The sequence below is a fragment of the Rhododendron vialii genome, chromosome 2a (assembly GCF_030253575.1).
Source record: "Rhododendron vialii isolate Sample 1 chromosome 2a, ASM3025357v1".
In the NCBI taxonomy this organism is placed as follows: Eukaryota; Viridiplantae; Streptophyta; class Magnoliopsida; order Ericales; family Ericaceae; genus Rhododendron; species Rhododendron vialii.
In genome coordinates, this window is record NC_080558.1 from 46132215 (window position 1) to 46261507 (window position 129293).

The 129293-nt window shown below is 38.3% G+C and overlaps 11 protein-coding genes across 19 annotated transcripts; 7 read left to right on the plus strand and 4 right to left on the minus strand.

Moving 5' to 3' along the window:
* The first annotated feature begins 8099 nt into the window (after window positions 1-8099).
* On the plus strand, window positions 8100-11130 carry LOC131317928 (uncharacterized). The gene is made up of 3 exons (XM_058347630.1): window positions 8100-8423; window positions 9668-9913; window positions 10801-11130. The coding sequence occupies exons 1-3, from the start codon at window positions 8176-8178 to the stop codon at window positions 10835-10837; spliced, it is 531 nt and encodes a 176-aa protein (XP_058203613.1). The 5' UTR covers window positions 8100-8175; the 3' UTR covers window positions 10838-11130.
* A 1090-nt stretch (window positions 11131-12220) lies between these two features.
* On the plus strand, window positions 12221-15692 carry LOC131317929 (RNA polymerase II transcriptional coactivator KELP). The gene is made up of 3 exons (XM_058347631.1): window positions 12221-12689; window positions 13317-13422; window positions 15325-15692. The coding sequence occupies exons 1-3, from the start codon at window positions 12345-12347 to the stop codon at window positions 15417-15419; spliced, it is 546 nt and encodes a 181-aa protein (XP_058203614.1). The 5' UTR covers window positions 12221-12344; the 3' UTR covers window positions 15420-15692.
* Window positions 15693-16411: 719 nt separating this feature from the next.
* LOC131317930 (probable protein phosphatase 2C 55) lies at window positions 16412-19318 on the minus strand. 3 transcript variants are annotated; one of them, XM_058347634.1, is made up of 4 exons: window positions 18964-19237; window positions 18376-18563; window positions 17762-18080; window positions 16412-16996 (listed from the first exon to the last, which is right to left on the minus strand). In XM_058347634.1, the coding sequence occupies exons 3-4, from the start codon at window positions 18056-18058 to the stop codon at window positions 16559-16561; spliced, it is 735 nt and encodes a 244-aa protein (XP_058203617.1). In that variant the 5' UTR covers window positions 18059-18080; window positions 18376-18563; window positions 18964-19237; the 3' UTR covers window positions 16412-16558. The 3 variants fall into 3 exon arrangements, with proteins under 3 accessions (XP_058203617.1, XP_058203615.1, XP_058203616.1); XM_058347632.1 differs by lacking the exon at window positions 18376-18563 and having other exon boundaries at window positions 18964-19318; XM_058347633.1 differs by having other exon boundaries at window positions 18376-19280.
* A 3450-nt stretch (window positions 19319-22768) lies between these two features.
* Window positions 22769-24463, minus strand: LOC131317931 (probable aspartic proteinase GIP2). Its single transcript, XM_058347635.1, has one exon. The coding sequence runs from the start codon at window positions 24412-24414 to the stop codon at window positions 23044-23046; it is 1371 nt and encodes a 456-aa protein (XP_058203618.1). The 5' UTR covers window positions 24415-24463; the 3' UTR covers window positions 22769-23043.
* Window positions 24464-28420: 3957 nt separating this feature from the next.
* Window positions 28421-29400, minus strand: LOC131317932 (uncharacterized). Its single transcript, XM_058347636.1, has one exon. It carries the CDS (start codon window positions 29274-29276, stop codon window positions 28590-28592), a length of 687 nt encoding a protein of 228 aa, XP_058203619.1. The 5' UTR covers window positions 29277-29400; the 3' UTR covers window positions 28421-28589.
* A 3325-nt stretch (window positions 29401-32725) lies between these two features.
* On the plus strand, window positions 32726-34342 carry LOC131317933 (uncharacterized). The gene has a single exon (XM_058347637.1). The coding sequence runs from the start codon at window positions 32914-32916 to the stop codon at window positions 34039-34041; it is 1128 nt and encodes a 375-aa protein (XP_058203620.1). The 5' UTR covers window positions 32726-32913; the 3' UTR covers window positions 34042-34342.
* Window positions 34343-39200: 4858 nt separating this feature from the next.
* LOC131317935 (3-oxoacyl-[acyl-carrier-protein] synthase I, chloroplastic-like) lies at window positions 39201-45916 on the plus strand. Its single transcript, XM_058347638.1, has 8 exons — window positions 39201-39534; window positions 42447-42805; window positions 43113-43544; window positions 44512-44685; window positions 44794-44907; window positions 45135-45236; window positions 45328-45394; window positions 45649-45916. Exons 1-8 carry the CDS (start codon window positions 39363-39365, stop codon window positions 45714-45716), a joined length of 1488 nt encoding a protein of 495 aa, XP_058203621.1. The 5' UTR covers window positions 39201-39362; the 3' UTR covers window positions 45717-45916.
* Window positions 45917-58995: 13079 nt separating this feature from the next.
* LOC131317936 (3-oxoacyl-[acyl-carrier-protein] synthase I, chloroplastic-like) lies at window positions 58996-67440 on the plus strand. The gene is made up of 8 exons (XM_058347639.1): window positions 58996-59233; window positions 63801-64159; window positions 64464-64895; window positions 65942-66115; window positions 66208-66321; window positions 66618-66719; window positions 66811-66877; window positions 67117-67440. Exons 1-8 carry the CDS (start codon window positions 59062-59064, stop codon window positions 67182-67184), a joined length of 1488 nt encoding a protein of 495 aa, XP_058203622.1. The 5' UTR covers window positions 58996-59061; the 3' UTR covers window positions 67185-67440.
* Window positions 67441-88174: 20734 nt separating this feature from the next.
* Window positions 88175-92880, plus strand: LOC131317939 (auxin response factor 18-like). Its single transcript, XM_058347649.1, has 14 exons — window positions 88175-88658; window positions 88752-88867; window positions 89007-89102; window positions 89885-89941; window positions 90029-90181; window positions 90273-90357; window positions 90580-90670; window positions 90804-90968; window positions 91081-91194; window positions 91280-91352; window positions 91439-91565; window positions 91647-91918; window positions 92055-92242; window positions 92397-92880. Exons 1-14 carry the CDS (start codon window positions 88613-88615, stop codon window positions 92530-92532), a joined length of 1719 nt encoding a protein of 572 aa, XP_058203632.1. The 5' UTR covers window positions 88175-88612; the 3' UTR covers window positions 92533-92880.
* A 3607-nt stretch (window positions 92881-96487) lies between these two features.
* Window positions 96488-102896, plus strand: LOC131317938 (protein NLP7-like). Of its 2 annotated transcripts, none has more exons than XM_058347647.1 (7): window positions 96488-96796; window positions 97203-97732; window positions 99338-99385; window positions 99499-100495; window positions 100646-101604; window positions 101767-102060; window positions 102733-102896. In XM_058347647.1, exons 1-5 carry the CDS (start codon window positions 96604-96606, stop codon window positions 101200-101202), a joined length of 2325 nt encoding a protein of 774 aa, XP_058203630.1. In that variant the 5' UTR covers window positions 96488-96603; the 3' UTR covers window positions 101203-101604; window positions 101767-102060; window positions 102733-102896. The 2 variants fall into 2 exon arrangements, with proteins under 2 accessions (XP_058203630.1, XP_058203631.1); XM_058347648.1 differs by lacking the exon at window positions 96488-96796 and adding an exon at window positions 96861-97116.
* Window positions 102897-106317: 3421 nt separating this feature from the next.
* LOC131317937 (trans-Golgi network-localized SYP41-interacting protein 1) lies at window positions 106318-124538 on the minus strand. 6 transcript variants are annotated; one of them, XM_058347644.1, is made up of 10 exons: window positions 124367-124538; window positions 124088-124233; window positions 122375-122971; window positions 116526-122225; window positions 113535-114420; window positions 112776-113461; window positions 110909-111050; window positions 107456-107537; window positions 107245-107362; window positions 106318-106589 (listed from the first exon to the last, which is right to left on the minus strand). In XM_058347644.1, the coding sequence occupies exons 2-9, from the start codon at window positions 124142-124144 to the stop codon at window positions 107260-107262; spliced, it is 8253 nt and encodes a 2750-aa protein (XP_058203627.1). In that variant the 5' UTR covers window positions 124145-124233; window positions 124367-124538; the 3' UTR covers window positions 106318-106589; window positions 107245-107259. The 6 variants fall into 6 exon arrangements, with proteins under 6 accessions (XP_058203627.1, XP_058203626.1, XP_058203625.1 ...); XM_058347643.1 differs by having other exon boundaries at window positions 122366-122971; XM_058347642.1 differs by having other exon boundaries at window positions 116526-122236; window positions 122362-122971.
* Window positions 124539-129293: the final 4755 nt, after the last annotated feature.

A 129293-nucleotide genomic window follows, 5' to 3' on the forward strand; every position in this document is an offset into this window, starting at 1 on the left:
TGAACGGTTCAAATAAAACTGCTCAAATCAAGCATTTTCCGATCATTTTTTTTGTTAATTTCTCGCGGGCATTCTTAAAATCACATTCTGCACACATTGAATGGTTCAGATCATAAAAATTTGATCGGAACTATGAGTTTGAGATTTGGGGTGTTTTTTTAGGTGTCCCTTGAATATATATATATATATGGAAAAAAGGAAAAAAACAGTCGAATTAATTTTTAACTATATTTTTTTAATATATAAACGGTTTAAAAAAATTAATGTTTCAATTTTCAATCCGTTTGAATCGGTGCAAAGATGTTATTTTTTTAATTATTTCATCCTAAATGGTCGTATAAATTTTTAGCTCTAAGATCTTTTAATGGGCACCCTAAGAGCTCTAAACTAAATAAGGAGTTTTAGGGTGCTCGTTGAAAGGCCTTAGAACAAAAAATTTACTATGACCATTTAGAATGAAATGATCAGAAAAAATAACATCTTTGTACCGGTTCAAACGAATTGAAAATTGAAACACTTATTTCTTTTACACCGTTTATATATTCAAAAATATAGTTAAAAATTAATCCGACTGTTTTTTTTTTTTCCTTTTTTCCCTCTATATATATATATATTAAAAAATATAATTAAAAAAATAAGCGTTTCAATTTTCAATCCGTTTGAACCGGTGCAAAGATATTATTTTTCTGAACATTTTATCCTAAATGGTCGTAATAAATTTTTGGCTCCAAAACTTTTCGATGAACACCCTAAAAGAGTCCTGAAACCAAATAAAGAGTTTTAGGGTACTCGTTGAAAGACCTTAGAACAAAAAATTATTTACTTAGAACAGTCAGGATCTAATCCAAGCACGGACTCAAATTGTTTGGTATTATCAATTTCCTATTTTAAAAGTAGAGAAAATTTGTTTAGACTGGTTAATGTTGTACTTATACATATTTAATTTTTTTTTATATAAATTTTTTAAAGTATAGAAGATATGTTAGTTTGGGCACGGAGCGTTAGTTTTAAATATGGTATTGTGGAGGTTAATTGAAAATAGAATTTGAGTTAAAAAAAAAAAAGGAGATGGGGGGGGGGGGGGGGGGGGGGGGGGGGGGGTGGGGGGAAACGAACTGGAAGGGGGGCGGGTAAAAGGGGAAAGGAGAGGGTGGGGTCAAATGTAGGATAATCTCACAACACCCCCTCTATTCCAATGACATCACACAATGCACCCTATAATATATGAACTACTACTAATACCGGTGGTTTCAAATCATGATATGTATTAGGCGTGAACATGTTCCAGATTAGTTCGGTTTTATAGTAAATCAAGAACCAAATCAATACTTATGGATTATGAATTTAGAGAACCAAACCAATCCACAAAAAGTATAAAACCAAACCAATCCAAACCATTGAAGTACGGTTCAGTTTTGATTTTTAAACCATAGTTTGTTTTGAATTAAGCTATCATTTTCAAAATATATTTAAAGTACTTACAGTGACGAAGATAAATTAAAAGAAAACTTATATTAAAATCAATTTCATTCAAATTATCAAAATACACTAACATCAACCAACTAATTAAGAGTGAAATACCACATTTGCTTTAACTCTTGGTAGTGAAGGATTATAGGAATAGAATTTAAAGAAATTTAGGTATTGGGCAGTGTAAGTTGACTGATCTAGTAATTCCATGAGCTTTTTGTGTATGATAAATTAATAATCATAAGAAATTAGGAATGTGTTGTGATATATAGAAGTTTAATCTAAATTATCTTGGCAGAGAAGGAAAACTAAATATTGCGGTGAATTTAATAGGATCAATAATTGAAAAAGTAGTTGACTAAAGCTCCCATATTTATGAGGTGAATCATAATTAAATTATATGTATATACGGTTCGGGTCGATTTAGAATCATAACCGTGAACGAGAATCTACAAACCAAATCATATAATGCGGTTTCTAATTTTTTTAAACCATGACCAAACCATACTACTAAAAACCCGAATCAAACTTTTCGGTTTGGATTGGTTCAGACTAGATTCGCAGTTTGACGAATTTTTTGCTCACCCCTAATATGTATCGTGTATCGTTTATTTCATTTTACAAATCATATCGGGATATGTATCGTGTATCGTAAGACACGTTAACAAACTAACATACGGAGTGATAAAATAATAGTTATACATAATACTGTAATAATCTAAAAATTTGGTGTATATCTGAAAAATAAGTGTTTTATGTATGAAAAAATATTTTTAGGATGTAAAAATTCAAGTCTCTCAGGTAGGGTCTATCACATTGAGGCTTTCATTCGAGATTTGGGTTTGGGTTTCTTTTAAATGATTTGGATACGACCATAATTAGATGAAAAGATCAGAACATGTTTGGTGTTCCAACCCTTAAAATATGGTATGATTTGTTTTCTGTAAGTAATCGTAGGATACACTTTGAATCGGGATACGATATTATATCATAGGATATGCCGTTGTGTCGTAATATTTCTATATAAACAGGATATGGTCTGCGATACATGTCGCTTTTGGAAGGAGATGATACGAATCGTAGGATACGTATCCTGTATCGTAAGATTTTAACAACCATGACTACTACTACTAAAAATACTTGGTCAAATGACATTTGTACACTTGAAAATGTATACAAGTTTAGAACTTAATCATTTTATTATTTTATTACAATTTATAATTTCTCTCTGAGCATCTCCAAACCAATTATTTATTTTGAAAATCCAAAATTATTTTCTTATTAAAGTATAGAAAAATAATTTTCACACTCCTTTTTTTACAATCCACACTCCATTTTTTTTTCTACATGAATTTACCATATTGCTTTGAATGTGTGAAAAAGTATAGTGAAAAAAGGGCAAAATAGTAAATTCATGTAGATAAAGAAAAAAATGGAGTGTGCATTGTAAAAAGAGGAGTGTGAAAATTCCTTCCCTAAAGTATACCACTATTTTTGGACCCGGTAAATGTACTTTTTCCAATCAATCCCGTGGATCAAAAGATTTTCCTGCATAGTTCAAACTGTTATCATTTTTACTTTCTAACTTCTCCTCAGCCCAAAGGGTTATCATTGTTGTAGTCTATCTTTCTGGATAGAATATTATGTCATCTGTTCCAAATTGTTGGTCTTTCTTTCTTTTTATGTATGTCTCAAAATGAATGTCCATTTTAAAAAGTCAACGTAAAAAGTTGTGTAATATTATTCTTTCACCCTTTCTTTTCTACAATAAGTGTCATGTCAACAAAGCATAAAACAAAGACAAATTGAAAAAGTCAATACAAATTATATTTCTATTTATACCTGTTTTTGCGCCGTAAATCGGGCTAGCTTTGAAAGGCCATTTAACTAAGTAATTAAGTAAATTGGGCCGAGCACATGGGTTTTGTTGGATTAAAAGTATATGGGTCTTGCTTTTGTATCACCTTTGGGCCCAGTTATTTACTCATTCAAGGCAAAATATGGCCCAAAGAATATGGGCAATCGGATGGCCACAGCGGCACAGCCCATAGAAGACGGAGCCGACTTAGATCATGAGGCCGAGCCCACAAATTAAGGAGATGATTATTTTCAGAAGGCAGTTATTTCCCTCCAAATACAAAGGCCAAGTGGTCAAATGGCGCCATGTTTAACATTTGCACGAAAACAAAAATGATACTCACATAACAATCCGAACACAAGCTCTCACATACATGTGAGTTCCACACACACTATTATGTGTGGATTTCACATATATGTGCATGAAAAATTGTGTTTGATGTTGTGTTTGAAATTATTGTGTGTATAGCACTTTTGACACGAAAAAGGGAGCGGAGAAGTTATCAAATTGACCCATGATCTCTACAATGGCTTTCAACTTCTAGTAACCGCCCACTCGCACATAAAAGAGCCAACATGGTTGTCACACTATGGAGAAGGCGAGAAAACTGATTCAGACCTGGACCAGCTTAGTATTTGTCTATAAATACTAGTTTCAATAAAGAAAAAAGGGTCCATTACCATTCAAAGCCTAGCGCGTTTACAAACTTTCCTACTTTCAGCAAAGTAGACATATCCAAGTACCTCGTACTCAACCCCATTCCAGTTACTTCTTCAAGTAATTGAGATTTTACTTTTACTTGAACCCTCAACTTTATTATTCCGATATAATAAAATCTACGTTTTACGTTATCTTTCCTATACGACTGGGAAATTCTAAGTTCACAACCGTGTGACAAGTCACGAACCAACTTGTGGTCTTTACCATTTAGATTACACACAATCACTGAACAAGTTAAAAGTCAAGATTCATGGCAATCTTCATCCAAAGTTAGGTATTACAAGTCTTGGCATGCCCGCACTTACCCAATCAGCGCTTGCGAATGCTCTCATTGCACGGCGTACGTGTGTCGAAAATGAGAGTTTTCAATTTCACTTCATTCTAACCATAAAAACTCGTTTCCCCAAAAGGGACAAGCAAATTGGGACGGAGGAAGTACTACTTTTGTGGTGCAACGAAAGATTACGATAAACAATAAACATTCACGTGTCCATGTGCATGTTCCGCTAAAAACTAACAAAAGTTTTTTCCTTCTGATGAGCTAATATTAAATAAGAGTAGTTGGAACCAGACGAGGTTCAAAAAGACTCAAATTATGAAGTTTCTTTGAGCCTGTCCAGCCTGCGAATCAAAACTGCCAAAAAACCAACCCGTTTGTGTTGATGGGTTGCAATTTGGCTACAAGTTAAGAATCGCGGTATTTACTTGAATAAAGAAGGAAGTTCGAAAACCATTATTCCTAATTTTTATTTACCCAAAAGAAAGATAAGTAAATTGCAGTATTTACTTGAATAAGAAGTGAAATGAAGAAAAAAAGACTAGGTGGTTTCCTTGATTTCTAATTCAACGCCTTTGTGGTTTCCTTGATTTCTTCCATCCAAACGAGAGCTAACCCTTGATAGGATACAACAACAGAGGCAAGAATGGTAATTGGCTGCTTTGGCTCAAGCATTAACAGAATCAAAGTGTTGCCCAGAGATCTAGAAGTTTGTATACAATCTTATAAGTACTCATCGCAAGCTATTAAAATCAACTCAATTCCTCATCTTTATATTTGACATAGTAAGCCTTTCAAAAAAAAAAATTTGACATAGTAAGTTCCAGTCTCCAGGTTCAGCGCTTTACCACTTCTGTAAATGAAATTTGAGGTCGAGCCAAAAATAAGGAAAAAGAAAGAAGAAAGCATGAGAGAGAGAGAGAGAGAGAGAGAGAGAGAGAGAGAGAGAGAGAGAGAGAGAGAGAGAGAGAGAGAGATCACTTGCCGAGCGGGAGAGTAGGTTCGTTCACTAACTCGCATTTCATAGAGTTTATAAATTATATCCATCAAAACATTGCAAGCGTAGCTCCTGCAGGGCATGGAAAGATGCAAATGCATAATTATATCATTAGATGTGCTGAATACATAAAACAGGATTGGAGTAGAGCTTATCGAAGAAAACTTTTGTCTAAATATGCAACAATTCTTTGCACACATTCACCTCACGTACAGAAAGTCCCATCAGGAAATGTTCTTGGGTATTCAGTGGGTCAGCATTCAAAGATACTAATTTCTTCAAAGGAACACAACTGTTACACAAGCTCCCGACAAATGCAAGCTTGGTATTTACTGAAATCTAAAGAGGACTCTTCTTACGAGTTGTTCAACTAGTATGATAGTTTAGATTTGCTTTCTGATAATTAAGCTACAAATATGTTTCGCATGATATGCCTGTTATGATTCTTGTAACAAGGTGGATAATCCTGAATTTCTTACTCGGAGTTCTAGCGACCCCATGTTGCTTTCATGTGGAGTATTATAGCAACTCTAACACCTTCAGTCCTTCCACTCGTCGTTGGATCCCAGCATGCTCATCAAGTTGACCGACACTTGACAATATGTTCAGCACATCATCTCAATCATATCCATGATCTCAAACGGAAGTTGCTCAACTTTAAAAACACCACAACTATGGAAGCATATCTGGATTCAATTAAAGGCATTATACAGAAATTAGCTGCATTACGTATATAAATTGATGATGAAGATCTTGTATTTCATACACCCAATGGATTGCATAGACGGTTCAAAATGTTGAAGCGAGCTATCAGAACACGCACACAACCTTTCTCATTCAGCAAATTTTCTCTATTCTTATAGCTGAAGGTCTTCGCATGATCAACCTCATCCTATTGACTGTTCTGCTGTACTAATTGCACAACACTCAATTGCAGCAAGCCGATAAAAGATACATTCAAGTGCAGCACACACTTCTAGATGTTGTACTCCTCCTCCATTTGGTTTTCCCTCGGCTTCAGTTGTCCAAAATTATGCTCCACAGTTCTTATCCTAGCTTTCCAGTTCTGGTCCAAATCTTCATAACTATCTGATCTTTAATGATGCATAGAAAAACTCAAGAAATCACAATAATAGAGGGAATAATAGATATAAAGGAAATCAGAATAACAGAAGAGGATTTCCCTCAACGATTTCAGCCAGGTGGCTTTGCACCTTGGATAACATGGGGTGTCAAATTTGTGAAGAAACAAATCATACGGCCTATGGTTGTTATCAAAGATGTAGAGTGTTGAACAAGTCGGTTCAGCTATCCACGTGCGTTGCCACGTTCGGATGACATCATATGTCAGGAGGTAATGAACGCCGCCCCTCGAGGATTACAGAGCTGCATTTGTCAATGTCAGTCATGTCACATCAAGCAGAGATGTCACTCCGGTTATCAGAGAAGACAACTTGCGTATCATCAGAAGCTTCTAGAATATTCCACAGCAGCGGTCTCCGAGTGTCATCCCAAGTGGGCACGTCACAGAATAAACAATGTCCTCCCCGAAGATCACCGCAAATGGAAAATGAATTGATGGAGCAGCCGCCACCGTAGGAGTCGATGGAGGAAATCTCTGGCGAGGTGAGAGGGCATGGCTCGAGGTGTCTCCGCTCATCGACGCCGTCAAAAACCAAGTGGCTCTCTGGTTCGATCGTGTCTCTGCTCGCCATTTTGACGACGATGATGATCTCCACTCGAGAGATTTGTTGGAATGCTTCAGTACGGCGCCGTTTTATTTTTTTCCAGTCTCTTCACATGGCTTCTCAGCAATAAATTGTAGATATATGAACTTTTATTTAATTTTTCAATGATCTGAATCGTTTACTTTGTAGAAACCATTAAATTCATCAAAAGTGCTACACACACAATCAACTTCTAGCCGTCTATTGATGTAATAAATGACCAGAATTCGCTCAAACTCTTTTCCATAAAAGTTAAACTTTTCCTTAAAAGAGTTTTTATAAAATTTGGACCGTCCAAATACATCTAGACGGTCAGAATTACGCACACAACCAACGCAACGGTTGTGCAAGTAGCATTTTTGTAAATTCATTAACCAAGTAAACATTCATGCTAATAAAATACCAATTGATATCTCATTGGAAAGAATTAGAAAGAATTTAGGCTTATATTTAGGAGTCTTGCCACATTGAATCACAGTATCACACCCTAAGCAACTCGTCAACGATACGCGAGGGTAGAAAATCAGATGAGCTTTAGGACGAGGCCGCTTTAATTATTCAGACAGCGATTTGAAGAACCGAAGCAAGGAGACTTAAATCGGCCGATTACGATATTGATAAGTAACGTTTTTTTGCCTTTCGATACGATATTGTTGCACCTGATATACATGTGGGAGGTAAAATAATTGCATTCGTATCGACTGGATCCAAGTACGTATTCGTCCGTTTCCGATTCTCGACAGTTACGAGTGATTTCAACACTCAAGTTTTTTTTTTCCTTAAAATGATTTTTATTAATTCACGATCGCGGCATTTGATTCTGGTTCCATGTCATTTGATTGGTAATCGAATAGTAACTACTCCATACTTTGCAATTACTAATCATGCAATGCCCACATTTTCATGTTGTGTATATTGTTGTACAAATTTTGGTTTTAGTAGACTTTCTCGGTCTTCAATGGAGCGTTATGGGATGCAGTGAAAATTTAGGGGTCAGTCAAGTAATTCCCGAAATCATCAGGGTTGAAGTTTGTGGCCAATTTGCATTTATCCTTTCCTGCACAGCCATAAGCAGAGAGAGAGAGAGAGAGAGAGAGAGGAGCAGAGGTGAGAGAGAGAGGTGGAGATGACTACAGCCGCCATTTCCTTTCTCTCAGTAGTAGTGACTCCAAACCAACTCTCTGTATCCCAACGCAGTTCCAGTGGCCAAGCACTCTGTTTCACCAAATCTTCTACACTCTTAAAACGCATCTCTCTTTCTTCTCTTTGTTCTTGCACTTCTTCTTCTTCCCCTTCAAATCCTGTCATAATAGAACAAGAGAGCCCTTCTCCTCCACCGGAATCCACAACCCCCGACGCGCTTCCTCCTACCGGGTAGTCTTCCGCCTTTTTCACCCAATTTTGCAACATTTTACTCACTTCATTCCATGCACTTGTGAAATTATTGTTAGCTTCATCTGCTTAATGCAATCATTGAGTTTTATTCAATTGGTCAATTTTACAAAACTCCGAGTCTAAATTGCACTCTAACTTAATAAAAACTCCAGACATTCAGATTTCTGCGCAATTCTACTGGAATGGTCACAATTTCAGCCCGGATTTTTAGCTGAATTTCATAAATATATCGTGGTGGATGGGCGTAATTATGTGGTTACTATGATTGGAGTGTTATCTAACCAAAAAATAGTTTCCTTTGAATGATACTATCCTCCGGTCATTGTTGTTCAAGTTGAATATCACAGACCCGTTTAAGATGCGATCCTTACCAGGGACACAAGGAAGTGCAAGGGTGGGGAGGCCCGGGCCTCCCCAACCTTGCTAGAATCACTACATATGTAGTATAAAATATACATTACATATTCAAAATGTACTATATCGGCTCCTCCAGACTTTAAAAAAATAAAATAAAAGAATAGAAAGTGGCTATTTTTCTGGAAGATCATTATTCCTTAGATTTCATGCTTGAATTTCTAAGTATGTGTAAGGAAAACCTAGAAATTTAACAACCTTGTGAATATGTGAAAGTTTAGGTTCTAAGTTGTAGCCTCCCCTCTAGGCTCTATACAAATCCTAGCTCCGTCCCTGATCCTGTCACTCTCCGAATATAAGTACCATTTCACTCTCTGGATATAAGTACCATTTCTAACTCAGTGCCTTGATTTGATGGAGTATATTAGATATATGCAGATGATAGGCTAAGCATTTTCCCTCTATGATGGGATCTTAAAGTTAACACAACGGGGATAATGGGAAGTTGATAGGCTTACTTGAAACTACCACTAAACTCATATGAATGGGCTAGTGGTGTATTATCACTCTTATTGATGTGACTAATGTGCCACTTCAAGTCTTTTGAATTAGGTAAAATAAATCTTACAGCTTGTAGATTCAACATAGCTGTAATAGCACTCTATTGTGGAAATATAGTCGTCCAATGTAATCAGTGATACTTACTCCTATTGGGTGCATGATGGAAGCGTAGTTTATCTTAGATGATTGGTTTCCTCGTTTTTTTTTTTTTCTTTCACTTCACTGATGCTATGGTTTTGATCATTGATGATCTTGTTGAGTAGAATGCTCCTTTTGTATGTTAAATTACTGTTGAAATTGGAGTACAGGGGTTGTGAGGCATGTGGGAGAGAAAAACTAGAGAGCGGATGTAATGGGGAGGGAAGGATTCAAGGCGGGATCGCAACAGTCCCAGGATTTGGTTGGTGGCCAATAAAAGCCTACAGGCCTTGTCCAGGATTTGTGGCATCTGGTGGCAGGTATCGAAGACGTGGGCAAAGCATGGATGAGGTTGTCTCTGGAAGTGGGGGGAGGAAAGAAGTTTCCATGGCGACTAGCGACGAGGCTAAATCAAGGTTTGGTTGGATTCCTATATGGCATGTTTAGGGAAATTGTTTCCCATGCTAGCACTTGTTATTTTGGAGTTTGTACCATGTTACTTGCATATTGTGGGAATGGTTATCCTTAACTGTTTGGGATAAGTTTAGTTGCTTTGTTCCACATGACCCAAGCAGATGCGGAGAATCTTGGGTCGAAATGTAATTGCATGCGAGATGTAGTGCGTTTTGAGCTGGAAATAGACAATTGCTCTCCCTTTTATTAGAGCGCTCACAACCCTAGCTTGCCAACTCGTACTCTCGGACACAATTGACACATTGCTGTGTGACTTCCATGTTGGAGGGGGTTGATCATGGTTAAATTGCGGGGGCGATACCAACAAAAAAGAGAGGACAATTTGCTTTATTCTCAAAGCCGTGCAATCTTGAATCGTTTGCCACAGATTATGCATCAAGAAAATGGGCTTTTAAGAACTTGAACTGGCAGAATACCTTTACCTAGCCTTTTAAATGACGGGGAAAAAAATTATCAGCCTTATGCTCAATGATTCAGTTTTGTAGCATACTGGTAGCTTTGATCTGATTCTTTTGGCAAGGAAAAAATCTTAGCCAAAGAGAAATCCGTCCAGTAGAGCAGTACTATCTCACCGTTCGACAGTGGCGCCTTCCTTGGCAACCGTCACTCTCTACAACAAATAACGTTTATTGTAATCTGATAATCTTTTTTCGCTGTTTTCTTTATCTGATATTCTTAGTCTCAGCAATGCTGCACATTCTTGCCAACATATCAGAGTTCGATCATTTGAATGAATCTACTCTATGTCCTTGTCTCTCTGTTTCGTGTTGTAAAATCGTTGTGTTGAAGGACTTAATGCTACATTCTTTATGCCTTGTTTTCTTTGCAGCAAAAAGAATCAAGGACCAAGGCAATTCAAGAAGTAACTTTTCACTGGAAGTTTTGTGGTTTCTCTCTTTGCCAATTGCTTTGCTGTTCTGTGGATTATACGTCACAGATATATGGCATTGGCTCGCCCTCGATTTTAGGTGGAATTGTAAATGTGATTCATTTCTCTACTTCCAATATAGCAACAACGATATCAAAGGTGCTTCGGTTGGCCTATGCTTAGGTGCATTTTTATTTTTTTTATCTACTGTACTTATACCCATACCTACTGATATCATCTCTTGGTAAGGATCAAGAACTACGGTGCATTTGCATTGTGAGCTGGATTTAAGACCACCCCTGCAGATATACGAGATACAACCGATGGAGAGAACCAGAGAGTTTACAAAACAAAGAGAGAAAAGCATTTGAAAGCAGGTTCACATTGTTTGGATCGAATGTAGGGCTGTCGTTAGGATTCAATTTACCATCCACGAATGCGTGTGACCAAACACATTGAACTCTTCGAATAAGAGTTAGGCGCACCTTAACATTTCTTGTGTTCGTGTATATTTCTAAACCCATATTCCAAACAAGTGCTTTATAGCTTGATCAAATGGAATTCCAAGAAATCGATCTAGAAAATGGAATTCCAAAAAGATCCAGATTTATTTTGTGTGTCAATGTGAGTGGGAAAATAGCTTACATACGGGTGCATTGTGTAACTCTACTTAAATAATCAGCTACTCTCCGGCCAATTATAAGGGACTAGACCGTCCTGTTTGCCTATTGTGAAAGCTCATTTTCAAACCACTTCAATGATTAAAATTATTTATTTTTTCAGAGCTGGTTGAGAACATTATACACGTTAAAAATTATGTTAGATAAAATACTATCAATTAATATATTTTTACAATACATCGTCTAGCAAAAAAGAAATAATTGAAACACCAAATCAAAACCCAATTTGAAACATAAATGCATTTCGAAAACATATCAAAAAGATATCCAATTAAATATTTTTTTGACTTGCTCGATATTTTTTTCTCATCAAGCAACGTGGTCATTATTCTCAAAGAGATTTAGAAGATGAATGATTCTAATTAAACCCAATTTGAAACATAAATGCATTTCGAAAACATATTAAAACGATATCCAATGAAATATTTTTTGACTTGCTCGATATTTTTTTCTCATCAAGCAACGTGGTCATTGTTCTCAAAGAGATCTAGAAGATGAATGATTCCAATTAATTAAATGCGTGCAGAAAGAAGCCACAATAAGCTCCCAACCATGGTGCAGAGAGAATATATATATATATATATATATATATATATATATATATATATATATTGAAATCTCTTAGTTTCGGTGTAAATGACGTGCTTTTTACTGAATTGAGAATAATTAAGGTATGCGTAAATTGACCCGAATAACGAGTAAGACATAACATAAACGGACCGACCCTTGGGCTATGTACGGGATCTTTGCCACTTCGCTTAACTGAACCGGAATCAACAAATTTCCCCAATTGGCAAGCCCTAGATTTCTGTCTCCGAGAAAATCATGGAACCAGAACTCCAGTCCAAAATCGAAGAAACAGTGCTGCAGATCCTCAAGTCTTCCAACATGGACGAGACCACCGAATACAAGATCCGGCAAGCCGCCTCCGAGCAGCTCGGCGTCGACCTCTCCCCGCCGGACCGGAAGCGGTTCGTCAGGACAGTCGTCGAGTCTTACCTCTCCGAACAGAAGCCCGAACCGGACGTGAACGAAGCTAGAAACGACGCCGTCGAAGGGGAGGAGGAGGAAGGAGAAGGTGACGATGATGATGATGGAGGACATGGGAAGAGGAAGAGAGGCGGCGGTGCTAAAGAGTACGATGATAACGGCGATCTCATCATTTGCAAGGTTCAGTTTAAAATGTTTTGATCTATTTTATTATGTACTTAATTTGATGTTTGTTTCAATTAAGTTGTAGATTTTCTGAGAGAGTTTAGGTGAGGGTTTGAACAGAATGTGAACCCTAAATTGTGCAAATGGTGTATTACGATCAGTACATGTGTAGAGATATCTATGAGTGATAGCATCTGCAGCCCTTACTTATATTCTTACTCAAGTAAATTTTGTTAAAAGCTTCATTTGGTACCGAAGACGCCAATGGGCAAGCTCAAATACGAGTAGAAGCTTCATTATGGCATGATTGTAAATTTGGGAGGAGAAAAATAGTCTTCCAAAGTTTGAGTCCAAGATATCTTAGCCTATTTTATTATTTAATTTGATGTTTCTGTTGATCAAAAAGTGGATTTTGTGAGAGAGTTTAGGTGAGGGTTTGAACATAATGTGATCCCTAAATTTTGCATTCGGTGGCTTAGAGCATCTATAAATGTTTGAGCAATTTTTTTCAAGCCAAAGCAATTTTTGTACTGAAGTTAGAAACATTACTTAGATTAGGGTTAGGAAGTCGTGTAGAGGTTGTTTCTATAGCTTTCTGAGACTGAGGCAGTGAAGCTATCTTGTTTATTTGTTTTATTGTAGCTGTCTGGGAGGAGAAGGGTGACAATTCAGGATTTCAAAGGGAAAACTTTGGTGTCTATCAGGGAGTTCTATAGTAAAGATGGCAAAGACCTTCCTTCTTCAAAAGGTAATAATGTTTCATTCAACTCGTTGCGGTGTGCTTCTTTGAGTTGTCGGGCTTGCTCTGTTGTTGTAAACTGTATTGGAAAAATTGTGGAGTGGTGAGCACATGCCGAGTTTTGTTTGTTATAGGGGATATGAGAAGTTTGAATTTGGGATTATGTTTCACCCTGCACAAGTTGGTTTCTGGAACCATTAGTACAGTAACATCTCAGATATCATTGCACTTCTATTCACTGTCTCTGAATTTGGTAAATTTTCTATTGTTGATCATCTGTGTGTGCATTTGTGCATTTTTTGAAATAATACGTGTGTGTGTGTGTGTGTGAGAGAGAGAGAGAGAGAGAGAGAGAGAGAGAGAGAGAGAGAGAGAGAGAGAGAGAGAGAGAGAGAGAGAGAGGTTCTATCTGATCAATCTTGATTGTAATGGGAAAGAAAATTTCTTGTGTTCTTTAAGACATCCAGCTTCCTCCTTTAAGTAAGGTGTAACCTTAAATTTGCCCCCAAGCTCTTAGTACCTACTGTCAGTGCGTTTGTTATTATCAATCCCCAATAATTTTTTACTCCAATTACTACTCACTAACATCAACATGGTGGAAGTAATCTCTGCTGTTCCCTTTCGTGTTTATTGAAAGTTGGTTGTTGAGAATCAACACTTTGGCCATGCTTTTTGGAACCACAATTGTTTTTTTGACTATCAATTTATGGTTAGCCCAAATAGTTACAAGATTGAGCATTGGTACTAAAGAGGAAGATAGGGGAAGATTTATGTAGGGAAAGTCTTAGCATGGCATCTAAAGGGAACGGAGGGAAGGGGTGGGGGAAAGGTGTGTGGTAGAAATTGGATTTGTTATCAGTTGTTACTGCATAGCATTGAAATATAATGGGAAGGGATGGAAATGATCAACTTTGAATGAAAGAGTCCATTTCAAATTGAGCTTTAGGGATTGAATTCTTAATTGTATTTGGCCATTAGTGGGTTAATTTTGTGATTTTCAGTAGCGGAAATGCAAAAAAGGGTGCGTATTTCTGCATATGTGACATTTGGGTGGTTCCTTTGCTATTTTAGCTCGTATAACTAGTTTTACTTGGGCATTGATGCTGGTATCAAGTAGTCTAGTTATCTAAGTTGTTTCCGCCATTTTACTGGTTTAGTATTTCAACTTTTATGCCATCTAGCTTGATATCTTAGCAGATAGGTTTATTGTACGCGTGTGCAAATTTTTGAGGAATTTTTTTTCACAAATGAGTTCTCAGTACTACTTGTCTTCAAAAACCTCAAAGGATATTTCCCAACTAGTTAGTTATTTTCTTCAACTTGAGTTCTAAGTTGTATGAATCTTTGATTTTTGAGTAGTAAGGATGTGTTATGCAAGTTGGTTGTTCTCCAGCTGTAATGTGTTTTACCTTTGGGAGTTGCCAGTGTAACGGTGTAACCTGTTGCAACCCCTGCGATATGGACATTCTTGCAGTTGCAGTATGCATTGTTTTTGTTTCTTAGAAACCGTTATATTTGTAACTGTTATTATTGACAAGGAAAAAAGGGATGATGATGAACAAGGGACTGCAACATCACTGGTCAAAAGTACGGAATACTAAAAAGGACTTCTAGAGTCCCTCTGAGTTAGTCTGCTAGTGTTGTATCGTTCTGTGAGCTGGATAAGTATGTTGTCATTTCGCATAGATTTTGTAAATACTAGTGCTTTTACATGTAGATCTTCACTATGTTTGCCTGTATCAGGAGAAGATGTCTTTTCCACACCCCCACACCCCCCCCCCCCCCCCCCCCCACTTTTTAGCATTTTAATGGAAGCTCGTTAGCGCCAGTTTCCCTTTATGCTTAAATCCGTTGTTCATTGTCATTTGTCCTGTTTATACCAAATGCTTGATTCCACCATTTTATCTCCAGGAATAAGCTTGACAACTGAGCAATGGTCATCCTTCAAGAAGAATGTACCTGCTATAGAGAAGGCCATAAGGAAGATGGAGTCAAGGTTGAATTGATCGTCCTGTTGATATCGAAAACCGTTGCAGGTTTTGTACTTGTTAATGGCAAAAAATTGTGGTGATAATCTTCCCAAGTCTTAGGAGTAGTAGTATGTCTTTCTACGGAGCCCTTTTTCGGGCTGATGTGGACCTTATGGTTGGTAAAACAATGCTCTTCAATTGTACAACTGGTTCATGGTTCTTGTGATCTCTTTTGTAACCATTGGGTTTGTTTTGCTTCCAGTTTCTGTGTAATCTTCTTCAAAAAATGTCTTCTTAATTGGGGATAAATCTAAGTCTTGCGGATGTTACTTCGAATATAGGAAACCAGATTTTCCGTTTGACCCAAAAAAAAAAAAAAAGGAAACCAGGAAACCTACAATTCACTTGAAGGAGGACATGTATGGTCCACTAGATGTCGTTTTCTTTTTTCCCAGGTAATGGACAGGGATCTCCCGGATTAGGATTTAATAGACCAATGACCGAATACCAAGTTATCAGCAATGTTTTGAAAGTAGTTAGGCGCTAGTCAGGCGGTTAGCCACCTTTGAGCGATTAATTGAATTGACAGCCACCTTTGAGCGATTAATTGAATTAATCAATGATTAATCAGTGCATATTAAATAGTAATTGATAATTAATCATTAATCGAAACTAATCGGATTGGTCTAATTAGCAATTAATCATTAGTCAGAGCTAATTGGATGGGTCTTGCTAGCGATTAATTACCAATTAATTTCTTATTTTAGAACACTAACTTATCAGATAATGCTAGACATCAATTTGCCAAAGAGTTGGTGGGTCCCCAAATCAGTACTTTTGGGACAGTGTCATGTGGTGCTTAACGCCTCTCCACCACAAACACATTGATTTGAGTTCAATAAACTTAATCTTGGATGAGCTTGGCGGCACTGAATCATTTTTCAATCCATACTACCACAGCTAGCAGACCGTCTCTCACTTTGAGCTGGGGAGAGAATGGCTCAAAAGGAAGAAAGTTTTTAAACTACTACACAAAAACCTGATTATTAATATTACCCTGATATAGACATTCATTGATAAATAGGGTTCAGAAGCCCATCCAATCTACCTAATATACCAAACATCCCTACAAACCAAATTTTATGCACCCTTAGCAGCCGGAATCATCGATATATTCATTTCACGACGACGTAAGCCACAATAACGGTTATATCATCTGCTTTGCCACCAAGACGGTCTTTTCCGGCCATCACTGCAGCCTGCGTAAAAGGAGTAGGAGCAAGGCTATCGACTGAGTTATTATAAGCATGTTCTGCTATGGCCCAAGCAGCCTGCTCGGGTTCTGAACTACTTTCAGTTATCATCTTGACAATATGACAAATGTCTTCTGAAAACATGTTGTCCAACAGCCCATCCGTGCCCATGACAATCACGTCCCCTGGTACTACGGGGGTCCTGTACAACTGTGCTACATTCGGGCGATCTGATGATGTCTTGTTTCCTAGCTGATATGGGCAGTTGAATCTGCGTTGCTGAATGTTTGATTTGAAAACTTCTTTGCCCTCTCTAATCACCATAAATCCACTGTCTCCAACATTTGCAACGACCACATGCTGTAAAAATAAGCAAATAACAATTCAGCTAGAGGCATGGCATAAAGTACATTACGGTTCCCACTCTCTCGCAAAACTAGTTCGCTCCACAAATCAGCTTTGTATGCGCCCGCACCTGTTTCTGTAAGTTGGACTGGCAAAGTGGGGATATTGAATGGGCTGCACTCTGCCTTTCCTGTTTATTTACCCCTCATATCACCTTAAAGGCTCAAACTCGCCCCAATCCCAAACTAAAGTGGAGAGCAGACCCATTTTAAAAAAAGTGGAGAGCTGCGCAATAGTACTATTAAAATAAAACCACTACCATGTAAAGTCAAACAGGACCCATCCAATAACTTACCTCACAACTGTAGCCATATCACAAATCCCAAACAATAAAAAATCCATAGCCGAAAATTTTAATTTGAACAAGTGGGCAAGACTAATATTATATGAAGTACGGATAAAACCCTCTTTCCCTATAATGTCAACTATAAGACCATTGCAGGTTTAATACATAGCAACAAAGCCAGGCCCCTGGGGCTGATTAAAGGCTTTTTACCTTAAAGGGTTACAAATGCCTTTGTGAATCCCGTAACAAGGCTCATACACCCAAACTCGCTTCATACCTTAACGAGTTACAAATGCCTTCTCGAATCCTGAAACAGAGACAGGATAGATAATCCGGGTACCCCACTGCATTGTCTATCCTAGTTGTAAGCATAACTAGATATCCAAATTGAAATGCAAGAAGAAAAAGGAAATAAAGAAGGAAAAGACACTGACATTGTTTTTGAGGGTAAGTATGCAAGCTGTTGAGGATCCTTCAACATTGGTGTTTCTGTAGGCTTCATCCAAAACACATCTGGGATCAACCTCACTCTTTTCTACATTCTCAATTGCCTTGACGCAATTGGCCATAAGGCCCCGAGCGTACTGTCCTGCATCAACTCCGGATTTACTCCACCCACCAACACCATCTGCAACCCCAACTGTTTGTTTTTCTGCACAGATGAAGTGGGCATCATCCCCTTGGGGCTTTGACTCCTTCGCCTTTGATATGTAGAAAGCTCCACATACCATCTTCAACCCTCTTTCCCTTGAACTTAGTCAAAGCAAAGAAAGTAAACATAAGTTGATATTTTGATAATCGTAACCTCAATGGGATAAGATACTGTATTACGTTCTACACATAAGTAGGTTTCGTTTGGAACAGCTTTAACAGCCCCTTCGGATTGAGGGGTTTGATAGAAAAAAGAAAGGATTAGTGTTTCTTGCCAAATCACTTATTTGGATCGAGTAATTAGGTGAGAGAAGTACAAAAATGATATCTTTTGATTGGCTAGTTCTCCTTTCTCACAAAATCTCACGAAAAATGTCTAGGTATGCAAAAGGCTCACTTTTCTTATCACACCATTTCTCACAATCCATAGGGCCGTAAAAGTTTTGACTTTTTTTTTAGCAGTGCTACAAACACAAAGACACAGATGTGTTAAGACCCGTCTGATGCACGTCATTCTCACATGGGGAACCAACACAAATCGAACGGCTGCAAACCTAGATGTTTCTGAATCTGCGAAGAACACACCTGCCCAGAGTATCTTTCTATTAATTTTGGTTCCGCGTTCTCGAAGGCACATAAACAAAACCCCAAAATCCCAAAACCTATAAAAGATACGAACTTTTCAGTATTGAACTGTGTCGGACCTACACAAAACGATGCATGTGGGACCAACACTAATCGAAATCAGTATCCAAAGTATTGTCCCTATTTTTTTTTAAATTTTTTTTCCCTTTACTCGCAGGCACATAAACCAAACCCAAAATTGCAAACCCTAGAAAGTTCGAAGTTTTTTTATTTTTCAGCATGGATCAAACCCAGATTAATACCCAAATCAAAATCACGTACGTAGAAGTGAAACAGGACGAATCAATTCGATCAAACTAGAAACAAATTCGTAAACAGACGTGAAGAATGTACATCATACCCGTTGGAAAAAACACGCTCAGTGAAATTCATGGTGAAATCTCGTCTAGTTACAGTGGCAGGGCTTTGAATTTGAGATCAAGCGAATTGCGAAGAACACAATGAGAGGAGAAGAACCCTAACATTGGCGAGAGCCGTAGAGGATTTTGAGATAGAAATGTAGCTTCAGCGATTTCTATTTACGTATGATTCCGATGATAAGTGTTTAAGGAAACGAGTCCTAGTTTTCTTAGGAAACGTACATGTTTTGGGAAAGAGATGGATATGGATTCCCACTGTGTGTAGGACTGTATAGAGTTATGGGAGTTTTAATCACTCAGCAATGCACACCACCTCGCAGTCCAACACCTGTTAATAATGAGAATTTTTGCATGCATATGAGTTCTTTTTACGATCATTCTATCTCCGCTCCTAATTACACACTCACACTCATAATAGGGGTGGAGTCTACGCATACTACACACTTAGTGTGTATGGAACCCACCCCTATTGTGAGTGTGTACAGGGCCGGTCCTAACATTTGTGAGGCCTAAAGCGAAATAAAAATTGAGGCCCTAGATTTATGAAAAGGAAAAAAAAATCAAGCTAGGGGGCTAATACAAGATAAAGGATTATACAAGGTATTTTAAGTTCTATAATTTAACTAAAAATAATATTAAAAAATTATACCATAAAAAATGAATTAAGCATAACGAGCACTGCTCATGTTACGAATTTTTTTTTCCTAACTAATCATGTAATTAATTTTACTCTCGTTAGAAGACTAGTTTTAGCAATATAAAGTTATTTATTCTTAACCTTTTATATCATAATTTTTTGAATTATTTTGGTTTATTTATTATCAACAGTGATTTACTCGTTTAGTTCATATTAAAAATATAATTAAAAAAATGAGAAGAAATAAAATAAAATAAAAAACTATCCAAACATTTATGGTGTGCTTTTATGAACATTGGGCTTAGAGTCTACTACCGCTAAAACAACCTAATTTTTTATGCAAGTGGTGCAAAAGTTATATTTTATCTATCATAGTTCCACCCTAAAAAATAAGGCAGAATTTCAAATGGCAAAATGGGTCAGAACAACAAGGCAAAAAATTAGCCTTCCTAGGTATCGAAGATGGGACCCCTAGATCAAATGTTCAAGCCCGCACCACTAGGCAAAAAAATTAGCCTTCCTAGGTATCGAAAATGGGACCCCTAGATAAAATGTTCAAGCACGCACCACTTGACCAATGATTGATATTGTGTGTACATGAGAAGCAAAATATATATAATTTATGTACATATCTTTTAGGGAAAATGAGGCTCTAGTTTTTGCTTAAATTTATGGGCTTAAAGCGATCGCACCTTGGGCTTTAACCCAGGGCCGGTCTTGGGTGTGTAGGGTGTTGTGTAAATGAATGTGAAGTTAGAATTTTCGATTTTTCTTTTTTATAACCGTATGTCCACATTATCTGGGTTAGTTTGTTCACGCATTTTGATGAATTCCGGAGTCATGAAGTTAATGACCGAGCAATACTCTAATGACTCAAAGGTTTCACATGTTTGGTCTTCGTGAGAATGGAACACACATCATGGAAGAGTATTTATTACTTTATCATAACCAGGTGATGACGTGAATTTCATATAGAGCCCAATTAATGATCGAGGTCATTCAATTTGTTTAAGCCACAAATTCATGGGTTCCTGCAAAAAAAAAAAAAAAAAAACCTGATTTGTAAATTCATGAGAACTTGATCGATTCATTCAATTCTGTCTTATCAAGTTTTTTCCGATATTCGAATGAGCTTGTTTTTTTATTTATTAAAATCATGTGTTTACTTGAATTGAACGACTCTAAATCTCTGATCATTTGTGTGAGACCTTAAAATGAATCCTGTACAATTCGGTGTACATAATTCGGGAGTCTGTAAGAGTTTGATCAATTCATACATTATGTGGAGGGTGGGTGAGACCCACTTTAGGGTTTCATATGAATGATCCGAGCTGTTCATTTCTTTTAAAATAGTTTTCGAAGAGTCCTATTAAAAAATGAACTCAATATATAGTGTTGATAAGGTTCTTTATGATTAATCATTTTTTTGACCTCTATAAGGGCCAAAAATCGATGGAGATGTCACACTCGATGATAACCAAGGGCACATAATACAACCAAATAAAATGAAATGACCGAAATTTGAATTAATAAGAATTAAGGTTTACCGATATAAGATTAAGTTGATTTTGTAAGGAGTTCTTTGAAAAATAAGTTGAAAAAAAAATGAAGGGTTCGGATCATTTATGGTTACAGCACAACATCCGTAGTCATTTGTTTGGCGAGATGACACTATTCATTATACGCAAATGACAATGGTATTGACTAGTGGCGGCTCCAAGAATTTGTAATAAGGTATTCGTAAATTACCTTTACTCTACTAGCTGGTGTGTTGACCAATAATATATGTGCAAAACCTCGTATATTAGTATAAATAGTGTGGATAAAAAAACCTAACATCTATTCTAAAACAATTAACTACGAGGCAAAATGAGAACTTAAAAATATACACTATATTATTAAACAAAAATTTAAACTTTTTTTAAGTTGTCGTATTGCATAGTAGACAATATTGAGACTGACCTTTTCGAAAATATGTTGTTCGTTTGGATGACATGATAAGATTTTTTATTGTAGCCTTAAAGTCGAAGGAATATCATCCAAGTTAACGGAATTTTGTGCAATGTAGTTGAATTTTTTTACAACTTTGTCCGTAATTCTACAAGCTAACTAGACAAAAAAATAATAAAGTAGTTATTGCCACGAATGCAAAATTAACACAATTATACCATTGACAAAGGAGATGGACAGAGAATGCAGAGCATAATACATATATAAACCACTAGATTCTTCATTTTCTCTTTATTTTTTTACTACTATAATTTTTTTTCCATTAGAATTGCGAGTTTTGTTTGAGGTAATGTGTTAGGTGTTCAAGTATGAATTGCATGCCTAGATTGATGGGCTGTAATTGGATTGTAATTGAGTGTTCCAATTAGTTGTTTGGTATTCAATTGTTTTTGGGTTAGATGTTCAAGAGTATTAAAGTTGAGTGTTCATTGATATTTAAGTTGAGTGTTCAAAACAAGACTAGCATAAAAATTTTATATGTATTCTAAGGAAAAAAAATTTAAGGTGTTCAAGTCACCATGGATTGGTCCATGTACAGGCGCCTCTTGTATTTGACATAATGGCATTCCTGGGTATGAATACTCTTGTGCAAAAGTTATTCTTTCAGATTTAATAGAAACCGTCGGGTGAGTGCATGATCAGGAAAAGTAGATACAGTACAAAATAATACAAAACTAATTTAGTTTTAAAAATTGACAGCCTTTATGAGAAGAGAGACATTTATTCAGGACTCCGTACAATCTCGGCTGTCCATTTCAGCAATCAATGATTGAGAAATGCTTTTTAATTTTGACCGAAATTTCAATTTGAAGCATTCAAAACACTCTTGGATGCGCACGATTGAGCTCCGCAAACTCACCCGTAAAAAAAAAAAAAAAATTCTCTTAGGAAATAGTTTTGCACCTGCCGCTGAATTAAAGTAGCAGTGAATTTTAGACTAATTTGAAGAAAACTGTCTGGGCACCCGTACCAAGACAATGGTTTGTTAGATTAGATTTTCTATTGATTAGAATAGATAGTTTTTTTTTTTTTTTTGGGCAGAATGAAAAAAGAGAATGGATAGTTCACATGATCAATTTTAAAGGTCCCTACAAAAAAAAAATCACCGGATTCGTAAATTGATAAGAACATGATCGATCCATACAAGCTGATTATTTATTAAAATCACGTTTTACTTGAATTGAATGATTCTAAATTTCTGATTATTTGTGTGAGACTTGGAAATGGATCCCTTACAATCCGGTGTACAAACCAAAGAACGACGACTCCCAACGAAAGCCCAACAAAACGAGGAAAACAATCTTTCAAACGGAGGCATAAAGCTAGAAAAAGAAAAAAAGAAACAACCAGATAATAACCGGTAACAAGCCATCCGGTTAGAAAGTGCACATTACACAATACGTTTTTCACATTATTACTGGAAAATCCTGTTGTGGGAACAACTAGTGTTGTGCAGTAGAAGTGAAGAGCTAAACCCAAGCATTGAGGAACCCAAATCAAACTCAACAAGATAGTTCTCCAACTGGTGCCCTCCCAGGACCACCGAGGTCCTTGGCGCTGCCCCTCCATCCACAAGCCCTAAACACAAAGCACCTGTCTTCACTCTCACCATCAAATTAGCTCCGTAAATCCTCCAATAAACACCCTTTTGGAAAACCAGATCGATAACCGGCACATCTGGTCCCGTACTTGAAGTACCAATGGTCTTCGAGTCGAAGCATGCTCCGAATGGTGAAACCGATGCCACCCGTGTGATCTTCTTCAATGCGGCCATTTTGACAAACTTGTTGACAACTGATCGGTAGATGGAGTTCTGGAGAACCGTATGTGGGGCTACGGTACTTAGCTTCGTCCCGCCGTTACCCTGTTTGTCAATGGCTAGCAAGGAGGCATTGAACGAGCCGAGACGAATACCACTCACTCTGATAAATTTCACATCGACGAAATACTCGTCGGACGGATCGCCTTCTGAGTACAATGGGGCGGTGCTTACCGGGTTAATAAGGAGCGGAGTGGTGGCAAGTGACTTGGATAGGTCTTTTGTGTAAGGAAGCATGTAGTAGGGTCCACCGCCGATGAATATGTCCCCTGATCCCGTCATAGATGACGGGAGACAGAGAGCGAATTTCTTGGGATGGGGCAACTTAAATGCCGATGCGATTTTGGTAGTTAAGGAAATTGGGGACCTGGCCAAGCCGACCATTCCTATAGTGCCAAATGCTAGGCCTCTTAATTGGGCTGACGCGCCGCACGAAAAAGGGAAATCGGGCACCGTGTTGCTGGAAATCGCGCTCTGCCCATCCGTCGAATACACTTCCATGACATCCTCGCCTAGGCCTGCGGCGTAAAGCAAGTTCTTGATTGGGTTATAGGCGTCAGAACCACAAGTGTCGTTGGTGCACCCCGGCCTAGGCGGACCCGGCAGGGTGCAATCCATGCATCCGATCCCTTTAGCGGCCTCGCATTTGCGGGACCCACAAGAGATCGGACGATAGGACGTGGAGTTGTATTTATCACAATCGATCCACGTGCGCTGGCCGCCGAGGTCGATAACTACACTGACCTCGTTCCGGATCACGTTCAACGTGCTGGGATCGCGATCGCCGAGTTCAAGGGTGGTGTAGTATTGGTGAGAGTGAGAGGTGGTGTTTGTCCTCACGGGGAGGTGTATTGCGGTGCTCCCCTTGGGTTGGAGTGCTATTTGTGCGGCTGATGAGTGAGAGAGGAGGTAGAAGAAGATGGAAAGGGAAGAGAGAAAGAGATACTGGAGTGAAGAAGAAGCCATTGAAGACTATCTGCAAGTAATTGTCCATTAGGTACTTTAAATAAGTTCAAACTCGGCAGTGGCGCATTTGTTTACTTTGAGGATAATGTTTTGTAAAATGACACCATGCACTGTCCGAAAATGGCAATGATCGTATTGGCATAATGGCATTCATGATGGGTATGAATACTCTACGGTGTTACGTAATTAGTGTGAAGACCGATCAGTTTTTTTTGACCCTAGTCCAGACCACCATGAGATTGGTGTCCGGACCGCCACAAATAGATTTGACGAATTTGAAATTTCTACGAATCTAGTCTAGAGTGAAGTTGGTATGGACACCACGAATAGATTTGACGAATTTGAAATTTCTACGAATCTAGTCCAGAGTGAAGTTGGTATGGACAAACAGGCATGCAGAATTTTGTGAGGAGCATGTTTTGTAGGATTTTTTGATGTGCTAGTTTGCTTAGACTATAAAAGAAAATTTAGAGTTGCTTCCTATTGTAATGTTGTTCATCTTTTCATCATAGTGAAATCAGCCAATACACCGTGGAGTACGATTAGGCAAATTACTTAAGTCAAAATCATGTATATCGCCTTTCGATTGCTTGTTTCTGTTGTTTGTGGGTTTGTTCTTTTTACCGTAACAATTGGTATCATTTGTCACGTGTTTAATTAACTTTGTGTAAAGAAAGACAAGATTTTAATTACATTTATAGAAAGGTAAAGTGCAAAAGTTATTCTTTCGATATGGAAAAAGGTAATCGTTAGAAAAAATGTCGGGAACAGTAGATATATAAAACAATCCGAAAGTTTTGCACCTGACGCTCAATTAACGTAACAGTACTGAATTTTAAACAATTCTTTTTTGAAAGGGAAAGAAATTCATTGTACCACTAAATACAACTGTTAAAAGGACATATTAAACACAGGAAAACACATAATACATCTAAATTAAATAAATGATACGAGTACAGCGATAAATGAATATTAGACAATCCGATAGTATATTTATGTGCTTTAGATAAGGGCATATCCTCTCGATAGTGTCGCATTTAAAATTTGAAGAAAAATGTCTGGGCACCCATACCGAGACAATGTTTCGTTAAATTAAATTATCTCTTGATTAGAATTGGGTTTTGTTTTTTCGAAAGGATAACCAGTACCATTAGTAATAATTATCGAAAAAACAAACAAAGAGAACATCCATCCTTTAATAAAGGCGTGAACAACAGTAACGGCAGATAAACTTTTCAAGTAGAAACACATGTCCTTCAAAACCCTTACAAGCCAAGCAATAAATTGCACTATTACTAATACGCCTACAAACCTAAACTCACACACACACAAAAATAACACGCCAACCCACCATTAAAAAACACCCACAAAGGCGAAGAAGAGTCCCTGCAAAGGGGAGGAAACATTTCACAAGGGAGATCACAACGAACCATTGCTAAAGATAAGAAGAATGAATGGAAAATTAGAGAGATGAAACCTCCGGCCACCGTCAATGTCGCCGGAACTCGTCGCCTAGGATCGAGCAACTTATTTGCTGGAAAAGACCAAGCCACCCTTGCTTCATCTGGTCCCAGATCGGCCCAACCCGCGTAAGTTGTCGAGGAGAGGGGGTGGGCCGGATGGAGGTTTGGGGAGGAGGAGGATGGGGTGATGGAAGAAAAAGAGAAAAACTCCCAAATTTAGGATCAAAAGACGGAAAATACCCACGAGAGGAGAAATTCCCCTCCCCAGGAGTCTCTAATGTTTTTTTTTTTCACTTGAACTCCTCAGAGTCTATAGTGTATTATATCTGAACAAGAGTACTCTCTAACGTTTGCTTAAGCACGTTTAAGGATAATTTGTAGACTTTACGGTACCATACCTACTCCATCATCGCCATAGGAACCAATTGTAATTCGTAGACACACATAGATATTATTAGGGCTGCAAGCAAATCGAGTTGTTCGAAAGCAGTTCGAGACTCAGTTTTATTAAAGGCTTGGGTCAGCTCAATTCGTACCGTAAACAAGTCGATCTCAAACAATTTTTTTGCATCGAGCTAGCCCAAACTTGAACCGAACTGAACGCCAGTAGAGCTCGAGCATAAAAATTTTCAAACGAACCAAGCTCAAACTCTCTAGTGCGCTTCAATACCAGCCCAAAAAATTGTTTTCAAGCCCTTAATAATATTCGTCTTCAAGCTTTTTTAAAATGGGTTTGATGGAAGCTTTTAACACATGGGGTGTTGAACCAACTCATCATGAAGATGCTCCAATGAGTACATATATAATCCTAGAAATTCCTGAGTTGAGGACTACCAAAACCACGAAAAATTATTCATTGATGTGAAGGCACCACCACGTGGTGTCCCAGAGTTCTTCTCAACTACAAAATTTTATGAGACCCGAGACTAAGTGTGTAGATACTAGTGTAATGTGTGATTTGAAGAGGCTTGGGGCACTGTCATGTGGTGCTACAAGGGCACTGAATAATCTCTCGAAAACCACACGTGCCGTTTTGTGTCCACATCATGAACTTTGTGTCATACTTAAATATTTACTCAAATATGCTACAAGTAGTTAGGTTGGAGTATTACAAAGAATTTTGTAAATTTAATGAATTGGATTCTCTCCCGTTTCTTAATTGGATTCTAATTTACTGAGAGACTCTTACCTGTGAGTGGGAGGAGAGTGGAATCCAACCCAACCATGTTACCTATGAGTGGTCTAATGCCAAAAAGTATAGTAACACGTACAACTTTGGTAATCCAAAGTAATAGGACTCACTAATTAGAAGATTATAATTTAAGGTAGATGTAACACAGGAAAATGTAGAATTACCAACCTTGGTATTGGCGGCGTTTTATCCAAAATGCCACCATAGTATATAAGTACGTTTTACGAGTGCTTTTGGAGATCTGCTTTTTAGGTGTTTTTTTAAGTGTCCTTTGAACTGCCCCGTCATCTAATATTTAATTTAGATGGCTGATCAAGTGGAGTTCAAAACGCGGTCAAAAGAGTCATTGACTTGGGTGGCCAACTCAACTCACGTGGTTCGATTGCAATATTTACAAGTCCACAGGCCATTGCCTAATGCCGGCCTGACCACTGTGGGTCTTGGGAATGCAAAGCGGACGCATGGGTTGCAACGGGTCCACAAACACCACAAGTGGTTCGTATCAATGATTTACTGTTCATGGACGGACAAGCTTTTTACCAACGGAATCACCGAGTGGGAATGCATAGCGTGATTTCCAGCAACAAGGCGCCCGATTTTCCTTTCTCATGTGCCGATTCGTCCCTATTCAAAGGCCTAGCTTTTGGCTGCTTAGGGATGGATGGTACGCTTGGCTGGGTCTCCAACTTGGTTACCCAGTACTATCATCATTACAACGGCATCAATTCGTTCAGTAATATTTGGAGACATATTCATTGGACCTTACTACATGCTTCCATACACCAAAGATCTGTCAAAGTCACTGAGTACTGCTCCGGCTTACTCAGAAGTAATCCATCCGAATATCTAATCCGATGAGTATTTCGCGTCAATGTAAAGTGGATGGTATTAGGCTTCACTCATTGAACACCTCCTTGCTACCCACAGACAACATGATCAGGGTATCGGTGGCCCGAACCTTAGTAATGTAACGCAATATACGCTTCTCCACAGCACCTTTATCTGACTCTTCTTGTCAATAGGTTTGTCGAAACAGCCACATTGTAGAAGATCAAAAGATCGGCGTCTGTGGCGCCATTTGGAGCCTGCTTCAACTCAAATACCATTGTTAATGCTAATATGTACGGGACCGCACTTGTGCCGATTATCTATCTTGTTTTACAGAAGGGTGTTTATTGGAGGGTTTACGGTGCCTTAATTCGATGGTTAGAGTTAAGAAGGGTATTGTATGCTTAGGTTTTGTGCATGAAGGGTCAAAGCCAGGGACCTCAATGGTCTTAGGGTCTTCTGAAATCAAAAGCTAGCTAGCAAATTCACGATGGGAAAAGAGTAGAGATCAAGCAAAATACCCAAATTCCAATCGATCCATAAAAAGGCCAAAAAAAAAAAAAGGACCATTTAAACCTTACTTTCAATCAACATTATACTTACTAGATACAAGGGAAATGTATCACATAAGAGTACAACATTTTGAAACTGTTCTTGTTTCCAAATTCGATCATCCCATTGAGGTTGAAATTTCATGCTGCCAAATTGAGCTCATTGGCAAACTTCCCCTTTCTCGGACTGCCGATGCAAAAGTCCGGCGACCCTTCTCTGCTCCGATGATCGCCGTTCCCCTTGAATAAATTCGCAACCATCGGCTTCCAATTTCCTCCCCACTGCCCCCAACTAATCATCTTCCCCCTCCTTGGCGCAGCCGAATCACTAGCTGAACTCGCTGCCAGTCTCATCTGCTCAATCAACGCCTCCATGTTAACCTCCTTCGACAAGATCTCCTCCAACTGCTTCGTATCGATCACCAGCTTCACCCTCCACACGCCCTTCTGCGGCGGTGGCAGCACCTCCACCGCCGCAGAAGTGGACATCCTTATCGGCTCTGCTTCACAAGCAGAGTCCACATTTTTCTTACCCATTCTGCCGTTTTCCACAAGAGGGAGGAGGTAGTAAAACTGGCCGCCGCGAAGCAGTTCGTGATCATTCAATGCCGAAGACATGCGACTCTTCTGATAAATCCCGTGTCCTGGGTAGTCGTTGAGGACTTCTTTGACGGACTTAGGACCTTCGAATTCGACGATATTGCCGGAATCCGTCATGACCCGGATAGAGTACTTGAGGCCTTCAGCCTCGGCAATGCCTTTCAGAGAACAGTTCCCCATTGTAAGAATTTCTAGAACGTGTAAGGTTATTTGGTTGATGATATGCATGTGGTTGATGGGTTTTATATATATATGTCCAAGAATCTGAATAATACTCCGTATTCAAAGGGTCACGGATTTAGAGGGGGAAGAAGACAAGCTGGGGGGGAGGTGGTATAGGGAGAAGACATTTTGTGTCCTGTTTTTTTTTTTGAAAATTTGAAAGTTGTGTCGTTAGATTAGACCGTTGGTTTGCGTCAATTAAGCACAATTTGTTTTTATCCAAGGCAAATGAATAGAATAGAAGGACGGTGATGTAAGGTTTTAGTATTTTTTATATTTTTTATAAGTCGGACCGGTTCATTGAATCGACTGATTCGGAGACTAGTTCGATCTGATTATTAGTGGGAGGCCTACTTAAAGTTGGAATAAAATTCCTAACCCAACACGAGAATTGGAAGTATGTTTGTGAGAGTCGAATTTCAAATCAAAGACTTCTTGGTCTGTAGTAGTGTTTCTAGACTTAGGCACTGTTCGGCTAAAAAAGCCATTGGTTTTTCCTCCAAAAATAAGCCAAACAAACCCATATAAAAACAAAAATAAGCCAATAAGCCACTTTTTTCGTCTTTATTCAAAAAATATTGGATTTCGATCAAAATTTTATAGTTTTTAGATTCCTCTTATCATGAAGATGCAATAATTCCCAAAAAACATAAGGATAAGCCAAGTGATACGAAAAAAATTTGAATAAGGACAAAAAATAAGCCACTTTGGCTTATTTGTCCGAACACCCCCTTATTGGTGTGTAATTGACACTTTATGTGCGGACCAATGCACTGCAATAGCTTGTGATTAGGGGGGGTTGATCAACACTATGCCAGAGATTCCTTGGTGTGGGCATTTTGAAAACTGTAACAAAAATTTGATTAAATTATGCATGTTCTAACGTCAGTTTCTCTTGGTCCCAGATGTTTTAAAAGTCCAGAATCAATTAGAGAAATAAGCATATTCAAATCTTTCCAAACAGTCATGATTTTGAGTAATTATGTTTTATTTTTTGGGCAAGTAACTAGTAAGTGTATAGTAACCCAATATAAGATTAATGAAGAAGCTCGACAGATATTCCGAAAGGCAAACAAGATGATGAAAGCGAACCCGAAGAGCCCAAGAAGTTGATCTAGTGATCAAGGTTTGAAACTTCGAAGTTAGCTTTGAAGAATTTCTTAGAACAGTATGGAAGAAGAAGATACAAGAGTAGTATTCATTTTCATTGATTTCTTGCTTAATCTAATACAGTACATAGATAAGCTGAGCTTAATTTTAGATTCCTTCTAACAAACTCAACCAACAGCCAACCACTAATCAATGACAGCTAAGCACAGCTCAGCATTAGCTCAATAACCAACTTAACTAATCTGAGCTTAGCTGAACTAATAAACTCTGTTGCTCTCTTATTAGTGACCCTTGCTTACAAGCTCTCTCACAAGGTTTCAGATTCGAAACCTAGCTCACAGGTATTATCAATTCATTTAAAATCAGTCCATACAAATTTCTTCTTTGGCTCTAATTGGGACCCTTGCAAGTGGGTTGTGGAATTGATCTCCTAAAAATTGGTCGAGGTACAAGTCAACTGGCCTAAACACTTAAATTAAAACCAAAAAAAAAAAAAACAATGAAAGAGCAAGCAATCAAGAAAAAACAAGAAGCCCCATAAAATAAGCCTAGTAAACCTCATAAGCCGAGAACTAGGTCAAGCACAAAAGCTCTCAAGCCCATAATACAATGCGGTTTACTAGGTGGATGGTTTTAAGCAAGACTTCCTTAGGCTGGTTTAGCCTGGTTAGAGAGGTTATCATGAAATTTGAAACAACTCCCCAATCACTATAACCCCAACCTAGCTATTAGTTCCATTAAGGGAAGAAATAATCCCAAATAATTCAACAATCGCTACAAGCTCAACTCATTCCCACTAGTGCAGAAATTATTCCAACAAAGACAAAGGGAAGAACACTTACAAGTAAGCGGAGAGATTCAAACTTCTGACCTCTTAGTAAGATGCAGTCATAACTAGCTGAGTTAGCCTTAGTTTGTACTCAATTATGTCTTTTAGACTGGTCCAATTTAATTTTCATCTAAAAGGGTCTTTGGAGGCCCTTTTACAGTCCAAGATGTTGATGTGATTCAAGTTTCAAAATAACCGAAATTAATTAGGTCCCGTTCCGCTAAAATTCTGATTTTTTAAGTACTTATTTTTTTTAGCGGAATGGGGTCCGTCTTCTAATTAGTAACTTGTTTTTGACACTGCTTCTAAGTGATGATGAAAGTCTTTATGTTGCAGTGAGTATCACTACAAGTAACTATGGTGTAACTTGTAAGCATTGCACGGAACAAATCTTTCATTGGTATCATATTGGGTGCCCCTACTACCTACTAAACAACAAGAAGCCAGCTCTCAAATATGCAAATATTACTCTAGATAATGGTTGGTCAATCAATCGACTAGAACTAGCTCAATTAGTCATTCTTGTACAATAGAAGGTCAAGGAGTCGATTCTTGTCAAAACAACGATTAATTATTTCTTTTTTTGAATAGGAAGTATTTTATAGACTTTCAGTTGGATTTGTTTTGTTCGTTCCGAAAAAACAAGACATGTAGATTATAGTGGAGATGAAGTTTCTAGATATGGATGTAAATTTGTTTGGCATGGTGACCCACCAGGATGTGACCTTGGTCTTATCTTATGACCACATATTTTATCTCCCTAATTAGGATACCAAGAGCAATTCCTGCAAAAAAAAAAAAACCCCATTTCAAAGCCATCCCATGCAGAGGCTAGTAGGGAGGAACTAGGAAGGAAGACTCCTCAGTCCTCTGCATCTAAAATAGAGTCGCAAATAAATTCTATGATTCATAAAGACAATGCCCTATGGGCTGTTCGGACATCACGTGGGCGCGGTCACGTTGTACCCATCCGGTACCCAAAAATTTCTCCTAGCTTCTATTACAAAATCCAACTCAATCCTTTTCGATATGGCAATTGGCCTGGCTGGATGAAAGAGACCCTAATGAATTCACTTTGGTTTATAAAATAAAACGATTTTACTAACCTCAATCCCCTAAACGGTGGATAATCCACACTCAATATCTCAAAAAAAAAGTTAGAGTTTCAACATACTTCTCACATATATCAATGCACTTTTCCGAATATGTACATATCGTTCACATACAGTAGTATCATTTCACTTTTTGCACTACATAAACTAAAAATGTGACATTTTACTTACTTTCTTAAGCGAAATTTGTTGAGACCGGTGTGGATGCTCTAAGCTGTTGATCGAATTCGCAATGAAATTATCTGCAACGTGGTGTACTATCATCCATTACAAAATCAGGACAAGTCTTCTACCATAACCAAACAAAATGTAGTAGTCCAAGTTGCATAAACCAAAGCCACAAAATCAATCTTGAGGCTAAGAACTAAACCCCCCAACTCATCAAAGATAAAACCCACCCTCACCACCACACAATCACTCCACCCTCCCACGTGCGAGTCCCCCACAAAAACTCGCACACCAATTTTAAAGCCTCTATCCTTTCCCACCAAAGTTTCAATACATACAGTTTTGATAGCTAAGGTGTCCGCGCCTTGAAAGGTACGGATCAATTTACGCGCAAAGTTTCAATACAGTTAAAAAGAGAGAAATAATGGGGTGTGCATCGTCGAAACGAATTGATGTTGCCGTGGATGTATACCGTCCGCCGCCGTCGAGTTTTGCGGTATTCGACATCAACGCCATTCAGGAGCCATGGATTATGGTGGACGATACGCAGGAGCAACACGATGGGAAAACCCAGATCGTGCCGGACCCGATTCTCGAGAAGCTCAACAAGCTCGAATCCGACGGTCCACAACCGTGGGATGAAGTAAGCAAAGCGTTGGAGGATCTCAAGCCCACTCTAACTGATCCTACACCCTCCCCACCAAATCCTAACCCCGTATCCTCCCCAGTTAACACTCCGGCGCAAGATAGCACAGTTGCGGAGAAATTCCAAGCCCCACGTAAGAACAACTCTTTTCGCACGGTTGAAGAACTCGACACCAAACTCACTTCCAAACCCACCGAGTTGAAGAAAACTCAGTCGGCTCGGACAGAGTTGGGAAAAAACGAACGAGTCAAGACCGAGTTGAGGAAGACCCATTCGGTCAAGCCCGAGTCACGAACTGGGTCATCACCGGCGGCAGCGGCAGCCGAGTCCGCGGTGATCAAGCCGGTGAGAGAGAATATTTTCGTATTGAAAGACAGGTTAGAGAGAGAGAAGGAAGGGAAGGGCCCACCGGTGAAGTGGGACCCTCTGAGGGACTACCCGGAGAAGTGTCCCCCGGGCGGGTCCGACGCGGTGGTGCTCTACACGACGTCGCTGGGAGGGGTGCGAAAGACCTACGAGGACTCGAACCGAGTCAGGGCGATACTGGAGACTCACCGGGTCGTGTTCGACGAGCGCGACGTGGCGCTGCACGGCGGGTTCTTGGCCGAGCTGAGGGAGCTGCTGGCGGGGGAAGAAAAGGTGGGGGTGCCGAGGTTGTTTGTTAAGGGGAGGTACGTGGGGGGAGCGGATGAGGTGGTGGGTTTGAACGAGACGGGTCGACTCGGGCGGCTGATGAGTTGGGCGAGGGTAGAGAGAGGGGTGGTGGGCTGCGGCGGTTGCGGTGGCGCTAGGTTTGTGCCGTGTTTGGAGTGCGGTGGGAGTTGTAAGGTGGTGGTTGGCGGTGAGAGAGAGAGGTGTTCGGAGTGTAATGAGAATGGGTTGATGCTTTGTCCTGCTTGTCACTGAGGAGCTCAGCTCAAATCACTCTATTCGAAAACAAAAAGACTAGCAACACATTTTCTGAATTTGCATAGATTCAACAGCTTTGAACGTACTTGTGTTCGAAATTATGCTTTAAAGTTGTGTTCATATCATTGCTCGATCGAAAATGCCTCCCTACTTATCTTTTCATGTACTAATTTTAGTCTGGGGAGAATGTATAGCACAAAAGTTTTTTTTTTTATTACTAGTCATGTTACAAACATGTACAATATTATGCACGTGTTAAGGTGGCATTGCTTCATTATGTACTGAAAAATGCTTTTTGAACTTCAATTGACTCTCTAAATTAGTTCTTGAATAGTACAAAATATTTTGCATGATCGTAACTTCAAAATCTAGCAATCTATTTAGGAGCATGAGGGGAGAAAAAGAAAAAGCGTGGATGAACAATTTATTTTGAATTCGGCGGGTGAACTTGAATTTCATGTGGGAAAGCTAGACTACTTTAAACTCGCCTTGATTAAAGTTTGTTTCAAATGAACTCAGCTCTAGGAATCGCCAAGTCAAGCTTGAACACATTTTGCAGATTATTCAGTTATAAAACCAACTTAAAAACCATTATTTTGTTGACTCGGCTCAACTCGTTTACAATGCTACTTGTCTAAAAGTTGGCCAAAACTCGTTTACAATGCTACTACTTGAGTAGAGAGAGTGGGCTGAAAGTGGAGGTTGAGTTTTGTTTTGGGCTTTCTGAACACGGACCATGTTTGGGCTCAATGGGCTGTCTGTTGGGTTTGGTAGTGGGCCCTTTTCAGTAGTGGCAATTGATAATGAATGGAAGTTTCCTTATTTTTCAATTAAAAAAAATGATAATTTTCACACTTTCTTTTTTTATTATGTATAATAAAATAGGGGATGTAAAAATCATTGTCAAAAAAAGAAGAAGAAGAAAATTTCCTTGTTTCATTGTCTTCGGAGCCAAAAATAATTAATAATTAATTGCTCATAGAGCACTGCCACATGATGTTCTGAGATTTTCTTCACTACTCATTGGTGTGGACTCCACTACTAAGTACGTGGCTTCAACACTATTGTATGGTAAAGAAGGCCCCTGAATCACAACATGCCGGCCGCAGGAGAGCTGAATAATCAATCTTCATACCCCAGTTATAAAATTCTTCCTATATATGCTTAGGCTTTACATAAAAGAGTAAACTGTACAAATTAAGCTTTTCTTTCCTTGGGATAAATCGATGTCCAGTACAATAGACTAATTCGGGAAATCAAGTCTACCGTCCTCTATTAATGGGGAGCCACAATTAAAGTCGAGGCAAAAGTCTCGCATGGCCTGACTGAACACATGATGAATCGTATAGCGCGTGGGTTGATCAAATTTAAACTTCAAACCAGAGGTTTTCTGATGTTCTTAGACAAAAGATGACTACCACCACTGTATGTTTGTAACCCTAGTACTGTTTGAAATGCATAACGTAAAATGCTTGACCCACCTTAAGAAGAGCTCGTCTTGAGTAGAAGTTAACTAAAGCCTTGTTTGGCTGCTTCAGTTTTAGATTTTGACTTGTGCATTTTTGGATTACAAGTGTTTGGTCAGAGAACATACGGTGCATATATTCTACAACATGAGAGTTGTGCACTATGTAGCTAACAATCAGCACTTAAAAAATTCCTGTCAGAGATTAACAAGAAGCGTAGATGGGTCATCTCACTATCATTTCATGAACTATTGGACCTTATTAGAACTAGGTAAATTGAGTTGGTCGTTTTGTGCTCATTGAGAATACATTTGTGTAGTGCGAACACAATTAAAATACCCGACAACTTACGTGCATTCCCTCTTCTCCCCACGTACTCCTCTCTCTCTCTCTCTCTCTCTCTCTCTCTCCTGTCTCACAAAATCCAGATTCTAATAATGATTTGATTCTCATTTCTTCCTTCCGTACTTTGCTCTCTCTCTCTCTCTCTCGTGCATGTAGTAGAAATTAATTGTGTCTCACCTGTATAATTGACTTTGAGACGATTGTGATTCTGATTTTGATAAGTATTTGATTCTGATTCCTTCCTATTAATTGTGTTCATACTACACAATTATATTCTACCTAAAAAGCCCCTCCACATCCGGACAAAACTCATGCACACACATTCTAGGACACAAACGAAAAACATTTAAAAGTCTGATAAATGCAATATAATAATTCGGAAATTTTTCGAAATTACACAATCACCCATCAACCATCCACTCCAGACAAACCAACAAAGGCCAAAGGCAGAGGGGCAATTACGGGAGGTCAAGGCCAAAATGGCTCATCAACGCTTAAATGACAAACCATGCTCCACGCTCCTTTTAGGCAAGGGTAAGGATTAAAGAGGTAACCCACTACTAAAGCCTAAAGGTGCTGCCATTGGAAATTTGAACAACATAAATTGCCGTTTGATAGAACTAGTAAAAGATTTGCATTCCATAGAAAGAATATGTGATCTCATCAGATTGATAGAGATGTAGTGCATATTATATGACGCTCTCGATCGTATCGTACATCGCTTATTTTGTGCGAATATGTATTTATTAAGTGTTTAATTCAGGCATAAAAAAAAAATTTATTCGAGTATCGGTTATGGACAAGACCCAGGTCCGAGTTCCCATAGCTCTTTAATTATTGGGGCTAAACATGCTCCGAATATCACCACCGACACATGGTGGGGCCTTAGTTTCGGTTCCGACGTACGTATAGACTCAGCGGAGTCCCTCACAGAGAGTGATGTAATGTGTCGGAGCAACACTCGCTGATGGAGGTAACGAGATACCATACCTACACTTCCGTTTTTTCAAATGAAGAATATCGCGTACGTGATCTCCTTGAATATAATCATATTCGATGCTCCTATTATTGGAGTATCAAACAAACTGCGCGCCCCCTGAGAGTTTTTTTATTATTATATATAGTAATAAAGTCCAAAGAGTCTGATGATGTAACAAAAGTAGTGCTACCATAATTGTGAGGTCAACCAATGCATCATAGAAATTACGTAAAAATAAGATGAGAGAATCCAAATCATTCCCAACCATAACAAGAAAACAGCTACACTTAACCTAAATGTGTCTGTGGAACAAGTACGATTCATCTAGATAAAAAAAACATCTGAGTATTAAGAGCATCTCCAACCCTTAATTTCATATTGGAGATGTCAATTTTTTTTTGAAGGCTTACATAGCATTTTGGCATCTCCAATGTGACAGCAAAGCCTTCCCTTTCAATCCTTATGCCAAATTCTATTTATTTGACATCAAACTATCCCTCTCCAACCCTTATATCAAATTATATTATTTTTACATTTTAAAATTTTTATGAACTCTAATAATTGTATTTGCCAAAATTTTATTTATTATACATGCAAACTTAACCATTATATGCAAGTTTTTGACGTAAAAATTTAAAAATCAAAGAATTGCTGAAATGATCTTTTTATGAACTAAAAAATAGAATCTCACAGCATCAAACATTAAATTAAAGAAAAAATAGCAATACATAATGCCATAGCGAATCACATGGAACTAATTGCCCTCCGAAATCGCCACAAGTGCTCAACTAGATCTTCTCTGAGACGAGTATGTGTTTCTCTATCACGATGCGCAAGTGATTGCGGATGAAATCTTGAAATTTTGCCGCATGATCGATCATGTGAAACTTCAAAGGAATTATTTTCGCCCTCTCTCACGTCATAAGTAAATTGAGAGTATGGAGAATCCATGGTGTGAATAAAAAATATTGTTTATTCAAGTCTACATTTATAGGGAGAAAAAATAGAGTTCAAACTTTTAAAGGAAAATAGAAAATTCAAACGGGCAAATGTTCAAAATTCAAACGGTCATTTTTTGAAATTTGGCATGGAGGAGAGTGGCTATCAGAGTTGGCATGAAAAGGTTTGTCTTCAAATCCACGTGTATTTGGCATCAAAGAAGGCTGCTAGGTTGGATTGAATTTTGGTGTCAATTTTTACTATTAAAATGTCCACGTAGAAATTGGCATCTCCCATTGGGGATAATATTTACGATGAAAATTGATTTTAGCACTCCAAAAATTGATGGAGGACTCCAAAACGATGTCGTTTTGTGTATCAACACAGTTCAGTTTTGGAGCCCCTCCATCAATTTTTGGAGTGCCAAAATCACAATCCAAATTGATTTTGGCACTCCACTTTTTGTCTTTTTCTAATTTAAAATCACAACAATACTCTTCTATGTGTGAGAAAGTGGATGAACACTAATATAATAAAGGGTAATTTGATAATTGTACATAGGTTAAAGACAAAAAAAATGGAGTGTCAATAGCTAAATGTGAAGTGCCAATGGCTAAATGTGGAGAGCCAAAATCACTAGTACTAAGAGTAATAGTAGCTCCTTTGTACCAAAATTCTGAATTTGTCGCTGATGCATATGTACGGTTTCGCCGTACAAAATGTGGCATATATATGTTTTTCAATTTACAAATCTTCTTACAAAATGAAATCAAATGACAGGTGCCGGTTTGGGCCTTCGTAGGCATATTCCGAGGCCAGTTTGGGCCATCGTAGGCATATTTCGATGCCACAATTGATCAGAACCATTCATATTTTAAATCTAATACGGAGTAAAAAAATCCATTTTTTAAACAAAGTTAATTTGGTGTAGCTATATAAATAGTTTATATTCGTTGAAGACAAAAAGAGGCATAGCAATTTAATATCTACCACAAAAGTCTAAGCGTGGTGCTTTGTAAGATCTGAATATGAACCGTTCCGATTATTCACAAAAATTTGAGTGGGCCCATAACGCAAAATAATGTGGCTCTTAGTCCATCTGGTAGTATTCATCGACTTTCAAATGAGAGATTTGATGTTCAAGTCTATAAAAAACACACAAAAAGATGCAGTTCTTGGTCGATTCGATAATATCCCTCCACTCCCAAATGAAAGATTTGGGATTCAAGTATGTGGAAAGATGTTGGACTCCTTTAGTTGTTAACTGCCATGTTTTAGAAGAAAAAAACAGACACGCAAGACACAGTTAGTAACTACCGCAAAAGCAGTTAAGCATTACAAGAGCAACCTTTGGGTCTCTCCCCCATTGACTTCATCAAGTACTTGTTTATATAACAGTTATAATTTAAAGCCTTTGATCTCAAACAAATGACACTAAAATAGTTGGGCGGAATCTACAACCAAAAAGTTCATTTTTTAACGAATACCAACTGTTTGATAGCTTCCATTCCTTCTCTCTCTCTCTCTCTCTCTCTCTCTCTCTTCATATCTGTCTTTCAAATCAGACTTGTTTTTACAGAGAGAGAGAGATGGCAGCCATTGCTGGTGGTACTGGTTGTTCTGCTGGTTTGGTGTTCAAGAACAAAGAATCATCATGCAGCAATGGAGTTTCTGTGTTGCAATTCAATGGGATTAGAGCGGTGGAAAACAAGCAAGTGGGTTCAGCTGGGTGTAAGCCAAATGGGTTCCTTTCAACTTCAGGTTCTAGTTTGATCATCCTTTGACTTTGAAGTTTTGATGTACTTGAATGCTATATTGATGTACTTGAATGCTATATCTGTTGTGGAATCAGCCAAACCAACAACTAGACAACACACGAAGAACAATCAAGAAAAGAAATAAAGAACGAAAGACACAGGGTTTTTTTTTGTGGTTTTCTAACTGTGTAGTTGACCACATCGTTCCACAACTCATAAGCCCAACAATATCCATGCCCCTGGCTTGGATTTCTATCTCGATATACCTTTTGTCGAGTATTAATAGAAATTTATAGTCGATACAAAAAAAAAAAAAAAAAATCCATGCTTGACACAACTTTAGAACGCGATTGCGTTCACAATCACAACCATTCTATAATTTTGTTGAATCTTGGGATTTTCGAAATGATAGGTAAAAAGAAACATAAAATACTTTCTCCAGAAGAACATGTTTTTTACCAATCCACTGAACAGTCTTAAGGGTAAGATCGTTATTCTATCAGCTTTGCTATGAGAGAACATACAAAAGGGTTCATACCCCGCGTACCCATTGCTATGGGATCCATCTCGGGACCCAAGAAGATGATCAGTTCAGGAGCAAAATTAGATGTTTCAAAAACACCCTTACCATTATTGGATTGGACACAATGAGCAACTCCAATCATCTTTTGGAAACCCGAGACGGGTCTCAAAGCAATATGTACCCCTTTGCATGTACTCATATTCTTGTCGTATAAGTATAGTAGTGAGAAAGCTAATCCTACTAGAAAATAAGTTAGAGAAAGCTATTACTTGTTAATCAAGCCTAAATTAAAGCAACTATGTGAAATTAAAAAGAAAATGACATGTATGAGTCAACCTCAAATCTGAAACTAGAAAGGAAAAGCCATGTTGGGCAAAACCTTGGCTAAAAGAAATTTATTTCCTTCAAATAATTGCCAAAACATATGTTGTTTAAACAAGGGTAAAATTTCTAACTTGAGGCCCGGACGAATGAGAGTAGCTCAAAGAGTGCCTTAGGTCACGGCATAGACGTGAGTCTTGGTTGTTGGGCGTATCGATCACGGGCATTTCGACAGGCGTGAGTCTTGCTTGTTGGGCTTATTGATCATGGGCGTTTCGAAACTCATCCAACAAGATCAGGGCCTTCACTATTGCTTTGCCACTCGAGGAATCGATAAAACTGTTACAAGAAGTGGCAAGGTAGCAGTCTGCATCAAGTTCTTTGTTACTTTTCATCCAACATTCCTGTGTTTATCAGTTGTGAGTCTGGAGTTTCTTAGAGCCTTCCCCATGCACTTGTAACTCGTTGTTACTCTACAGAACAAAGCTAAATTGGCAGTCAGACTCTACCTCTTTGTTACTCTGCAGAACAAATAGTTGGGAGAGGACTCTCTTGATATGAGATTTGTAGCACCCAGTATTAAAGATACTCGAAAGTTTAAGATGTCTGTTAGTACACTGTAATTAAAAATTGAGCACTCCCAGAACCAATCTCCTTATGAGGTATGAAAATAGAACTTCTACAGTTTATATTCAGGCCACGAAATTTGTGGCGATTATAAGAACTAGAGGTCAGGGCACACGCGATGCGTGTGCAAGTCGGATTTTCACAACATTTTTGTAAAAATACTTCTCACTTATTGTTTGATCAAATTTTCACAAATGTTGTGAAAATCCGACTTGCACACGCATCACGTGTGCCCCGGCCTCTAGTATAGTGTAAATATGGAAACCAAAAAATATTAAAAAAGGAATTGAAATGCCATTATGGTACCTGAGTAGAAGACAAATTCACAGAAGTTGCAAGTATGGAAGCCACGTGAAAATTTGATTTGCACACGAATTGCGTGTGCTCCGGCCTCTGGTAAATTACTTCAAAACATGTAGACTACACAATAGAGGATAATGGGTTAAAAATTTACTAAACCAACCTATTCATGTACTATTTTCTCCAATCTGGAAAGGATTCATTTAAAAAAAAAATTGATTATGTCACTTTCTATCCCTTAATTTCCAAACATGGCCATCCATGTCCTTGGTCACGTAAATGTTGGGTATGTTCTACACTGCCTTCAGTTTTACTCTCACCAATAAAATAGAAAAAAGAAAGTAGAAATACTAAAGGCTAAAGATTAAATAGTAAAAAAACCTTTTGGCTGCTTGTGGAATATAGCCCCTTTGAATGGCAGACCTTGTCCACCTTTGTCCCACGCCATTTTAAAAATGGTGAGAGTTAAGAAAAGTAGGAGAGAGTATGGAAGAGTAGGGTAAAGTGAAGAAACCTCTGCGCATTCGCTTTTCAAAAGGAAAGGAAAGCGAAGAAACCTCTGTGCTTTCGCAGGTTTTGCCAAGTTTTCATCCAAACGTGGCAGTTGAGGGGAGAAGAACAAAGAAACGTGGCAGAGGAAGTTTTCGGCAGTTTTTTTTATGTTAAAATGTCAAATATATCCTTACAGTTACAGTACTTTTGCATTGGCTTTCTTTTTTTAAGAGGGCACTTGTGGAAAAGAAAAATACATGACATCAAAAGGGAGACACCAAAGAGGTGCTCTCCCTTTATATATTAGAATAGATATTAGAATAGATAGTGTAATTGTTTTATGAACCGAGTGTCATGTACCGTACCACTCCACCTCTGAGAATAGTGCAATCGTTTCCCGTTTTCTTGCCCACTTTTAGAATGATTCAACACAATAAATAACTCGCCCTCTGCATCGGTGCAACTTTACTGCTGATCTTAATTGAAAGTACCTGTAGGTTTTAGAATGTCAATCTCTGATAATGCATCTAGTAAAGTATTTACACACCCTTCTTGTGAGGCAATTAAGCTTAAAATGAGAGATTCAAAACTTCTTGTAAACTTCTATAGTTCGAGATGAGATGTTATAATTCAAATACAACTTTCACTCTCAGGCTCGAAGTTCAGAAGAATCAAGGCCATGTCATCTCCTACTGTTTCGGCTCCCAAACGAGAAACGGATCCAAAGAAAAGGATTGTCATAACTGGAATGGGTGTCGTTTCAGTTTTCGGCAATGACATTGATACATTTTACAATAAACTTCTTGAGGGAGAGAGTGGTGTCACCCCTATTGACAGGTTTGATGCGTCATCATTCTCTGTTCGATTTGCTGGTCAGATTCACAATTTCTCCTGCGAAGGCTACATCGATGGAAAGAATGATCGCCGACTTGATGACGCATGGAGGTACTGCTTGGTCGCTGGCAAGAAAGCTCTTGTTGATGCCAAGCTTGGTCCGGAAGTCCTTGAAACTGTAAATCCCATTCCCCAATCCAAATACTTCACATAATGCCATTCAACTATAACAAGTTCAGATACTAAAGGTAGTGTTTGGTTCACTGAAATGATTTCGAGAAGGAATGGGATGGTGATTCCTTGGCCTTCCAATGGAATAGTCATTCACCTAGAATGTTAAATGATGATCCCTTTTCAAATGCACCTTCTATCATTTTTTAGCGAACCAAACATTTGAAATGGGTATTCTAAGGGAATGGTCATTCCATTCCAACTTCATTCAGGTTAACCAAGCACTGCCTAAGTTTCTCACCTCTGTGTTGCAGATGGACAAAACAAAAATAGGAGTTCTTGTGGGATCAGGCATGGGAGGCTTGACGGCATTCAGCTCTGGAGTCGAGGCACTTATCGAAAGCGGATATAGAAAGATCTCTCCATTTCTTATTCCTTATACCATCACCAACATGGGTTCAGCATTGTTAGCTATAGATACCGGCTTAATGGGACCCAATTACTCCATTTCAACAGCTTGTGCAACGGCAAACTACTGCTTCTTCGCAGCTGCAAGCCACATTAGAAGAGGTGAAGCTGATATCATTGTAGCTGGTGGGACGGAGGCTCCGGTCAACGGTGTTGGGGTTGGTGGATTTATTGCTTGCCGGGCCTTGTCTCAGAGGAACAGCGAACCCCACAAAGCTTCAAGACCATGGGATAAAGATCGTGATGGCTTTGTCCTTGGAGAAGGCGCTGGCGTGCTGGTAATCATCAGACTCTGTAATTTGATTCTAAGTGTTCCGTTGGATGGGGGGAAAAATAAGGATTGAGGTTTCTCGTCGAATCTTACCATTTTTTGGTGAGATACAAGTGAAAAACAAAACTAGACCAATAAAAATTCACATCTTCTCTTCATAACCATTTCTCACCAGGATTCTCCATTATTATTTTTTTTATTTTACCGTTTTGCAACATCGAAAGGGGGTAATTATGTTTTGTTTACACGGATTGTGGCCTAAGTAGTGTTTGGTTCGTTGGAATGATTTTGGGAACGAAAAGAATTCACTACTTGGCCACCTAATGGTATGAGTCATACGACTATGGTGTCCTAATACTTATACTGAACACTCGACAATTGGATGAGGATACGGGGATCCTACTCTATTAGTTGGACATTCAACTAGCAAGCACATTTTGTCATTCAACATTTATCGTGAACAGTGTATGGAACTCATTAGGAATGAAATTGCCCAGTGCACTATGTACACTTTAGTTATCCAAGAAAATAAAAGAAACATAATATAGTAAGAAATTTGAATATTTCTGTGTATCCCTGTGTCCTTGAGATGGAAATTAGTTGAATGCATTTAACAGAGTATAACCATTCACCTGGATTGGTCAATGATGATTCCATTTGTGTTATATTCAACCACATTTTTAGCAAACCAAACGATAAAATGGGCAGTTCAAAGGAACAGTCTTCATTCTGGTGAACGTAACGCTGCTTTAGAGGTTATGATACATCTTCTTTAGTGACATTGCATCTCAAATGCTTACAAGTATTTGTGTTATATTCAACCACATTTTTAGCAAACCAAACAATAAAATGGGCAGTTCAAAGGAACAGTCTTCATTCTGGTGAACGTAACGCTGCCTTAGAGGTTATGATACATCATCTTTAGTGACATTGCATCTCAAATGCTTACAAGTATTTATTTTGCTTGGAAAAAGATAATGGAGAGCTTAGAGCACGCAACGAAAAGGGGAGCCAATATAATTGCAGAGTACTTGGGAGGTGCCGTCACATGTGATGCTTATCACATGACTGATCCTCGGAAAGATGGCCTCGGAGTTTCATCTTGTATAACAATGGCTTTGGAAGAAGCTGGAGTTTCCCCTGAGGAGGTAAAAGCGCCGCAGTAAAATAACTTGGCACTCCGGACACATATTTCACAGTGCAATGTCACACATTATTGATTTTGATACAAACATTATGAACTCCGTAACTCACAGGTGAACTATGTGAATGCTCACGCAACGTCAACTCCCGCTGGGGATTTGGCAGAGATTAATGCCATCAAGATGGTCTTTAAGAACACATCTGAGATGAAAATGAATGGGACCAAGGTGAGAAACCTAAATTCAATTCTCATACACGTGTTGGAAAACTGCACTTTGAAAATATCATTTTGTTATTCTGCATTGTTTGCAAGCATACTTACCTAGCCACAGTGATTGAATGATGAACTTATGGGTTGGAATCTTTGTTAACGTATGAGAATGACGAACTTAACCATACAGATGCTAGAAAGCTATGGCTGACTAGTTTGCTTTCCTCGTTTTGTTGTTTCCAGTCTATGACCGGGCATGCGCTTGGAGCTGCAGGTGGATTGGAAGCCATTGCAACCATAAAAGCAATCAACACTGGCTGGCTACATCCAACCCTTAACCAATGTGTATTGCACCAAAAGCCCATTACTCCAATTTCTCCAATTATGCTAAATTTTACTATGCACTTCATGTCCTTATGGTTCTCTAATTTTGCAGAACTTGGAGTCTGATGTCACAATCGATACTGTTCCAAACGTGAAGAAAGAACATGAAGTTCATGTTGGTACGTGTTTTAGTCCCTCTTTCCGGAAATTATGAAACCACAGTAGCATAATGCTTAATGGTTAAGAACCAAGAAACTTTAAGTTCTTTTCTTACATGTTTTTGCTTTGTTGGCAATGAAAATAATATATCTTTCGCAACTTATACTAATCCAACATTTGAACATTTTTTTATCGAAATTCCACATATTCCAACATTGCTTAGCGAAGAAATAACACTTCAACATTCACTAATCGAATTTGCCTATTCGTGCAGCTATCTCCAACTCATTTGGCTTTGGTGGGCATAATGGGGTGGTTGTTTTCGCTCCATTCAAACCCTAGATGAAGCTTAATCGAAGTTGCCTCTCTCCTCACATTTTCCCTTTTGAAAAGATTTGATTTTTGCTATCATTTTATTTGTCCAAAGCATGACTACAGAAAATTCGAGTATCACGGCTTCGCCATTTGCTTTTCAGACCCATACACTATTTGATGAGACCTGATTCATCTCCCAACGAATAGAACTGTCTTTCCTGTTCCTAGATGGCTAGATTATTCTTTCTTTTTTTATCGTTTGCAATCACCAATTAGCTTTTTAGCAAATCTTTCGAAAGTTTGAAAGAAATCTGTGATCACAACAACAGAGAAACAGTCCACGAAAATCTTTTGAGCGGATACGATTAATCCACAGGCAACGTTTACCGTACTCAAACTCAAATGCATGTTGTGGGACCCACTTCATGTGAGACGAATGTGTCTAGATCTGTATCCGAGAAGTGGGCTATGTTCTTTTCTCTCAAAAACTTGTAATCTTCTTGGACTAGCTCTTTTTATGTGAAAAGCTCCACACAACACTACCCCTAATGTTGGAGAGACATGATTAAGTGCCTCTTGTTTTGCTAGGCATAAAGTGTTCTTCCCACCTAATTCCTCTAAATTGGCTTAATTTCTCTGTACCCTTCGTTTTAACTGATCAATCGCAATCATATCATTTCATAAAGGCCAATAGCACTTACATAGGAATCCACCCACAAAATCTGTAGGCTATACTACGAACTTTTCATTCAAAAAGCAAATCCAAGACGTCATTTCCTACGTCAATCTCAAATCCTATTCCAAAAATGTTGAGAGAGAGAGAGAGAGAGAGAGAGAGAGAGAGAGAGAGCAGCATCTGCATATAGTGGAATACTATTTACCAAAAATACTATGAGTAACAACAGCTCTTTTGTACTATTTTCCAAGTTTTGATTTTGTTTGTAATCATCCAGTTTCGGTCATCGTAAAGCATATTTCGATGCCACAGCCATGAACAAAACCATTCCTATTTTAGATTTTGTTAAAATGTCCATCTTTTCAGAAAGTTATTTTGATATAACTATAGAAATAGTTTACATTCGTTGAAGACAAAGGCTCCGTTTGTTTGGACATAAAATATTTTACATATTTTCCAGTATTTGATCGTTGAAATTGCCAGAAAATAATTTTTTGGGGAAAATCTTTTACACCCTTGGGCGGTAAAATGATTTACCATAGAAAACTCGGTAAGTTATTTGACAATGGTGTTCAGGCATTCGTTCTCCCATTCTAGTGATTCCACGACCACTTCTCATTTCTTCATTCCACGTGATCTCTCTCTCTCTCTCTCTCTCTCTCTCTCTCTCTCTCTCTCTCTCTCTCTCCAATTCCTTCATCCCTTCACAAGGCTTCCTTTAAACATCAAGTACTCAGTTTGAGGGAAAACAATTGTTTTGAAACATATTTTTCACTCATGGCAGCAAATAATTACTTTTGGCCGCGAAGTATTACTCTTGGCCCGTAGAATTTCTCTTCGCCATGTTAAATTACATTTGGCCGCGTTGAATTACACTTGGCCGCAAAGAATTACTCTTGGCCGCGTAGAATTACACTTGGCCGCGTTTAATTACTCTTGGCCGCTAAAAATTACACTTAGCCGCGTAGAATTACTCTTGGCCGCGTTGAATTACACTTAGCCGCGAAAAATTACTTTTGGCTACGTAGAATTACTTTTGGCCGCGAAGAATTACTCATATGCCAACCGAACACCAAAAATAAAAATTTAAAGTTTGTTTTCTGAAAAAATATTTTACATCGAAACAAACAGAGCCAAAATAAATCCTGCAAAGTTTCCCCTTACATTGTCTTCTACAATTGTACTTTCAGCCTAGCAATAGCTACTAAAGTATGAGCGTGTATCCCAAGCGTTGTGATGCCCGTCTTTTGCTTGCTATGTTTTTGTACTCTTCTCTCCTCTTAATAAAATTTTCTTCTTCACCGTTTAAAAAAAAAAAAACTGAAGTATGAGCATGCTGCTTTGCAAGATCCAAATATGAACCGTTCCAATTGTTTTTATAAATCTAATAAGATGGGCCCACAACGTCTTTAAATTGGATCGAACTAATTTTTGTTTTGGGTAAAAATACAGCTTGAAAAAGAAAAAAGAGAGAACCAAATAAATAGTCTACAAAGGGCATATCCCAAAAGGAAAAGAAAAGAAAATAAAGAAACAAAAAATTGAAAACCAAGGCCAAATGGCTTCATGGTGCTAGAATGGAGCACTATCGGATGTTTCCCTCCCATCTGCGAATAGGGAAGAGAAACAAACGGCAAAATGACATAAAGTGGAATACATTGAAACAAAAACATAGCAACCTCTGCTTCTACATTAATCCAGACTTGGATCAATTAGGGACTTGGATGGCATGAATCCTCCTTGATATTGATTTGAGAATAGCATCATAGAGCAACCCATAGTTGCACAGATTTTTTGGGTTAGATTCGGATCAGATCGGATCCATTGACAGGTCTAGTTGCACCGAACCATTTCCAAACACACATTCATGAACAGCATCATAGAATCCACCACACTAAGAGCATAATCAAGAGAGCACCTTCCTAGGGGATGCATTAAAAAAAGGAAGGTGCAAAGTCTCAAGATGACGGATTAAAGCATTGATCCACCTACATAGGATCAATTGGGATTGTGTTTCATACAGGAGCCTTGGAACTGAATCAGAATCTAGGGGTACCTTGTACATTATCTCATTTCATTTTGAGTTTCGGCTATTTTGGTTGATTTCTTATCAACCTTGTAGCTTCGGGCCGAGTAGCATATGATTGTCGCAAGGTGGGGTGTCAACATAGTTGGGATGTTACTCTTGCAGTCTTGCGTGGTGATGATATTAACTCAAGCCTTATCGCATGTATTCTTTTATTACATTAATAAAATTTCTTTTCCGTTGACAAAAAAATTCAAGAGCACCTTCCTAGTGATAAGAACATGAATAGACCGCAGCACTTAAGACAACATGCACACCAGTAGAGAGAATAAAATCCAAGGGACATCCCCCAAGGATAGGCAATAGTGATACTAAATGAAGTCACAAACAACTTCAGTATAGACGGACGCGCGTGCCCCTTACGGATAGGAGACTAGAGATTGCAAAAGTATCGACATTTACAATGACATTACCAAAGTCATTCCATATACGCATAACCGAGAACAGATTCAACGAAAGATCGCTGTGAAAACCTCAACATCAATGAATGAACCGTAAATGAACCACAACTAAACCAGCACTAATTAAGGACTGCACAATACTCTGCATGCAGCGAATGCCAACTACTGAAGCACATCAAGCAAACAACCTCCAACCGCTATCAATAAAACCGCTATCAATAATGAGTGAACCACAACTAAACCAGCTAACTACTGTAGCACATCAACGAGCCAACTTTTCAAATGAAACAAGAGAGGAAAAGAAGAAATTCCCCTGTCAATTTCAGGGCTCTCCAGGAAAACCAATTGGCAAGAAACCCTTCTGCATCTTAGTGCTCACATCGCAACTCCCTTGAAATACTCACAACTCCCACTCAACTTTTCACACAGAAGCAAAAGAGCTAGGTTCCTCAACTTCCTCCGCTTTATCTCACATGATATTCCCCCACTAAATATTATCTCCATTCCAAAATAAAATCTGGGGCTCAATCACACTACTCATACCGGATGCACACACTGTGGGGCGCACGCACTTAGATTACGTTTGAGGTTGCATTCAAAATCATGGCAGCCACAAACTCACACCCACAGATTATACACAAAGTACCCCAGAATGTTTAAGGTATATACCGTATAAAATAGTAGTACTAGAAGCTTCGATTACATGTTCCACAAAGCTATGGCAGCCATCCCCCCAACGGTGTTCAAGAGTCAGCCTAAAAGACCCACAAAGACTCCCCTCAAATCTCAAAGATAGAAGGTCCAATATCAAAATCAGATTTAGAGGTGTCAACGTTTAACTCCGTGCTAATCGTGCTTCGTGCCGTGCCGTGCCGGCCCATTTACAGTATTTTGCTAAAATCGTGTCGTGCCGTGCCGTGCTGTTTGTCAATCGTGCCGTGCCGTGCCGGCCCGTTTTCTTAAATCGTATCGTGTCGTCCCGGCCCGCTTGCCAATCGTGTCGTGTCGTGCCGGCCCATTTTCTTAAATCGTGTCGTGTCGTGCCGGCCCGCTTGCCAATCGTGTCGTGTCGTGCCGGCCCATTTTTTTAAATCGTGTCGTGTCGTGTTGTGTCGTGCCGGCCCTTTTTCTTAAATCGTGTCGGGCCGTGCTGGCCCGTTTTCTTAAATCATGTCTTGTCGTGCCATTTTCAATCGAGTCAAGACGTGCCGACCTGTTTACTTAATCGTGTCGGAGTGTGCCGTTTTAAATCGTGCCGTTTTAAATGAATTCCTTCAATGATGGATGATGATAATGTCGTGTATAGGTTGATCATTGAGAAATAGTCCCAGGATACGGATGATAATGGCTATGGTCCTATGGAAGCTTGGTTGGTTGTTACGCTCCGTTTGAAACTTTGAATATAGATGTTATTCTTGTCTATTTGAATGTGACTTCCAATTTTTGTTCCAATTCCACACTAAGAATAATAAAAATGATGAGAATGTGACTTTCAAATATAAATGTTATTTTTGTTCCAATTCCACCCATTCAATAAGAATGATAATGGTGTCCCTAGACCCTGATCAATCAAATGCAAAATGACGTAAAATTTAACAATTAAAAAAATAACATTACAAATGGTCTTAATTGGAATGTACTAGAACTGCGACACATTAACAAAACCAAGTAAGCCACTTGAGAGTTACATGACTTCAAGGGCCTTCAAAGCCTCGAAAACAAATCAAAAGCTCCAAAAGGGCAGTAGGGCACTAGAAGTTGTTACAATTGAAGCTCACACCTACTGAAACTCTAGCAGAAAACCAAAATAACCTTGAAATCAAATCAAAAGCTCCAAAAACATTCATTTGAACCAACATGGACAAATGCCTCCGAATGCTTGAACTTCGGAATGCCTCAAACTGAACTCCACATGACAAGAGAATGGTGGAATGATCTTGGACACACCTGCTGCTGCACACACTCATTGCACTTGCACACACCTGCTGCTGCACACACCTACTGCTGCACACACTCACAGCACTACAGCAGCAGCAGCAACATCAGTTTCACATAGCAGCAGCAGAAAACTGAAAGTAAAACCTGCTACACATGTGACACAGCCCTTTTCACACATAGGCAGCCTCAAATATAGGACTTTTGGCTCAGATTTTTAAGCATCATAGCCAGAAAACTCAGAGTAGCATTCAAACCGTAAAAAATGCCCCAAAAACACAAACTAAACCTGCCAAACTAGCTGAAAACTGCCCAAAACCACACCTGCTGCTGCACACACTCATTGCACTTGCACATTAAGTTACCAGCAGCAGCAGCAACAACAACAACAACAGTTTCACACAAGCAGCAACAACAGCCCCTTTCACACACAAGACAACCTCAAATATAGGCCTTTTGGCCCAGAAAATAGCATCAAAACTGCAGAAGAACAACATGCTAAACCAAACATAGGCATGGCATCAAGGTAGTAATGAAAACATGATTGGGCTCAGAAAAAATATATTTTGGGAATTAGAATGGTACTCATGGCTGCATCTAATGATACCCCGCCAAGGCGCCAAGGTATCCATCTTAATTATAAATTGAATTTTAATTCATCATTGCCCACAAATAAGATAACACCCATGTTCATAATTTTTGCATACCACCAAACACCAAAACCTATGAAACTTGCTGTTTGACATGCTGTTTTCTGCAGTTTAGGCTCAGATTATATCATGAATCATCATAGCCATACTAAACACCCATTAGGCTCAGCTTATATCATCATAGCCACAATAAACACCAATTTGGCTCAAATTATATCATCATAGCCACACTAAACACCAATTTGGCTCAAATTATATCATCATAGCCACACTAAACACCAAAGGCTCAGATTATATCATCATAGCCACACTTAAATACCAATTAGGTTCAGATTACATCATCATAGCCACACTTAACACCAATTTAGCTCAGATTACATCATCACAGCTACACTAAACACTAAAGGTTCAGATCAGATTATATCATCATAGCACACACTTAGATATATAAAGAATAACCCCTGGATGTGGCAACATTAAGTTGCCATTTAAGACCTTATAAGTTACCAGCATCAGCAATGCATCTCTCCCTAATCAGCATCTATATCTGAGTCCGAAAAATAATCTCTGAATTCATCTCTAGGATGACATTTTTGAATTCCAAGACGTGCATCCTCCCAATCTTTTAAGCATATAAGACAGTCCAAAATGTCAGGAGCTAGTCTGCTCCTCCTCTCATCCAACACTCTATTACCTGCACTAAAAGCAGATTCGGAAGCCACTGAAGACACAGGTGGTGTTAGTAAATCACGTGCCATGATAGAAAGAATAGGAAATGTCCTTTCAGTTTTTTTCCACCAAGCTAAGATATCAAATGATTGTAACTCATCTTTGGTAAGTAAATTTATCTCTAAATATTGACTAAGTTCAGAGCGTGAAGAAGTTTCACTTCTACCCGACCCTGAAATCAAAAACCAAGATGGGTCATTCTCATTGTTACTTGTAGAACATGGGTCATCAATACTTGAAGATGGACCAGCAGTAGTAGTAATAGTGCTTGCAAATTTAAACTCATATGAAGCATATATTGAAGTCAACAGTGCAGTCACAGTAGAAGTAGAAGGTAATGTAATCCCTAAATTCTCACCAATCCCTTTTAAGAGCAATTCAACACCATTTACCTTAATCTTTGGGTCCATTACAGAAGCTACAATAAATATTGTTGGCATGTTCTCAAAATATTTTTTGAATTTATCTTCCATAGACTTACAAGCAGCTACAAAATTTGGTTTCGTTCTATGATTTTTAAGATTGTGACTCATATTATACAAATGATTAAGTACAAGACAAGTAGTAGGATAACGAACACCTGAGCAAGCTAAGGTAGCAGCATAAAATATTTTCAAAAATTTCATAAACTCAAAAGCAATCTTCCAATCAACTCGAGTTAAACCACCATCAGGACGCGTGTACTTGGAATTAACATAAGCAGAAATTACATCAGCGTGATTCCTACAAGATTTTAACATAAGAAATGTTGAATTCCAACGAGTTTTAACATCAGTTTTGATTTGTTTTTGTTTAACGTTGTAACTTACACACAATCCTTCAAATTCTTGTTGCCTAGCTGGGGACGTAGCAATAAAAAGAATAGCATCTCTAATTTTTTCCACTTGTGGTCCTATGTGTTTCAAACCATCTTGCACAACTAAGTTAATTATATGGCATACACAGCGCACATGAAAAAATTGTCCGGCATGAGGAGTACTCAAATTCGTTTTGAACAAATCAATTGAACTGGTATTAGCGGAATGGTTATCAAAAGTAATACTGAAAACTTTATCAACAATTTCAAACTCCCTAAAAACACCCATTATACATTGAAAAATGTTCATAGCATTATGAGGATACTCCATTAAACGAAAAGCAATAATTTTTTTATTCAAAATCCAATTGGCGTCTATATAATGAGCTGTCACAGAAATGTAACCAAGATTATTTCGACCACTCCACATATCAGAAGTAAAAGAGATTAAATTACCAAGTTCCGCAATTTCACTTATCAAATTTTTTCTAACTTTATTAAAAACTTTCAAAGAATCACTTCTGGTTGTATTTCTAGAAACTTTCGAAAAAAGAGGATTAAGATAATGTTTGACAAAATATTCAAATCTAATATCATTACCAAAAGTAAACGGTTGTTCTGCTGCAACTACGTAACGGGCCAATCCCTCTCTCATACTAGATTGAGAATATACGAAATTCGATGTACCATCTACGGTATCAATACCACCAGATTCACCACTGACTTGGCCAACTAAGGTATGTTTAAATTTTTGATGTTTGTTCTCTAAATGTCGTTGAAGATGACCTACGCCGCCACCACTTGCGCAAGTAAAATTTTTTGGACAATAATTACATACAGCTCTAGGTCCTATATCAATTCCATGTGCATCTTTAAACTTCTTAACAATGGTTAAATGATGCCATACCCAAGAGCGACGCCTTTTATCACCTGACTGGGCTGATTGGCTACCACCTGCTACGCCCATAGGAGTAGAAGCTGATGCAATGTTAGAAGCAGCTTCACCTACAGACTCCCTTTCCGGTGGTAGAGTTCGTCCATCATCATCCAAGTCAGGGTGTAAACCCTCATAGTCAAAATGAATATTTTCAGGATCCATCTCCTATAAAAAACTTAAAACAAAACAGAGAAAATTAGTGCACTAGAATATTAGTACAAAAGTTCGGAAAATCAAAACAAACTGCTCAAACAAGAATTAACAATAATTGATAGAGTTAATACATCAGTTTTGTAAAGTTCCTACAAAGATCCATGATATCCCAATGCAATTAGAACCATGTTTTAGATACTCGTGAAAACTTTTTAACCTCTATTACAACAATAATGATGCACTTCTAATCCTAGGTGTGATATGGACTTGAGATAAGAAGAAGAATTATTATTAATAACTTTCTCCTTTAAACATTTAAAACTCTAAAACTAGATCACTTTTGCACCCCTTCATCGTACTCCCATACTGTTAGATATAGAAGTGTTAGTCTGCCTTGAAATCTGGCATGTTAAAGCAACCAAAATGAAGAAATTGATGCTCAAGGGCTACCGTTCAGCATAATAAGCCTTTTCCAACCGCCATTTACTAGTAAAGGCTAATTACTAGTAGGGCTGCAATCCCATACCCATCCTCCTTAGTTTTTAAGGTGCTTTACGCCAAGGGTTTAGCATTGAGCAGCCTATCATAAGAATGCAGGTGCTTTACTAGTAGGTGCTTCATAGTTCATACACTTGCAGAATGCAGTTCAAAGAACAATGACAAAGTAAATGAACAAATAAGAAATAGTGCAGGAAAACAGTTTAGGTGTGAAACAGAAATAACGGCAAGCAACCTGCCTACGGTGAAACAGAAATAAATGCAATGTTGCTTCAATGCTGGACTAACTTTTTTTTACTATGACAGTGAGACGGACACTAGTAGATTTAGCTATAATAGCTAAACCTAGTGCCAAATTTGGCACCAAGTATAGCCATTGCTAAAATATTGCAAACCAAATAGCATACCATTGGAACACCAGCTTTTGAACTTGTTGCTACGTTTTAACTACAGCAACCTAAACAGCTTGCCATTGGAGAATCTTTCAGTTTCCTTATATTTGTTTGAGAACTCAGCATGCATACAATGGAGAAACAACTCTAAGCACCATATTAATGTAACTGTTGTGAGATTCAAAACTTCATTTACTAATTGTACATTTGTACCACTCCCAATCTTAATTTCTTCTCATGCTTCTCATACAAATAGGAATTTTTAAGGTCCAAAACCTTACAAACTCAGTTTCTTTTTTGTGCATTACAAACCCACCTCCCACACATTTCAGTCCGGCTTCAGAAGGGTTTCCCTTCTAATTTTACAAAACAAAATCACAACAACAAATCATGATACAGAGGATTTACAACAACGTGCAAACTATACGTAAGAGATTATCATTTTTGGTTCTGCTCTACTCCATGGAATCCATTTCTTACCTTAACAATCGATGATGAAGACGTGTGCCACCAGAAATGAAAACTCGCCGTACACGTCTTTCACCGGAAACGACCTCAATCGAGTTTCAGAGACAAATCGCTGAACGTGACAGAGGGTTTGAGTCGGGGCCGTCGGGCAAAGGCAAAATCAGATGTAGTTGTAGATCTAGGGTTTGAGTCGCTGAACACCAGTCGCCAAATGGTCACCGACACCGACTCATCGCTTGAACGGAAACGGAAACAGCAGTCGATCTAGGGTTTGAGTCACCGCTAGACCACTACCGGTCACCGTTGAGAGTGGAGAGAGTGAGAGAGACGAGAGTGAGAGAGAGAGTGAGAGAGACGAGAGTGAGAGTGAGAGAGAGAGTGAGAGACGTTGAGTGTGGAGACTGGAGAGACTAGAGAGTGACAGAGACAAAGAGAGATTCCGAACGTTGAGAGTCTTGAGACTTGAGATCCGAACGTTGAGAGTGAGAGTGATATTTGTGAGTCTGTGACTTTGTGAGAGACTGAGAGATAGAGAGAGAATCAGAGATGTTGTAGTCTGCTAGGGCAACATCTCTTTCCCTTTTATAGGAACCCTATGATCATGTGCGTGCACAACACCAGTAATCCATATGCACCAATAATGAAAAAATCTCGTAAAGTTGTACGATGCATCACTCGAGGGCCGCTTGAGCTATTTTTGAAAAATCGAAACTGTCTAGATTTTACGTTGGAGGGATTATATCATTCATGCCAAGAATTAATTAAATTTATTATCGTTATGTGCTTGATCGTACATAACAAAATTTTTGATAATAATTAAGTTACGTCCCGATGAAGGAGCTTTTAAAACCCGATAGACCCAAAAATTGGCGAGAGTCATTAAAACACAGAGAATAAAAAAATGAACGGTATGGATTGGCATAGTTGTTTTGTGATCATGTGGCCAACGTACATTAGACTATAGTAGAATACTTTGGTTCATAACCAATTAAGTTCAATGTATAGACTTGAAAGGTAGCTACAGACTTTTTTTTCCGAATGTTCGATCTAAACCATTACGATTTAACGTCTTATCAAATTTATCATTCTCACCTGAATAGGTGATAATCGAATGTCGGATACCACATGATCGGAACACATTCGGTGCTTCCGAAGGCATTAAAATCCTATAATGCACTACTTGAGGGCTGCCTAAGCTATTTTTTTAAAATCGGAACCATCTAACTTTTATATGGGAGGGATTAGATCATTTCATGCCAATAATCAAGTAAAATACTTATCGCTACATACTTGATCGGACGTAAAAAAAAAATTCAATCAAACAATGAATCAGCGTGCCGATGAAAGAACTTTCAAAATCTGACGCACGAAAAAACTGGATCCCATGATTAAAACGCTAAGCACAATAAAATGAACGCATTGAATGGTATCGATTGTCGTGATTGCGTTGCGATTGTGTGGCTACTGCTTGATAGTCTCGTTTTTATATAATAGAGCTATATATTATATACTAAATTTTCAATTCTATAACACAAGTTAATTGGTGGCATGGTGGTTTGTTTGTGTATGAAAGAACCTAGAGACTTAGGTTCAAGTCTTAGTCCAGCTAATCTCTTTTGTTTTGTTTTTTCTCCTTATTTCTACTATGTATTTTTTTTTCTTATTTTTTGTTTGAGATTTTTTTTCTTATTTCCCGATAAATCTGATTATGAGGTAAATAATATACGACTCTTGCACATTTCCTTTTGTATTAAATTACTCTTGAACCATAAGTATTTTGATAAGTTTTTTTAATTTTACTTGTTATCTTGTAATGTTAAATTTACAAACCAATGGTCCAATTGTCCAAAAGCCTATTCACTGAATCACTAACAAAAACAAAAGAAATTTTTTTTACCAAATAAAATTTGATAATTTTTTTAAAATTAAATTAAAGGTAAACAAATATTTTTTACCAAATAGAAATTGTTTACATTTTTAAAATTTAAAAAAATGCCATTTGGTTCTCTCTTTTTTTTTTTCGTGCCTCGTGCCGTGCCCTTCCGTGCCCATGTCGTGCCATGCCGTGCTCGTGCCCGGCTAGAACCGTGCCGTGCCGTGCCGTTCCTGTCCACTTTTCGTGCCCGTGCTCGTGTCGTGCCCGTCTACGACCGTGTCGTGCCGTGCCGTGCCAAGCTAACTTTCGTGCCGTGCCCGTGCCGTGCCGCCCACTTCCGTGCCCATGCCGTGCCCCCAGGCCCACTAAGACCGTGCCGTGTCGTGCCGTGCCAGGCCAAGACCGTGCCTGTGACGTGCCGTGCCGTGCCGTGCCCGTGCCGGCACGGCCCATTTGACACCTCTAATCAGATTGATGTGTCTGTCCTCCCAAAGTAAATCTGCCGACTGCGCATGAGAGTATAAGCCCGAAGCAAAAGCTGAGGCAAAACATACAAATTTTAGCACAATGAACTTGCAAAATTATTACAAGGTATATGCATGACACAGCTAATCATTAGCCAAATTCCAAGTTGAAACTAACCTACTAAATCAGTTTGAAATTGAACATAATAAATAGATATTAGGAGCAAAAGAACATAACAACCAGAAAAGAAAAGAAAGGAAAAGAAGAGGAAAGAAAAGAGGAGAAACAGATATATATAGAAAAGAAAACCAAACAGGTACGTAGATACGCGTATCACACAATGAAATTCCATATACAAAGGAGCCGATCCAGTTGGTCATTGTGGGAGATTAGTCAAAGACATTATCCTACATCTAACATCTGTGCAAATATTTTTCACGAGGATAGGCACAGCACTTCTAGTGCTTTCCTAGCATTTCGCTCAATTAATCCATGCATGGTAAAGTGTAGTTGTGAAGGCTGATTTGGTAATCGTGACGCTCAAAGATTTACCTCTCAAAGCTCACACAGATGCAACTAAGTTAGATAAAGTTTGAGGATGCCACCTGACATTGGACTTGGAGGAAATGGTTTCCCAGATTTCCCTCGTAAAGGAGCAGTTAAAGAATAAGTGATCATGATCCTCACTACCTGAGCAAAAACTGCAACAAGAGATTTCCTTGATACCATACAGGACAAGCCTATCCTCAGTGTTTAGTTTATTTTGAATTTCCAACCATTTGGTCAAACTAAATCTGGGATATGGTACGGAAACCACACCACATGATGCCAAGTGATCTTAGGAAGTGGTCCCTCAAGTGATTCCAGAGCGAGGAGATCGATAGTGAAATGCCCATTAAGTGTGGAGCCCAATAGCACCTATCTAACTGATTAGACAACGATGGAAGAGAATTCTGTACTTCATTTAATACGGAAAACCTCCAACGATTGGAGCGGATGACAGAGGACACTAGTATTATTCTCTAAAAGACCTGAGTTATAGATAGTAACTACCTTAAAAGCAGCTAAGCATTACAAGAGCAACCAATGGAAAGGGGGGGCTCTCTCCCCATTGACTTCAAACAAATGATACAAAATAGTTGGGCGGAATCTCCAGCCAAAAAGTCCATCGTTTAACGCCTACATACCACCTGTTTGATTGCTTCCATACATTCTCTCTATATATATATCTATCTCTCTCCACATATGTCTGTCAAATCAGACTTGTTCTACAGAGAGAGAGAGAGAGAGAGAGAGAGAGAGAGAGAGAGATGGCAGCCATTGCTGGTGGTACTGGTTGTTCTGCTGGGTTGGTGTTCAAGAACAAAGAATCATCATGTAGCAATGGAGTTTCTGTGTTACAATTCAATGGGATTAGAGCGGTGGAAAACAAGCAAGTGGGTTCATCTGGGTTTAAGCCAAATGGGTTCATTTCAACTTCAGGTTTTAGTTCGATCATCCTTTGACTTTGCAGTTTTGATGTACTCGAATGCTCTATTTATGTACTTGAATACTACTCCCTCCGTCCCATAATGTTTATCCGGTCCGCAAAATAATAACATAAAAATACAATTTTTGTAAGAAAAATTAAAAGTTTTTTAAACAATTTACTAGATATCGATGAGTTCTTTTAATTTATGAAAAAAATTAAATTTTTCTTGAAAGAAATAAATTATTTTTTAGTCTCCGTTTTGCAGACAAGACAAATAATTTGGGACGGAAGGAGTATATCAGTTGAGACAGTGGCGGAGCCAGGTTTCAACATTCGAGGTGCGCTCATATTTATTACTATTATAATATGAAAACCATATACACATGTTTTGGATTACCGATTCGTAATACTCGAAAATATCCATTTTTAAAGGTTAATCAGTCACCAAATTATTAACTATCCCCAAAATATAGAGGAAATTAAATAGGCATCCTAAATAGAAGACTTATTTAGGTGCTCATCCATAGGAGTTTGAATTCTTATGTTCACATCCTCAAAATGTATTCTTGGCCCATTATACTCCTAGTGTGTGTATATATATAGCTATTTATTTATAAATATTTTATACCCATTAGTATTATGTTCCCACGATTACAGGGATTGGGTAATCCCAATTGAAGCAAATCTGCCCCTATTTTCAGGTTTCTCTCGCCCATAAAACTCTCTCTCTGGAACCAAATTTTATGCCCACCGCTTCTCTCTCCTCCCTTCGAACAACCTCTCTTACTCTTTCTCTCTCTCTCTCCATGGACAACAAAATCAACCAAGATTGCATCGGTGATGGTTTGGTTGCTGAAGAAGAACAAAATCAGCGGTGGTATTCCTACGATCCTAGCCCTGTCCAAGCCATACTACTCAAGAAATTGTCGCCAAATATTCTGGTGACATCCGATCGGTTTTTTCATTCCTCCGAGTGAAGTCTATTCTTGTATTTGTCATCCCGATTACCCGACCTATTTTTTGGCTCCAAATTTGACCGTGTAAAGTACTACTCATCCAAAAATCTTGGTGGGGTTTACTCTCTATTTTTTTATATTTATTCCTTACCTAAATTCCTTGTGCTATATGTTATTTTTCATAATCTGTATGGAAGATCGCTCGGTCATATTTTTTAAATTTCATCATGACTTTAAAAGTTTATTATGCGATACAAGTTATTATCTTTTTTTGGTTTGTTTGAGTTTAATGGTAGATTGGTACAATTTTTTTGTCGACAGTGCATATAAAAAGGGATTGTTTGAGTTTCCATGCAACATTCTTTTATTCTGAATGGGCAGTAATGGTTTTAACAATTTTTTCATGTTTGTAATATTGATCATGTTCGGGATAGCTTAGTTTTTAATTAAATTGAACTTGTTTTTGTAATGTACGTAGGTAACAAACTTATCATGTTTGTCGAAATGTTCACATATTGTCATGTTTTTATTTGATCATGTTTTGTTCATCTATCTCGATCGAAACTTACACTTCTCGAAACTTGTCATGTTTTCCAACCTTGTCATGTTTTTAATTGATCTTGTTTTGTTCATCTACCTCGATCAAGTTTTGATCATATTTTTACACATTCGTTTTTGTAAGAGTCATGTTTTCTTTTTAGATTTTAGGAGAATGAAAATATGAAAGAGAAGATTGGGGGAAATTCAAAAGATTAGGTGAGAGAAATGTTTGAAAGAGGAGAGAGAATTGAGATAATTAGAAAAAAGAAAATAGAAAGATTTGAAAATTTAGGAGAAAGAAAGGGTAGTTTAGGATTTAATTGAATTTGAGGATGGAAAGATAAGTATTTAAACACATTAGGATGAACACCTAAATAAGTAGGGTAAAAAGGATTGCTAATTAAGTTCCCCAAAAATATACGTGTTCTATTAGTAAGTATCCATAATTACCTGAAAAGATATGAATCTGGGGACCTGTACTGCTGGATTCACTACAGCGGTGTAGGGTGGACCAAAACGTTACCGCTTTGTGCTACCTTTTGCTCTTACACTATCGATGGTTGTGAGGTTAGGGGCCCATTTCAGTGTCTCACACAATTGACTTGAGCCGTTTAATAGTTTTAAAGTAATTATTTGAGTGTTCCATAAAAAACTTAGCTCAACCGGATAATTGCAAGTGCTTATCTAATCTTTCAATTTTCATTCAAAATTTAGAATCAATGAACTTAGAAATAAAAGTTAGACAACTGTGTGCCAAGTATCTCTTTGATTTAAACCGCAAATATTGTTGGCCTTGTTGAGAAAAGCAATAATAAAAAAATCATTTTTATCGGACATCGATAGGTATCTAAATGCAAAGATTATTTTAAAAATATACACAATTTTGATACCTATCAATGTCTGATCAAATATGCGTGAGTCTTGCTTGTTAGGCTTATCGATCATGGGCATTCCGATAGGCATGAGTCTTGCTTGTCAGGCTTATCGATCATGGACGTTTTAAACTTATCCGGCCTCCACCAAGATCAGGGCGTGCCTTCACTATCGCTTTGGCCACCAAAGGACCAAATTGTTCCAAGTAGTGGGCATGGTATAGCACTAGCAGGTCTGCATCAAGATCTCTGTTACTCTTCATCCAACAGTAATCCTGTGTTTATCAAAAATATTTCTCTTTTTCTCATAGTGGGGGTAAATAACAAAAGAATCCCTCTATTTCTAGTGATGCCGTTATGCCCACAAGAGCTTCAAATTGTGTGTTTTTTTTATCGACAAAAGTAACATTTTAGTAAAGAAAACTTGACAAAAGGTACATGCATCAAGTCAGGGGGAGGGGAGGGGAATTCAACCAAAGGTTGAATACAGAAACAAAACACCCAAAACAAATTGAAACCCGACAACATTTAAGCTCAACAGCCCAAAACCACGTCTGTCAGCAGGTGGGAATGGAAAGGAGCTAAGTTGTGTTTATCAATGTTGTTATGCTGTCATGCCCAAAGGAGTTTCTTATAGCCTTCTCCCTGCCACCTGATAACAAACTCGTGAGTTATTATGTGTTGATCGCAGATTGTAAGTCTGAAGAGCTTCTTAGAGCCTTCTCCATGCACTTGTAAATGTCCCTAAAATTAACACACTAGGCAATGCTAAATTAAAAAACTAGTCCAAGGTCTGCTATTTGGATCAAGGACTGATCCGCTAACATTTTTTTGCAAGGCTTAGGGTCCATTATTTGATAATTTCTAAAGTGTGAGGTCCACTCTTTATTTGTTATAGGACAAAAAAAATACCCTCACATAAATTATCCCACCACATCATCACTGGAAAGTTTGCTGGAAATTTAGTCAGGCCGGAAGTTTGTCGAAAAATTGGTCAGCGCCGAAAAAGTCACCGGCACCGGAGGTCCGCCAGAAAATTCGCCAGCCATGGTGACCGAAGATGGGAAAGAAGATGTTGACCTACAAAAATGTTGACTATGTAATAAAAATAAATAAAGTTCAACAGATTTGGACAATCATTATTTGTTGATTTTATTGGCATAATATAGAGTCCAGATTTCCCTACATAACCATATATGTCTATGTTGTTGGCATGATACGGGGAACAAATTTGTACAAATAGTATTATCTGTTGATGTTATTGGCATAATACAGAATTCAAATTTTCAAGATAACCATATATGTCTGTGTTGTTGGCAAAATATAGATAACAAAATTTGGACAGGTAGCATTATATGATATTATTGGCATAACACCGAGTCCAAATTTCCAAAGATAACGAAATCTGTCTATATTATCACCATTATTATATTATTTAATTTTATATCAAATAGAGCAATTAATTGGTCAACATCTCATTCTCAATCGTTCAAACATCTTCTTTCCCACCGGTCACCATATTTGGTCATCATCTCCGGTGCTGGTCTCCAGCGACCAACTTTGGTGCCGGCGCCAACAACTTTTCCAGCTCCGAGCAATTTTCCGGCAAATTTTCCGGCACCGTCCACTTTTCTGGCCAACTTTCCGGTAATGATGTGGCAGGGGGGTATATAATTTTTATTTTAATGTAAAGGTATTTTTGTCAAGGTGGACCTACTGGGTTTCAAAATAGTTGGGTGAACCCAATAAGTTTCAAAATATGAATAATGGACTAGAGAGTAAATATAAATTGACAGACAGACTCTATGGCTTTGTTACTCTATAGAACAAATAGTTGAGATCCGAACTTTTAGATGTCTGTTAGTACTCCGTGATGTAAAATTAAGCACTCCCCAATCCTCACGAAATTTATGCAGCTTATAAATGAATCTTGACCTCTGTTTAAGAGCAAGTTCCATTATTGTCGTGTCTATTTTATTTCAATCTTGTCCAACATTTACCATTTGTTGTCATCCTAATTACTGATGATCTTCATTGAAGGTACCTGTAGGTTTTAGAATGTCATTCTCTGATAATGCATCTAGTAAAGTAGCTACGCACGCTTCTTGTGAAGCAATTAAGCATAAAAGGAGATAAATTCAAAATTTCCTGTGAACTTCTATGGTTCGAGATGCCATGTTATAATTCAAATACAACTTTCACGCTCTCAGGCTCGAAGTTCAGAAGAATCAAGGCCATCTCCTCTCCTACTGTTTCGGCTCCCAAACGAGAAACGGATCCCAAGAAAAGGATTGTCATAACTGGAATGGGCATTGTTTCAGTTTTCGGAAATGACATCGATACGTTTTACAACAAACTTCTAGAGGGAGAGAGTGGTATCACCCCTATCGACAGGTTTGATGCGACGGCATTCTCTGTTCGGATTGCTGGTCAGATTCACAATTTCTCCTGCGAAGGCTACATCAATGGAAAGAATGATCGCCGACTTGATGACTGCTGGAGGTACTGTTTAGTCGCTGGCAAGAAAGCTCTTGTTGATGCCAAGCTTGGTCCGGAAGTCCTTGAAACTGTAAATCCCAATCCAAATACTTCACACAATGTCATTCAACTATAACGAGTTCAGATACACTTAAGGCCGTGTTTGGTTCGCTGAAATGATTTCGAGAAGGAATGGGATGGTGATTCCTTGGCCTTCCACTGGAATAGTCATTCACCTAGAATGTTAAATGATGATCCCTTTTCTAATGCACCTTCTATCATTTTTTAGCGAACCAAACATTTGAAATGCTAAGGAAGGGCATGGTCATTCCATTCCAACTTGATCAATTCAGGTTAACCAAGCACTGCCTAAGTTTCTCACCTCTGTGTTGCAGATGGACAAATTAAAAATAGGAGTTCTTGTGGGATCAAGCCTGGGAGGCTTGACGGCATTCAGCTCTGGAGTCGAGGCCCTTATCCAAAGCGGACATAAAAAGATGTCTCCATTTCTCGTACCTTATACCATCACCAACATGGGTTCGGCATTGTTAGCTATAGATACCGGCTTAATGGGACCCAGTTACTGCATTTCAACAGCTTGTGCAACTGCAAACCACTGCTTTTTTGCAGCTGCAGGCCACATTAGAAGAGGTGAAGCTAATATCATGGTAGCTGGTGCGACGGAGGCTGCAGTCACCCCTGTTGGGGTTGGTGGATTTATTGCTTGCCGGGCTTTGTCTCAGAGGAACAGCGAACCCCACAAAGCTTCAAGGCCATGGGATAAAGAACGTGATGGCTTTGTCCTTGGAGAAGGCTCTGGTGTGCTGGTAATCATCAGACCCTGTCATTTGATTTTAAGTGACACAAGAGCTTAGACTTGGCAGCAGAGTGAACCACGATGGGTTACCTTAATTAGTTCAAAGTGTTTGGTTAGTTGGAATAATTTTGGGAACGAATAGAAATCACTACTTAGCCACCTAATGGTATGAGTCATATGACTATGGTGTCCTACTACGTACTATGAAGCACCGACACTCCTAAAGGCCAGCGTGTCCCCATGTCCGACACAAGAACACGCAGGGGACACGGCAAAATACATATGGGACACACCACGTGGGGCATCCAATATATTTAATTCATGATTTTAGGGGGATACGGCGGGGACACGTATGGGACACGGTAGGGGGTTAAATATTGAATTTTTTTAAAATTTTTGGGGGATTAATGTGTATTACTTCAAATATTATGAGTTGAAAGTGGAAAATGATGTATATAGATGCTTATTCATTTATATTGAAGCTTCATGATTATTCATCTAACTATGTGTCCACTTGTATAAAATATATATTAATTATTTATTTAATTTTGTCGTATCCCCTGCCGTGTCCGTGCTACATAGACTAGATATACTGAACACTCAACAATTGAATGAGAATACGGGATCCTACTCTATTAGTTGGACATTCTACTAGCAAGCGCATTTTGTCATTCAATATTTATCATGAACGGTGTACGGAACTCGTTAGGAATGAAATTGCCCAAGGCACTATGTACACATTAGTTATCCAAGAAAATAAAAGGAACATAATAAGAAATTTGAATATTTTTGTGCAGTGTATCTCTGTGTCCTTGAGATGAAAACTAGATGAATGCATTTAACAGAGTATAACCATTCACCTGGATTTGTCAATGATGATTCCATTTGTGTTATATCCAACCACGTTTTTGGCAAATCAAACGATAAAATGGCCATTTCAAAGGAACAGTCGTCATTCTGGTGAACGTAACGCTGCCTTAGAGGTTATGATCCATCATCTTTAGTGACAATATTGCATCTCAAATGCCTACGAGTATTTATTTTGCTTGGAAAAAGATAATGGAGAGCTTAGAACACGCAACGAAAAGGGGAGCCAATATAATTGCAGAGTACTTGGGAGGTGCCGTCACATGTGATGCTTATCACATGACTGATCCTCGGAAAGACGGCCTAGGAGTTTCATCTTGTGTAAGAAGGGCTTTGGAAGAAGCTGGAGTTTCCCCTGAGGAGGTAAAAGCGCCGCTCTACCGACACGTATTTCTCAGTGCAATGTCACATATAGTTGATTCTGATGCAAACATTATGAATTCCATAACTCGCAGGTGAACTATGTGAATGCTCACGCAACGTCAACTCCCGCTGGGGATTTGGCAGAGGTTAATGCTCTCAAGAAAGTCTTTAAGTACACGTCTGAGATGAAAATGAATGGGACCAAGGTAAGAAACCTAAATTCATTTCTGCATACATACCTCTTGTTATTCTGCATTGTTTGCACAGGAAAATTCATGCTCTATTCTGCATACATACCTCTTGTTATTCTGCATTGTTTGCACAAGAAAATTCATGCTCTATTCTGCATACATACCTCTTGTTATTCTCCATTGTGATTGAATGTTGAACTAAATTTTATGAGTTGGAATCTTTGTTAACACATGAGCATGACAAACTTAACCAAACTGATACTAGAAAGTCACGGCTGACTAGTTTGATTTCCTCGCTTTGTTGCTTCCAGTCCATGATCGGGCACGCGGGTGGAGCTGCAGGTGGATTGGAAGCCATTGCAACCATAAAAGCAATCAACACTGGCTGGCTGCATCCAACCATTAACCAATGTGTACTGCACCGAAAGCCCATTCCTCCAATTTCTCCAATTATGCTAAATTTTATGATGCACTTCATGTCCTTACGGTTCTCTAATTTTGCAGAACTTGGAGTCTGATGTCACGATCGACACTGTTCCAAACGTGAAGAAAGAGCATGAAGTCTATGTTGGTACGCGTTTTAGTCCATCTTTCCTGAAATTATGAAACCGCAAAAGCGTAATGCTTAATCCACACATGCAGTTTACTAGTTAAGTGCTTTTCTTACATGTTTTTGCTTTGTTGGCAGTGAAGAAAATACATCTTTCGCGACCTATATATACTGATCAAACATTTGAACATTTTTTTATCCAAATTCCACATATTCCAACATGTCAACATTCACTCATCGAATTTGCCTATTTCGTGCAGCTATCTCCAACTCATTTGGCTTTGGTGGGCATAATGCAGTGGTTGTTTTCGCTCCATTCAAGCCCTAGATGAAGCTTAATCGAAGTAGCCTATCTCCTCACCTTATTCAAACTCGGGCACATTATGTGGGACCCACTTCATGTGAGACGAATGTGTCTAAATCTGTATTCGATAAGTGTGCTATGTTCTTTTCTCTCAAAAACTTGTAATCGTCTCAGACTAGCTCTTTTTATGTGAAAAGCCTCTACACAACACTACCATAATGTTGGAGAGACATGATTAAGTGCCTCTTATTTTGCCAGACATAAAGTGTTCTTCCCGCCTAATTCCTCTAAATTGGCTTTCTCCGTACCCTTTTTTTTAACTAATCAATCGCAATCATATCATTGCGTAAAGGCCGACGGCACTTATAAAGAAATCCACCCACATAATCTGTAGACATACATATTATGAGCTTTTCAATAAATAAAAAAAGGCAAATCCATGACGTCATTTCTTTAGTCGATCTCAAATCCTATTCGAGAAGTGTTCAATGAGAGAGAGAGAGAGAGAGAGAGAGAGAGAGAGAGAGAGTATGTGTAGTGATAAATCATCACTTTCGCCTAGCCAACCACTGAAACTTGCCAGCCGTGAAAGTTGAAGAACCAAATGAACTTGAAGAAATTTGCTTAGCATAGAGGATCTATATCTGTAAATTAACAATTGAAAATAGAGCTTTTAATCCACCATTAAAGTTTGAAAACCCAATAGAATTCTCAGCTTGCAGATTTAATTTTGTTACGTCTCTTTTTGTATAGAATCACCTAGAACTCCATTTTCATTTTTTTTATTTATTTTTATTTTTTGTGGTGTATGTGTGTTTATGCCTTACCACATACTATTATGAAAGAAGATCATCACTTGGCCTTTATTGCTGAATTTCCCTCACTTGTTCTACAACCCCACACTTTTTGAAGTCTTGTATCTCTATCATCATGTGAATTCAAGATCATCTTGCAACATGCCAATAATGCAAGATGTGTCGTGAATCGGGATGGAAAATTTGCAGCTCGCAATGGTAAGACCCCATCTTATTCACCAGACTCTCTGGTGACACAAACGGGTGCGAGCAAGGGCCACGACACCCAAACTTTAATGTAACATCAATTTTATTATGCCTTCAGCTAATTTTACAATAAAATTAATTATTTTGGCGCTTTCTAATTCTACTTTAGCCCTTCAAAATTAAATTTTTTTTTTTCCTACAATGTCTCGAAAACTCTGAATTTCTGGGTCTGTCTCTGACCCTAATCTTCAGTGTTTTCATCAGTTTGCGCTTCAAGAACACAAGATTTGCTCCCCAATTATTATCATTCTCATGCCCACTGAAAAACAAAACAGAACAAAAACAAGACAAATTAAAGAGAGTTGAGTTTTGTTCACCCTCCACTTAAGAGGGTGAACATTACCCTTCTTTCTATTGGTTGAAATGATATGGGTCCCACTACAAAGTGATGTCATACTTACTAAAAAGTGTATTGCATGGTAAGCATGACATCACGTGGTGGAATCCACACCATTTCAACCAATAAGAATAAGGGCAATATTCACCCTCTTTTAAGGAGAGCGAACAAAATTGCACTCAATTAAAGAGCACTCTCTACTATAGGCCAATGTCCTTGTTGAGCTAGAGAAGGTGCTAGCTAGATTGACCCAACTTATGCACTAAACTGACAATCCATAGGGTCGTAATCAACCAATTATTGACTAGGAATGTGGGTCTTTTTTTAACTAAATTTGCATAAACTTAATGGCTAACCAATCCTGGAGTATTTTATTGGACTTCTGTACTAAATTAGGCATTTAGTATTAATTAGGATAGGAACCTTTCTCGGTTAAAGGACATTTTTTTATTCTAAATTCTTGAAAGCTTTGGTAAGAGAATTATTGCGGCGACAGTTCATATAGGCTATGTTTGACTTTGCTCAGGATTTAATTGGACTCCCGAAAAAAGAAAAAAAAAAAGAAAAGAAACAGGACTATTAGTTAGGGGTGTGCACTGGTTGGTCGGGTTGGGTTTGACCCGAACCCTACCCGACCATGTCGGGTAACAATATCTCAAGCCCGAAACCGAACCAAAAGGTGGTAAGAAACGTCTGTGAGCCCGATTCTTTACGTCGGGTCAGGTTGGTCGGGTTTATCCTTCGGGTTGTTCGGGTCGGGTCTGACCCCACGAGTAAGAAATGCACCAACCCGAATCCCGAACCGAAAATTGATTTTTAACAAAAAATGAACCCACACCTGTCCAAACCACATGTTCGACCCTGTCCGAGACCCTTCAGGTCTGGTCGGGTTGCGGGTTTTTTGCACACCCCTACTATTAGTCCCCTTAAAATTAGACGAGATGTGCTTAAAAAGACCCAAATATCGTGAGTTACAAAAGAAACTGAAATTACCTGCTTCTGTGAATTAATTTAACCTACCGAACCCCTGCTTCATCAAAAAGTTGGAGGGTTGTGGGCTGGTTGGAGAGAACAGCCCATGGGAATGAACTTAATAGTCGTTATGTTATGTCACTAGTTGTAAAGTGACATTGTTCAAACACGATCGAGGAGATGAGCCCGAGCAACCGTCCTATTCATGGTTTAAGTTCATTATAAAATCATAGATTTTATTTTAAAAACTTTAATTCCATAAAAGTTCGCCCAGCCCATTGTATTTCTAAAAATTTCCAAAAAACTCAGTGTTCGTCCATCCAACATTTAAATTTCGTCTCCGTCCCTGACTGTGTGGTGCCGAGATAATGCTCCCTTACGAGTAACTTGAGTAGCCTAGCTAAATTATTTTTGTATCCATTTGAATTGATGAAACCTGCCATCTATATCTTATACATCATTGATCATTGAAAACAAACTGTTCGGAGTTTTAAACAGGTATTGTTGAATTCATCACCATTGATGAGGAAATACGAAGTATTGAATATAAACTTGAGTTTCCCACCCTTAATAAGAAACTTATTTGCCACAAAAGGTCAATGTTTACTTTAACTATACGAGCACTAAAAAGTGAACAACTTTTGATTATTAAAATAATTTTCGAAACGGTTAACAAAAGGCTCAACATGACACAAAAAAAAAAAAAAAAAAGGACCAGGGAGGAGATTGCTAGATCCTACAGTGGAAAAAGGGATAGGGATTGAATCTTCTTCAATTCATTAGGACGGGGTGGAAATAGTTCAAATCTGGACTATGAACCAAACCCAAATTAACCGTTAATTGCAGTAACGGACATTGTCTCGTCCAGTCCAAAACTTGGACGGAAGAAATTCGAACCCGTTGAGAAAGTCCCAGTCCAATGACGGAAAAATGTTGTCATAGCTTGTAAATGCCAATGTGGGGACCAAAGTTCCACTAAACCCCCTTCAATTAATTATGTACTAAAAAATAAACCAAAGAATATGGTGGGCACTTGCCTCATATGGAAAAGCAACTTGAAAGTTAGACGTCACTCACAAACTTAAATTATTCCAATTTTCACTCACAAACTTAAATTATTCCAATTTAACTCGTTTAGTTTAGTTTGATTCATCTTTCCTTAAGAGATCCTGTTTGGATCTTTAATAAGTGAAGTCATTCGTTTTTTTTTTTTTTTTGGCCAGAGTTATGCCTCGGTAGTTTTTGTGCCGGTGCGTTTTGGTGATATAAAATCTTACTTACCAAAAAAAAAAAGTGAAGTCATTTACTTCATTTACAAACTATTGTTCGCCTTTTCTGTACTTTTTTCGGTAAAAGATACTATTTGTTACTCATGCGATTTTGGAAAACAATTGAACAGCAAATTCATAGTATTTGAAAAGTACGTTACAGGAAAAACAATTTGCTTTTTTGGGGCATTTTATTTCTCAGACCTTTATTTGCCTTTTTACTTTCGCAAATTTGCCTATACAAATCTAAAACAGAAATTCTGAGATTGAAAGAAATTGTTATCTCTACGGAGCAAGAAAAAAAGAAAACTCACTATCTCGACATGGAGGGGTTAAGATATAATCCCTCACTTTTCCTCCTCTGGGTCATAAATAACTTCACTGAATAATGACAAACATGGACTAATGGTACTATAAAATTCTTGAGGCTTTTTGCGAGGCTACTGACAAACATCAATATCTTTCGAGTCGGTGTGCGAATTATTTTTTTCAAATATATATACATTCGAAAATCATATTAATTACAACTCGTGTTAAAGTAGACGACATTCTTTATAAACTCTAATAACAATGAATGAATGATTTCGATCATCGAAATAGATTCGAAAAAAAGTCTACATATGGCCCAACAAGACTCTCCCCTCATTAAAAAACAAAACCTTTATAAGTAACAACAAACTACCTTAAAAGTTGCTCTCATTAGGGAAAATTAATAATAATTGGTGTGGGTGTAGCCCACATCATCATCTCATCAATACTAAAACCTGGGTGTTGGGTAGAAAGGGTGGGAGAAGATTGGCTTGATCATCCACTTGTGGGACCCTGTCATTTGTGCTTAAGTAAGGCAGCCAAGGAACCCCAGCCAAATTGGTCTCCACATGGGGTTTGCATTCATTATATAGTGCCTTACCAATCATATTCTCTCTCTCTCTCTCTCTCTCTCTCTCTCTCTCTCTCTACAGTATTAAACAAGAATTGTGTCACTTTCATGATAATTAGCAGGGTGAAAGGAAGTAAAAACATCCCCTTTAGAACATCTTTTAATCACATCACTTAACAAGCATTGTTTTTTGAGTTGAACAAAGTAAAAACATCCTGCATTTCAGGGGGTTGGTGGGGGGATCCATGTTTTGGTATGCCCTTTGATGTAAATCAAAAGCTGTTTTTGTCCCCCTAACCTATTGGATCGATGCGGAGTAATTATTCAGTAGTCTCGGAGCATCATCACGTAGTTATCCGACAATATTCTCTGCACCCTTTCATCCCCACAAGCCACAGTGGTCATGTTATTTCTGCATACAATTGGGTTCTTTTGTATTCAATAATAGAATTGCCATCCCATAATTTTTTTATTAATCTTTATAATTATAAAAGATTACAAAGATTAAAAATGACACAACAACATACACCACCCGAGACCCAAAAAGGAGGAAGGCAAAACGTCAATCAAATAGCAAAAACCAAAGGAAAACTTAGCTCAAACACCAAAAACCTTGCGAACCTCAAAAGTCGAATACCAACCAAAAACCCACATCTGCAAACATAACAAAGCAAAACCAAAGCGAAAAACCGAAACAGATAGAAGGACCAAAAGACACACCACCAGAACCTAACACAACCCGCAAACACCCTCGCTGGACTTCGAATTACTCCAGAACAGGTAAATGGTGAGAAAAACTTGAAATTTGAATTCCAAAGAAAGAGAAGCACCTTCCTCCAAAACATCAAACTCATCCTCCTCTCTTTCAGCAAATTCACCTCTCTCCCTTTAAGCAATTCCTCATCCAGTTCAATAAATTTCTTTAAATTATAGTTTCTCCCTCCTCTGAAATGAACGCCCAGCACTGTACTAGTATCCATCACCTTACGAGCTTGCTTGAACAAAATGGTATTCATTTTCTGAATGTCATGAGATGATAAAAGAGAAAAAAACTTATGTATCTCTATTCTCAAGCTATATATCCTCCTTTACCCCAAACTCAGTAAAAGTTTGTTCTTTCCGGTCTTCCTTTTCGATCTATTTAACCTTCTTTCTATTTTTTGAATAGCTTCATGGATAGATCTCTTTCTTGTAATGTTATCCTTCATGGATAGCTTCATGGCAAATCAGGTGTTAGGTGGCAGTTAGGGTTTGTTTTTTGAGATTGGGGTGTTATAGGGTTTTGTTGGTCTTTGACCAGCATTTGGGTCTCGGGTTCCTTTGGAGATTAAGTAATTTTAATTTTCTTGAGCCCTTGTTTTTTAATCTTTGTAATTTTCGAATTCAGAGGTTAATAAAAATTATTTGCTAATCAAAATTCCAAAACTAAGTGCTAATCCCTCCTCGACTCTCCATATATAGGTCTAGAATTGCCTTCCCTAGAAACCATTTGCCCAACAGTGAAGGGGCTCCTAATAGAACGGCTCGCAATAGAACAGGGGTAGCAACAAACAACCTCTTCAACTTCTTAATTCGTACCGTGAACAAGACTATTCATGCCAAGAGGGTTTGACTTGATCTCCAATTACAACTCAATTCGAGTATAAAGTCTACACAGCTTAGGTGGATCCCACCGTTCTATGAACAAGACCCTGTGTGGGGCTCCGTTCCGGATGGTTCGTCCTTTTTGAATGGTGGTTCGGGGTTAGCTCCTGTCTCCTTTGCTCAGTCCTGCAAAACGAAGCACGACTAAGAGACCACACCGGAGGTTCTCCGGGATGGACCTCCGGTGCAAGAGTCAGTTTGCTTGCCAGGAAGAGTTAGAGATTGAGAGCTAGGGTTTTGTTTGAGCATACCTCTTCCAAGAAGGCATAATAGGATATTTATAGGGAACCCTTAGCTTGGTCTCCAAGATTGCACCAACGCTCAACACGCGTCGGCTGATGTCACTGTTGCATCACGTTTAGGGTTTTGCAACCGTTTTCATGATGAGCTGGCACCTTCACGTGCCACCATCAATGTCCTCATAACCGTTCGGATGACGTCACGACCATCATCATTGCCATAGTTATTGTTCTGATACGGATGAGCTGGACCGTCGGCCAGGTTATGCTCGGCACCGAGCATGTTGTGGGACCTTCGGCAGCTATCCAACGAACGTATCCTCCAACCCGAGCAGGTGTAGGGAATGGAGCATTAAAGGAAGTAATAATTAGAGGGGCCCTCGGCTACAAGGACCCTCGGCTACGGTTGGTGAACCGGACGCCCGAAGAAAGATATCTTGGAGTTGAAAGGAATACTGGATCACGCTCGGAATGGCCCGAGCCATTTTGCTCGGCCTGCTACACCCTGGTTGCACCACTGCCACTTGTAGATCTCACCATTCGTTTATTGCAATAATCTGAAATGTTCATTTTGTAAAACCCGCAAAAGTATATCTCTTTTCAAAAAAATCAGTTTGATTAGATATCGATGGGTATATGAAAATTAAATTTGGGTTTACAAAAATGAACAGTCGTGGACAATTTAACTTTAAACTCATTGACCGTCCATTTTATAAATCAAAATTTAATTTTTTATATATACCTATCGACGTCTGATTAAGCTGATTTTCTGCATGGATTTACTACATTGCAGGCAATACAAGATGAACGGTTCAAATTAATGCAATGAACATGCGATGGGGCCTACAATGGGGGGTCTCCACCATATATTTTATAATCTCTCATAATCGATCCATGTAGTATATTTTTCTAGCTTAAAAGACACTACTACAATACCATAAAGATCACAGATATTGGCCGTGATTGTAAGTTTTCTATCACACTCTTGCTACCGTGATAGATTTGGGTGTGATTATAAGTCACTCTCTTTTATCACGGTTATAAACAGTGATTGAAAGAGAGAAATAATCACAGCCAAAAGGCGTGATCGTTTTTCTTGGGCGTGATTATTTCTCTTTTCTAGGTGTGATTGTATGTCACTTTAGATCACGATCTATAACCGTGATTGAAAGTTCAAAATGATCACACCACCATAAACTGAGATAGAAAATAATTACGCGTGATCTTTTCTTCGTATCTACTAGACTATCTTTTCTTGTTATTGCCAAATTTCGAACCCATGTACCCTTAGCTGATTTCCCAAGCTCTTACCACTAAGCTAGCCAATAACTTGTGTTACGTTAGGAAAACAAAAATATTTATACTTACTTCCTAAAATGAGAAATTTTCTTTTTCCTTAAAATTTGCTTAATTTTTTGAAATGCAATTAACATGATATTAAAATATATAAAAATGCATATATAAACATTGTTTAAAAAAAATTTAAAATATGACAACAGATCTTTTGGCAATCAAAATTAATTGTTGGTCACCAAAAGATTTTCTTGGGGTGAACAATTTAGTTTTATCTAATAAATTTAGCAGACAATAGTGGTTATTGTTGTAGTGTGCGCTTTGTATTTTTATGAAAATTATCACAACCTGCAGATTGTAATATTATAGACAAACTTTAGATTTTTTTTATTTATAAACTAACCATTTCACATGGATTTTGTGTTTATATTGAATTTCAATTTCAATGGTGGCTTCTCAATTGAATTTTAATCCTTTTCAGATAAGGATAAGCCATAATAATATAATTGCTTTTTTACCTAATGTGTCAAACGTATACTTGGAAGACATCTGAAATAACTAAATTTTACTACTACAATAAACCATAAAGATCACGGCTCGTCCACGTGAAAATCGGGCACTAGTGAAACAGTCCGCCCGTTGTCGAAAACACAATCGGCACTGGTGAAATCCAATTGTGGGATTTGCCCCCCCTCTCTCCCTCTCTCTCTAGGCGTGAAGATAAAAATGAAACGTAAAGGTTTTTGGGGATGAGTGTAATTAGGGCTTATTTTCTTACCTTTTGCAAAAAAGAAAAAAAAGAACTTTTCAAAGTTTTTAAACAACATCGTTTTTCTTACATAACTTTTCAAAGTTTGTCTAAATGAGTATCAGCCCGCCCAGGTGAAAATTTAGACTGCGCGCCTAAATAGGTAGGCTTTTTATCTCACCACAAGAGTGAGATCATTTATCTCACTTTTTTCCACGCTAAAGTTTTTTATCATCCTACAAGGGTGGGGTCATTTCTCTTTTATCTCGCCACAAGAGCGAGATCTTTAATCTCATTCTTTTCCACCCTAAAATCTTTTATCACGCCACAAGGGTGAAGTCTTTTCTCTTTTTTATCATGCCACAAGGGTGAGATCTTTTCTCTTTTATCTCGCCACAAGAGCGAGATCTTTTATCTCATTTTTTTCTGCCCTAAAATCTTTTATCACACCGCAAGGGTGAGGTTGTTTTTCTTTAATCTCGCCGCAAGAGCGAGGTCTTTTATTTCATGCTAAAACTCACTTTTTATCTCAGATTTGGATTTAAACTGAGATAAAAAATTTTAAGCACCACATTTTATCACGCTTTCATTGAAAACCGTGATCTTTGTAAATCTCCTTAGTATGACGTATATCTATTATTATAGTAGTGAGAATTTGGTGAATTTTCTTTTTTATCCCTTTGAAGTGATTACAAAACTCCTCATATCAATATCAATAACCAATAACAAAGGACAATTTGAACGACTTACTATAGTTTTTAAAGTACATGAGTATGATGTTCTCCTAAATAGTTGAAAAAGAAAACAAAAACCTTATTAACAACTGGTATTCATGTATATGAAAACATTAAAAAAAGAAAGAACCTGAGCAAGGCCTTCGACCAATAAAATTATTTACCTCTCCCACCCACCCTTTATATAGCGATTTTGGGTTTGTTTTAAAGGCCAATAATGTACTAATCAAGATTGTTAAAAATGAAAACTTTTGTAGCTGAAGTTGCGTTGCCTCAACCAGTCAACCCTTTTCACTTATAGATTACGGGTTCGACTCTTTTAGTCTAGACGTACTGGGGTAGTTTCTTTCAATATCCGAAGAAAAAAAAAATAAAGTAAAACAGAAAAAGCATCTCCTTAATTGCTCATTGGGAATGATACCATAAAGCAAAAGTTAGATCAATATCAATATCCACATTAACCCAATTATGCACAGGCTAGCACACACAAAACCCAATTCTGATTGGTTTGTCTCCGTTCATGCCCTTGATTCTCTATTACGAAAGCTTAAGAAAAAGTTTAACCCCTAATTGCAGCTGGAAGCTTACGTACGCCACTTTTAGTGGTCAAGGCCTGAGATTTAGATGTTTGCTTCATTCTAAGGTTTCAGGTTCAAAACCTCTTGGGGGTTATCAACTTTTAGGCCATCGAGAGGCTTGCCCTGGCTTTAACTAGCAACCCGTAAGTGGGCAGTGGAATTGATCCCCGCAATTAGTCGAAGTGTGCGTAAATTGAGCCAAACGCCTGAGTTATAAAAAAAAAGAAAAAAGGAGCAGCAGCTTGAGTAGGACATTAGGTTGGATATATATTATGGAAACACTTGGCTTACGTGGACTTCACAAACTTAGTTTACGGGTTAATGTTTCAATTATTGTACACACATATGATATTACTTTTATGGAATGATTTCGGTGTCTCCGGTCATTTTGGAGACACCGTAACTTTTGGCATAACAAAATTATTATGAGTATAACCAAAACTCATTACAAGCATAACAGAACCATAACAAGGCATAACTTGTTTGTTATGCCTTGGTTGGATTTGGTTATGCCTTGATTGGTTTTTTTGATATTTCTTGGTTATGTCTTGTTTGAGTTCTGTTATGCTTGTAATGGGTTTAGTTATGCTCATAATAGTGACGTTATGCCAAAAATTACGGTGTTCCCAAAATGACCAGAAACACCATAACATCATCCTTATTTTCTAACCAAAATAAGGCCAAATGCTTTCATGACAAAATTGGTCGAACCTAAACACTGGTGCTGACTATTTTGTGGCTCCAAACTTTTCGACTGCCGTTTTGTGGTATGATAGTTTCAGGGTGGCAGTATCCAGACTTGTAACTTTTGTAGACAGTTGTACGTCTTTAGCTTCGGTATAAACAAAGTGTGTTGTTCGATTTAAAAAAAGAAAAGAAAATTGGACGAACCTGGTTGCATAAGTTGTCGTTCACCATCCGATTGGCTGAGATAATGGTAGCAGGCAGGCTGTAGGCAACTTGCGCTTTTTTTTTTTTCAATCCCAAGGGTTGGCCTTCTGACCAATGGTCGGGACTTTGAGGTTTTATTCCCTCCTAAGTTTTTAGGTTGGAAACCTCTGGATGCTCTCAATTTTTTGGCGCCAGCGCATATGCGGCTTTGTCCTAATTTAATTGGGTCTCTAGTTAGTGGGACAGTGAAATTGGTCTTCCTAGATTAGTCGAAGTACGCTTAGACTGACCCGAACACTTGAGTTATTAAAAAAAACAAAACTTGCGCATTTTCGTTGTTCCAGTGTCTAAATTGGCTAAAAAAATGTGTTGTTTCTAGGAATTTTAAGTACTTTCAAATTCTTCGTAGCAACCCCTTTTTGTTTTCCTTTCAAGCAGGAGACCTAACGCATACACAATAGCAAGAAGAAGAAAAAGAAACGACACAAATGTTTTTATTTGATTTTTGTTACTAGAGTATATCCACGGCTAACACCAATTTTCACTCTGCATCTAATGAAGAAATTAAAGTGCACAAATTATATCATTGCTGCATGTGAGATGAATTCATTTTTTTGGGTACACATCATCAATTACTGAAATCCTCCTGTCTAAATTCTGGGAATATTACTCCTGAGCCCGCCATTATTAATGACGTGATAACTAAAAACTAAAATTAGACTTCACAAATCTAGCACTTACAATGAAAAGGACTTTTGATCCATCGGTTATCTCCTGGTCTTCCCACAAGGAAGGCCAGAGTTCGAGCCTCGTTTGTTTTTCCAAACAAAACAAAAAAAAGTTCTAGCCTAATCAGAGACGTTTGGGATTCAGGGTTATGAACGAATTTTGATCCTCCTATGGACCTCCGCTAATGTATATAATATTCCGTCAATGACGCATACATTATTGCAGTTACCACATGAGGAAGCTACACAAGATACAAGAAGACAAAAAGATGATTACTTAGATATATTATTCAAAGAGTTTTCTTAAATTTGCTTAAAGACTAGGAAACAAAACAACCACACACGGTGACCAGGACAAATAATTTTTTTTTTAAGAAAAATAAAATAAAGATTTATTTGGAAAAGCATCTCACAAGGAACATTTGTGTCTGAATTTAGACAACCAGAACAAGTCAAAGGTGAAGAACAAAGGGTATGTGTTTCATTTTAGAAGTATCTCCAAAAAGGTCCAACAAAAACACAAACACAAATACTCCCCCGTTCTTTTTTAAATATCTCATTTCGTAACTCCAATTTTTTAAGAAAATATCATCATTACATATTTTATATCAATTTTTATCTCCACTTTTCCTATTTTACCCTCTATAAAGACATCGCCCTTGTTCGTTTGCGAGTTTTGAGTATTTTAGTTTTGGTAGTGGGTGGAAAAAAAAAAGGGTAATGATTAGAGAGAGAGATAATGAGTAGAGAGAGATAGAGAGAGAAATGGAAATAATAATTGAAAAAATAGGATAATTATTGAAGAAAGATATAAGGTAATGATTAGAAGACAAAGTTAAAACAAAGTTAAGTATAGAAACGAATAAAGCTATCATTATTATACTTTTACTCACTAACTTTTCAAAATGAAATTTACTTTTATGGATAAAATGTAAAATGTACCAAAAACTTTATCTACTAACTTTACAAAATGGATACTTATTAAGGGACAACCCAAAATAAAATACTAGACTTTAAAAAGGGAACAGAGGGAGTAGGATTTATCCAATGGTGATTTATTTCCTTTAAAATAGATGGCCATTAATTATCATCGTCAATTGTTTTATTCTATCATGAAGATATGAAAAATCAGTTGTGAATTTACTAAATGGAAACTAATAACGGAATTTACAGGTAGATTTTTTGTTTGATACGCTGAATTTCGATACGGTAAATATTGTGAGTTCAGTTTTTCTTATGAACAAATTAAGTTTAAACACATTTTCTATTTTGATTAGTTTTAATGCATTCAAGGGTCTACATATACTAATTTACTCGAGCTCGATCGATCAGCTAATGATCGACTTGTTTGCAACTTAAGATCGTCCAAAGCGACTACCAAGTCAAATCGATAAAATAAATAAATAAATAGTCACGAAACACATAAATCCTCACGCAAGCACGATCGACTCGTCATCTGCTTTGATTGAATCTCATTTAAAATCGTTATACATGCAAAAAAGTCAAATTTTCGAGAATATTGAAAGCCCTACAAATCGCATTCAAATTTGGAGAATATGTCCCCTGGAATAGGTCATCCAATTGCTATACCCATTGTTTCTAAGATTTATTCTCAATTGGGCTGATGCCATGAAAGGATGATGTTAGCTAGACCCATTCTCAGTATACCTTTCCTCATCATCTTGCTATTTATTTGTTGCTGCTTATTTCCACGTCTTTTACCAATAAAACACTAATTTAGTCTATATTCCACTATGCTTAGGCATATTAAATATTGGATGTTATGATATGCATCATCTCATTTATAATTTAGTGCACTCTACGTGTCGCTTTTATCTATTCACAAAAAGTCCATCTTTTTCAATTTTTACATTTTTTTTTTTTTTACAAATGTGAGAAGTTATATTCAACTGTGAGGCAAAAGCATACATAACAAAGAGAAACCTCATGGGGGCAAATGGACGTCCGCAGACCAGACAAACCATTGAAAAGGGCAATCAAAGCACAGTATGTACAGCCCTATTACAAACTCGCTTAGTGAGATCAGGTACATGGAAAATAAAACTAATATCAAGCACATGACCAACAAATCTATCGTGAGGACTAAAGTACTGAGGCATGAAGGTTTAGAGAGTTGCTATATGTACCGACCAAGGAGGAGAGAAATCGTACCGACGGCCGCCGGCGGGCATTCTCCGGCCACCGGACGGCCGATCCGAGCTGTCCAAAAATTCTATAAAAAAAAACCGATGGGGCCCTCCGTGAGAATCAACGGCATCCGAGGTGTGTAGGGTGCTTGATCCGAGCACCCCTTTTTCGTGTATATACACATATATACATATATACACGAAAAAGGGTGCTTAGATCAAGCACCCTATAAACCTCGGATGCCGTTGATTCCCGCCAATGCCCCATCGGTTTTTTTTTTAAGAATTTTTGGACGGCTCGGATCGGCCGTCCGGTGGCCGGAGACGGCCCGCCGGCGGCCGGCGGTACGATTTCCCTCCCTCATGGTTGGTACTCATAGCTTTTCTGGAAGGTTTATGTATGGTTAGTCTAATTTACAAAACGAACTACGCAACAAATCTATCATGCATGCTCGTGCAGTTATAAGTATTTGATTGATCTGATTTTTGGACAAAAAAGTTTCAAACAAATTTTAAAAATTTTACGGTTCGAATAATGATATGATATATATCTCCCCAAAAAAACTCCAGATTGATTTGTATTTTTACCCAACAGTGCATTTGAAGCTCTACATGGATGCAGTCTACCCCACACGTCCCTTGTATGACTACCGTCCCAAAGCACAAGTCTCTAATCCGATTCTCATGGACGCAAATTTTTTCGGGTCAGGCTTCGGAGATTTCTCTTGTAAATTTCATTGTTTTGGATAAGTGGCTTGTCTTTGACTAAACTGATAAAAAAATTAGTCAATATGCGTGTACTGTTCGATTACCCCATGTAGCTGAACTAAATTGAAACAAAAACAAAAACAAAAAAAAGTATTATTAAGGTCCCGTTCCGTTAAGGTTTTTATTTTTTAAGTACTTAATTTTTTTTAATTTTCGAAATATTTTCTCACAATACATCACTTTTAATTCAAAAAATAAAAATAAATGTTCATTTTAGTCAGCGGAATACTGCAACCAAACGTGCTCTAAAGTTCTTTAGGAGTTGGGGTGATGAACTGAACCAAACCTGGTTACATCAAACCTGGTTTCCAGTTTCAATGGGGCAGACGTACGGAACCAATCGGCGGGAGACATGGCAATAACTCCACGTACTGACGACACGGATCGATATCGACCGGTCATTATTTTAACCAGGTGAGACGACACCGTGTGTGGATCGAAAGAAAGACGCAATTATGCAGTGTTCTTGGAATACCACAACGTAATGTCTGAGAGCCCTCCAACTACGTGCGTGTGGCCTTAAAACACTCTTTTAGTGATTAATCAGTACTCTTGAAGTTCCGTCACGTGATACTCCAGAAATATATTCTCCATTGCAGTTCACGCCTTTGTATCCCGTTATCGGCCTCAATTTCCTAGTTCAAACGATTCGTATTTTACATATTGTTGAGATGCTTATTGTCACTAAAAATTTCTTTAATTGGGCATGTATGAGTACATGATGGAAACATATTTATATGCAAAAATTGGGTTTTGCTGGGTTATGATTCAGTGTGCGCGAAAATCGCATCTAAATTTGGTCCGATCATGTACTTATAGATATCTAATTAAATTTGGTGATGAGAAACATGTAAACGAGATTTGAAATTTAAGCAGTTCACATTCTGATATTAATGGCGACTACACTCCTAATAGAAGAGCAACTTCAAACTCTATAACGTTCCAAATCTCTATATTGAGAGGAAATTTTATAATTTATTTTATTTTTTCTTTTATTTTTTTTTTGTACTTTATAGATAAATTTTGGAAGAGATCTATTGTTCTTTTTAAAAAGTCACATCTAAAAAGGACGATAAAACCCTCTAAGATTATCTCAATAATAAAATTCGGAGCATTATAGAGCTTGATTAGAGTTGCTCGAAGAGCGGACAAGATTTTGCATCCTAAAGCCATTGAATAATTTTCCCCTCGAGAGACGTTTCAGACGACATCACCAACCCCAATACAAGAGCCCCCAAACCACTGCTCAACTCAGAAGAATCCAAAAAAAAAATCTGACAGTGACTTGCTTTACACGTGGCCGAACGGCCACGTGGTAAACTCTGATGACATGTACCTCCCTCTGAGGGACCACCGAATGTACCCGTAGGCCTTTTGGTAGACGAATAATAAGTTAGCCCCATCCAGCTTCCACCTCGTGTCCGGTGGCCCCACTTGATCTTAAAGTCCGTGTAATTTTCATAACCGGTTCTGTTTCTTTCCAATTCATTCGTGACCAGACCAAAATAAAGTAGTCTTCGTTTAACCTGAGGGCGTGTTTGATTAGGGGATTCGACTAATAATTCTCCCACCCGTTCTAGTCCCACGTTTGTTTGTATTAGTCCAATCGGATTGAAATATCTTTTACATGGGGACGTATAGTCTCTATGGCTGGGAAGGATTAAACATGAAAATCACCAAAATATCCTTGAATTGCACATAGAAATTACCTGAATATCCTCAAAGGAAATTAACGTAACTTGCATGGATTTTAATGATGATAATGCATGATGAAGAGGAGCTTGAGTAATGTGCTAGTGAACTCTTTTAAAGAATAAAAAAATAGTGCATTGGGTCAATTTCTTACTGTTTTTTCACTCTTTTTTTTTTTCTTCTTTTCATGTCAATAGATGGTACCAGTAGAGGAAAAAAACTATTATGGGGTATTTTATTGGTGACGAAAAATAAAAAGAGAATGTATAGTGTTTATGATTTAAATATGGATGAGTTTGTAAATTGCTTTGAGGCCAACATAGTCAATTGAGCCTTTAATCCTTGTCCATAGAGATTCAAAACAAACATGGGATATGGAAGATTAGTCGGGATTGGACCTGTCTATCATGTAATTCCATACAAAAACAAATATGAGATATGAGGGACTATACTCTAAAATAGTCCCCTCACTAATAATCCCTTGACCACAATCCCATCTAGGCCTGTCAATGGGCCGGATCCGATCCGGATCCGACAGATCCGGATCCGGATCCGGATCCGATAAGACACAATCCGATCCGGATCCGATAAGACTCAAATCCGATAGTGGTAATCCGGATCCGAATCCGAAAAATCCAGATCCGATCCGAAAATCCGAATCCGATCCGGAAACTTTTTTTACTTCAAAAATTTTAGCAAAAAAAATTATTTTTTTCAAAAAAATACAATTTTTTTTTTCAAAAAAAAATTATTTTCCGGAAAAAAATTTAAAAAATAAAATAAAAATAAAAATACAACTTCTTAAACATTTTTTTTTTCAAAATAAAAATTTTACTATTTTTTTAAAAAAAATTAAAATTTTTAAAAAAAATGAAGTTCGGATTCGGATTGATAACGGATTTAATCCGATCCGATCCGGATCCGATCCGGATCCGTATTGAATTACCGGATCCGGATTATCGGATTATCGGATCGATGTTATCGGATTCGGATCCGGATCCGGATCGAATTTTTCGGATCGGATCCGGATCGGATCCGGTCCATTGACAGGCCTAATCCCATCTAATCCAACCCCTCCTATCAAACAGGGCCTAAATATTCTAAAATTGACTTGACAATTTTTTTGGTAATACAAGATGTCTAGGCTAACTTACACATCCCGAATTAATCCCTCCAATCTCTTTCATGGCCTTTTTCACATGATTTGCGAGTGGGATGAGACGGTTTTAGGAGTTGTTGGTAAAATGAATTAAACGTGAGACTTTAAGTGAGAGCAAATCCTTAGAGCATCTCTAGCCATTGCTACACAAAATGCCTATCCAGAACACAATATTTTCTATATTAAAAAAACACAATAATGCCTATTCAAAACCCCTCATCTAAAAAAAAATTTCCCAGAACCTTAGTCTAATGCTTCTTTTGCCCTCATGAAGCCGTATCGGATTCCACCAGAATTCGACCTACCATCGCTTCAAGCCGTCAAAGTGCAGTAGTCCTCCCAATGGTTCCCACCTTAGTTACACCATCGAAACGCCCACAATTGGCGCTCAATGGAGAGAGAGGGAGAGAGGGGGGAGCATAGTAGAGGTACTAGTTCTTATTTCTGCTGGAACCAACGACGATGTTGTTGCCACCGCGCAAATCCGGTTCTATAAATAGAGTAGAATTTTCTAGACGAGTGCCAAAGCAACTCGCTAGTCACTATAGCAAAGGGGGAATTGCCAAGGAGGACGCTAAAGCCGTTGGATTTGAATATGAGGGATTCTCTAAATGAAAGGACAACCGAGACAGTTGGAGATACCCTTAAGTTTTAGGCCAAAACCGCGAGGCCAACCTATTGGGTTTTGTCATGACAATCCGTCCCAACATTGTGCAATGACAACAACAGACGAATTGGAAAAAGATTCTTGTTGAGCACGATCTCACTGATTCCTTTTTTTTTTTTGGATAATAATCAGATGTCTCATCCAATGTAGACTTACATCGACTAATCATATGGATTCTTACTGAGCATGATCCTATCTCCGAGAGAGAGAAAATGTCAAAAGATTTATCAGAATCTTCGCATATATTGTTCGGAGGTATCCGCAGAGTATCTCCCAATTCAATTGATTCGGAGTTTCTTATTTTCTTTGGGTTGTTCATTTGATTGGTCTTGGAATTTTTTTTTGAAAGAATTTGATAATTTCTTTTCAGTCAGGAATGAGAAAAAAAAAACAGAAAAATAGGAATCTAGAAGAGAGATCTTGCTCCCACATAAGAAAAGATTCTGCTAAACTCAACACTAAAATTTAAAACGTCAAAAGATTTTGAATCTTAATACATCTCCGGACGGCACAGTACCACCAATTGTGAGTTTAGGTAAGGTCTACTTGAATCTTAATACATCATCTTAGGGCCAATTGATTTTCATTTTCTCTTATTTGTCGATTTGATTGTCATAAGAAAATAAACAGATCGGATTTGACACTTTTTTTGGTATATAGTAATGGGAAAAATAAACAAAAAGTAGAATTTTCATAGAATTGAAAAAATATCTTGCTACCTACACTTTATGAGAGATTAAATTTCAAAAGATTTGGAATTGTTCCACACAATTTGTGGAAAAAATTGTGAGAGAGTCGTTTATCCAAAATCAAATTTGAGGGCTTATTTTATTCACCGAGTAGAAGCATTAGTTCCACTAGCAGCTCCAGTCGCGATTGACCTTTCATCATCTCGTGTCCTTCTCCGTTCAGGAGTCCTAAGCATACGTATAGCTAGTTCCTGAGCCCCTTGTTGCGCCCAGTATCTTCTATCGAGAGATCCACTGCGGCCCGATGAATTGATTCAAACATTTATATTTTTGTGATTTTGTTTATTTAATTGTTCGTGAAAAAAATTTAAGCTGATCATATTTGATAGCTTTCCCACATTTAGCAATGAAGAAAAAAAGTGAAAATCTTAAAAGCATTCTAACTGTTAAAGTTCAAAAAATAAAATAAAATAAAATATCACAGCCTTGTAGTAAAATACTCCAATATTTCTAGTCATGACACTATTGAGTAGTAAGGAGTAATATATATTGTAGGGAGGCAAACCCACATGCACAATATCTCATGTTTTTAAGGACAAAAATAGGATCCAATATGGGCACGTTGACTTGATTCTGATTTTTATTTTATTTGGTTATTTTATTTGTTATATTTGGTTTTTATAATAATCACAAACATCCATGGGCATATAAGCGGATAAGATTTTTGGAATTTCTCTTGAATATACCATTTAGGTTTAGGTTTTCGACAAGTAACCGGTAACATCACATGACTATGCTTATTCAGTCAATAGATTGTTTTATTAATTCGTATGCTATATAGAAGACAGGTACCAAATAAAAAAATGAATAATAAAACCGGAGACGATTCTTTCTAGTCTTTTTTTAGGAAATCTTGATCAGCCGGCTAAGGGGGTTTGTTCATTAGAGCTTATTCAAAACATCATGTGTACAGAAGGATAACGTTAATCGCATAGGAGTATAATTTATGTGATAGCAAAGCATATTTCTCGAATAAAACTAGTTTCCCAAAGTGAATTAGAACCCATTTTTTCACAAAACAAATGGAGTCTTATAATGTATTTACCAACGTACTTTTCCATACACTGGAAATTTGGGAGAATTTCTAACATATCAAAGATCTCGATTTAGACCGAACAAGAACCAACAAATGCCCCAACCATGAAGAAAAAAAATTAAATTGTACTCCTAACATGTAGGGCTGTAAATGAACCGAGCAGTTTGTGAGCTCGAGCATGGAAACTTGACTCGTTCGACAAAAACTGGGCTCATTAAGAGAGACCCGGCTCGACTAAACTAAAGAGATTTGTTTAGTAAATGACTTAACTTGACTCGTTAACACTTGAGCTCGATAAAGCTCGGCTCGTTTACCGTCCTAATTATCTGTAACACTACTCGAATATGAAGTGAGATATGGACATACAGAAGACCCATAAATATGAGAAAATATTACTATACAAATAACCATTTATTGACTGACGAAAGTAAAAAAAAAATCATGCTCTAATATGCAAATTTTTCTGCCAACCAGGAAGGAGAGAAACCAACAATGGCAATCCTCGTAATTACATTGCAACGGGCAGGTCAAATTCGAAACCACAACACTCCAAAAAAACTGGAAAAAAATTAAATACGTAGTAATTGCGGGGTTTGAATGAAAATACTTTTCCCTGCCGGGTTTACTAAAGCCAACCCTGTTGCCTGCCGCGAAGCAGACAACAAAACAGACGGAACTAAACGGCAGCGTTAACGCCCGCGATCGCGCTTCCCCATGCGCCGTCGATCCCTCGTTTTCCCTCCAATTAATCGCCCCGCCTAGAAAAAGCACGGTAGCCGTTTACTAACGTCACGTCGCTTTTTCCACTCCACTGTCGTCAGCACAACCGTCTATCCATGGTGAATATACAACCATGGTCCCTCCGCTGCATAGGTGAACTAAAAGGTGCAGTGAGTAATCCGAATCGATTTTATATATATATATATATATATATATATATATATATATATATATATATATATTTCCATTCGTTAGAAATAATTTACTTTATTCAGGAAATTTGGAGAGAGAATGAGTATCTACGGGAATTGAATTATGCCTATGTGCGCATGAGAGTATATTAGGGAGAAACCAATTGTATTCCACTTCACTTGCATACGAGTCGGTTATTACCGAGATAAAATCTAAACTGCTGATAACTGAGATGAACAGTTCGAATCGTGCACTACGAGGACTCCAAGTTCGGTTAAAACTACTCTCCAATCACATTTTGTTTGTTTATTTTTTTATGAGAGATCGTGTCATTTTGACCATCAAAATATATTTATTTAATTTTTTATACTGTTCAAAAAGTACTCATTGAGAACTTTTAAATGAAGTGAAAAGTGCTACTATTGCAAAAGATTTTTTTACCTTTTTTGGCACATTAAAAAGACGCGTCGTATGAAAGCAAACAAAATGGGACGGAGTAAGCATATATACCTAACCATGGTTAGTTAGGTAAGAGTTACGGACTACACACTAGAAAAGCAGACAAGTAGAGAGAGAGAGAGAGAGGCAATCAAGGCATATTAGCTTGTTTCCGGATTCTGTATCAGCTGTTGGAGAGAGAGAGAGAGAGAGAGAGAGAGAGGAGCACAAGCTGAATTCCGAGTGAAAGGCGGTTCTGTAACGGTTCCACAGCGGTTTAGTGGCGTTGTTGTGAATATTACTGCTACAATTAATTGGGTCTATCAGTTAATTGTGGTTGTAAATACACGAGTGTATTTATGTGCACACAAGAGGGTGTTTGGAGAATTTGAGTACACGAAAGAGAAGTATTTTTTTTTTGGCCACTGATTGATGATGATTTGAAGGGGTGTGGCCTTTTTTTTTTTTTTCCTTCCGGTCCATCTTTTTTGACTTGTTTGTGCTTTTTATCATGGCGAATCGAGGGTCATTTTCACAGCCCAATTTCTCATCTCAAGGTCAATTTCGAAGCCACCCTTTTCCTTTTCTTGATTTATAAGTTCCAGTTCTTTCTGGGTTTCTTGTTAATTTGTGGAAATATGTATGTACAGGTTGTGTAGCTGATGATCTGTACAGAGAGCTATGGAAGGCCTGTGCTGGTCCACTGGTGGACATTCCGAGGGTTGGAGAGAAAGTTTTTTATTTTCCACAAGGGCATATGGAACAAGTTAAGTCAGTAGAAATTCAGATCAGTTTCTAGTTTTGGATAAATGGTCTTGTGAGTTTTTATGGGTTTTTATTTAATTTTTGTTTAGTTTTGTGGGTTCTGAAATTCTTTTATTATTTTTTTTGGGGGGTTTTGTTAGTTGGAGGCATCAACAAATCAAGAACTGAATCAGACAATTCCACTGTTCAACCTTTCCTCAAAGATCCTGTGTAGTGTTATGGACATTCAGCTTCGGGTATGCTCTACTTGGCTTTTTATTACTAATTTAAGTTTCTGTTTGTTTCTTGAGAAAGTGCTGGAAACTTGGGTACTACCTGGGTTTCTTTTCGAAAACCCTGGGGTTGGCCATTTTGCTCGATTATAATCACCTAAAGGTGAAAACTTTAGTTGGTATGAAGGACACTAACCCAAATCTTAGTACAAATATGAGTAGAAGCTTCGTTAATGGCGTGTATGGCATGGTTGTAAAGTTGGGAGGGAGAATACAGCTATGCAAAAATTTGAGAAAAAATTTAGGTCTCCATTGTTTGATTAAAAAAATTGAGTAAAACTCAATTTGGTATAGGTTTGAATCAAGGAGTGGAGTGGATTTGAGGGTCTTCGCTCAAATTTTGAGTTTTGAGTGAGGAAAAATCCAAGGGCTGGAGATGCTCTTAATAAACCAAAAGAAACCAAAGTGAGCCTTGAGTTACGAATCAACTAGGTAGGCTACATGAATCACTTTTCTCCAACATAAATGGATCCATGGTATGAGTGTTAAACAGAGTCTTTTTACATGCCATTAGCTACCTAACGCACAATCAACTAAAATTTAATAAAGCTGTATATGTTAATGTTGTCTCTCCCTTGTCAATTTTGGCTGAATAGTTGTAAGTATTCTCTGCTACTGTAATATGAAGACTCCCAATATCCCTCCCAATATTATAACCCAACTATTATCTTTTTGTTTGTCTCTAATTTTGATTCAGCGACTCAATGTATGGTTGATTCTGGAAGTTATTGTTTTTTTTATTGTAGGCTGAACAAGACACTGATGAGGTTTATGCTCAAATTACTTTAGTCCCAGAACAGGATGTATGAACCTATAAACCCTGTGAAGTTAAATCTTCTCTGCTTCTGATAGATGTTACGTCGTTACTGACCAGTAAGTTATGTATGCAGCAAAGTGAACCAACAAGTCCTGAATCGTACCCTCCGGAACCTCCAACTCCAATAGTTTACTCATTCTGCAAGGTTTTAACTGCCTCCGATACTAGCACTCATGGTGGCTTTTCAGTTCATAAAAAGCATGCCATTGAATGCCTCCCTGGGCTGGTAAAATTCTCATGTTGAACTTGTTTTGACCTTGTTCAGTTCTTTCATTATTGCCATTTTATTGATCAAATAACTTGCTATCCTTGTTCAGGATATGAATAAGGAAATACCTACGCAGGAACTTATCACCGAGGATCTTCATGGCTCCAAATGGCAGTTTAAGCATATTTATCGAGGTAATGGTTTTTAGTCCATTTTTCTTCTATTCCTTATGATGCAGCTGGGATTTAGGAAGCTTGAGAGGAAGAGAGAACATCTTTGTTAATCATTGAGATTCTGAGACCCATGACATGGAATATCCCTGACATGATCAGATAGTTTCAGGTTAAGAAACAAAGTTCTAATACCGTCTTTGAGCACCTGAGACCTCATTTTGCCAATGCATTAAAAATGTGCAGGACAACCCAAGAGGCATTTGCTTACAACAGGATGGAGTACATTTGTTACTTCGAAAAGATTAGTTGCTGGGGATAGTTTCGTGTTCCTGAGGTACTGCTCTTGTCTTTTCATATATTTGTTTCAAGTCAAATATCCGCACTATACTATTGACTATTTTCTCTACAATCTCTTTGGGGTTGGTAAGTCAAAGACATGTTAACCCACATAAATTTGTTTCCTCTAGGGGAGAGAATGGAGAAATGCGTGTCGGTGTTCAGCGAGTTGCTCGTCAACAGTGCTCTATGCCATCTTCAGTAATTTCAAGCCAGAGCATGCACCTAGGAGTTCTAGCAACTGCATCTCATGCTGTGGCTACCCGTACCCTCTTTGTTGTATTCAACAAGCCGAGGTATGATTTTTTTACTTTTTGATTTTTCCTCAGAAAGCTCCTTGTGTAGTTGTGTTTTAGAGACAACATGGAATTCAAGTTTAATTTATTCTATTGATATAAAAATTTTCAGGACAAGTCAATTCATCGTAGGCTTGAACAAGTACCTGGAAGCTGTCAACAACTGTTTCGGAGTTGGCATGAGATTCAAGATGAGATTTGAGGGGGAGGATTCTCCTGAGAGAAGGTAGTAAAACATCTCACGCTAGTTATGTTTATTTCTTCCACTGGAGCCAAGTTTGTGAAGAAAATGATGCATTTTTACTGATCAGATTTACAGGCACCATAGTGGGGGTTGAGGATCTTTCTTCTCAGTGGGAAAATTCGAAATGGCGTTCTCTGAAGGTAAATTTAGTTGACTGACTTACTTTCGGTAGGTAGTTTTGAATTTTTTGCTTTGTTTTTTCAGAATGTTCTGATTTCTTTTCCAGGTTCAATGGGATGATGCTGCATCAATTGCAAGGCCGGAGAGAGTTTCTCCTTGGGAGATTGAACCCTTTGTGCCTTCTCCTTCAAATAAAAGGCCTCGGCCTCCGCCAAATGAGGTCCCAATTCATGGTGAGAGTCACAGATAAGGAGACTTTTCTTTTCTTTTCCCTTTGTTCTTTGCACGGCCATAACTTCCTTTTCTTCCTTCAGAAACAGCATCTGCTGCTGCATCTGGTGTCTGGGTATTTGGTGTTGACTTTAAAAATCCCTCGAATGCCCTTCTTGCTGAGAAGCCACAAGTAAAACTAGGGTGTGTGTACTACGGTGGCATTGGAGAACACGGACCAAGTACGGTGTCAGGTGCCGATTCAGGTCAGGTTTCAGAACATTCAAAGTTTACGAAAGAACAGACAGTAGAACAGATGCAGGTATCACCAAAGGAGGTTCAAAGCAAGCAGAGTTGCTCTACCAGAAGTACCAAGGTATATGATAAACTAGACGGCTTAATGTAAAGTTGGATTCATTAGTAATGAAGTTCAATATTTTGAGAATTCATATGCACCTGCACAAGATATTGTACTAAAACGTATGTGGTGGTTGTGAAAAATTGTCGAGAAGGTTCAAATGCAAGGGACTGTAGTTTGTCGGGCTGTGGACTTAACCTCTTTGACATCGTATACTGAGCTTATAGATGAACTGGAAGAGAAGTTCCAAATCAAAGGAGAGCTTCACCGTCGTAATAAATGGAATATTATCTTTATTGATAACGAAGGGGATGCGAATCTCATGGGCGACCATTCATGGGGGTAAGTGCCTTGAAACCATCTGTGTGAAATTTCGTTCTTCGTAAAGCGAGATTTCTTCCTACACTATTAATGATCTTTTGATCGGACGAGATTTATTTCTGAGTCGCATTTGGTACCTTTTTAAAGTCCATGATCCATTGTCATTTCTCCGCAGGGAATTTTGTAATGTGGTACAGAGGATCCTTATTTGTTCAAGCCAAGATGTAAAGAAAATGAGTGCAGGAAGCAGAATTCTAACCGGAGTCGTTAGCGAAGGGAACGTTTTTAGCTTCGACACTGCAGAGAGCTGAAACCTGAATTAAAATCATTCTCTCCTTGTTTTATCGTACTACTTTCTTTTTGTTGGTGTGGTTTTTCCTTTCGTTTGGTAGTTTGTCGAACCAGGTGGCATGGTTTCTTGAAGGTGGAGAACGGGTGAAAACAGTAGCTAATCTGCAGCTCATTATGGAAAGACTGATGTGTTAGGGAGGAACTAATATGAGTACTGAATGGTTAGGATTAGAATCTGTGTACATATTAAGGAGATTCCTGGTGATGGTGATTAACATCGCTGAGACCTTTTTTTCTTTTCTGTACGTGTAAATATTTATGTCTATTGACCTTGCTGGTTTTGATTGCTAGTGGGTGGAAATTTGCAAGGGCTTGTTTCTTTTTCTTTTCTTTTCTGTTTTTCTTTTTTGATTTACTAGAGTTTTATAACCTGAATTTCTCTACACGAACGTGTTGCGCCTTAATAAAGGTTTTGTTTGGGTCAAACACTATTTCTATTGTTTTCTCAGTTGGTATTTGCTGATGCGATATTAACCAATTGTCAGGTTCGGTTTCATGTGTTTTAGTACAGAAAACGAACTTAAACAAACCTTTGCCGAGTCAGCTTTGAACAGTTTGCGAACTCAAACGAACCTTTACCGAGAAATTATTGCAGTTATCATCACATGAGGGAGTTACACATGATACAAGAAGACAAAAAGATCGTTACTTAAATAATAGAGTTTTCTTAAATGTGCTTCTAGATGATAGACAATAATGTAATTGCTTAAATACTAGGATACAACCTCACACGTTGACTAGGACAAATAAAAAGGTCTTAAATTAGTTCGGAAAAGCCTCTCGCAGGGAACATTATTGTGTCTGAATTTACCCAACAAGAACAAGTCAAAGGTGAAGAACAAATGTTAAATGTTTCAGTGTCAGAAGTATCTACAAAAAGGTCAGCTAAAACACAAATAGGATTTTTTTTTTCCCCAATGGTGATTTTATTTCCTTAAAAAAATAAATGACGATTCATTAACGTTGTCAGTTGGCAAACATTGGTTGATATGCTAATTAAGTTTGATACGGTACTAAATAACACGAGTTCAGTTTTTTCTTATGAACAAGGTAAATTTGAACACATTTTTTAATTTTGATTTTGGTTAGTTGTCTAAGCTTATTGCATTCAAGGATCTACGGATATTATTTGATTCGAGCTTGATGTATAAGCTAATGGCCGACTAGTGTGAAACTTAAGATCGTTCAAAAAGAGATAACAAAGTCAACTTAAAGATCCTCACGCAAGCTCTATCGACTCGTCATGTACCTAATTGGAACTCGTTTAAGCGTTCCACAAGTGAATAAGTCAATTGTTCCCAAAAATATTGAAAACCATATATACAAATTGCATTCAACTTTGGAGAATAAGTTCCCTGAAATTGTCGACCCCACTGCTATCCAATTGTACGTTTCTAAGTGAGATTATATATTCTCATAACTACTGTAGTTATTGGGCTTCAAAACTCTTTTCTAATATTCTCTTCTCTTTCGTATAAAAGATGAGCTAATAGCATCATGAAAGGATGATGTTAGCTAGGCCCAATCTCAGTTAATCTTTGGGAAAATGACGGCCATGACGTGTTTTGATAATTAATACCTACTAAGGACAAGCTAAGAACATTTGTTAATACTGAAAATGTCCTTGAAGGGTATTAATTATCAAAACACGTTTTCCCTTAATCTTTTTCCCTCGTCATCCTATTATTTATTGTTGCTTAATTCCTCGACCATCTATTATTAGTACCAATAAAACATACACATTCAGTACATATTCCACCACACCTAAACATAATATTGGAAATTATGATGTACATATCTCATTCATTATTTAGTGCGCTCTACGTGTCGATTCTATCTATTCACAAAAAGCCCATAATTTTCGATATTCGCATCGAGGACATGGACTTGGAGTCCATGTAAAATACTAATGCACAACAGGTTACATAAAGTTAGTCCGATTCAGAATGAATTACAAGACAAATCTATTATGCTCATGTGATAGCTTGTAGCTTCTTCCAATTTGTGCCCTAGTATTATTCTCGGTATTGTTTAATTTTACTAAATTTTTGTTTAGTTTATCATCGTAATTTTTGGATTAAACATTTGCCTCAACTAGAAGAATCAAAAAATGTGGACTAAAGTTGAAAAAAGTTCATATAGGACGACACTAAATAAAAAAAGAAGAAGCTTTCATTTGCTATTTTTAATTTCATCTTTAGTGATTTTTTACTTTTATTCATAATTTTTACTTTTAAAATTCTCTCGTCAAGACAAATGACCAATTCAAATTGCATAGTGAAACTAACAAATATTTACAAATATGAAATTAATACCGAAACAAAAATTTAGGAATAATATGGCCTAAAATTGACCTTGACAGTTTTCCCCCTACATTTTGCAATGAGAAAAACAGATGAAAAGCGAGATTATTTAGTTGGAAAAGATTATTGGAAACAAGATCCTAGCGAGAGAGAAAATTACAATTCACAGCATCAAATTCAAAATTCATAGTTTTAAGTTCATAATTCATAGTGTTAAATAACCGATTCACAGTGTAAATTTATAAATTTAACAATTCAAAGCGTCGATTAACAATTAAAAATTCACAGTGTATTTGACAATTCATAGTCAAAATGCCATAATTCTTTTTTTTTTTCCAGTCGATAGAATAAATCTTTTTACATTAGATATGAAGTATAGAGTACAAACCCGGGATACTATATCATTTATGAGAGTCCATGAGACAACCAAGCCCAACAACTCAACCAATACAAGAAATAAGTCCATTATAGGATAGAAATAAAGAAAGAACGGAAAAGCCCTCTAAGAAAAGAATACTCATACGCAGATGGAGAGATTCGAACTATTGACCTCCTAGTGAGATGCAAGAGTCCTGGCCAATTGAGCTAGTTCCAGTTGGTTGTCAAAATGCCATAATTCACAGTGTGAATTTTCAACAAAAAAATCTTCCTCTTTATTTATACAAGACTGCACAGTCTATATGAATTTTATTTGATAGATCTTATTGATTTAATCCAGTGTTTCTGAGTCCATTTTTCTCAAGAAAAAAGTGCTTCGTGAAATCTTGATTAATATCCGATGATTATGATTTTTCTCAAAGTTCGCGACGAGCTCTACAAAATAAATGGTTTGAATCATCAAAACGAATCCGGGACGGGCCCAAAAAATGGGCCAACAGCACGCTGCAGTTGGAACCCAAATTCTTTTTGTCAAAATGATAGAGAGTTTCATTGCAATTGGGAACCAAACTGCTGACAAGCCCCCTTTTTGCACGGGTTGGGCGATTTTTTCCCACACCAAGAGTAGCAAGGGGAGTGCCACGAAAATTTCCGATCACAACCCTTTGAACAAATCGAACGAAAATGATACACCCACTGAGGCTCCCCCACCGCACACACGCCGGGCTCACTCCGGCCATCGGACGGCCTATTCAAGCCGTCCAAAAATTCTAAAAAAAAAAAACCGAGTGGGCTTCCGCGAAAATCAATGGCATCCGACGTGTGTAGGTGCTCGATCTGAACTTCCATTTTTAACGTCTTAGATCATTTGATTTTTGGAAGTTCGGATCAAGGACCTACATACGTCGGATGCTATTAATTCTCGCGTCAGCTCACTCGGGTTTTTTTTTTAGAATTTTTGGACGGCTCAGATCGACCGTTCGGTAGCCGGAGTGGGCCCGATATACGTGCGGTGGGCGGTGCGGTGGGGGAGCCGCGGTGGGTGTATCATCTTCTTTGAACAAATAGCCTTGTAACCACCACCATCTTATCTTTTGTTAATCACAACCCTTTGAACCAAGGAGGAAAAACCGTTTGGCCCGAGGGAGGGGGATGATTGAAAGATGCATGTAGTGGGCCGCACCCCATCTACCAATCAACAGTATATACGCGTTCAACAAAGGTGGGATGAGAGGAGAGTGCTTGACTTTGACTGTGTGTGAGCATTACTGAGCTGTGCAATTGATTTCATTTCTCTTGAGAACGTTTGGGAGGTTAACTCTTCGATCGATTTTCGCTGCAAAATTGGAGATGGCCTTAAACGGAAGTGTTAATGATGGAGATGGCGATAGAATCCTTGAATATCTCAACTACTTCCCTCCTAATTTCGGGGAATACATGCTAAAGGAACTCAAATGGTCGCGATTTAAACCGGATGACTACGGGGGCTTGGTTTTTGGATGGGTTTTCTGGAGCCAGCTAGACCACCAGACTCTCCCTCTCGGCAAGTGACCCCTCTCAAATTAGATTCATCGAACATTTATAAACGCGTAAACAAATCACATTTTGTTTCAAATCTTGGACAGTCATGAAGCTTTTTTTTTTTTGGTCAAACGGAAATATTTGTCATGAAGCTTTTCATTCTGCGAAACGAAATACAATTTGCTTGTACATTTACAAATTTCTGATGAATGCAAATTTTTTTTTTCACGAACATAATAATTGGGGATTCAACGAGATGAACAGTTCCGATCAACGGGAGTGAAGCCACAAGAAGAGTATGGAGGAGTGTGGAGAGATGGAATATGGGGTGGAATTGATCCAGTTAGTATAACCATAAAAAACTGTCAAACTTTTTTATTTTTTGATCTTGTAATTATACTGTTTGTTTACAATTAAAACATTGTCAGATAATTTCATGGATTTTATTCCCGATGCCCCTACCATTCTGAATGTTAAGGACAAGATCAGACATGCTTTCCAAAAGAGCTCAATGCTTCATGGGTCACTACTTCAATTTTGGGCACCCACAACAACAATGGAGGGGCGAACTTTGCTGACAACTCAAAACCAACCTTTTGCTCTTTCTCGAACAACTTGTATGAGTGATAGACGGGGGCTTTGCGATTATAGGTTGGTCTCTAAGGAGTATAAATTCTACGCAGATGCAGAGAGTGGAGAAGAAGAACTTGGCCTTCCTGGCCGCGTCTTCCTCCAAAAACTCCCCGAATCCGCTCCAAGTGTGAAGTATTACTCTGAAAAAGAGTATCCACAACGCAACCTTGCTTTACGTTGCAACATAAACGGATCTTGGGCTCTGCCAGTGTTTGAACATTCCAGCCACACCTGTGTTGGGGTTCTTGAGATAGTGTCTCTTTATTACTCTACTTCTTATTGGCATGACAAATATTTCCTCAATCACCTGTATGATGTTTTTCAGGTTTGCAATAATCCAATCACTTTTGAATTTCTTGTTATTCACGCTGCTTCTTTTTTCCCTGCGTAGAAACTTTATGTCCATCTTAAAATCAATTGGCAATGAGCAGAGAGGTCTCAAATGTTATTAAGTGATCACTCATTTCACTCCCAAGCAATGTGGGACTCTATTTCCTTAACATTCCCCCTCACGTGTAGCCGCGTTTGGAGGTCTGTCAAGTGTGGACAATTTTGAGTCCTATCATTGTGCAGCCTTTTTGCTGGTCTGTCATCGTGGAGTGTGGATTGTAAATTTATTTTAAAATGTGGGGATGGAACGTGCCCCGCTCTGATACCATGTAGAAACTTTATGTCCATCTCAAAATCAATTGGCAATGAGTGGAGAGGTCCCAAATGTTATTAAGTGATCACCCATTCCGCCCCTAAATAATGTGGGACTCTATTTCCTTAACACCCTGCTTATTGTACTTTAAGTGATTGTTGCACAGGATGATGCTTTCCTTTTCCCCGGAACAGGAACCCTTTCTGATTTTATTGTAGTTTTAATTGCTACTTGCTAGTATGTTATTAATTGATTGTTCTCAACTAAGCCTGTTCTCTACTCCCTCTTAAAGTTGGTCTTGTTGGGAATTCAACTTTTTAACATAAATGCACGCCGTTTTGCCATATGGATTTTCACTTTCAAACTACTTCTATATATATGTATAAGTTAGATATGAAAGGCTAAAGATTACTTCCTCTTCTTTTTTTTGACTTTATGAAGAGGATTATGAATATTATGGGACATCTATTTGATAATGGACCTGGATACTCTCTGGTTGGTAAACAACTTGGATGGGTCCAGCTTATCCAAAAAAAAAATTGGATGGGTCCAGTTTTGACATTTTTGGGTCTATCCCGAACTCATTTTGATGATCTAAGCAGCTCATTGTGTAGACCTTGTGAAGAAGTATAACATGGACAAATATCAATTCGCTTGCCTATCTAACACAAACTGATGGAAAACAAATCAGAAATATAAATGTGTTCTAAAATATATCGATCAACATCCGATTAATGAAATTTCTGCGTACAGAAAAAATCTCTCCAAGTAAAGGACATCATTGGACCTTGAGGGGTTTGTTCCCCTTTGCAACAGGAAGGCTACCATATCAAAAAAATCGCCCCTCCTTAAAGTTATCCTGAGAGAAATTTGGAGTTACCAAATCATTCAGGGACTCCTACGCCAAGTCCTCTTTGACTTGACATTCATTTGTGTAAGGGACCGTCGTAGAATTCTCAGAATCCAAATTCGAATACCTTGTTGAACAACACGCAAGTAAGAGGCTTCGTGGGACTTCAGTTGAGGTACTAATTAGCTCTTGTTCGTTGGAAGCTTGTGTTCCATCAAAGATAACACAGTAATGTCTGAATGCTGACCCACAAAATACCCAAGGCAATTTCCTCAATTGCTGGGATTTCTGTGAGGCGAATGTTGTACAACATATATGTAACAGTGCATTTTACTTTGCTTTACTCTTACCCTACTTGTATGTATCGAATATGTTTCTCTGATACTATATCTCAGTATATTCAAGTTCCTGAGTTGGTTGTTTCCATTCCCCTGCAGGAGTTTGGCCTGCAATGTTTCGATGAATATACACACTGTAAAATGCGAGTGAGTTGCAAACCCTGATCCAATGTTAAACTCTAGATTTCATATCCCTTCCATAACTACTGTAAGTGATATGTTCTCCTAAGTATCCTAACTTGACATCACTTTCAACACAGTATAGGAATGAGAATAAAGCTCTTACAGATGCCTTCCGGGAACTCAGGATGGTGTTTGGATCAGTGTGTAAAATTCATAAGCTCCCTTTAGCTTTGACATGGGTCTCTTGCAGTACTTGCAATGATTTACTGCCAGTCAAACTCCCAGTCACGGGTGTTGAATATTTTGAGGAAGGAAATGGCTGCCTTACTAATTTCTTGGAAGTTAGTAAAGGGCGTCACTTAAGAAAGGGGCAGGTTATGGGGAGGATACTTCCATTTCCTAACTTGTTATATTGCTCCGACATAAAAGAATTCAGCATAGCTGAGTACCCCTTCTTACCCTATGCACGACAGTGCAAATTAAGTGGTTGGTTTGCAATATGCTTGCAGAGCATTTACACTGGAAATGAAGTTTATGTGCTGGAGTTCTTCTTGCCGGTGAGAAGCAAAGACGATGAGAACATACTGTCCACATTGAGCTTGATATTAGGAACAATGGAGGAACATTTTGATACATTTAAGCTTGCTTCTGGCCAAGAACTGGTGGAGAGATTATCTCTTGAAGTTATACATTTTCAGAATGGTCAAAAAAGTCATTCCATTCATACGATCCAAGCTACTAGAATTTCTCGTATACTTGAACTCTTAAAGGATGGTGGACTTATGTTGCAGCTAGGTCAACTGGATCAACCATCAATGGATGTCATAAACAATGGAATGAATGTCGTTAGTGAAGCACAAAACCACAATTTGCCTATTCTTGAGACCTTGCAAAATGGAAATGTGGCGATGCAGCTAGACTCATCTAAGCAGCCATCAATGGATCCTTTAAGCATTGGACAAAATGTCGCCACTGCAGAACAAAACATCATTGCGATAAATGGTTCAGAAGAAGGCACAAGAAATGAACAACAGAGAGAACTCACTAAAACTGGAGCTAGAATTGAAATTTCTTTAGAGGATATCCTTAGATGTTCAAAAATGAGCCGTAACAATGCTGCAAGGAAACTCGAAGGTAAGAGTACACTCCAAGATTTAAAATACGAGTTTGCTTGTTTTCCTTCTGTAATTTTTAACTAGACAGTCTCTTTTCATGTAGAAATTGTGGGGCTTTTGGCAGTATAGAGCAGAACGTTTTGTCTTATCTGAATTGTTCGTTTTGCAGTTGGCATTTCTACATTGAGGCGGGTCTGTAGGGGTCATGGTATTAATCGGTGGCCACCTCGCGACATAAAAAAGGTCCGTTCCTTTCGGCCATCGCCTATTGAGAACCAGGGACAAACTCCACAACTAAATTATGATTTGCCTTCGCCTATTGAGAACCAGGGACAAACTCCACAACTAAATTATGATTTACCTTCGAATCAAGCCTCAGCCAGTGTTGTTCACAGAAAGGCAGCATTCCAAGATGCGGATATGGTGACAATTAGGGCAAAATATGACAATAGTATGATAAAGTTTCGACTGTCTTTGTCTTCTAGATTAGTAGTGCTGCAGCAAGAAGTGGCTAAACGGTTAAACCTGGACCCCCAAACTTACAATGCCAAGTATGTAGACGAGGAAAATGAGGTGATTTTAATAGCTTGCGACGAGGACTTGCAAGATTGTATGCACACTTCTAGATCTCTGGGCAACACATCGATTGTGGTACAGCTTGAGCCAAAACAGCCAATTACCCCAGTCATCACCGGCTTGAATACTGCCAATCAAGCATTTGTTTAGATTGTGCTTGTTTTGTAAGCATTTGAAGGGATTTGGGGCTTAAATATCAGCACTCGAGGTGGAGAAATTAGGGGTTCCTCTGAATTGGCATTCCATTTCTTATCCAAATCCCGCTGCTTTTGTGTTTCCACAGGCTGTGATGGCATCGGCACAAACACTATGTGAGAACATGAGTTTAGAATATTTAAGTAGTTGTTTTCTCCAGCAGCCAAGGCTTTTTCCAAGGGAACAAGTCTTAATTTGGATCTAGCAATGAGACGATGCCTACATGTTTTGATGCAGTCCCGACCCCAAACCATGACGACCATTCCCACACAATGCATATATTGCTTACACGATGCCTCGTCTCGCGGCAAGATATAAGATTTGTGACTCTGAAGCCCTCTACCGCTGTCCATCGGGGTAAGTGCCCTGAAACCATCTGTGTGAAATTAATTCGTTCTTCGTTAAGCGAGATTTCTTCTTCCTACACATCAATGATCTTTTGATCCGATGAGATTTATTCTGAGTCGCATTTGGTAGTACCTTTTTAAAGTCAATGATCCATTTGTCATTTTTTCGCAGGGAATTTTGTAACGTGGTGCAGAGGATCCTCATTTATTCAAGCCAAGATGTAAAGAAAATGAGTGCAGGAAGCAGAATTCTAACTGGAGTCGTTAGCGAAGGGAATATTTTTAGCTTCGACGCTGCAGAAAGCTGAAACCTGAATTAAAATCATTTTCTCCTTGTTTTATCATACTTTTTTTTTGTGTGTGGTTTTTCCTTTCGTTTGGTAGTTTGTTGAACCGGGTAGCACGGTTTCTTGAAGGTGGAGAACAGATGAAAACAGTAGCTAATCCGCAGCTCATTATGGAAAGTGTGTGGCCCGTTGATCCTTGGTTAGAGCTCCTCTTCAGTTGATTCGAATGTTTCCTAGCCGTCTTGCCCCTAGCCTGCACAATGAACGCACGACTAAGACCTGGCCGGAGTTGCCCGGGAAGGCCCTCCTGCGAGAGGATGAGAATGTATAGAGAGTAAAGCAAGAGACTAGGGTTTTTGAGATTGAATAGTATGTACCTCTTTAGTGCTATCCTTTGGTATTTATAGAATCTGCTTGGCTTGCTCTCCAAGTATGGGAATGTGCCTGGCACGGGTTGGCTAACGTCATTGTGACGTCACTGATAAAATTTGGTAACCATTTTGGTACGAGCTGGCACCCCCATGTGCACTCATCATTATCCTTTGGCATAACCGCTTCAGCACATGGGGAGGCACATGGCATCAGATTGGTCGAGCCTCGCCTTTGGCCGAGTTTGAGGGTAAGTGGCTCGTGGGGCGAAGGAACCAACGGGGGTAGCCTATCTCGAAGGTAGCCGAGCCTATCAACCTCTTCTTTAAGCGGGTTGCTAGTCCGGCGCGTCACCATCCATCGTTACGCCTCGGATATCGCCTAACCGGAAATTAGGTACGGCCACCTCTCTTGGCTCTAACCTCGGCTCGCCCTTCTCAGATGCGGGGTTCGAGCTGTTTGGTTCGGCCTACTACAAAAAGACTGTTGTGTTAGGGAACTAATATGAGTACTGAATGGTTAGGATTAGAATCTGTGTACATATTAAGAATATTCCCGGTGATTAACGTCACCAAGACCTTTTTCTTATTTTTTTCTTTTCTGTACGTGTAAATATTTATGTCTATTGACCTTGCCGGTTTTGATTGCTAGTGGGTGGAAATTTGCATGCGCTTGTTTGTTTTTCCTTTCCTTTTCTTTCTTTCTTTTTTGTTTGAGAGTTTTATAACTAGAATTTCTCTACATGAACGTGTTTCGCCTTAATAAAGGTTTTGACAGTTTTGTTTGGGTCAAACACTATTTCTATTGTTTTCTCTGTTGGTTTTGTTTGGGTCAAACACTATTTCTTAGTCTTTTGTGTTAATCACAATGTGGTTTTCAAGATTGGTTGATAACCCTTTGAACCAAGGAGGAAAAACCGTTTGATCCGAGGGGGATGATTAGAAAAAAGATGCATGCATGTAGTGGGCCCACATGACCCAAATAAGTGTGTGGACACAAAAAAAAGTTACTCAGAAACGCGTTCAACAAAGGTGGGGGATGAGAAGAGAGGGGAAGTAGGGGGTGGCTTGACTTGACTTGATTGTGTGTGTGTGAGGTGCAATTGGTTTTCAAGATTGGTTGATAACCCTTTGAACCAAGGAGGAAAAACTGTCTACTTTAATTTATTTTGTGATCTTGTAATCATACTTTTTGTTTACAAAACATTGTCAGATAGTTTTATGGACTTTATTCCCGATGCCCCTACCAGTCTGAATGTTAAAGACAAGATCAGACATTGCCACATGAAGGGTAAAGGGGATGAGGGAGTAGAGAACAGGCTTAGTTGAGAACAATCAATTAATAACACACTAGCAATTAAGACATTGCCATATGGAAGCGATGAACTGCAGGTATTTTCCTTGAATCAAAAGGCCTTTACGGCCAAACAAGGTAGAAAATCCCTCTCTGTATATTATGGAGAGTTGTGCAAAATTTTCCGTGAATTGGACCATCATGATAAAGTGGTCATGGAGCATGCTAATGATATTGCAACGTATAAGAAATCTATCCAACGGCAAAGGGTACACATGTTCCTCGCTGAATTGGATGGTGCATATGAACAGGTTAGTGGAGAGATTCTTCGCAAGGAACCTGTCCCAGACTTGGAAGAATGCTATGCGTTGGTTCGACGTGAGCAGAACGTCGTGCCACCTTGAATGGGGAATCAGAAAACTTGGAGACCTCTGTCTTGCTGGCTCGAAATCGCCCAAGTTTGAAACCCTAGGATCGATCTCATTCTCAGCATCCACGGGAAAATCAAACACAAGCAGTCTCAAGATCATTCTCGTCCACTTGATTGATCCCGTAGTACTAGTAAGCCATCCTACAAATGTACTCATTTTGACCAAGCAGGTCACACAAAAAGTCGTTGCTATGAACTAGTAGGATATCCAGGATGGTGGGATCACAATCGTGATTCAAAGAAGAGAGGTTCTGGTAGAAACTCTACTACTGCATTTGCTGAGGGTAAGGCGGATGGAAATGACGAAGTTTCTTAACAAGTCTTTGCATTGATAGCAACGACATGTAACACTATTGGTAAGGCTTTAAATATTTCTGCACCTGTTTTGAATAATACATGGAAATTTGATTCAGGAGCCACAGATCATATGACATTTGATTCTAGACAAGTCTCATCCTTAAAACCATCTGCCCAAAAATCAATGTCCACCGCTAATGGTACCTCAACTTCTATTATTAGAGAGGGTGTTGTGTCTCTTATAGATTCTTTAAACTTCAATTCTGTTCTGATTGTTCCATCCTGGGATTTTAATTTATTGTTGGTTGCTCAAATAACCTTGGCTTTAAATTGCATTGTAATTTTTTGGCCTGATTTCTGTGTTTTTAATTTTGGTGACATATGTGGCAAGTTGAATACTCATTTGGAACAAGCGCACTCCAAATCACTCTTCAAATATGAAGTTTTTTAGGACTCTCTAAAATTTAAGGGGTCCCCTTTGCCACATAAATTATTTAATTCACCAATCATGAATCTTGGCAATGTGAAGAGTAAATTCTCACTCCTTTAAAATAGTGTAGCAATTTTGCCGCATTTTGCATACATAACTCTTCAAATAGTTTGATTTTGGTTTTGATACCTCTCTTGAAGATGCTCTAAAAATTTCGACAACCTAAAAATGATCTAATATTTGATTTGAGATGGTTGAATTTATGGTACTTTTCGGATCAAATTTCAACTTTTTAAGTAGTCTAAAAGCTGAAGCACTGTCAATTTTACCGCAACTTATTAAACCTTCAAAATTGCAATAAACAAGTTTATTTTATTTTTAACGAATCTAGAATGTTAAATTGAAAACAGTATATAAACTATAGTATAGAACATGTTTTCATAGCAATTGCTTCCCCTTATGGTAAACATTTGGCACAAACGGGGTGAAATTGTTTTCCTCTAATTTTGGCCGGAAGTCATTTTTGCATTTCACCCCCCGATGGTCCGACATCTTCCAAAACTACTATTCCATTCTTCTCCCAAATCATATTAGATCCAAAATGAGAGAGAGAGAGAGAGAGAGAGAGAGAGAGAGAGAGAGAGAGAGAGAGAGAGAGAGAGAGAGAGAGATTACTTGATTATAAACCAGTAATCTGCCATTGTTTTGAAAAATATTTTTCATGTACCAACCAAATACCGAAAAACAAAAAAGTTTAAAGTTTGTTATCTAAAAAAACATTTTACATCAAAACAAACGGAGCCATAATCTTAGTAATTAAATAGAGGGGACGCCCTCTTGATTTCTGTAGCTCTGCATCGCATTTGTTTCACCAAATTAGGAAGTCATCAGTTACCTCTAACACTGCAGGGTTTGGATCTTTGTAAGAAAGGAAATGTAAGAGGAATACAATTGCTAAGAAGATTGGAATGTCATGTTTTCTGGGGATTCCTTACTGCAACAACTAACCTTAATCATGACTTCAGAATCACGTTGAAAACCTGGCAAGGAAATGGCTAAATCACAATTCCAACCCCTTGATGGATAACAATACAACAGCTTAATTCCCTCTTCCTTCCCCCCCCCCCCCCCCCACCCACACACACACACACACACACACACACAAAAAAAAAGAAAAAGAAAAAGAAAAAGAAAAGAAAAGAATCTACAGCTTTTAAGGTATTTACAGATACCAACCACATACACAGACGTGCTCTACAGCAGCACAAAGGATCCTTAAGCATGCTCAATCAACCACAGAAATAAATACTGAAAGCTTACATATCAATGTTTCCACAAATATACCGCTGCTCAGCTGCTCCCATCTTTTGTTATCAGCTGTCTAAGGATAAGGGAGAAACAGTGGTTCCTTGTTTTGTAAGAAACTATCACTCTTGCCCTCCATTTGACTTAATATAAGTTACATTGTTGGTTCAAAAAAAAAAAAATGTTAATCACAAATATTGCCAATGACCATCAATCATGTTCATAATTTTGGTGCTTGAATTTGTTGTATATTTGCAGCCCAGACTATAACAAAAAAAAACACCTTTTAGGCTTCTAAGGGGACGCATCCAATACAGAAGAAACATTGCACAACCTTTCGTTGACTTGTAACAATACTTAATGTATGTCATCTGTCAAGGCATTTTCTTATTGGATGCAACCAAGCAATCTGCGATTTAAAAACATAAAAAGGTAGAAACCGCAGTAGCATGGTTGAGCTGAATAAAAAATTGATCTAACATCTAACCCTGTGATAACAAATTCACCATTATACAGAAAAGCATGATGCCACTACAACAGAGAGTCAAGACAACGGTAGTTTGTGACCAGACTGCGCATCTTGCCTGCAAAAAGAACAAGAACCTGCAGATGAAAACAAAACATCGACTTGAGCACGAGGCAACCAGCCCCTTTGAGAGTTCCTTTCTCATGTAGAACTTACAAAATCCATTCGCTTGAGCATAAAATGTGAAACATCAAATACAAACTAAATTACTAAGATAACAATCGCGCGTGAATAAAATTCTTTTCGCCATTCAAAAAAAAAAAAAAAAAAAACAATTACGCGTGAATAGCAACATGCAATAAGAAAGCTTTAGGCATAGCGCAATGTGCAGGTACTGGCGGACCCAGGATTTGCACCAAGTGGGAGCACATGTATAACATTAACAACCTTAACAAAAAATCAAAATTGTGTAAAACGGAATGTAAATATACATGATAAAGTAAAAAAACAACTAAACAAATTAAGGACTAAATTTTCCGGACAATTAAAAGATATATACCGAACTCAAATGAAAAAATGAATAAAAAGTCCTAATTTATCTAGATCTAATTTAACTGTTCGGATGCAAAGTATTTTGAATGTAGTTTCTCAAGTTTAAATCTTCAATTTGAAGTTGCAATATTCAATCTAAAGCAAAAAGCCCTCGGAGAGAGAGAGAGAGAGAGAGAGAGAGAGAGAGAGAGAGAGAGAGAGAGAGAGAGAGAATCACTAACATGTTAAGTCTCTTCTCAAACCACAAATGTTGTAAGGAGGGCATGCAGAAAAGCCCAATATATGATGACACCCAGCCGTAAAACAGGCTGTCGCATTAGCGTGCGGTCACAAGAAACCCTGGTGGATTAAACACAAAAGATGACTTCACAATCATGAATCCGACAAGGAAAATAGAACCCCCTAAAAAACAAGAAGAAAATGATAGCCTACCATAAACCATCGATCATGTCAGTTACAGGTCTTGTGAATCTTGGAACAATTCTTGATGTAGTAAGTGACTTGAAACCATGAGCTGAGATGGAAGAGAAAATAACATAATAGAGGAATAAGTAAGCACGTTTTACAAGTCTTAGTAAGAGTTCAGGCTATGAAGCATGGACACGCATACCGACACCGACACGGATACGGACACGGAAATTCTAAAAAAATAGGGACACGGACACGGCGGGAGACACGCCAGTGTATATTTATTTATATAAATAAATAAATAATTTTAGTTTGACACCCAGAAATTTTTAAAAAATTACAATTTGGCCCAAATTTTTTTAAAAAAAAATTACAGTTTGACCCCTAAAATTACAATTGGCCCCTGTTGTGTCCCCATCAATGTCCCTCTTGTGTCCCCGTAGTGTCCCCGCGTGACCTCGCCGTGTCCCCATGTCCCGACACTGTGATACTTCGACCTCTAGAGGTGACAGTGTTTCAAGAGTTATGGGTTAGAAGACTAAGCACAAAGTGCCTAGCAGCTAGGACAAGTGGAAGCAAGTAGACAAACAAATGGGGCTAGAATCCCCTTCTCCCTTCTCTTGGCTAGTTGGGTGGCTACCAGGTCGTAGTTGGATTGTTGATGCACTTAATCGCTCTTATGTCATAAGGGTTGAGGAAGTGGTATATCAGCATGATCTACACCTTTCGGAGTACCTTTACTTTCATTGTTCTTCATAGAGAGAACTTTTTTAAGCCAAAGAAAAATAAGCATTGGATAAAGATATACGGATCTGTGAAGACCCGGTCTTAATCATTATTTATTTTAATTGATTGTCGGTTGCCATGTGTGCATGTTGTCTGAGTGAAATGGGACCCATGTGTGTGAATCTCGAGACTTTTGCTAGAATTAGATATACATTTGAGGAAAACTTGAATTTTGGGGGTTGATCTAGAAATTCTTGAACATTTGGGAGTTGATTGGTGTTACTCCCTCTGTCCCAGAAAGTCTGGCATTTTCAGAAACGCGTGCATTTTTAAATTGCATATATCTTTCAATCCATAATGATTTAGGTGATTTTTTTAACTTTGTTTAATAGAATAAATTAAAATCTATCAAACAAGACCCATATTGCTTATAAAAAACATTACGGATTAAAAGATATAGTTAATTTTTTCATAGGGCTGGAATAGTGAAAGTGTCAAACTTTATGGGACGGAGGGAGTACTATAGAACTAGAAGGGTCTAAAGCGTATTTTTTTCCAAAAAAATATAATTTTATACCAGGGAGCCATGTCTCCCTTTTCATTTTTTTTTCTCTTCTTTGAGCTACTTTACTCTTCCACACACTCTCTCTATCTCTCACGACATACACAATCTACCACACAAATCAAGTAGATTTAGAAGGACCTAAGTTGAGGAAAGTTTAATTTCATGCCTAGAACTCAAATTTCTTGGAGCTAAAAGTGGTTTTGGTGAGGATTCAAAGCTAGGGCTTGGTATTTGCATATTTGAGGTAGGATACATGACTAACCCTCTTGATATGTTTATTTTTTAGTGTAAATGTTGTGGATTTGTTTGTAGAACAAGAATATTATTTAGATTATGTGAAAAATTTGTGTTAGGGTTTTTAGATCTCGTATGGAAAACATGGGTTTTTGTTGATACTTGTTAAATTCTTGAAATTTATGTGTTATAGAGGTGTAGAGATGTTTAGTGTTCGGAAGCTATTTGTGCTAATGAAAGAGTTCATGTGTATTTAAAGTTTATTGAATGTTTGGAACTTGGATACTTAATTAGGAATTATGTGGATGATGTTTGGGTATGAACTATCCCGTTCGGTGAGATAGATTGAGATGATTGTGCTCAGATTATATTGGTTTAGATCTAGGTGGTGAACCTAGGAAAAACAAGCTGGGCTTGGCGAGCTCCTCGGTGAAGGACCTGAAATTGTTGGGGTGGTACACCATACCCGATTACCCCGGTGTAAGGGTGGTGCTTGTACCCGATTACCCCAGTTCATGGGGTAGTACTTGTACCCGGGTGGTGCTCATACCCGATTACCCCGGTTCATGGGGTGATACTTGTACCCGGCTACCCTCGGTTAGTTATTAAAGTTAGCATATGGTTATGACTTTGGGTTGAACCTAGGAATGTTGGGCAATGTAGATTAGATAGGGAACTGTATAAGGTCATTAATATGGTACTTATCGACACTCGAGAATTATGTTTGATTTTTTATTTTTTTTTAAACTTATGCGTGTTTCACGGCATTTATGTTAAACTTGAACATATTATTTGGTTTAGTCTCGTTTCCTACAGGCTTCGGCTCATGTTTAAACCATTTTAGGTGGCAATGAGGCCCGTGAACTTAGTGAAGTGTAGCAACATGGAGTCCCTTTTGCGCTGTTATTTTGTTTAGCTTATGTAATAGAACATGTAAGGCCATAAGGCTGGATTTGTTATAATGTCTTGTGTACTATGATCGTAGAACCAAAAACTTATGTTATTATTTTGGAACTATAAAACTAGAGGTTATGTAATGATCTTTTGGGAAGCCCATGCTATGGCTTGTGGAACTTAATTTGGCACTATAGAATACATTGTTCTTGAGACTTATGAGAATGAAGCTATATGGTTTGATTACATGGAGTTATGATCGGTGAAATATCTTTTAGGCACAGGAAACTTGTCAGCTTTTGTGGAAAATATCTTGGTTATATTATGTCTTTTTTTTTTAAAAAAAAAAGATAAGTTGTTTCAGGTTTCTAAAGAAAAAAAAGTTTTTTTTTTTATTTGGTCGATGCTTTCAATGTTTGACGAGGACTTGACTTTTCGACGCGATGTTTATGCATTTTTTGCACGTGTTAATGGTTGATTTTTTTTATTTTTTATTTTTGTGGGGGGGGGGGGGGAATTACAGGATAATGATAACTTCGGTTTTATCTTAAATTATGCAATATTTACCACCAAAAAATAAGGATAGACTCTGAAAATTGACATCGTAAGAGATGAGTAAGTTGCTATAATATATTAAGGATAACAACAATGTATTGGCATCTTGAAAATAAGGATACGTTCATGGATACATAGTGAATATGGAATTATTATAATCAAGGTTACAAATGCCGTTTTGGGCCTATTTCTGCTACAAGCCAAAGAACCATGTGCCAGCCACATAAATCTTACGCCACTTATTTTTTGGTGACTACATCTCCTGTCAAAATACATAAAGTAAATTTAAAATGAACTACTTCCTCTTTTTTATCCAGATTCGGTCCATTGCGGAACTTTCGCAAAAATTTTGAGAACACTTGGGACATCATCTAACTTCTAAAAATGATGCCAATTTTACTGCTCCATCTACGAGATGAAAGGTTAAACTACCAAGTGGGATCCACCAGTTAGCAGTCACATAAAAAGGGCTTCATATAATGGATCGGGGAATAGAACATTACCTTTATCATCATCTTCATCCTCTAATTTACCACCACTACCAGTGTCCATATCTATAGCAATGGCAACTTGATCGTTATTAACCTTTCGCAAACTGCGAACTTGAGGTGTAATGGAGGCCCCTGGTGCTGCCCACTTGTTAATCTGCATCAGACATTCCACCAGAATGGAGCGCCATTAGAATGCATTCACTCCAGATACAACATTGCAACAAGTAAGCAGAGTTTTAAGAACCGAATAGGAAAATGTATCAAGCCAACATCATGAGTTCATAATATAACATGCAACTGAAAAGAAGAGGTGAATATTTATCCTTGATGTAATTAACATAGCTTACGATTCCTAATTCAAGGTTTATGACTTTGATTCAGCTCCTTTTGCAAAAAGTAATTGGTCAAACCTCATGTTGCTACCATCATATGTAACTAATGTGATAATATCATAATAGAAGATGGCATACAATCCATGTGCTTGGTAGACTTCAATCATATTTGTAGATCCTAGGATTTCAATTTTATAAAGAGTTTAATTCAAAAAAACCCTCCTAGGCCTTTGGGGTTGATTATAGCTTTCTCTCTTGTCCATTTTCCGAGGCTGTCTGAGCTGTATAATGATCGTGTTACCTTTTCTTCCTCTAAATTCCAGATGTTTCCCTTTGACCAACATAATCGAATCAATGCTTGTGACACTGGAAAACTAGACTTCAGACAATGACGAATATATCATTTTTTAATCCTTACCTTATCAGGAACTGTTGTCGATCACTTTTTTTATACAAAATATATATATAGAGAGGGACCTTTTGAAAGGTTTACTTTGGGCTCCATGATTATCAGGGCCAACTTTGGCCTGCATACATCGACAATGTATAGGCACTTCGATGCATGTAAGGAAAAAAGAAGCCAACCTCATTCCCAGGCTAAAAAGTCCATCACTATTATTCATAATTCATAACTTGAACTTCGTAGGAAAGATAACAACTCTATGCAGAACGGAAGCTTATAGCAAATGAACCTTCTTAGCATTTTGAAAGCTTTTTTAGGAACAAACAATGCACCTTAACGTATGGTACAAGCTGAGAAAATATCTTAAAGAACCAACACTCCTAACTCCTAAGAGTTTCACATACACGACAAATAAGATCAGCAAACAGTAATTACATGCGTTCCCACATGGAAACGTGGGCCACAGTACCTCTAACACACCCGGATATTTAACACAACGTCAAACATCTGACAAATACAGTCTAACAGACATAAACACTCTTTACTTGTTTTACATCTACAGGAAATTTTGTTGTGCAGCTAAGGATAAATAAAAAACCAAGGCACATCACTAATCATAAGAACAACCATAAATGAGGAAGACCAAACAAAGAAGAAATGAAACAGAAAGGTATATTTTTCTTACTTTCTTCAGAAGATGAAATGCAAAGAATGGACCAAAAATACACCCAAAATATAAATTTTTAGTCCTGGTTCCTATGAAAAACCCAAATAGTAAGTTATTGTGTGAACTTGGCCTGCCGCTCAACCTAATAAAATATACAAAATTTCTACAACAAATTCGATAGAGAAAGCAATTAGTCCTGTGTTCTGGCCAAATTTGATTAGATATACCATGGCATTTCCAAATCCGTACTACGATTAAGCAGGAAAGTGTATAAGCACATATGAATCAGAGAGGACACAAACTTTGAAGCATTTTACAGTTATCAAGTTAATCGCAAGGTGATATTTCCACTTTCTCATCAAAAGAGATGTACTTTCGAAGCCAAAATTTATTTTCCTTGATGCATTTCAAAAACATCTAGTTGGAAATGGAGATGCTGCTGTACAGTTGATGGGGAAAAAAGCATGTAGGACATACCACTGGTTCCACTTCCAAAATTTCAGATGCCGTACTTGCTGTCTGTACAGAATCTCCAGCATGCAGAAGCCGGGTTAATTGAGATTCCTTCTCACGTAAAGAGTCCTCAAGGGATTCTCCTTTACGTGTTAAGTCCCCGACCCTATTTCTCTCCACTTGCAACAACATATCTCTGCTCCGTGTCACTGCCCTTAGATCCTCTATTTCAGCAACCAGCGACATGATGTGCTTCTGAAATCTCTCTTTGTATTGATGAACTTCATCGAGCTTCTCTTCATCAAAGTGCGCATCATGCACCAGAACCCCAGAAGTCATTGAGTCCAACCATGTCAGCAAATCATAGATCTCATCTGAATTTCTTTTGCTGTTCATCTGGGATGCAACTAGAGCATCACTGGTGCACCGTGTGACTTCTTGTCTTAAGAATGAGATCTCCGCGTCCCGGTTTTGCAACTGCAACTGAAGCTTCTCAACCTCAGAAAGGAGGCTACCAGACAGATGATGAAGTTCATCGAACTTGCTCACAGTGATGGAAAGTTTCTTCATAGCTTTTCCACGAGAAGCTTCGAGGTTCTCCAAATCTACGTTTTTCTGTTGCACAACTCTTTCCAGTTCCCCAATCTTGTTTGTTAGCTCTTCCATTTGGATCTCCTCCTCATCAAGTGCTTGCATCAGCGACTCAATTTCTGTACAGAATTACAAATTTAACTTAGAAACTATTTGTGAACAACCTACTTAATAAAACTCAACAAAACTAACCTTGTTCTTTAGCAGCCAGCACTTCATTCAACGATTTAACTCTCTCCTCCAAGTCTTTCGAGTTGGCTTCACCATCCTGTAATTCTTTCACTCTCTGTTCTAATATGTTACGCTGCTCTGTCATCGCTTGAAGCCGCCTCTCTAAATCATGTAGCCGCACATTTGCGGATTGAAAGTCTTGCAAGTGACTCCCTGCAGCAGCTTCTGCTTCCTTGATCTGACTTACAAGTTCCATACATATTCTGTCTTTTTTGATGTCTTTCTCCTGAAGCTCTTTCTGCAAATTCGAAATGGTAGTCTTCATCTCCTTATAGCCAGCTTCTACAATATTGGCTTGAGTACCAATGAAGTCCTTAACCACCGATAACAATCTATCTGCCATGGTACTAAAATGTTGCTCAGAGGACAAAAGTGTCCGTTGGCTGAAGTTTCCTCCATCTACAGATACTGAAGTTTCCGAATTCATCCCATGATCTGTGGCAGCCAAACCATTGCTGACAAAATCAGCTTTCCAATTCTCAATTCCGATAACTGAACTACGGCAGGCTTCATAAAGTAAGTTAATGTTTGCATGCAATACACCAATTTCAGCATCTTTCTCTTTCTCGGTGCACTCTAATCGAATTATGTTCTCCTTCATGGAGTCATAGGACTTTTTGTGGGAAGTCAATTCTCTACGAACAATGCCCACTACTTCAACAACGTGCTTGACTCTTTCATCTAATGTAACAGAGTGCTTGTATAATTTTTCTTTAAGAGCATCAATTTCTTTTGCCAAACCTTGCAATTGATGCCCAGTAAGACTAAAAATTTCGACCAAATTATTGTCATTGCTATGCTCTTGTATCTTTGAGTCCAGCATAAAATCCTTAACCAAGAACATCTCCTGGACAAGAAGACAAAAAGGTAAGAACAATGCTGACCAAGTATTACGTGCAACAGCACAAGGATGAAAAGTGTCAGGAAGGTACAAGCAAAGGCTGAAAACAACCACAAACAAACAAATATGTTGGAGCAAAGAATGAAATTAACTAGAAGATTCATACACGGGAGGCCAAATTCAACAAACTTCAAATCCAATCATAAATTTAATCAAAAGAAAAGTATTCTTAACCTCAATACATATAATTTTTTTATTTTTGGTACTTCAGAATATTACCTCAATACATATAAGCCAAACAAACTTTCATTGGTTTCCTGTTTTCATTACATGTCCGCCAAACAAACTTTCATTGGTTTCTAGTTTTCAATTTTTTACCTTATGAACCAAATTCATGTCAGAACATGGGGAGACAGTAGTGCACTTTCGCATTTCATTTTTAGAAACTGTAAACTTATGGGCATTCCACTTGTTACTGATGTTAAAGCACCCAACCCAAAACCAACAATTGGCAAAAAGGCGGCCCAGGATCATATTTAGTTTTGGAGGTGATAAATAAGCTCACGTGGGACAAGCACTAACACTCCAATGCACGTGCTACCATCAACTTCCATGTTGGGAGGTCAAAAAAATGATCTAAACTATAGGAATCACAACGAAACAAAGTGTACTATTCACAAAAGTAAAGGGCTATTAAATATAGAAAGACTAGCCCAATGTCGTCAGAAACCATTCAGAAACCAGCAGACGCAAATGCCGTTTGCCAAAATTCAAAATTACAGTTATCAAGAGATGCAGTGCAGGGAAACAAATTTAAGCACAATATTTTTGGATCACTCCTTCATACTTGACTTGGAACCACTTAATTGCATCCTCCTTCGAAACTCTATGCTGGATTCCAACACGTCAACTGCATCTCAGACGACGACCCACACGGTACCCTGGGCGTTTAGAAGAACATAAGAGGGCATCCCATAAATGCGAGTCCAAGGATTTGTCCCACATCGGTTAATTATCACCTCCAAAGCCAGTATATGTAGCGGCGTCTCATTGCCAATTGTTTTTTTGTTAGACACTTTAACTTTGTATCAGCTGAGCTGATCCAAAGAAGATGTGTGGAGAGAGTCTGAATATCAACCAATGACATCAGCAACCATATATGGATGCTGAACTTCAGTGACTTCATTGGTGCCTTCGTCGAACCCTTCTGAGAATTTTGGTGGCTTTTTCACATTATTTGTTGAAGCCATCTGATATGAATAGTCCCGCTTAAATTATTTTCGAAGGTTTTTTTGCTTGATCATGGTTAACCATCTCATCCGGTAGCACAACCAACATAAGATCCTGTACTTGAAACTAAAGCCTACCTAAACATGTGCACATGTTAGGCCTGCTTATGTAGGAAAGCTGGCCACATGTTTGGGGGGGGGGGGGGGGGGTGGTCTCTAATGGGTCAAGTTTGTACCGTTAAAGAGTAAAATAATTGGAGTCAAGTGAAAGCATCCAGATGAATGATAAGGGGGGAAAGGTGGGGAAAACCACAAAATCACATTATATGGATGTTTTCAAACAAGGCAGGAAAATGCAATGCAACCAGATTGGCAGTTTAGTTTTGTTGTTTCTTTTTTGTATACATTCTTGCTTTCCCCAGGTCACACAAAACAAACAAGCGTAACAAGGTATGGCATGAGTCATTTGAAGATGGTGCAGATGTCTGACTTATGTTATCAATTTTTTTTATCAAAAAAAAAAAAAAATTAAGCATGACTAATCTTGAATTTTGGGGCAGTTAGAAGCACAGAATTCACCGCCTATGGATATGACACAGGAAAGCAACTTACTCAACCTCCCGTACTCAAGATGATAGTTGCTAGAGCCAAACGCCAAAATAGCACTACACACACGCCAGCCACCCATCAATGCATACATGCACACGTAATTGTGCCGTGCGCCCTAAAAAAACTAAGGTGGCTTCATTGAATTATTTTTGCAACCTTTGTGATATGTACATAAAAAGACAATTTCCGGTCACAGAAACAAAGAAAAGAAAGCGGAAATGAGAGTAACAAAAAAAAAGAAAAAAAGAATAAGAACAGCAACAACAATAGTACCTGGTTTTCTTTATTAAGAGAAATAACATTGTCAGGACAACCCAGAGGCAGGCCAACCACATTCAGAGCCTCACTTGGTTCGAGACATGACATCAAACTTGCCTCCAGATTCTGCACATATTCCACATCCTTGGAGAGGACCCTTCCAAGAAGATCATTAGTCTCAAATAAGCCCTTCCTCACTTGATCAACATAGGATTTCAATATCATCAGCTCAGCAAATTGGTTATTTACTTCCTCGGAGCGAATCGCAGATAACTTTTTAACTTGTGAAAAAGCTTCACATTTTGCAGCTTCCACTAAATCTCTTTCCTTGGAGAGTTCTAAAAGCTCGCTGGAATATTTTGCAAGCTCTTCCTGGAATCCATCATTTCTTTCTTGAACCTCATTCAACTCAGCAAGGAGTAGCTCAGCTGCTCTTTTTGATTTCATCATATCCTGTTCTGAAGCAGCCACAGCTGCATGTCGATCATGCCATTGTCTCCCAATTTGTTCCAACATCTCAACAGGGTTGCTAGTATTGAACTCAAAAATAGCACCAATGCCCTTCAAAGTATTCAACATCAAACTCAAAGTATGGGTTTTCTCATGCAATAAGTACTCAGTTTCTGCCAACCGGTTTCTCAATGACAAATTATCTGATTCCAAGACTTCTACACTTTCCTGGTATGTGGATAAAACCTTGATCTTCTGTTCATATTCTGAAAGACTACTATCCCTGTGGTTAATCTCAGATTTCATGCGTTCAACCTCATTGTTCACCTCTTCAATGGTTTGTTTCAAACTATCACGCTGTTGCACCAGTGATTTTCCTTTTCTAACTGCCACATTCAACTTCTCTCGTACAGAAGCTGACTTCTGCTCCTCCTGACTAAGTAGATCTTGCATTTCTTGACTTTTCAGATTTAGTGCTTCAACTTCATGGGTCAAGGATTGATTTTGCTCCATATATCTATCTCTTTCCACTTTTACACAAATCAAACCATGCAAAGCCTCGTCCAGATCTTTCTTCAGAATTGATAGATCCTGCGCCTTCAAACCCTCTGAATCTCTCTGTTCACACTGAATGGCATGATCTTTTTCTGTTTTTGTCTCATGATCTGACTCAACAACAATACAATTCTCTAAAGAAAGATTTGTGTACTTTTCAACAAGCTTCTGCAGTACCCGTTCCAAACACTCAGTACTACTGCCACCAGAAACCACATCATCTGTAACAGAATCCCGAATTACGTCAGTAACCAAATTCACCAATCTTCTAATCTCACCATCAACATGCTCAATGTGCTTCTGATTCCTATTGTTCTCAACCAATGTATCTTTCAGAGCAGTTAACTCCTTATGCAGCTTATCATTCTCAACTTCAAACTGAACTAACTTCTCTGAGACCTTATCATAATCACGAGTTAGAATCTCCAAGCTGTCAGAGAGATGCTCTTTCTCATGAGTTACAGCTTGGAGAGCTGTCTCAAGCTCAGATAATCTCTTTTGCGACCCTTCCAAATCAGCAGTTAGTGTTGCACAGTATGTCTCAAAGTTATCAATCTTCACTTGGAGAGCATTACAGTGGTGATCAGACACTGAAAGTGCACTTCCTAACCACTCAATCCTATCCGCTGGCTCCATGGAGCGTAAATGCAAAGGCATAGTTATGCCCTCCAACATCTCTTCCCACCGCTGCATGACATTGTTCCTTTCCATTAATGATTGTTCCAGCATTTCATTTTGTTCAGCTAAGCCATAGAACTTGCTCTGAAGCTCTTCATATTTTCTTTGCAAATCATCACCAGAATTTAAGTTCAGCTGGGAATCTTCTTTCCACGCATCCATAGCTGCAAAACCTGTATCAGAGTATGATCCTCCTCCCACAGAACTTTTCTGATCCCAATCCGTAAGAGCAAAAGTGTTTCGAGTAATTGATTGCGCTAACCAATCAACTTTTTCGATTGTATCTCTGGAATGGAAGTGCTCTGGAAGTTGAAGATCATCCAGAATCTCTTCTATCCTCTGAAGTACAGAATCCTTGAGAAGAAATGATTCTCTTAATGCAGTAGCCGAGTTGCGAATGTATGAGAGCTCAGATTCCAAAGCTTCCACCCGTTCACCTGCCTCCAAATAGGTCTTCAGTTTTGTTTCAACCTCCTGAAGCCTGGTATCTTTCAACTGCAACTCCTGTGAGCATTTATCCAGTTCATTGGATGTTTCAGCCAGAGATTTCTTGAGGGTGTCACGCTGCACAATCAAACCTTTTCCCTTGGAAACAGCTATGCCAAGTTTTTCCCTGATTGATGCTACCCGCTGCTCTGACTGTTCGAGTTCATTTACTTTCTCCTGCAAGTCGGACCGAATAGCAATAAGATCCTCCACTCCCTGCCTTAAACTTTCCTTAAGAATGAGGTTTTCAGTCTCATGTTGTACAATCAAGAACATCAAGTGATCTATTTGGCCCTGCAATTCACTTAATTCCATCTCCTCACGAGAGTTTGTTCTTGTGGTCCACCTGACTGTCTTATCAGCCTCTTTGTATTTGTGAAAAAGAAAAGAGATCAAATACTGAAGCCGTGATCCAAGGTTATCTGACTTAAGACCAGTGCCCTCCAGCATGATTGCACCTTCAACATCTTCAACCAGCTTCAGAATGCCATCTGAATCAAGGCCTCTTTCCTTCATTTCCTCTATTTCTTTTGCCTTATTAATCATCTCTAAATTGAGTTGGTCGTTCATTGATTCAAGTTGCAGCCTCTCACCCAGAAACACTGCTACTTGTTCCATGAGGGTATCATAGTTATTAAGAGATAGAGGATCTAGAACATTCTCATTTTGTTGAATAATTCGGCTCTCCTCTATGTGCCCGCATGAATCATCTACAAGTTTCTTAAGATTACTATATACCCTAAGTAATACACCACTGGCCAATTCGTGCTTTCCATGCAAATCATTATGCTTTTCATACAAACTTTTGAGAGAACTCGACATGGCTTCATGATCTTTCCTAGAAGCTTCAAGTTTCTTCCGAAGATCTTCAATCACTGTCGTTGCAGCCTCAACAGATGAAGCCACAAGGGTGCCTGTATCTGACAGGCCATCCGGATAATAAGAAGTTAAAGGGGTGGTGGAGTATGAGCTCCCAACCAGCAAATCAAGCTTCCCCACTGTCTGAACAATCCGAGCAACAGTAGAATTCCATTCTTGCTCAAGCATTGATGCCCTCTCAGCTACCTCTATGTGCATAAGCTCCACTTGATTAGACATAGAGGAAGCCATCTCATCTGAACTTGAGTGCATCTCATCCAATTGTCTCTCCAATTCCCTGGCACGTAACTGATAATCACCAAGCTTTTTAACAAGGTCGATGTTCTTTGCAACAGAAACAGTACTTTGTTCCCTCAGTGCTTGACACAGTGCCAGATGCTCAACCCTCTTTGCTTCGATATCATACAAATGTTGCTTTAAGAATTCATATAAAACAACGAGTTCTATAATTGCTGCTTCAGAGAAGATAATGTGTTCCTCCAGAGCTTCATAAGTCACCTTGGGCTCCCCGAGTGCAGCATCAGCAGCTATTCTACAGTCTATCTCCCCCATGTACAATTTACTGGCCTTCTTGGCATCGGCATGCAACTTCTTAAAAACTGCTCTCAGCTTTCTTGTTTGCTCCTTTATTAAGGTAAATGAGTTGACAAGCGATTGATCTGCCGCTGAAGGCACTTCCTCTATGTCATGATCATCAAGATGAGCCTTTGACTCAAAGGCTTGAATCAGTCTTGATACTGCTGGCACAACCATTTTCCCACTTGACTTACTTAAGGACACCGAATGTGAGTGCATTCCTTCAATTGCATTCTCAAGTTCTTGGGTTATATTCTCTGCCTCCTCTAAGTGTACCTTCAAATCTACAAACCCTGAGGAATGATCACAGGCCTCCAATTTAAGCTGCTCAACGTGTGACCAATCCATAGAACCATCGTCAGGTTTTCTTAAGCGAGGGGAGAAATTTTCAGTCTTCCACTCCCTGAGAAGTTGGTGAGTCTCATCGGCAGTAGTTGCACATTCTGGGCCCCTGCTTGGCATGTCAGTAACCTCAATTTGATTTGCAGCATCCCCAGATTTCGATGACAACATGTTTTCCTGTTCAAGTTGTTCAAGATGCAAAGTTGCATCTTTCATGCCATCCCCAGCCTTGCGATAGTCTGTCTGTATTCCTGCCACTAAACTTCTGCAGTCCGCTAACTCAGACAATAATTCCTCATTTTCAGTGACAAAATGATCCTTCTCTTCTCCAAGCCTGAATCTCTCCTCCATTACCGAAGTGAGACTTCCATTTAGGGTGGCATTTTCCACCTGAAGAGCTTCCAACAAAGCCTTGTGCTCGGTTAAGTTGGTCAATAGTTTCTCATTCTCGTGGACAACATTCTCTTTTTCCTCCTTAAGCTTCCTTCTCTCCTCTGATTTCAATGCAAGACTGCCACTTAAGTTGACATTTTCCTCCTGCAATGATAATAACGAACCTTTGCACTCAGCTAACTCTTTCAACAGCTCCTCATTACCAAGTGCCAAATATCCCTTCTCCTCTGTCAGTCTCTTTTTCTCCTCAACTGCCGAAGTAAGATTCCCATTCAAGTTATCATTCTCAACCCGTAATGCTGACACCAAAGCCCTACAGTCAGCTAAATCTGCTGACAGACTTGAGAGTTCCCCATGTGATCTCTCCAGCTCTAGATGCAACTCATCAGCTCTGGTAGATATTCCCCCGATCTCAGCCTTTGCAGTATGAAATTGCTTCTCAAGTTCCTCTGTTGCACAAACAGCAGCCTGAAATTCAGACTTGCACTTCACAAGCTCTTCAGCAAGGCTTTCATTCCTCCCACGAAGTTCGGTGATCAAACTGCTGGCAATAGACATCTCATCAAGCAACTGTTTATGCTGGTGACTGAACTCCAAATGTTGCACCAATTGCTCATTGAGTTGCAAGAGAAAGACATCTTTTTCTACATTTGCAAGATATAATTGCTCTGTAACTTCCTCCAGAACATCAGAGGACTGATACTCTGGTACAATGGTCCTACTGTTACTCCTTAGTTCTCCATTAGTAGTTGAACTGTCAGTACTCCTAAATTCTGAATCTGCTGTTAATTCTCTTGATGCTAGCACCAATTTAAACTCCTCTTCATCTAGCATTCTTAGCAGCTTCGCGAGATGAGAAACACTCATCGAAATTATACCCGTGCCAGAAGACAAACTCACCATTTTATCTTCCATAGGCCTTGCCTCGGCTACCAAAAAGTCCTCAACATTAACAACCTCTTCCTGCGAATTGGCTTCATACCCTTCTGCAGACCGCATTTCTGATTTTCCTTCATTGAGAAATGATGCCACTGCATCTTTTCCCTGATGCACTGCTAGTTCAGGAGTTACAGCTGAGCAATCATGTGACACGCGTAAAAGCTGGGGTGAAACTGAATGCCCATCCATTGTCCAGACTTCTTTCACCTCATTGGTTTCACCAGCGGCTGCAGAAATACTATTCAACTTGGTCGGTTCCATTTCAATGGTTGGCTCCTTCATGCTTGTGTCTCCACAAGAAGACCCTACACAAAATTCAGCACTTTCACCGAGCCCAGGTAAATCAAGCATCGCATCTCCCTCAAGGTCTATCCCGCTGCTTGTATCAACTTGCTTTGAAACCAAACAGTCAGCTCCCTGAATTGCCCCTACCCACAAACAAATGATGTTTCAACTACAAATCAGATTCAAAGTTACTGGATTCAATAAAGAACTTGATTTGTAATACAAACAGGTAAAAAAGAAAGAGGTATCACAGGAAAGCAGGCACAACCTACGTCTGTCACCTGATCTGCCCCATGTACATGCTCTGCTTCAACTGCTATGCCAACCAGTTTAGTAACACCAACCAGGTCAGGTGGAGTGAAAGAATCAACTGTGATGGGGGAAGCCAGATATACAGAGTTCATTTCAGAAACTAAACCTCCGGAATTTCCTGAAGTAAGCATTGCACTCTCCACACTAAGAGTTTGGGTACTATCAGCTTGATATGTAACTGAAGATTCCAAATCTTGTTCCTTGACGGCACCCAAATTCATCATAGCTTCATTGACTCCCAAGTCCTCACGCATCAACTCCACACTGCTTTCCAGTGTTGTTGGAACTGAGCTTGCCTCGAGCATAAGCCCCACTGACAGAGGATCAATATCAGCAATATCAACATCGTTAGACTGTGAATGACCATGAGAATATGCGACTGGTATATCAACAAACCCCTCATTAGAGTCATGCACTGAACTGACAACTGCATCAGGAACTTGTAACAATGCGGCTGCCGGTTTAGCTGCAGATGCTGCATCAGCATCAATATCATGCTCGGATTTAGCAGCTTTACCCGAGGATTTACTGCTTTTACCATCCTTCTTCTGCCTAAATTGTTGAAGCTGAAAAAGAATGTATTAAATTTCAAAACTAAATTCCCCCTCAGCTTAGTTTCTATCTGCTTGATTGCTGGGATGAATACGTATTTCTTAGGACATAACTACACGAGTAGACTTTGTTTCGTAAGACAATTGAGTGCTTAAAAATAAACCCATCTAGTGATTTTATCACAGATGCCTTTAATAACACATGATCGTCTATTCCTAAAACTGAAAATGGAAGTGAGTCTAAAGTCAAGGCCTTTTATATGAATGCCGAAAAAGCTCTAAAATTTCCATTCTCACCAAAATATTTCCCCGCAAAATTTTTGAAACTCATGCATCCATAGCATAGACATACAATGTCATCACAAAGAAAATTCAATACAAAAATTTCAGCTTTACCAGACCACCCTAATTCAATACCAAATCCTGATATTTGTCTCTCACGAATACGGAGCACCCCTAACCAAAAAAATCCCATAGAGAGTCTAGTAACTAAATATCCATAACCATATTGTCCTCTAACAAAGTCTAATGACTCTGATCCCAAGCATGCATTTTAAGAGTCTAATATTCATCATTATAAACAGAAAAACTCATCTCAATAACCAAACCCTTCAGAAGAACTCAGTCTTACAAACGACACCACAATCATGATTCCGAGAATACAAACGTGAAGTTAGATTATCCTCAATGAAGTCAAAGACTGTGTTCGCTTTGGGTCTCTAAAACCAACCCCTCTCTCTCTGCACACGGTTCGCAATAAGTCTTTCTCTTCAATTATTATTCTCATTCTTTCATCTACCTCTCTCAACTCATTACCCCAAAAACCTCCCTCAAAACCCAAACCAAACAAACTCCAAGAGTTTTGACGTGAAAAGCTGAATAAATGACAAGATAAAAGATCTAACCCGATACGCTCTAAACTAAACTACTTGGTAAGCTTACTGACTAAGGCTTTCCGGACTACTAGGTTTATGAACAAGAAAAAACCCTAGTTTCAAACTTCCCAATTACATTCCCACACTATATGTTCTAAGCAACCAAACAGCACAACGACTTCCAAAAGCTGCCAACAAAGCCTAATACACGAGAAAGATCAAAATTACTCTTACTAAAAAGTCAAAGGAGACGAACCTTTTTACGGCCAGCAGCAAGCAGATCGGTACGGTTCTTGTTCTTGTCCTTATCCATCCGATTCCGATCTGCAGTGTGTTTCGATCCCACCGCGAACCGAGAACTATAACCGGTGCCAGCACTCAACCACCATCAGATCGTGCCCTCTACAACATACATGCCCAAACGACACAGGAATCAAGAAGTATGCATCAATAATCAATAATAAGTAATAACGCAGCAATTTAACAGAACAGAGGTGAAACATTTTTTTTAATCCGCGAAAGGAATAACGCACACCTTTGGTATTCGATTCGCGCGCATTAAACACAAAGGCACGGAGAGAGAGAGAGAGAGAGAGAGAGAGAGAGAGATTTGTTCTGGTTAGGGTTGGTGATTTTAGGTGATGGTGGGGTGTTGGTTGCTTCGGCTGTGAAAGGTCTCCGTCGTCTTCTTAGATCTAACGCTAAAGGAACGGTAAGAACAGTGGAAAAAAGCATCTCCGGATCGGACCCGGGGAGCTCACCACAGGGCCAGGAAAAACGTTGCCGTTTTCATTAACGAGGCACACGCATTAGGGATGGCAATTCCGGCCGCCCCGACCCAACCCGCCCTGTTCCCCGCCCCAAATGGGTAGAGGATTCGGGAATTATTTGGGGATCGGATAGGATATGGGGATAATTTTTTAAAAAAAGTGAAAAACGGGTAGGGGATGGATATAAGGTAGTACCCGCTTGATTCCCGGCCCGCCCCACTAGCCTACTATATATAATACATAATTATATATCTATATAATAAAACAGAACTGTGTTTGAATCCAAAAGACAACTAATGCTCTAGATTTATCCTCATGCCTACATTAATCTCCACCCTCCATTATACAATGGCAGGCCTGTAAATACTTCACATTTGTTGATTATTTTCTAATCACACATTCCCCGTTCAATATGGAAATCCAATTTCCAAAATCCAAAGATTTCAAACCCTCATCTCTCTCTCTCTATGAATACGGCCGGCCCTCAGGCAGCTTAGCCACCGCCTCCCTCAACAACCAAAGACGGACGGCGCCGCCGCCGCTCTCCCCTCTCTCTTCTATTTCGTTTCTTTTTTGTTTCTGTTTTCTTATTACAAAAACCTCTCTCTCTCCCCGCATCTTCTCTACAAGCCTCATCAATTCCTCCGGAGTATAATCATTGAGTGTTCAGAGTCTTTCAGACAAACAGAAAAGCCGATTGCAAATTTGAAAATGGTAGTATCAAATTTCTCCCCCCTCTCTTTTATTTCATTTCTTTTTTGTTTCTGTTTTCTAATTTTTGCATTCTGTGTTTTCCTTTTGGAACTGAAAACAGGGTCAATCAGTGAAACCCATATCGAGCCCGATCCCCGACGAGTGGTACCCAACCCTAGCCATCTTCATGCTCGCGATCGGCCGCATCGTCACCACTTCTTTCTTCATGTAAGCCATCTCAATCCTAGCTATTTCACAAAGACTGATAAAGAACTTGATTTTATGTTTGGGTATTGGCCAAACTGAAGAATTAAAGAGCAATTGCCATTCTCTCACTTATCGAATAATGGATTGTGGTTGTCGATCATGAAACAAGGGTCAAAGGTGAAATTTAGAAACTGTTTTTTATATGTGGGAGTTTTTCTACATCAATTTCCAAATTAGCATATGGGTTTACCGGAAAAATTAGGTACATATACGTGTCTGAGCTTTTTTTTGTTTTGTTTGTAAGAGTTCTGCCAATGAACTGTTTGGTACACCGTGGCAAGCCAGAGTTGCATCGTGAATAGTTTTAAATATTAGATGACTAGATGTGTAATCATGTCCCATTAGGGGTATTTGCCAGATTCGTGAGAAAGAGAATGAAGTTATTTATTTTTGGTATTTCATAGGAATTTTTTTAGTGGTTTAGAAGTTCCTAATCTGGACTGGATGATATTGCTACCCTACCTGCTTCTTATCCGTGCTTATCAAGATTGCTCTTTCATATTTTTTGGCAGGCCTCGCAACTACATTATAGTGAAAGACAGTTAGGGAATCAAATCCATTAGATTATTTGATTGAAGGTAATAACTCATAATATATATCCAGACCTATCTAAGTTGGGCAAGACAGTTAGGGATTGAAAAATTGTTTGTTTTTTATTTGCTGATCCAAGTTAAACAGGTCAGTGCATATGCTTTGGTAATTGTTTTTCGCATAATTGGATTCGTTGGGCACGGGTTGATATATTGAATGTGAGTCCAATATTTATTTGTGTGTTCTTGTCATTCAAGCCGTGCCTAATATATTAGCTTTCAAATTCTTGATGAGTTAATTGAACACAAAATTAACACATCTAGGTAACTCATTGGAGGTTCAAATTCGTTATTAGCTTTCCATGGATGCTTTTGTTCAAAACACAATTATTTTTTGTTCATTTTGTGTTTTGATTGTTTAACTATAGGATTCACTAATTGTGTTTGAAATCAATCCTAATCATTTGGCTGGATTGCTTATAGCAATTTGTGAAGCTTTAGTTCTCTGTCAATTGCTTATCAATGTAGTATTTCTTCAGCTCATTCTATGAAGCTCAGTGTTTGGGTTTTTGTTTGGCATATGGTGTATTTGGAGATTAAGCTTCTATAGTTCTATCCAACCCGTAGAAGCTCTACCAGGCCAAGAATATGCAATGGTGTTCGGAACCCAGTTATATTGGAGTCTCCAACCTTTGATTGCCATGCATGAAAGCTTTTGTTTTCCTCATTCTATGTTCTTCTATTCCTACCATTTTCTCTTGAAGCTCAGTGTGTGGGTGTTCTCTTTTGCAGATGGTATATTTGGGGATTAAGCTTCTACGGGCCGGAAGCTCTAACGAGCCAACTACACCCAATGATGTTGGGACCCAATAACATTGAGAGCCTCCAACCTCACCCAGTCTCCACTCCCAGGTGTCAGTCAAATAAACCAAAGACGAATGAATCCTAGGTTTGATTTGGAAGTTAAGAACAAGGGGATGATGAATCTTAGGTTTGATTTGGAAGTTGATAATAAGATACGGGACAACTTGGCCTAAAATAGCATGATACTTCTTAATCCTGTGCCTTTGTTTGGAACAAAGGACCGCAAACGATGTTTGTGAAACTAAGCCTCTTTTTTATTTGTCATTAAGTAAATCAGCTTAGGCGATCACTGATTAGCATACAAATCATAAATTCTTGCCAAAAGACAACTGAGTAGTTCGAAGAACAACTTATGTGTATTAGCTTTTACGATGCTATTACCATGTTCACGGTGTCTATCATGATCCTAGGAACAAAATTGTTGAAATAGTAAAACTTTATAACGAAAGAGGAAATGGAAAAACTTGCAATGAATCACTAGCCTCAGTAAAGTGGTTTCTCGACATGCTTTCTAAAAGACGTAGTGCCCAAACGTTGGATCAGATAGTTGAATGCAGGATGAGAGCTTCATTTTCTTTGTTGTAAGTATGTTCATTCACTTTGCTATGGGAAAACCCTGGAGAATTACATAAAGCACTATTTCTTTTCCAGTAGTTAATGGCAATGAGAGAAAAAGGTGGCGTTCTTTTATCATGGAGGTTTATTTGTTTAAGAAAAGCTTGGCCTAAGAAACAAGACAATATCTCACTGTCATTTTTTGAATATAATCGTCCTTTCTCTAATTTTTTGGAAGGGTAAACCGAAGAAGATAGTGGATTCTAACATAATTATAAAGATAATCTCGATATCGAGAATGTACTAATGTGTGTTATCAGTTTCTTTTTTTAGATGGCTTCACTTAGATTAAGTTTTTAAGCTACTTAATCCTATATTTTGACATTGATAAGTGTCGATTGATACCAAACTTCTTTTTTCTTTCCAATTCTTGCAGTATTTGAGACTTGGTAAAGAGACATGTTGGTGCTCGTGGTGGTGATTGGCAGGCAGTAAGACTTGGTAATATAAAGGGGTTTTTTTTAACAGAAGACTTTTTAGCCGACAGTGATATTTTTGTTCCCCCAAAATGGCCAGTTTCGAAGAACCATTCAAAAATAAACTTTAGGTAGCATTATTTGTTGTTTTCTACATTTACATGTCTGGATATTTGTCAGCTTTGAATATTAGATTCACTCTACTCCAGCTATAGCATTGCTGCTTATTTGGCTGCGATTCAAGTTGTGTTTTTTTATGAGAAGACAGGTTAAATGAAGAACGTGGTTATTAGTAGAGAAGAGTAGTCCTTTTTTTTTTTGGAAAGGCAAGAGTATTCCTTTATGTACATAATTCAAATAAATGGGCCATGTTTGAAGTTTATTTAAGACACAGCCTGAAGGCGCGACGAAACATGTCTTATGGGAGATTTTGTGTTCATTGGTAAAAAGGGCAATTCAATTTTTGTTTCAACACATGTTTCGTCGCACCTTCAGGCATGGGCAATATCAAAACCCTCCAAATCTCATTTGAATTTTCAATACTGTTTTGAGAAACTACATTATGGAAATTGTGATGATTCATTGAAAGTTTTCACTCCATGATTTGTGCGACGATCTGAATTTGAGGAAAAAATAAAATCGTGAGTCCAAAACTTATTTACGTGTGTTGATCGTTCGAACCGTGCATTCAGGCCCGAACATGCACTACCTTTATTTGCTTATTGTATAAATTACACTATATAAAATTAAAATAATATTGCAGTACCTTTATTTGATTATTGTTTTGCCAGGATAATGGGGGTGCAAATGCTCAAAGACTATATTTCTAAATATTATGGGAGCTCATATGTGTTAATTATTCCAGCTCCAACAACTGGGAGTCTTGACCATGGTGCCTCTGTGGTGACTTTCATTTTAAAAGTTGATTGGTCATAAGAGTATTGGCACCTTTCCAAATGTAATAAACGATTACAAAGATTGTAAGGGGGATAAGTTGTCCTTTTTTCTTCATTGTCATACTTAGATTATACATAAACCAGTCCATATTCTGTGATGAATTTAATAATTCTTTATCTTATTTATGTAGGAATATCGAGGATTGGCAACCGAACAATGGGATTGTCATGATACGAGCCTTGTTAATAGATTGAGAATTTCAATAGGAATTTTTATTTGTTAGGTTGAGCTTTACAAATATATATTCGGTTTTATTACGCGTGTTGGGTGATTTATGGATTTGGGATATTTTGAACTTGCTTGAATATTTTTTGCACCCCAATTTGACATGCACATATACAACATATATT

Bases quoted from the DNA above. Each gene is read 5' to 3' on its own strand.
- LOC131317928 (XM_058347630.1), top strand. From the start codon at position 8,176: ATGACTACAGCCGCCATTTCCTTTCTCTCAGTAGTAGTGACTCCAAAC. The intron at 8,424-9,667 runs GTAGTCTTCCGC...ATTGGAGTACAG, and splicing joins GACGCGCTTCCTCCTACCGG to GGGTTGTGAGGCATGTGGGA. The intron at 9,914-10,800 runs GTTTGGTTGGAT...TTTTCTTTGCAG, and splicing joins AGCGACGAGGCTAAATCAAG to CAAAAAGAATCAAGGACCAA.
- LOC131317930 (XM_058347632.1), bottom strand. From the start codon at position 18,995: ATGAATTTCACTGAGCGTGTTTTTTCCAACGG. The intron at 18,081-18,963 runs GTATGATGTACA...GCTTTGACTAAG, and splicing joins GAGCGTGTTTTTTCCAACGG to TTCAAGGGAAAGAGGGTTGA. The intron at 16,997-17,761 runs GTCAGTGTCTTT...TTATTTTTACAG, and splicing joins TACTTACCCTCAAAAACAAT to CATGTGGTCGTTGCAAATGT.
- LOC131317932 (XM_058347636.1), bottom strand. From the start codon at position 29,276: ATGCATATCATCAACCAAATAACCTTACACGTTCTAGAAATTCTTACA.
- LOC131317931 (XM_058347635.1), bottom strand. From the start codon at position 24,414: ATGGCTTCTTCTTCACTCCAGTATCTCTTTCTCTCTTCCCTTTCCATC.
- LOC131317936 (XM_058347639.1), top strand. From the start codon at position 59,062: ATGGCAGCCATTGCTGGTGGTACTGGTTGTTCTGCTGGGTTGGTGTTC. The intron at 64,896-65,941 runs GTAATCATCAGA...GCTTGGAAAAAG, and splicing joins GAGAAGGCTCTGGTGTGCTG to ATAATGGAGAGCTTAGAACA. The intron at 66,878-67,116 runs GTACGCGTTTTA...TATTTCGTGCAG, and splicing joins AGAGCATGAAGTCTATGTTG to CTATCTCCAACTCATTTGGC.
- LOC131317937 (XM_058347642.1), bottom strand. From the start codon at position 124,144: ATGGATAAGGACAAGAACAAGAACCGTACCGATCTGCTTGCTGCTGGC. The intron at 122,972-124,087 runs GTTCGTCTCCTT...ATTCTTTTTCAG, and splicing joins TTGCTGCTGGCCGTAAAAAG to CTTCAACAATTTAGGCAGAA. The intron at 107,538-110,908 runs GTAATGTTCTAT...CTTCCATCTCAG, and splicing joins GGATGAAGATGATGATAAAG to CTCATGGTTTCAAGTCACTT.
- LOC131317939 (XM_058347649.1), top strand. From the start codon at position 88,613: ATGGCGAATCGAGGGTCATTTTCACAGCCCAATTTCTCATCTCAAG. The intron at 90,182-90,272 runs GTAAAATTCTCA...ATCCTTGTTCAG, and splicing joins TTGAATGCCTCCCTGGGCTG to GATATGAATAAGGAAATACC. The intron at 90,671-90,803 runs GTACTGCTCTTG...TGTTTCCTCTAG, and splicing joins GATAGTTTCGTGTTCCTGAG to GGGAGAGAATGGAGAAATGC.
- LOC131317929 (XM_058347631.1), top strand. From the start codon at position 12,345: ATGGAACCAGAACTCCAGTCCAAAATCGAAGAAACAGTGCTGCAGATC. The intron at 12,690-13,316 runs GTTCAGTTTAAA...GTTTTATTGTAG, and splicing joins GCGATCTCATCATTTGCAAG to CTGTCTGGGAGGAGAAGGGT. The intron at 13,423-15,324 runs GTAATAATGTTT...TTTTATCTCCAG, and splicing joins AGACCTTCCTTCTTCAAAAG to GAATAAGCTTGACAACTGAG.
- LOC131317935 (XM_058347638.1), top strand. From the start codon at position 39,363: ATGGCAGCCATTGCTGGTGGTACTGGTTGTTCTGCTGGTTTGGTGTTC. The intron at 39,535-42,446 runs GTTCTAGTTTGA...TTTCACTCTCAG, and splicing joins TGGGTTCCTTTCAACTTCAG to GCTCGAAGTTCAGAAGAATC. The intron at 43,545-44,511 runs GTAATCATCAGA...GCTTGGAAAAAG, and splicing joins GAGAAGGCGCTGGCGTGCTG to ATAATGGAGAGCTTAGAGCA.
- LOC131317938 (XM_058347647.1), top strand. From the start codon at position 96,604: ATGGCCTTAAACGGAAGTGTTAATGATGGAGATGGCGATAGAATCCTT. The intron at 96,797-97,202 runs GCAAGTGACCCC...AAACATTGTCAG, and splicing joins CCACCAGACTCTCCCTCTCG to ATAATTTCATGGATTTTATT. The intron at 99,386-99,498 runs GTGAGTTGCAAA...CTTTCAACACAG, and splicing joins ATACACACTGTAAAATGCGA to TATAGGAATGAGAATAAAGC.
- LOC131317933 (XM_058347637.1), top strand. From the start codon at position 32,914: ATGGGGTGTGCATCGTCGAAACGAATTGATGTTGCCGTGGATGTATAC.